Source organism: Triticum aestivum, chromosome 3B (genome assembly GCF_018294505.1).
Source record: "Triticum aestivum cultivar Chinese Spring chromosome 3B, IWGSC CS RefSeq v2.1, whole genome shotgun sequence".
Taxonomy (NCBI): Eukaryota; Viridiplantae; Streptophyta; class Magnoliopsida; order Poales; family Poaceae; genus Triticum; species Triticum aestivum.
Window position 1 is genome coordinate 740,093,664 of NC_057801.1, and position 144,179 is coordinate 740,237,842.

A 144,179-nucleotide genomic window follows, 5' to 3' on the forward strand; every position below is an offset into this window, starting at 1 on the left:
AGAAAGAACTAAAACATAAGCGAATCATATCTAGAAAGTACAAAGAAGATGAATGGTAAAAAAGAGCAAAGCAAAATGAGAGATTATGTGGTGTGGTGATACGTCTCCAACGTACCTACTTTTCCAAACACTTTTGCCCTTGTTTTGGACTCTAACTTGCATGATTTGAATGAAACTAACCCGGACTGATGCTGTTTTCAGCAGAACTGCCATGATGTTGTTTTATGTGTAGAAAAGAAAAGTTCTCGGAATGTCCTAGAAATCCACGGAGGCACTTTTTAGATTTAATAAGAATTTTTGGCGAAAGAATCAAGGCCAGGGGGCCCACGGGCTGTCCACGAGACAGTGGGGCGCCCCCCTAGGGCGCGCCCTCCTATCTCGTGGGCCCCCCCGGACCTCCTCCGACCTCAACTCCAACTCCATATATACCGTCTCGGGGAGAAAAAAATCAAGGAAAAAGTTTCATCGCGTTTCACGACACGAAGCCGCCGCCAAGCCCTAATCTCTCTCGGGAGGGCCGATCTGGAGTCCGTTCGGGGCTCCGGAGAGGGGGATTCGTCACTGTCGTCATCATCAACCATCCTCCATCACCAATTTCATGATGCTCACCGCCGTGCGTGTGTAATTCCATCGTAGGCTTGCTGGACGGTGATGGGTTGGATGAGATTTACCATGTAATCAAGTTAGTTTTGTTAGGGTTTGATCCCTAGTATCCACTATGTTCTGAGATTGATGTTGCTATCACTACAAAAAAAATACACTTCCGTGATGATACGTGTTTGTCATAGTAGGTCGCGTTTTTTGTCATGCATGTACATCCATGAAAAATTTATGACAGAATCAAGATAGTCATACCTGTGCTGTCGTAGAAGTGTTCCATGACATTACCAAAATTATCATCACGGAAGTGTCCACTTCCATGATGATAAATTGCGCGTCACAGAAGTGCTTTTGTCAAGGGTGACCGACACGTGGCATCCACCGTAACGGAACGCCGTTAAGCTACCGGGTCGGGTTTTGGATCCGATAACCCGTTAACAGCCCCGACCAATGGGGATTTTCCATGTGTAAAATCATCATTGGCTGGAGGAAACACGTGTCGGCTCACTGTTGGGATAGATGTCATCCGCTCATTGGACCGAAGGCGCCTATGATACGGCAACACGTGGCACGGCCAACAGAGGCCCATTCCTGTGAAAAGGCCGGCCCGTTTGACTCAGTCAAAAGGTGGCGGGCCGGCCCACGGAACGCCTGTTAACGGCTTGTTCGCATATAGCCCATTTACAGCCCGCTAACCCAGGGCCCGTTACGCCCTATCCGAATTAGGCCCATTAGCGTCATCTGGGCCGTCCAATATGATTCAGCCCGTTTTAACTTCGAGCCCATGTGTGGCCCATGACTTCTTTCGGCCTATATGAGGACCTTTGTAACTCTTGGCCCATTAACGGCCCGTGGTGAAACTGGCCCGTAATGAACAGTGTATCACTTTATACCCATTAATGACCCGTTATTGCATTAGGCTGTTTCCAGCCCAAGTTATCTTTCGGCCTTCTCAGGGCCCATTGATTCTTGGGCTCACTTGCAGCATTCGGTTACATACGGCCCGTTACTGTCATTTTCTGCTTGTGGGCCAAATTCAGCCCGTCGTTACAGTTGGCCCGTTTGCGGACCATTAATACGTTGGGCCGTTTTCATGTCAAAAAAAAACCCGTTGGGCTGTTTTCATAGAGTTATCAAATACGGCCTATTAACGGCCCATTATGGTCCACGAATAGTACGACCCATGATTGGCGAAATGATGATACGCCCCGTAGAAGGCCCATGGATCCTACGGCCCATATGAGGCCCATGGATAGTACGGCCCGTAGACGGCACATGGATCGTACGACCCGTAAAAGGCCCATGGAACCTACGGCCCATAGAAGGCCCATTGATCCCTAAGGCCCGTATAGAAGAAGGCCGATGGATCCCACGGCCCGTATAGAAGGCCAATGGTCCTACGGCCAAACGAAGGCCCATGGATCATACGGCCTGCAGGAGGCCCATCAGTCCGTGTGTTGCCATGATTATTTTGGCCTAGTTACCAAAAATAGGCTATTGTGGCCACTAGAAAAACACAGAAAAAGAACTGTAGTGACTACAAGCAAACAACTAAACAAGACAATAAGGAAATAAATAAGCAAGCAATTAAGGCTAGCCTATTACCACTATTACACATATTACATCCACTGGGCATCAAAGTTCGCCACCAATGCAAATATAGGGAACAAAGCAGCATATTACATACACTGGCCGTCAAAATTGTCTACCAGTGCAAATAAACGCGTCAGCAAAACAAGAGCATAACTGAAACAACTTCAGAAGAGCTCAAGAAACGTTATCCTGGGTATCCACCATGCTGGCAATAAGCTTAGCAAGCTGATTAGCTTTGTCCTGTTTGGCACTAAAATCCTCCAACGCTTGCTGTTGCACCAGAAAGTATGCATCTGAATGCTCCAGGGACTTCCGCAGTCCTTCCGCTTCTTGTTGCAGCACAACTGATCGATGTCTTTCAGCTTGTAGTTGAGGCTCAAGAAACTGAACTGATTCAGACAGTGAGTTTGAATAGCTTGTGCAAGCGGTAGTGGCCAGTAACTCGAACACTAAACCAAGACAGGACTTTGGGGTTGTCTCGCTGTTTTCAAGATAGTCTTCCTTAGCTGTTTTATCAGCTTTGTTGGAGACCAACAAGGATGTGTCACTATCCTGAACCTTATCTGCATTACTTCCTTTACCATTGCTTAATAAGGCACTCTTCCCCAATATTCTGTCAGCATTCTAAAAGAAGAAACAAGCAGACACATAACAAGTTTAGCATGTACTAGTATATGAAACTCATTTCGGTGAACCGGTTCATTAGTAAGGTGGACAGGATTAAACTACCAAATCTTCTATTGCCAAGTAGTAATACATAACAAAAGCATCAAACAAACATATATCTATGTCCTATGGTCACTGCATTGTCTTGCCAAATCAAAAAGAGACACGGTTCAAATAATATCAGTTCAAGACAAAGCAGCAGTGAAAGAATACAAAGCGTGGGAAACTACACAGCACAACAAGATTTCAGATGGGTACCACGGGTCTACATGTACAACAACACTATTGGCTCTGTTGTGATGCTAGTAATGTGCATGATATGAAAGTCAACTGTATACACAATTGAAATTGAAATCAAAAGAGCTATTGATAAGAGCAAACATGTTAAAGAAACATGCATGAACATACCTGCCGTGCCATTGGAGTTTCGATTGGATCCTTCAATTTAAAAATAAGTTTGTATCAGTAAATACAGTGATACAAGAGCAAAGCAATCATAGTTAAAAAGGCGCGCCTAAGCGAGCGCTTAAGCGCGCCTAGGCTCTAGGCGTTGGCAAAACGCATTGCGCATAACTATGCTTAATCTGTGCATAACTGCGCATAAGCATGCGCTTTGGTCAGTAAAGTGCAAGGCGGTGGCAAAACACACAATTAACGCCTAGCGCTTTTTTGAACTATGATAGCAATGGAATCTTAAATTAGAACAGTTGTTCTTCAGGTTTAGGGACTTGTTCTACATGAACAGAGTACAGTAAGACGCAAGAATATAATAGTTAAAAATAGAAAATGTGCTCATAGACCTTACCACATTCTTGGTTCGGGACCAATACAGAACAAGGCGTTCCCAGTCATCGTCCAGTAAATGTGTCTCAGGAGAACGTAAGGGAATTTGATGAGTTTCTTTGCCGGTGAAGTACGTTTTCTTTAGGTAATTTCAATACTGCCACCAAGCATTCTTGAAGATAGCAGAGGTATTAACACAGGTTACCTCATCCTGAGTTTCCAAATCGGTCCTTATCTATAGAGAAAAATGGGAAATTTTGCTGTATTATAACCATCATGGAGGTAGGATGTATGGGACGAAGCAAAGTAATTGCCATGAATAACATTACTTACACATAACTCCTGGACAAACACCTGCAACTGGCATTTTCCTTCATCTTCAGTATAATATTTCCAAGATGGGAAGATACGCACATACGATTTAACAACATCAAATGCGATAGATGCTAAACTACGACTGGCTGGTTGTGCTTCCTCCACAGGAATAGGCATACTAACTGGTGGAGTTGGGGTTCGCCGTGATAGTACTGGCCCTTTGGGCACTGGAGCTGCCTTACTAACTGCTCTTGTTTGGGAGCTCTGTGGTGGAGATGGTGCTGTGTCAACGGGAACTGGGTTACTATCGGCTGGGGTTGGGGTTAGATTGGGTGAAGCTGGTTCTCTGTCCATCGCAGTAGGGGTACAATCTGCGAGATTTTGGGTTATGTGTGGTAGGGCTGGTTCTTGTGCATGTACAACCAGGGTGCTATCTCCACCAAGAGGTAGCACTGTTTTATTTGAAGACCGTGTTTTTATTCCGCTAGATACTGGCATCACCCGCTCCAATTCAAATGGCTAATAAACAGGAAACATAGTTGAATGTACAGACATTGTATGAGACAGATGCAATAGATAGTGTGGAAAAAAGAGGGCATGAAATAGTTGACATCTATATTGTTTAACTAAAATGGATAGCATGACATAATTTCACATATATGATGTCTATCTAAACTGGATAGCATAGCATAACATAATTCAAAGATATGATGAATAACTAAACAGGATCGCATGACATAATTCACCTACATGTTATCTAAGTAATCAGGATCGCATCATTTAATTTACATATGTGATTTATATGCTAAACAGAGGGCATTCGATATGATGTCTGAACTAAGAACATGGTGTTGAATATTGTGTATATGATGTCTAAACTATGCAATGCAAGACATCATATGCATGATATGAGCAGTATAACCGTGCCAAATTAGAGCATACACCTCAGTAGGGGAATAGGACTGGTCATCTGTCTCTGAATCCATCTCTGAGGAGCTATCGGGACCCAACAAGAGATCTGCTTCGACAGGTAGCACTGTCTGCTCTGAAGGCCTTGTTTTCACTCCAGATTTTTCATCTCCCACCCAAATGGCTGATTCACAGGAAGATTAGTTTAATGTACAAACATTATCGACAAACGGAAATGTAATGAAGAAAAGGATGGGCAAGATATCATTCAAATATATGATGCCTGGTTAAATAGGATGGCATTGCACATTTCACATATATTATGCTGGCTAAAAGACATGAGACTGCATAATTCCCATATATGATATAGAAACTAAACAGGTGGCATTACAGAACATGTCTAAACTAAGCAGATGACATATATGATGTCAAAAGTAGGCACTGCAAGGCAACATATGCATGATATGACTAACATCATCATGCCAAGGTAGAGCAAACACCTTGGGGGGTAAATAGGAGTGGTTAGCGGCGTCTGAATCCGCCTCAGAACAGATATCTTCCTCTAGATTACAATCTGGAGAGGGGTGGGGAGGGTTTGCCATTGAACCCACCATGGAGCGATGTCTGCATGACATTGTATTGCCGCGCAAAACTCTTCTCTTTTTCTCTACATGTTCAGCATGACTGTGTACAATATCTGACATGCATACGAAAATATGGTGAGATTATGTAAGGAGAGCATGCAGAAATTTAGAGTGATGGTAACAACCAGTGGATGGATCCAAAAATAATGATAGCAGGCTGATGATTGCTTTAAATTAATAAAAAGACAGATGATGATTGCTTTACTATTTGTTTCCCACCCAAGATGAACAACATAGGCATACCCTAGGTGAACCAGATATTAGACAGACATACTATTCATTGCTGCCTCGATATGTGCCCCACAACTAATGTAGAACTCAAGTTTGAACATTAATTTGGACCTGAGTTGGGAGTCCAGGAGCTGAACAGGACGATAAAGTAGCAGGTAAGTTTAAGCAATGCATAACATAAGCAGAAACAAAAGAGTGCGACCTCTCTTGTGGACCCGTGTACTCCTCAGGTTCATCTACTGAGTCGATGATGGTGATGCCATTGGGGTGGGTGCCGGCGGCAGGGAAGGAGATCTGAGGCGGCGAAAGATGGTCAGGAGTCGTGATGTCTGGTTTGGTGGATGCTTCTCTCGATGGAGCATCTCAGGTGAGGTGGACGACGTCGCGGCAGGAGCAGGAAAAACCACACAAAGTTCCCTTCGACACATACCTGTAACTGAAGTAATTCTGTAAGGGCTCATTTGGCTTGCATGATTCTTAAAACGCAGGGATAGGAAAAACACCAGAATAGGATAGGAAAATGCACATGGTAAACAGAGCATTTGTAAACACAGGATTTCTGTCAACTTGGGTGTTTGGTTTACAGGAATTGGAAGAGCAGAGGAATGCAAAGAAAAAACATGGCCAAAATAAAGAGAAACCATATGAAAGCGTGTACAGTTAGAATGTTATTCTGGCACTAATGCACTTGGTCTTGTTTTCATGCATAGGATTTTGAAAAGTAGGTCCAAGTGGATGTTTTGCTTCATTCCTTTCAACAAAATGCATGAATAATTGAATAGTAGAGTGCCATTGGAAAATTCCCTATTGCTATGTTTTCCCGTTGAACCAAAATAGCCCTAATGGATCGACGTGAATGTATAGTAATAAGCGATGCAACAAGTGTACAACCTCTTTGCCGTAGCCGTGTCAACCTCAACATCATTGGTTGGTCGCTGAAGCAGTTGAGGCAGAGGTGGCTGTCGGAGGTGTGGAGGAAGATCTGAGGAATCTGTAGTCGGCGTCCAGGGCACTGCTCTGTTGTGATGGATTGTTCTGTCGTTGGAGCAGCTCTGGTGAGCCGTAGGACATCAAGGCTGAAGCAGCGCAAGACCGACATCGTCAATCTCAAGTGGGATTCTAATAGCATCTCCAATAGATGATGTAAAATGGATGTAAAATTAACATCACCAAAAACCACCTGACTACAACAGATGAGGTAAAAACTGTTGACTCTGAACTTAACTGTCGAAACTAAAATATACTGTGGAATCTGACTACTGTCGAAACTGAATGCAATGGTAGCAGAGAGGCACTTGACATGTAGTTTAGGGAGGGCCTGCAGTTCATCTTCAACCTGCACCCCCTGAGCCGCCAGCCACCACCGGCCGAACCGCCGGCCCCAGCGCAGCCTCGCTGCCCCGAAACAACTCGCCACCGCCGCCCCGGCCAGCCCTCTAGGCTCCCCGCCCCCACCCTGAACTCTAAGATAGATAGTGGGGTACCTCTCCGGCGAGCCCCCGTCCCCGCTACGGGTGGTTCTTCCTTAACTCCGGCGAGCCCCTCCCAACCCCTGAAAATCGACTGACCCAAAAGTCGATTCAGTCGACTGAAGTGTGGCTTAATCGGAGCAGAGCAGCAGCACGAGCGAGGGGGAGAGCAGCAGCAGCAGCTGGGCGAGCGTGCGATCGATCGAGAGTTGGAGCAGCAGTAGCAGCGCGAGCGAGCGAGCGAGAGCCGGAGCAGCAGCAGCAGATCCGACTGGTATGGACACTGCCGCCGAAGGGACCTCGCACTGGGGGAGAGCCGCCATGGAGATGTCGCCTGCGGCGCCGACTTCAAGGTAGTCGCTCCATGGGGGTGCGGGATGGAGCACCGTCGATGCCGGGAGGTCGAGTTAAGGGGAAGGTGTGATGCGATGAGTGTACAACCTCTTTGGTGGCGCCGAGTAGGCCTCGGCTTCGTCCGAGGAGTCGGTGAGGATGTTGCGGTTCCGATGGAGCATGTTAAGGCGGCGTTGTGGGGATGGAGCAGCCGCGATAGACGAGGCGATCGTCGGAGCATCTCCTTGGAGGTGGAGGACGGGGCGGCTGAATCGGTGAGATGGTGAGATGGACGACGGATCCTCATCCGGGGAGGTGGACGAGGGATGTCGAGCTGTTGCGGTGGACGACGTCGTCGGGGAAGAGGCTCCGGCTGGGCAGCGGTGACGTGGCGGACGAAGGAGGATGGGGTTTCACAGCTGGAGCGGAGAGGTTATGGCGGCCTGGGATTTCGAATGGCGAAAAGGGGGCGATGGGAGGGGGTGAAGCATGACTTAGGGACGCGCTTGTCCAAAATGTAGGGTGTGTTACAAAAGTACCCCCTACCAATTTGAACTAGCGGCCCTTTCGGCTCAGGGTTAGAAGGGGGATTTCGCGTGTCGAGATTTGGTAGCTGGAGGGAATTTTCGCGCGTGTTGTAATTTCGGGATAGCAAGGCGCGGGTTGTGAAGGCGCCAGTTTTGGGAGCACGATATCTGAATTTTCGGGATATAACAAGACGCGGGTTGAACTTTAGGGACAAGCCTAACGTGTAGTAATATTGTACTTGTACGTACCAAATCAATTCGCACTTCCCTCAACCAAAAAGAAAACAAAAAAAAATAAAACTATTCACACCACACAAAGAGAGAGTCTTGCCCCATTTTACTATACAAATGCTATTCAAAGCTACTCCCTCCTTCCATCTATATAGGGCCTAATGCGTTTTTTGATGCTAACTTTGACCAAATATTAGAGCAATGATATATGACATGCAACTTACACAAAGCACACTGTTAACTTCGTCTGTGAAAGGTTCTTTCAATGATATAATTTTCACATTGTGCATGTCATGTACTATTAATCTTGTCAATAGTCAAAGGCGGTCTTAAAAATCTCATTACGCCCTATATAGATGGAAGGAGGGAGTATGAATCCATGTTATGTCCGACTAAATTTTTTCGCTTGCTGTATAATACATGTAACCTACTCATACCAACATTTTAGTGCATTCCAAATGTCTATACTACCGCTGCAATTCGAACTAAATTTGAATTCGTTTCTCTATTTCAATAAGAATCTACAATCATGATTGTTGCCAACTTCAACCATCATTCGTGTATTACCTTAATAACACACCACATGATTACTATAGAGATAGATATGAACTATGTGTACTATATGAACTCGAATTCTATTTTTTGAATACACTTGATGTTGATTCCAAATAATAGTACATTTGATGTACTAACTATATATTCATAATCTACACCATGTTCCATACGTACACCGTGTTTATCACACGAAGTATAGTGCCCCGCCCCCTACATTATGACAAGTATTTAGAGCTGAGTTGCAAAAGCCACATATTAGCCCAAATTATAATCAATGTTCTACATTAGTATCTGTATCCACCTTTTTATAATGAATTATGATCTTTGTTCGTCTTTTACACCTTCACGATCCTCTTCTATTTGTAGCTAGCTAGCGCTAACTTTCTATCGTGCATGCACACGTTCGCCCCCTTCACACACCCTTAGCGTCCCCTCCATCGCGCACATTCATTATTTCTCTTTAGGTCGTCCACCAGCGGTGTGTGTAGGTCCCCGGCTCCTTTTTTCTAGCACACACCAGTTGATATACCTCTCTAGCCAAGTGTTCCTACAACAAACACATATATACTTCCCCTCTTCTCTTCTCACCGTCCATGCCCCCATATGTCCAATACGATTCCACGCACGTGCACACTCCCGCCCCTCTTTTCATTAGTCACATGCTCGCACACTCCTCCCCCCTCGACATGGTAGGCCTCTCGCACCACCTCCTAGCCACACTCTCTCCCCCTGTTTGCCTCTCCGGACCTTATTTGCTTCTAACACATGCAGGCATGTATATGAACTGATCTCCCTACATATAGCTAGGTCGACTATAACTCGTTTTCACCAAGCACCGATACACTTACCTCGCTAGTTATGTCTCTCCTTTTCTCGGACACACGACGGTTGATCTTCCTATGTAGTTACGCATGCTTACCACAACCATATCTTCTCCCCTGATCATCCTTGAATACCTCCTGACCCGTCTCTCACACGCACGTGCATAGACAGACAGACATCCCCCGCCTCTCTTATTGATATTGCACTCATACCCTCCATTTGTCTAGCAGGCCTCTCCCACCATTTGTAAGACGCCACTCCACCACCAACCCTCCAACGCTCTACCTTTGTCTTTTTCCCAACCTTATTCCTCTGCTACACATATCCATGGATGTCGATCGATCTCCCTCAATACATAGCTAGGTCTCTCTCCTTCCCCACACATATACTAGTCGATCGGTCTCTACCCCCCCACACACACCGATAGTCGAACGTTGTAGGTAGGTATCCATGCCACGGAGAAGAACTGCACCTCTGCCCTCTCAAATTCCAGTAGGCCAGCCGCCCTGTATCTTTGACGTGGGCAAACAAAAATTTGATGGCACTCTTTATCGATCGCGCAGCCACACACTTCATCCCTGTTTTCAATTCTATCGATATCTCACGTCCATGACTCCGTTTCACACACATTGCATATGTTACGTTTTTCTGATTGAGATATCATCAACAAATTGCCTCTGTTTCGCACAAACCATCTCTCTCCCACCCAACCACGTATGTACCTGCACCTAAAGAAGAAGTGCACGTAGGACGCACGTACTCACGTCTCGTTCTCGGCCACACCCGCGCGGGTACACGGTGAAGTCCGTTTCTGTACAAAAAGGCAGCCCACGTGATAATTTTGACGCATGTAGTGGTTGTTTACTCGAAGGAGGTCGGGTACCACGCCTAGAATATAAAATGATTGCCGTGGGGAAAATGGAAAAATGGGTTTGTCTCTCATGAGTCTCGTCACACAAGGCCGTCGTGGCCTCAAACTCTTAGCGTTGGTCAGTGATCCGGCCGCATCCCGTCCACCGGCGGAAAGAGAGGATGTGCATCGTCTCTCTGTTCGACGATGTTGAGGCAGCTCGTCCCGATCTGCGGTACCCGCCGTTCTCTCTGACCAAGCTCCGATGCGGTAGGGCCTTCGCCACTTGCTCGCTGCCGCAGTATGGGCAGATCCCGGCCGCCGGCGCCCTCCTAGTAACATCCCAACGACCCTCAGGTACAGCTTCCTCCGGCCTTGCTCCACTGCCCATCTTCCCACGTTGCTGCATGTGGATCTTCTTTAGTTGTTTGCTTAGATCGTATCTCGGCCGGCGTACTTTCCATCTTGAAATCTCGTCCTCAAACCATTTTTGATAAACCACCATGTGCTATCTTTCCCTTTTTACATGGAACATGCTTCATTTTTGTCGGCGTATGTGTCTTCAACTCGTGTTATTGGGCAGTAATTGTTTCCTTTCGACCTCGTTTTGCAAACAGGGCTATCCATTTTCACCTCGTTGCTATTGCGACCTTCTCGTGAACTGCACAAATCATTTTTTTGAAGAGTGTTTTGTGCAGTTCCGCCAAAATGTCACATGGGCAACGCTTTTACATTTCTGTGGGACTGCGGAAAGGGAGATTGGTTTTGCTATCCTCCTCATCCACCTCCGTGCCTAATCTTCTCCAATAAGAAGTTAGTCCTAAAGAGAGATTGTAGAGGTGATCGGCTTCTATTTATGTGTGTTATGTTTCATCATCTAGTTCCACTATTATTGTAATCACACTAACTGGATATCTTTGCAAACAGGGATGGTCCGCCCAATTTTAGTGGAGCTACACAAAATGATCGGATTGTGGTGTCCTTCATACATCTCTTTTTTGGCTACAGAGCTGGGTGAAACTAGCTGCCAAGCAATGAACACCGTGCCAAGGAAATGGAGCCATGCCTACGAACAACATCGATCAATTATATTTTTTCTTTATTTGTACACCTTCTCACAACTTTGTCTTCAGTTGTGATGTGAATATTGGCGCTGATCTGTGAACCATTGAGATGCATTAGCCATGGTAGTTTCATTTGTATTTGATGGAATGTTGTAACGAGATAATCTCGAGGCCAGACACATGAATCCTAAGTTGAAACCTTTTTTTCCTGCGGGAACCAGAGTTGAAACCTTCATAGCATCACAGTACAATTTCATCAAAATTATGCGTACATATAAACAAATCCTGAAGGATTGATAGCAATGCCAGAAACAATTCAACTTCGTTTCGCCGACATGTTGGACATCCTTCATCCGGCTCGACCTGCCATGCAACAATATTGAGTGCACAACACAACTTCAGGGAAAGATTCACCCTGATCATTGCGCCGCAGCAGTAATGACTAGTGAGCAGTCAAATCACAGAGCCCCACCTTCGCCACAGTAAGTTGCTCGGACGAAGCAACCATCATTTCTCTGTTCCTTGAATCCGCTGGTACTCCCATATTCCCACAGTATAATAAGTTGCTTGGGTGAATTAACCATCACTATATCCGCTCACGTGTGATGACCACATGAGCTATCCATTCAAATTGCATGTTAAAAAAATAAAGGTCGATAACTAATGCGACAAACTTTCAAAAAAAAAAACTAATGCGGCACCTTGGGACAACGCGGCCAGATCGCATTTTGCACGAGAAATTACACACCATGTTTCATTGACATGTGGTCCCGTTCCAACATATAAGTGAGACGACGGCGAGTAGTAGGAGTATTTCTGAACCGACGTGTAGGCCGGGGCGCCCCTTCGTGAACTGTGGCAAACTGGCAACTGCCCACCGACTCTTCGCCTTTCCCTCTCGATTTGGAACTGCTGTCGCATGCTCTTCCTCTCCCTCTCCCTCCTCCATTTTCCTTCAGCCCTTCACCCTTTCTTCTGCCATTGTTCGATCATCTTCTCCATGGAGGGAACAGGACGGAAATGACCCCGTTATTCTTGCCCCGATCTGAAAGATGACATGGTGGAGGAACTCATTGATCGGTGCGACATCATCACCTCGGCTAGCATGGCAGGTTCTTTCAAGCCCATTCTTGACTCAACTAATAACATCATTACAAGGAACCCAAGAGTCATGGAGCGGTTTGATCTCCCTTACCTTCTTTGCTGTGACCCTGATGACTGGCGCCGTCACGATGGAGGCCTCGCCCTGTGCAAGTTGATGCCGCTTGATAATGACACGTATGATGTTAAGATGCCATCGCTTGAGGGCAAGGCTTGGGTAGGCGCAAATGGAGATTGGGTTGTTTACATTGGGTCCAACTGCGAGTGGGAACTTGTGAATGTGTATACTCGTGACCGGGTTCCACTTCCAAAAATCTCAGCAGACTACCCAGAGGTTGAGCACACCGGTATTGTACGCACGTTCAAATACAATCATGGTGACTGTCTTCTATGGAAGATAGCAATTTCTCGAGTTCCCAACCGCTCTTGGAATTACAACTATGAAGTTGTTGCTATCTTCGACAAGCTTGTTGCCATCCTTGCTGGTTTGACTCGATGGATATTGCTCAAAAATCAGTTTTAGTACACGGATGAGTATTGTGATGCAATTGAATACGAGGGCCTTGTGTTTGCTGCCACCACTCGTGGCACTGTTTTTGCATGGAGTCGTTGTTTCGGTACTTTGTCTTCGACCGTAATTATAATTGTTTCATCCACATGCATGCGGGTTAGCAAGTTTCCCTTTACTAATTAACCTTCTTCTTGTGTTTCCATGGTCCTGCAAACATTCCACCACCTATACTTGAAGTTTTTTATAACCAAGGGGGAGATGACGATGGTGATGATCACGAGCATGAGGACGAGCAGCGCCCATATACTATTTGGCGTCTGGCAACTAATTCTGATGGATCACCTCTTCTCGTGTGTATACAACCCACTGATGATGTTACTGCTAAGGAAGCAGGTGTAGTCTCCCATGGTCGCACTCTCCGGACCTATTCCAACACCCGTTGCATGGTATTCGGGATGGATACTAGTGTGCTAGCGCCAACTCCTTCTCCCTGGTACAGAATTGATAGTCTTGGAGAAAACTCGCTCTTCCTTGGACAAAACTATCCAATGACGGTGAAAGGCGATCCAACTGCTGTTGACACAACGTTACTACCATTTATGAGAAGCAACTGTGTCTATACCTCAGACATTTGGGTGGTTCCCTACCCTGGTACTGATATAGTAGGCCGCTTCAGCCTGGATGATCAGTCCTGCGTTGGTCTCCAGATCGACAATGGATGGCCCGTCCCAGAGAATCACTTGTGGTTCAAAGCAAGCGTTTCCAACGCCAAGGAATGGTTGAGTTGAAGTTCATTTCATTGCTTGTTATTTGTTCTATGGTGAAAACTTTAGTATTTATAATGTATCCTCGTTGTCGATGTGGGTTGATGACTTGTTGTATGTAATAAAATGATATGCCTGTGATAAACTTACTAAATTTATGAATGGCTTTCGAGTCGCTTATGTGAGTGAGGGGTGTGACGAGGCAAAAATATATTTTCTGAAATACATAATTGTACGTGCATTGCAACAGGTTATCGGATGAGGCCAATCAACAATAGTAGTACACTATTTGTACTAGCTTCACATGCTTCGCACATTGTGCGGGTGTTTTTACTGTAGCCATATTGTACTCTACTACGTAACCAACACCTTGAATCCTCGATACTAGTAGTACTATATAGTACTAAGTAGTAGGAGTAGTAGGGTGGCATGGGCCAGAACAAGCATTCACGTCCAGGAGTACGGCACACGCCACTAGCACGACTTCCATCTGACACCATATTTCTTGGAGTCTGTGCTAAAGCAATCTCTTCAACCTCTTCGTTTCTCTAACTCAGCCATCGCACGGCTGGCGAGGTGGGGGTTTGCCAATAGTCGGTTTCCTTAACTGCGGTCCCACTTGTAAGGCCAACTGCAACGCACGACCCCAAACGGACCTCCGTTTTGCACGAACTCCAATGATAATTTTGACTAGAAAAGCAAGACCAAAGAAAACAAGAACCACAAGAATACATTTTACTACTCTTGTAAGTTGGATTAGTGCCTTCTCGATGCATTCATTGTTGATCTGCGGAGGCTCGATCTTGCGTGCTTCTTTCTTCTTCGAGTGTAAAGAAGTAGACGTTGCTTCCTCGCATCTAGTTTCATGTCTAGCCTCTATTCTAGTACTCCCTCCGGTCCGTTTTTCTCTGCGTCTAAGCAGCAACATGCATACAAGTAGGAGTATCAACAAGTGCACTAATCTCATCTATAGCCTCTATGCTAGCTAAAAGTGATAGAACATCTACTAAATTGCGCTCTATCAATATATGGATGTACTCTTCTTCCCAATACAAACACTTGCATCCATTCTACTCCCTCCGTTGCACAATACATGCCTTCTATTTGTCAAAATATATATGTATGTAGACATGTTTTAGTATATAGGTACATCCATTTTTGGACAAATGGAAGTCAAGTATTTTAGAACGGAGGGAGTACACAATAAATTTTTTAAGTTAGCACAACTAGTCTAATCCAAGAGCACAACCGAAGATTTGGTCGGGTTCTTCCTCCTTTTGCCAACACGTGGGACATCCAGCATCCAGGTCGTGTCATGAAAGAAAATAGAGTGGTAGTTGAAGCCACGAGATGTGCATCTTGGGTTAAACTGTCAATAGAATCTTACTACTCTTAAGTAACTCCAAAATCGGCCACCAAAGATCTTTCTTTGATTTGTTTTTCATCACCAGCACGTCTAGGTGAAAGATGTGCAGGTTCAGTGGGTCCTCTTGCATTTTCACTAACATGTGGGGCCGCATGTGAGCAAACAGACGATGGGCTCCGCGCGTCCGCTGGCTGGCTGAGAAGAGAGATGGAGGAGGGCTGAGCACGGACTGCATGAAATTTGTTCTACGTAACCATCACCTTGATATTCACGTGTGGTTGTTTCTAGAATAAAAAAAGGAGGTACCTCTACTTATGTTACTCCCACTATGCCTAGCCTAAGGTTAGTAGGCGACCTTGCGCCTGGCTCTTCGCTTCTTCTGGAAGTCGATGGTTCTACAGTAGTGCTTCTGGCAATCTGACACGAAATGAACTGCTGCACGTCCACCGCTTGTAAGCAAAAGTTTCTCCTCATGCTGCGAGCCACCGCGCACGCGTTGGCGAGGGAGAAGGCATAATCAAGCTTCTCGTCGTTTTGCTAGTTCACGGGACACATCAAAGTTATTTACTAGTAGTACGTACTCTCTCCAAAAAAGGGCTGACCATGTCATTGCTACCATCCCGTGCTCTGTCGTTGAGTACATGCACTATTCACGTGCCATTCACGTGCCATCGAGGAGAAAAAATATTGCGTAGGCACCATCGAAGTGCATGACTCACTTACGGAAATGGGTTCCCCCCCGCTTCTCCCCCCGCACGACTCACTTACGCACTGCTTATCTGATTATCTCCATTTTCTTGCATGACACGTGCACCTTGATGCTAGATGTCTCGCGTGTTGGGAAAAGGATGAACAAAGCTCACGTAAAAGAAAAGAGTTGAAGAGCATAGATTCCCGACGACCGAGGAGGAGCAAGGAACCTCAAGGTGGAGCGTTTGCAAGGAACCTTGCGCGTTTTCCCCTGTTTTTTGCCGCCTGCCCACCTATAAACAACTAAAAGAACATGAACTTTTCGCTAACCACTAGAAACGGTACATCAGGATGCTAAGTTGAAGATGTTTTATACTCCCTCTATTCCCAAATATAAGTCTTTTTACATATTTCAATAAGGGACTACATACAAAACAAAATGAGTGAATCTACACTCTAAAATATGTACACATGCCAACACACTAACTCCATCCAATCCAACTTATGCACATACACGCACAGCATGGAGCACACAACGCACGTACGCAAGATGTGCATGCACACACGCTCTGCCGCAGAATGCACGTGAATAACACATGCATGCGCACACACTCGGCTGCATGGAGGCGTGCGCCATCCACGGCGACGTCCGGTTCGTCGTGCTACGGCGAAGCTCGCACGCAACGGTGCATACGCATCTCTTGCAGCACCTCTTTGCCGTCGTTGCTCAACTACTAGTCGAAGACGAAGACGACCGCAGCCTCGGCCTTAGAGCTAGCACCACAACACGCACGCTGCACGCACACGAGCACATACGGAGTGCCCACGACGTGGTGGTGGTGCGTCCCCAGTCGCATCTACTCCTTCTGCGCATGTTGTCTATCAAGGCGGCTACAGGCTAATGATGATGTGGGTGAGATCTTCTAGGACTCAGATGATGACGAGGAAAATTATGAGACACAAGGTGACGTACACCGTCAAGGTCCACGGTCAAGGGGGTGCTAGCAAGTGCTTAGATGTGCTTAGAGCAAGTACAATAGAGCTGAGTTAGCGGGCTATAAGGAATAAACAGTAGTATATTTCTGCTTAGTTGGAGGAAAGAGAAGAGGAGAGAGAAGGTAAGCGGGCTCTTCGTGAAGATGGGCTGTAGGCTTATAGCCAACAGCTGGCTATACTATTAATGCTCTTTAGATGAGGTGCTAAGTGCATTAAATGGCTTAGTAACTCAAGTGTTCAATGCATAGGTGCTAGTTTATTGGTGCCACATCATATTTTATGCCTACGTGGCAGGCTTAGTAGCTATACATGGTGGATCACTGGGAGAGGCCAAGGCTGGTCATAGTGGGGAGTAACTTGTACTGTAACATATTACTATGTTACTCTAAACATCTCTATAAATCGGAAAGGAGGGAGTAGTAACATAGACTAGTGTCATATGCAGAGTATGGGAGCACATGATATTTCCCCGTCCGGACCGATCCCAAGTTGGCTTCTCACCTTCTTGGCCCAACAAAAACCCCTCCCCCTCCCGCGCGCGCTTCCCGCCCGGCGCCAGCTGAGCCCGCCGCTCCACATTGATGGCAAGTCAGGGTGATGCGACCTCTCACTGCTTCCGCCGTTGAAGCGGCACGCCGACCGAGGGCACCGCCCGCTGCACGCCCGACATTTTAGACTACACAGTGGATAGTAAATTTTAGAGCAAGTACTATAATTAGATGACATAAGCATGCTATAAAGGATTTAAATATAGTATTTGTGATTAGTTGAAGGAGAGAGAAGAGGAGAGAGAAGAGAAGCGGATTGTAAACGTGTAGCCGGTTGTACTCCAACATACTCTACTTTGTGAGACAGAAGGTGGGGCCATTATTAATGATATTGTATTTATACTAAAGGGACTAACAGACGCCTTAATTACTCCGTTTTTTTGAGACAAACCTTGGTGGGGCTATTATTGACTTGGACGTGGGGTTTGGGGGCCAAAGGCCTACTATTATACTCCGACCTGACATGCTCTACCCTAGCCGCCACTGTATCATATGTTTTTGCACCGTTCCAGATCTTAGCGCCGCCGCACAATTCTTCTCCGGCCCTCCTTCTGGTGTGCACCGCGAGAAGGGACAACAGTCCTCCGAACCCCGCCTTTCGTGATCCTGTACGGGAGAGGGGCGATCAGGTTTTTGGGGAGCACACTCCTGTGACTGCTGCCAACGACGACTTCCTCAACGACAGCCTTCTTCCCCGACCTCGGTAACCTCTTCATCAACGACATGAGTGACAACATCAACCACATCGATTCTGCTCCCGCTGTACAGTATGTGATTCTGTCCTCCTGGTTTAGTCCGCATCATTACTTTGATGTTTGCAATTGTCGTCATGATCTATTTACTGCTGATTCGGATTAAATCTCATACTAAATTGCTCATATATCCAACAATCCAATCCAAAAACCTGATCACAGGCAATTTACTCTAAGTGGTTTTGCTGCGCTTTTGAAGCCGCCTACTTTTAAGGGGGTGCAATATAAAAGGTGGCGCACAAGAGCAGTATATTGGTTTCAGATCATGTACTGCTATGATGCCACTAAGGGTAAGCCTGAGGGTGATCTTAATCCTACACAGCAGGAAGCTTTTCAGAACATGGATACCCTCTTCAAAGCCAACCTGCTGAGTGTTCTTGACGATTCCATTGTGGATTCATATATGTTGTTTGACAGCGGCAAAGACATGTGGGCTGCGCTCGAGGCCATGTTTGGGCCCTCGGGCACTGGCAACGAGTTGTACGTCATGGAGCAATTCGGTGACTACAAGATGACTGATGAGCGCTCTGTTGTTCAGCAGACTCATGAGATACAGTCACTCTCTAAGGAACTTGAGCACTTTAAGTGTGTGTTGCCAGACAAATTTTTTGCTGGGACCATCATTGCCAAGCTTCCATCTTCGTGGAACGATTTTGCTACTTCTCTGAAAAACAAGAGACATGAGTTTTCTGTTTTGGATGTCATTAGCACTCTTGATTTTGAGGAGAAGGCGAGAGCAAAAGACACACGTGCTCCGGTCGCCGAGGGAGCTTCTAGTGCCCACATGGTACACGAGAAGAACTTCCAGCCCAACCAGCCCCAAAACAACAAGAACAAATCTCAGGGGAAAGGCAAGTTTGATGCAAAGAACAAGATGTCACATTCTACCAACTTCAAGAAGAATTCTCATAACGGGAAGGGATACAAACCTCAATTTTGGTAGCACCGCACAAAATGTATATGGCTGCATCTACCTGCTGTCAGCTAACCTCATGGTGCTCCAGGTATTCCTACATTCGTAACTAGGCACAATATGGACCCAAGTTGAGTCATCTCTATTGCCTCATGTGTTTGCTGCAAATGTGTCAGCATCAATTGCAAGATGAGGCAGCTAGCTAGCTGTGGAGTTGCCAACATGTTCAAAGTGCTTGCAACATTGAGAAGAAACAAGCATGCCCAGAAAATTAATGTGTGCGCAGGGAGGCCCTTTGCTCAGAGAAGCATCAACCGATTTTCTTTATTTCCACACCTTCTCACAGTTTTGTATATTGGTTATAGTATGGTGAATCATTGAGATGCATAGACATGCTGAACTTTTGTTCTTCTGAATGTTAGTTTAATGTGAGTTTCTGCATCCAGTACCGCATCCTCTACTTTGGTGGATGCACATAGAGAAAATAAATCTCCTTAATTTACTCCATAACCACCCTATTAAATAGGCCTAGTAACAAACCAGGCGCATGCAGTGGCCTGCGGGCACATGCATCCTGCATGCATGGCCAGTCATGCAGCAACGCAAAAGAAGAGAGCGGTTCTAGGGAAAAAGCGAGTAGTTAGTGCAGCAGGCCATATAAACACGAACAGCTCGCTCTCCCGCTTCCGTCTCCCCACCCAATTCCCCCCGCTCCCCAATCTTCCTCACTCGTCCAGAAAACCCCGCTCACCTTCTTCCTCACTCGTACAAAAAACGCCTGCTCCTCTTCTTCCACTCCTACAGAAATCCCCAGACCTCCTTCTTCCCCACTCGCACTGCCACTAGGCTCGTCTCTGGCTACTCTGCTCAAACCCGTGAGCTCGGCGCGACGCCCACAAGGAAAATGATGTCGGCTGGCCCCACCGCCAAGAAGATGAGGCTCCCGCCAGCGGCGACGCCGGTTGCTGGATTCTGTCAAGATCATATATATCAGAATGTATAGTTTTGATTTGGACATAATTATTGGCTTGCTGTGATGCTTTCGATCTCTGGAGAATTTATACATAGAGGTGATGATTTCATCCACATTGAAAGCCCATATATGTTGTACTAGAATTAACTGTTCAGCTGTCGTTCTTTCGACATACTCTTTTTTCAGACCTTAACTGTTTTCAATCTTCATGTCTACTTAGGCAGAACCACATGGAGAAAAACATATAACCAATCGTTGGCGTAATAAGCACAAGGATTTTCTTAGTTCTCATGACATTCGTTTGAGGACAATAATGATGGGACGATATGCATCCAACCAGGCAAACAGAAGCTTTGTCACATTCTTCCTGTTGAATGCGAGGTTACTATTGTCCATGAGGCTTAATTTTTACAGCAAGAGATTTCTCACGGACGAACATGTTGAACAGCAAAAACACAAGTTTCAGGTGGACAAATGGGCTTCTAAACGTGCTCGGCTTCTATTTACAAAAAGTTGTAGACATCCTAAAATAATTTTTTTTGCACAGGATGTTGATTCTATGGATCAGACCGATCCATTTGTTTGTGACTGCAAAAAAGAGTGGTTGGGTTAGATGTTACTGTCATGTTCAATCTGGGTTTTGTCTAAAAATCTGATGAACAATTAATCCTTGGCCTTTTTGTACCATTTGTATGCTTGACTTGCATGTTGTTGCCCTCGTACTCCCCTCCACCTGCCACTACACTGCCGCATCTTCCATGGCTGCTGTTCGTTCTCGTCCGAGGCCTTGCCGTCATTCTCCGCCTTGGTTAGCTCGCTGTGCTTGCCGCCGTCTGGTGTTGTCAACATGGTCAACAACAAAGAGGAATCAGGAGATGACTGTACGTGGAGAGGCTAACAGTAGGGACCCACCAGGGTCATTGCATTTCGCAAGCAGGTGCCTCGTTATTACAAGCCAAAACAAAACTTCCTCCTAATTGTTTGACAACTAGGTTCCACGCCATTGTCAATGTAGTCAATAAACGAGAAAATTACACAACGAGCGGATAACACCAGGGACCTAGCAGCTCGCCCAGTTGTTTTTCAGTTTCAGAGACGGAGCTCAAATGCGCGTTGTGCGGGGGTTGTGGCCCGTCTAGCCCACGCTTACGCTTTTATTAAGCACATGACGAGCCCAGTTGATATTTTTTTCTTTCTGAAATTGGCTAGCCCAGTTCTTTTTTTTGGAGAATACCAAAACCGAGGCCTACTTGCTTTTCTCAGCCCTGCTGGGCTACAAATCTTTCAAGATGAGGTAAGAAATGGGCTTCCCCAGAAAACGGGCTATAAGTTGTAAGAAATGGGTTGTAAAGTTTTAAACCAAAGCCAACTGGCAATTGCATTAAAATATCATTTTTTCAGGATTTCTCTACTCTCTACTCTTATAAAAACCAAAGCCAACTGCCAATTACATTAAAATATCATCTTTTCACCCACAAGATAAACTACTCCTACAAATGCATCTTCATGTTCCGTGCAACGAACGGGCATCTTGCTAGTTAAGATTCTAAATTTCATTCTTTTTTTGCGGACAATTGTTTTTTGAATTTCATTTTGATATAATTTTTTGAAAACTATTTTTAATGTGACTCGAAATTTCGTGATTAAAAGAGTTCGGACCCCACCGAAATATGCAAAATTTCGTTGAATGTTTTAGCAGTGCCCAGAATATATGGTGTGTAATGCTAATAAAAAGAATATGGGCTTCAAATATCCTTAAGAATTAGCAAATGGGCTGTAAATTATTGAAAATAATGGCTAATGGGTTGTATGCTGTTTTCCACAGATTTGGAGGCTGACTTCTGGGCCTACTAGGTTAACGATGACGCTGTCCTAATTTTTTTTGACGCGTATGCAAGGCTTTGTCAACTTAGTCAACACACAGCAGTGACTGTTGGATGTCCATCCAACGGCCGCCGTGCTTCTTCAATCTCTGATCTTCCTGCTCCAGCCACCCAAACCAGCGCCGGCGGGACTGCCTGCTCCCTCCTCCCGTGGCTGGCTGTGCTGCCGCCAGGCCATCCCTCTAACCACCCACACATCATGTTATTTTCCGGCGACGTCATCCTCACCCCGTAGCCGACCAGTCACTGCTCGTTCTCCCCTCAGTGTGGGCATCCGTTGCGGTGGCTTCGCCGGCTCCGGGTGGTTCTCTTCCTGGGCCCCGCCCTCATCCATCGCGTTTGTGCTCTCGGCGCGGCGAGGTCAACATGGTCAACAAACAACAGCCATCGGAAGAGGCTGACAGTAGGGGCCCACATAAGAAAATGCCTCCTTATTACGCGCAAAATAATGATTCCTCCACCTGATAGCTGGGACCCACCGGAAGGGTCTTTGTATTTCACGAAAAAATGTTCCCCCCGCTGTCAGCTCGGACCCACCGGAAATGCCTCCTTGTTACGCACAAAAAAATGAATACTCCCCCTGCTAGCTGGGACTCGCCTGAAGGAAATATGCCCTAGAGGCAATAATAAAGTTATTATTTATTTCCTTATTTCATGATAAATGTTTATTATTCATGCTAGAATTGTATTAACCGGAAACATAATACATGTGTGAATACATAGACAAACATAGTGTCACTAGTATGCCTCTACTTGACTAGCTCGTTTATCAAAGATGGTTATGTTTCCTAGCCATGGACAAAAGAGTTGTCATTTGATTAAACTGGATCATATCATTAGGAGAATGATGTGATTGACTTGACCCATTCCGTTAGCTTAGCACTTGACCATTTAGTATGTTGCTATTGCTTTCTTCATGACTTATACATGTTCCTATGACTATGAGATTATGCAACTCCCGTTTACCGGAGGAACACTTTGTGTGCTACCAAACGTCACAACGTAACTGGGTGATTATAAAGGAGCTCTACAGGTGTCTCCGAAGGTACATGTTGGGTTGGCGTATTTCGAGATTAGAATTTGTCACTCCGATTGTCGGAGAGGTATCTCTGGGCCCTCTCGGTAATACACATCACTTAAGCCTTGCAAGCATTGCAACTAATGAGTTAGGTGCGGGATGATGTATTACGGAATGAGTAAAGAGACTTGCCAGTAACGAGATTGAACTAGGTATTGAGATACCGACGATCGAATCCCGGGCAAGTAAGATACCGATGACAAAGGGAACAACGTATGTTGTTATGCGGTTTGATCGATAAAGATCTTCGTAGAATATGTGGGAGCCAATATGAGCATCCAGGTTCCGCTATTGGTTATTGACCGGAAACATGTCTCGGTCATGTCTACATAGTTCTCGAACCCGTAGGGTCCGCACGCTTAAGGTTTCGATGACAGTTTTATTATGAGTTTATGAGTTTTGATGTACCGAAGGAGTTCGGAGTACCAGATGAGATCGGGGACATGACGAGGAGTCTCGAAATGGTCGAGATGTAAAGATCGATATATTGGACGACTATATTCGGACTTCGGAAAGGTTCCGAGTGATTCGGGTATTTTTCGGAGTACCGGAGAGTTGCGGGAATTCGCCGGGAGAAGTATTGGGCCTTATTGGGCCATACGGGAAAGAGAGAGGGGCTGCCTAGGGAAGGCCGCGCGCCCCCCAAGGCCTAGTCCAAATTGGACTAGGGGGAGGGGCTGCGCCCCCTCCTTCCTTCCCTTCTCTCTTCCCTTTCCTTCTCTCCTACTCCTACTACATGGAAGGGCTCCTAGTTCTACTAGGAAAGGGGGAATCCTACTCCCGGTGGGAGTAGGACTCCCCTAGGGCGCGCCATAGAGAGGGCCAGCCCTCCCCCTCCTCCACTCCTTTATATACGGGGGTAGGGGGCACCCCATAGACACACAAGTTGATCTTCGTGATCGTTCCTTAGTCGTGTGCGGTGCCCCCCTCCACCATATTCCACCTCGGTCATATTGTTGCGGTGCTTAGGAGAAGCCCTGCATCGGTAGAACATCATCATCGTCACCATGCCGTCGTGCTGACGGAACTCATCCCTGACACCCTACTGGATCGGAGTCCGGGGATCGTCATCGAGCTGAACGTGTGCTGAACTCGGAGGTGCCGTATGTTCGGTGCTTGGATCGGTCGGATCGTGAAGATGTACGACTACATCAACCGCGTTGTCATAACGCTTCCGCTTACGGTCTACGAGGGTACGTGGACAACACTCTCCCCTCTCGTTGCTATGCATCACCATGATCTTGCGTGTGCGTAGGAAATTTTTGAAATTACTACGTTCCCCAATAGTGGCATCCGAGCCTAGGTTTTATACGTTGATGTTATATGCACGAGTAGAACACAAGTGAGTTGTGGGCGATACAAGTCATACTGCTTACTAGCATGTCATACTTTGGTTCAGCGGTATTGTTGGATGAAGTGGCCCGGACCGACATTACGCGTACGCTTACGCGAGACTGGTTTTACCGCCGTGCTTTGCACACAGGTGACTAGCGGGTGTCTGTTTCTCCAACTTTAGTTGAGCCGAGTGTGGCTACGCCCAGTCCTTGCGAAGGTTAAAACATCACTAACTTGACGAACTATCGTTATGGTTTTGATGCGTAGGTAAGAACGGTTCTTGCTCAGCCCGTAGCAGCCACGTAAAATTTGCAAAAACAAAGTAGAGGATGTCTAACTTGTTTTTGCAGGGCATGTTGTGATGTGATATGGTCAAGACGTGATGAGATATAAGTTGTTGTATGAGATGATCATGTTTTGTTGAAGTTATCGGCAACTGGCAAAAGCCCTATGGTTGTCTCTTTGTTGCATAAGATGCAAGTGCCAAATAATTGCTTTACTTTATCGCTATGCGATAGCAATAGTTGCAAGAGCAATAGTTGGCGAGACGACCATGTGACGACACATTGATATAGATCAAGATGATGAAGATCATGGTGTCGTGCCGGTAACGATAGAGATCATGACAGTACTTTGGAGATGGAGATCAAAGGCGCAAGATGATCATGGCCATATCATGTCACATATTTTGATTGCATATGATGTTTATCTGTTATACATCTTATTCTGTTTTGTTTGACGGTAGCATTATAAGATGATCTCTCACTAATTATCAAGAAGTGTTCTCCCTGAGTATGCACCATTGCGAAAGTTCTTCGTGCTGAGACACCACGTGATGATCGGGTGTGATAGGCTCTACGTTCAAATACAACGGGCGCAAAACAGTTGTGCACGCGGAATACTCAGGTTAAACTTGACGAGCCTAGCATATAACAAATATGGCCTCGGAACACGGAGACCGAAAGGTCGAGCATGAATCATATAGTAGATATGATCAACATATTGATGTTCACCGATGAAACTACTCCATCTCACGTGATGATCGGACATGGTGTAGTTGATATGGATCACGTAATCACTTAGAGGATTAGAGAGATGTCTTTCTAAGTGGGAGTTCTTAAGTAATATGATTAATTGAACTTAAATTTATCATGAACTTAGTCCTGGTAGTATTTTGCAAATTATGTTGTAGATCAATAGCTTGCGTTGTTGCTTTCATATGTTTATTTTGATATGTTCCTAGAGAAAATTGTGTTGAAAGATGTTAGTAGCAATGATGCGGATTGGATCCGTGATCTGAGGTTTATCCTCATTGCTGCACAGAAGAATTATGTCCTTAATGCACCGCTAGGTGATAGACCTATTGCAGGAGCCAGGGCCGGGCCCACAGTGGTGGGAACTTTGCAACCCGCACAGGGCCCATAAATTTGGGGGGCCCTAAATTTTTTATATGCCTATGTATATATATTTCTGGGTTAAGTGTTGGGCCGCGCAATGAGTTGGGCCGCTGCCCAGGCCGGTGCGATGCCTCGATGGCTCTTGATGCCAGCCGCAAGGTTCTCGTGTTCTGCTGATCTGCTCGATCAGAAATCGAATGGCGGTTCCGTTCCGCTCGATCGATCGCATCCATACTCCATGGCGAAACCTCCTGGCTCCTGCCATCGAGACTTTCAGATCCGCTGATCCGGCGATGCCGCAACGGACGATACGACGACGAGTATAGGAAGAAGAAGGACCAGGAGACATAGTACAATACAGTAAAGTTCTTGTTGGTTCGCAACTTCACATCCATAATTATCCCTCTCCTGATCTCGGGTTCTCAAAGTGTCATAGAGGAATACCGCTGGCTCGTACTCCTAATTCTACTCCTATTTTTCTAATTCCTATTTCCTAATTAACTTTTCGCAGGATCATTAGAGAGATAGGTTCTTGCATGATTGCTTCCTCAATTAAAGGTCATGGTATAGCAGTTCACCCAACAAGACACGAGACTATACTGGTGAGTTAGATGGTTCGTTTATATATCAACGCTCAAATAAATATTATGCACCTGGGAATTGAATAGGTATGATTATTTACATACAGAATTGTTATGTAATACTACATTATATCACATACATTATAATTGCTCGATAATTTTGTTGTTGTAAGATAGGGACACATTTTCTAGTTTCGCACAGGGCCCCAGATTTTGCCGGCCCGGCCCTGGCAGGAGCAGATGCAGATGTTATGAATGTTTGGCTAGCTGAATATGATGATTACTTGGTAGTTTAGTGCACCATGCTTAACGGCTTAGAATCGGGACTTCAAAGACGTTTTGAACGTCATGGACCATATGAGATGTTCCAGGAATTGAAGTTAATATTTCAAGCAAATACCCGAGTTGAGAGATATGAAGTCTCCAACAAGTTCTATAGCTAAAAGATGGAGGAGAATCGCTCAACTAGTGAGCATGTGCTCAGATTTTCTGGGTACTTCAATCGCTTGAATCAAGTGGGAGTTAATCTTCCAGATAAGATAGTGATTGACAGAATTCTCTAGTCACCACCACTAAATTACTAGAACTTCGTGATGAACTATAGTATGCAAGGGATGACGAAAACGATTCCCGAGCTCTTCATGATGTTGAAATCAACGAAGGTAGAAATCAAGAAAGAGCATCAAGTGTTGATGATTGATAAGACCACTAGTTTCAAGAAAAGGGCAAAGGGAAAGAAAGGGAAACTTCAAGTAGAATGGCAAACAAGTTGTCACTCCCGTGAAGAAGACCAAAGCTGGACCAAAGCCTGAAACAGAGTGCTTACACTGCAAAGGAAATGGTCACTGGAAGCGGAAATGCCCTGAATATTTGGTGGATAAGAAGGATGGCAAAGTGAACAAGGGTATATTTGATATACATGTTATTGATGTGTGCCTTACTAGTGTTTATAGTAGCCCCTGAGTATTTGATATGTGTTCGGTTGCTAAGATTAGTAACTCGAAACAGGAGTTACAGAATAAATAGAGACTAGTTGAAGGGGAAGTGACGATGAGTGTTGGAAGTAGTTCCAAGATTGATATGATCATCATCGCACACTCCCTAAACTTTCGGGATAAGTGTTAAACCTAAATAAATGTTATTTAGCGTTTGCGTTGAGCATGAATATGATTTGATCATGTTTATTGCAATACGGTTATTCATTTGAATAATTGTTGTTCTGTTTACATGAATAAAACCTTCAATGGTCATACACCCAATGAAAATAGTTTGTTGGATCTCGATCGTAGTGATACACATATTCATAATGTTGAAGCCAAAAGATGCAGAGTTGATAATGATAGTGCAACTTATTTGTGGCACTGCCGTTTGGGTCATATCGGTGTAAAGCGCATGAAGAAACTCCATAAAGATGGATTTTCAGAATCACTTGGTTATGAATCATTTGATGCTTGCGAACCGTGCCTTTTGGGCAAGATGACTAAAACTCCATTCTCCGGAACAATGGAACGAGCTAGTGACTTATTGGAAATAACACATACCGATGTATGCGGTCCAATGAGTGTTGATGCTCGTGGCGGGTATCATCATTTTCTGACCTTCACAAGATGAGCAGATATGAGTATATCTACTTAATGAAACACAAGTCTGAAACATTTGAAAAGTTCAAAGAATTTCAGAGTGAAGTGGAGAATCATCATAACAAGAAAATAAAGTTTTTACGATCTGATCATGGAGGAGAATATTTGAGTTACGAGTTTGGCCTTCATATAAAACAATGTGGAATAGTTTCACAGCCCACGCCACATGGAACACCACAACGTAATGGTGTGTCCGAACATCATAACCGCACTTTATTTGATATGGTGCGATCTATGATGTATCTTACCGATTTACCACTATGGTTTTGGGGTTATGCATTAGAGACAATTGCATTCACTTTAAATAGGGCACCATCAAAATCCGTTTGAGATGACGCCTTATGAACTGTGGTTTGGCAGGAAATTAAAGTTGTCGTTTCTTAAAGTTTGGGACTGCGATGCTTATGTGAAAAAGTTTCAACCTGATAAGCTCGAAACCAAATCGGAGAAGTGCGTCTTCATAGAATACCCAAAGGAAACTATTGGGTACACCTTCTATCACAGATCCGAAAGCAAGATATTTGTTGCTAAGATGGATCCTTTCTAGAGAAGGAGTTTCTCTCGAAAGAAGTGAGTGGGAGAAATGTAGAACTTGATAAGGTAATAGTACTCTTGAATTGGAAAATAGTTCACCGCTGAAATCAGTTCCAGTGATTCATACACCAATTAGTGAGGAAGCTAATGATGATGATCATGAAAGTTCATATCAAGTTATTACAGAACCTCGTAGGTCTTCCAGAGTACGGTCCGCACTAGAGTGGTATGGTAATCCTGTTCTGGAAGTGATGTTACTAGACCATGATGAACCTACGAACTATGAGGAAGCGATGATGAGCCCAGATTCCGCAAAATGGCCGGAGGCCATGAAATCTGAGATAGGATCCGTGTATGAGAACAAAGTGTGGACTTTGGTGGACTTGCCCAACGATCGGCAAGCCATAGAAAATAAATGGATCTTCAAGAGGAAGACGGACACTGATAGTAGTGTCACTATCTACAAAGCTCGACTTGTTGCGAAAGGTTTTCGACAAGTTCAAAGTGTTGAATATGATGAGATTTTCTCACTCGTAATGATGCTTAAGTCTGTCCGAATCATGTTAGCAATTGCCACATTTTATGAAATATGGCAAATGGATATCAAAACTGTGTTCCTGAATGGATTTCTGGAAGAAGAGTTGTATATGATGCAACCAAAAGGTTTTGTCGATCCGAAAGGTGCTAACAAAATGTGCAAGCTCCAGCGATCCATCAATGGACTGGTGCAAGCATCTCGGAGTTGGAATATATGCTTTGATAAGTTGATCAAAGCATATAGTTTTATACAGACTTTTGGAAAGGCCTGTATTTACAAGAAAGTAAGTGGGAGCACTACAACCTTTCTGATAAGTATATGTGAATGACATATTGTTGATCAGAAATGATGTAGAATTTTTTGGAAAGCATAAAGAAGTGTTTGAAAGGAGTTTTTTCAAAGAAAGACCTCGGTGAAGCTGCTTACACATTGAGCATCAAGATCTATAGAGATAGATCAAGACGCTTGATAAGATTTTTCAATGAGTACATACCTTGACAAGATTTTGAAGTAGTTCAAAATGGAACAGTCAAAGAAAGAGTTCTTGCCTGTGATACAAAGGTGTGATATTGAGTAAGACTCAAAACCAGACCATGGCAGAAAATAGAAAAAGAGAATGAAAAGTCATTCCCTATGTCTCAGTCATAGGTTCTATAAAGTATGCTATGCTATGTACCAGACCTATTGTATACCTTGCTCTGAGTTTGGCAAAGGAATACCATTTTGATCTAAGAGTAGATCACTGGACATCGGTCAAGAATATCCTTAGTAAGGACTAAGGAGATGTTTCTCGATTATGGAGGTGATAAAAGAGTTCATCGTAAAGAGTTATATCGATGCAAGCTTTTACGCCGATCCAGATGACTCTAAGTCTCAATCTGGATACATATTGAAAGTGGGAGCAATTAGCTAGAGTAGCTCCATGCAGAGCATTGTAGACATAGAATATTTGCAAAATACATATGGCTCTGAATGTGACAGACCCGTTGACTAAACTTCTCTCACGAGCAAAACATGATCATACCTTAGTACTCTTTGGGTGTTAATCACATAGCGATGTGAACTAGATTATTGACTCTAGTAAACCCTTTGGGTGTTGATCACATGACGATGTGAACTATGGGTATTAATCACATACAGATGTGAATATTGGTGTTAAATCACATGGCGATGTGAACTAGATTATTGACTCTAGTGCAAGTGGGAGACTGAAGGAAATATGCCCTAGAGGCAATAATAAAGTTATTATTTATTTCCCTATTTCATGATAAATGTTTATTATTCATGCTAGAATTGTATTAACCGGAAACATAATACATGTGTGAATACATAGACAAACATAGTGTCACTAGTATGCCTCTACTTGACTAGCTCATTTATCAAAGATGGTTATGTTTCCTAGCCATGGACAAAAGAGTTGTCATTTGATTAAACGGGATCACATCATTAGGAGAATGATGTGATTGACTTGAGCCATTCCGTTAGCTTAGCACTTGATCGTTTAGTATGTTGCTATTGCTTTCTTCATGACTTATACATGTTCCTATGACTATGAGATTATGCAAATCCCGTTTACTGGAGGAACACTTTGTGTGCTACCAAACGTCACAACGTAACTGGGTGATTATAAAGGAGCTCTACAGGTGTCTCCGAAGGTACATGTTGGGTTGGCATATTTCGAGATTAGGATTTGTCACTCCGATTGTCGGAGAGGTATCTCTGGGCCTTGCAAGCATTTCAACTAATGAGTTAGTTGCGGGATGATGTATTACGGAACGAGTAAATATACTTGCCGGTAACGAGATTGAACTAGGTATTGAGATACCGACGATCGAATCTCGGGCAAGTAACATACTGATGACAAAGGGAACAACGTATGTTGTTATGCCGTTTGAATCTTCATAGAATATGTGGGAGCCAATATGAGCATCCAGGTTCCGCTATTGGTTATTGACCAGAAACGTGTCTCGATCATGTCTACATAGTTCTCGAACCCGTAGGGTCCGCACGCTTAAGGTTTCGATGACAATTTTATTATGAGTTTATGAGTTTTGATGTACCGAAGGAGTTCAGAGTCCCAGATGAGATCGGGGAGATGATGAGGAGTCTCGAAATGGTCGAGACGTAAAGATCGATATATTGGACGACTATATTCGGACTTCGGAAAGGTTCCGAGTGATTCGGGTATTTTTTGGAGTACCGAAGAGTTACGGGAATTCGCCGGGAGAAGTATTGGGCCTTATTGGGCCATACGGGAAAGAGAGAGGGGCTGCCTAGGGCAGGCCGCGCGCCCCCCAAGGCCTAGTCCGAATTGGACTAGGGGGAGGGGCTGCGCCCCCTCCTTCCTTCCCTTCTCTCTTCCCTTTCCTTCTCTCCTATTCCAACTACATGGAAGGGCTCCTAGTTCTACTAGGAAAGGGGGAATCCTACTCCCGGTGGGAGTAGGACTCCCCTAGGGCGCGCCATAGAGAGGGCCGGCCCTCCCCCTCCTCCACTCCTTTATATACGGGGGCAGGGGGCACCCCATAGACACACAAGTTGATCTTCGTGATCGTTCCTTAGCCGTGTGCGGTGCCCCCCTCGACCATATTCCACCTTGCTCATATCGTTGCGGTGCTTAGGCGAAGCCCTGCGTTGGTAGAACATCATCATCGTCACCACACCGTCGTGCTGACGGAACTCATCCCCGACACCCTGCTGGATCGGAGTCCGTGGATCGTCATCGAGCTGAACGTGTGCTGAACTTGGAGGTGCCGTACGTTCGGTGCTTGGATTAGTCGGATCGTGAAGACGTACGACTACATCAACCGCGTTGTCATAACGCTTCCGCTTACGGTCTACGAGGGTACGTGGACAACACTCTCCCCTCTCATTGCTATGCATCACCATGATCTTGCGTGTGTGTAGGAAATTTTTGAAATTACTACGTTCCCCAACATCACCTTGGTGGGAGGCTGACTTGTGGGCCTACTAAGTTTACGGGGACAGAGAGCTTTGTCAACTTAGTCAATATGAACGACTCTAGCTCCGGTGACCGTACGATGTCCATCCAACGGTCGTCGTGCTTCTTTTCAACCTCTAGTCTCGTGCTCCAGCCGCCCAAAGCAGCACCGGTCGTGCCGCGTGCTCCTGCCTCCCGTGGCCAGCTGTGATGCCGCGGAGGCCTCACCGCCCCCTACTACTCCCATCACTGGCCAGGCCATCCCTCTACTCACCCACACACCCTATTATTCTGCGTCGACGGCAGCCTCACCCTCGTACTCCTCTTCATGGGCATCCACTGCTGCGTCTTCCCCAGCTCCGCGTCGTCCCCTTCCTAGGCCTCGCCGTCGTCCACCGTCGTGGTGCTCTCGGCATGGCGTGGGCAATGTGGTCAATGACCGACTTCCATCGGAAGAGTACTATGCGTGGAGAGGCTGACAGCTGGGTCCACGGCGGCCGCAGGGAAGTGCCTCCTTATTACGCGGAAAATAATTATTCCTCCACCTGACAGCAGGGACCCACCGGACAGGCCACCAGTATTTCGCGAAAAAAACGTTCCCCCCTGACTACTGGGACCCACCAGCTAAATCTTCCCATGCAAGGAAGTGCGTCCGGGCAAAAAAAAACCCAAAACGATTCACCCCCCTGACTGCTGGGACCCACCAGCTACATCTTCGTAGGCAAGGAAGTGCGTGACAGTCGAGACCCACCTGGTCGAAGCGTACATAGCATTGTCATTATGGTCGCGAACGTGTACGTACATACTGGCCGATGTAGAGGCGCGCACGTGTCGTAGTAGAGGCGCACAGGTAGCATGTACACGTACGTACAACGGCGAGGGTGCAAGAAAGAAAATACGGCCAAGTACGTACATATGTGCAGGGTCTCGAACGCCTACTCGCGCATACGTACATGGCTGGGTCAGAACGGAGAAACAGCGTCGTTGTCGTGTTCATGGGGAGCCAACCGGCTGGGTCGGAACGGAATGTGTGGTCGTGTTCATCGGGAGGGCTTGGACGGAACAGGCGATGGAAACGAGGCTTGGCGTACCGCACAACGGAGGAAACCGACCTCCTACGTTTGGAACGGGGTCCTGTTGATCGGGAGGGGTGTGGCGTACCGCCAAACGGAGGAAACGGACCTCCTACGGTCGAAACAGGGGTCCTGTTGATCGGGAGGGGTGTGGCGTACTGCAAAACGGACGAAACGGACTTGTGTTGGAGTGCTACGGTCGAAACGGGGGTCCTGTTGATCGGGAGGGGTGTGGCGTACCGCAAAACGGAGGAAACAGACCTCCTACGGTCAAAACGGGGGTCCTGTTGATCGGGAGGGGTGTGGCGTATCGCAAAATGGACGAAACGGACCTCCTACGGTCAAAACGGGGGTCCTGTTGATCGGGAGGGGTGTGGCGTACCGCAAAACGGGACTCCACGGGATACTGTTCATCTCCACCATCGACCTCCTCCAGCCTCCACGGGCTACCGTCGACCTCCTCCAGCCTCCACTGGCTCCTGTTCATCCAGCCTCCACCGCGTGCTACTCCACCGGCTACTGTTCAACCACCCCTCCACCGTCTACTGTTCATCCAGCCCTCCACACCACGGGGTCCTGTTCAACCACCCCTCCACCGCCACCCCTTCACCGTCTACTGTTTATCTAGCCCTCCACAACACGGGGTCCTGTTCAACCACCCCTCAACGGCCACCCCTCCAGCGTCTATTGTTCATCCAGCCCTCGACACCACGGGGTCCTGTTCATCTAGAGGCAATGCCACCCCTCACTGTTCATCCACCCCCCCACAACGCTCACTGTTCATCCAATCGATTGGCTTCAGTTAGCAGCACTAGCAAAGGAATCGCTCCATCGGGTTCAGTTAACAGCCATCGATCGATCGCTCGGGTTCAGTAACGCATAGCCTGCAGTGCAATCTCTCGGGTTCAGTTAGAGCCCAACGTCTCGTTCGGGTTCAGTTAGAGCCAATGCCCCGCACACACGCACGTACGTGTACGAGAGAAACGCGCATCGCTCAGCCCCCGACCTCCCACCGTAACCGGCAACTCCCCGAATTTTTCCTCCCCCTCGCTTCTACCATGGTTTTTTCCGTCATGGACGGCCCAAAGAATGTCATGCAGCTGCGTCTCCGGCCCGCCCAAGACGAAAAGCCCATTTTCTGTCATGATTTTTTGTCATAGAAGTAGGAGCCCACCACATCTATGATGATACCGGGTTTTGTCACAATTACCGTCATAGAAGTGTCATATGTATGATAGAAAAAAATTCGTTCGGCCCAAAATGTCACGGATGTGTCTTTTTTTTTAGTGTATGACTTTGCTATGCTTAATGCTTGTCACTAGGGCCCGAGTGCCATGACTTCAGATCTGAACCTATTATGTTTTCATGAATATATGTGTGTTCTCGATCCTATCTTGCAAGTCTATAGTCACCTATTATGTGTTATGATCCGACAACCCTGAAGTGACAATAATCGGCATACTTCTCGGTGATGACCGTAGTTTGAGGAGTTCATGTATTCACTATGTGTTAATGCTTTGGTCCGGTTCTCTATTAAAAGGAGGCCTTAATATCCCTTAGTTTCCACTAGGACCCCGCTACAACGGGAGGGTAGGACAAAAGATGTCATGCAAGTTCTTTTCCATAAGCACGTATGACTATTTACGGAATACATGCCTATATTACATTGATGAATTGGAGCTAGTTCTATATCACCCTATGTTATAACTATTGCATGAGGAATCGCATCTGGCATAATTATCCATCACTGATCCATTGCCTACGAGCTTTTCACATATTGTTCTTCGCTTATTTACTTTTCTGTTGCTACTGTTACAACTACTACAAAACCCCAAAAACATTTACCTTTTCTGTTGCTAATGTTACCATTACTATCGTACCACTTTTGCTACTAAACACTTTGCTACAGATACTAAGTTATCCAGGTGTGGTTGAATTGACAACTCAACTGCTAATACTCAAGAATATTCTTTGGCTCCCCTTGTGTCGAATAAATAAATTTGGGTTGTACTTCACCCTCGAAAGCTGTTGCGATCCCCTACACTTGTGGGTTATCAAGACTAATTTCTGGCACCGTTGCCGGGGAGCATAACTCTATTCTCTGAGTCACTTGGGATTTATATCTGTTGATCAGTATGAAGAACTTGAAAGACGGTCGAACTACTATTTTTCCCTCAACTACGAGGGGAGGTAAGGAACTGCCATCTAGCTCTGCACTAGATTCTCCTTCCGTTAGTAGTAGGCTTGCGACACCTAAACCTGTTACTGCTATGAATTCTGATATGTCGCATGTTATTGATGATGCCACTTCTGCTATGCATGATGAAACTACTTCTGTGCATGATACTACTTTTCCATTAGGTGAATTTCTTGATGAACAACTTGCTAGAGTTAGGGGGAATGAAAATATTGAAGATGTTATTGATGATAGTGATGATGAACGTTCCTCCAATGATTATGTATTACCTGTTGTTCCTAAGGGTTATGTTATGAATGAAAAAGCTACTATGGAAATTCTTGCTTGCAATGATAGGTCTGATCTTAAGAAATTATTAGCTAAATGGAAGCAACAGTCTCTTAATGCTAGAATGAAACCCGATCCTGTTTTTGCTACTTCACCTATCTGTGTTACTGATAAGGATTATGAATTCTTTGTTGATCCTAATATTATTACTTTAGTTGAATCTGATCCTTTTTATGGCCTTGAATCTGAAACTGTTGTGGCATATCTTACCAAGTTGAATGATATAGCCACCCTATTTACTAATGATGAGAAGTCTCGCTATTTATATATCCTTAAGATATTTCTGTTCTCATTAAAGGGTGATGCTAAGACTTGGTATAATTCTCTTGCTCCTGGTTGTGTGCGTAGTCCCCAGGATATGATTTATTACTTCTCTGCTAAATATTTCCCTGCTCATAAGAAACAAGCTGCCTTGCGGGAAATATATAATTTTGTGCAAACCAAAGAAGAGAGTCTCCCACAAGCTTGGGGGAGGCTTCTCCGGTTACTTTATGCTTTGCCTGATCATCGACTTAAGAAAAATGAAATACTTGATATCTTTTATAATGGACTAACCGATGCTTCCAAGGACCACTTGGATAGTTGTGCTGGTTGTGTTTTCAGGGAAAGAACAGTTGACGAAGCTGAAATACTATTGAATAATATGTTGACTAATAAAAATAATTGGACTCTTCCCGAGCCAATTCCTGAAGTAATTCCTGAACCAATTGAGCCAACTCCTGAGCCTATTCCTAAACCCACTCCGAAGAAGAGAGGTGTTTTATTTCTCAGTCCTGAAGATATGCAAGAGGCAAAGAAATCAATGAAAGAAAAAGGTATTAAAGCTGAAGATGTTAAGAATTTACCTCCTATTGAAGAAATACATGGTCTTAATTTACCGCCTGAAGAACCACATTGTCTTGATAATCCGACACAGGTAGTAAAGGTAAATTCTCTCTATAGATATGATAAAGTTGAAATACCCTCTACTAAATTTCATAGCCCATGCTTAGATGAATTTGATGACTTTATGGCGAGACAAGAAAGTTTTAATGCTTATGTTAGTACAGAGTTAAAGAATAATGCTTTCGAGATAGGACGCGTAGGTCATAATCTGACTAGAGTTAAAGATGAACTTCACCGCGTTAGCAAATATGCTTCTATGGTTGCTACTCAAGCTGAGCAAGTACTCAAAGCTTAAAATGATTTGCTTGATGAATTGAATAATAAAAATGACTTTGCTGTTAGAGTGGCTACTAGAACTAGTAGAATGACTCAGGAACCTTTGTATCCTGAAGGCCACCCTAAGAGAATCGAGCAAGATTCTCAAAGAAATAATTTAGAGGCACCTAGTTCTTCTAAAAAGAAGAAGAAAGACGATAGAACTTTGCATGCTTCTAGTGAACCTACTGTAGACACACCTGAGAATCCCAATGATATTTCTATTTGTGATGCTCATGTTGATGCTCAACCTAGCAAAGATAATGATGTAGAGATTGAACCTGCTGTTGATCTTGATAACCCACAATCAAAGAATCAACGTTATGATAAGAGAGATTTTGTTGCTAGGAAGCACGGTAAAGAAAGAGAACCATGGGTTCAGAAACCCATGCCCTTTCCTCCTAAACCATCCAAGTCAAAGGATGATGAGGATTTTGAGCACTTTGCTGAAATGATTAGACCTATTTTCTTACGTATGCGCTTAACTGATATGCTTAAAGTAAATCCTTATGCTAAGTATATGAAGGATATCATCACAAATAAAAGAAAGATACCGGAAGCTGAAATTTCCACCATACTTGCTAATTACACTTTTAAGGGTGGAATACCAAAGAAACTTGGAGATCCGAGTGTTCCAACTATACCATGCTCAATTAAAAGAAATTATGTTAGAACTGCTTTATGTGATCTTGGAGCCGGTGTTAGTGTTATGCCTCTCTCTTTATATCATAGACTTGAATTGAATAAGTTGACACCTACTAAAATATCTTTGCAAATGGCTGATAAATCAACTGCTATACATGTCGGTATTTGTGAGAATGTGCCTGTTGTGGTTGCAAATCTCACTATCTTAACGGACTTTGTTATTCTTGATATTCCCGAGGACGATAGTTTTTCTATTATCCTTGGTAGACCTTTTCTTAATACTGCAGGGGCTGTTATTGATTGCAACAAAGGCAATGTCACTTTTCATGTTAATGGTAATGAGCATACGGTACAATTTCCGAGGAAACAATCTCAAGTTCATAGCATCAATTCTATTGAAAAAGTTCCAACTATCATTTTTTGAGGTTTTGAATTTCCTCTCCCTGCTGTCGAGAAAAAGTATGATATTCTTATTGTTGGGGATTTTCGTATCCCCGTTGAGGTAACTTAGTGTTATTCGAAATTTTTCCGGTTCCGTGTTATTCTGAATGAGTTTGTTAACAAGACTTGATCAATCTTGTTAGTGGATTCATTTTGATGATGACGAGATGAATGAAACTAGAAGGCACAACCTTCTGTACCCTCCTTTTACTTTCTGTTATTTAGAATAAATAAAGCAAAAACAGTATTATCTGTCTGTTTTCTGATTTATCCGTGCAATAAAAAAATAGTCCAAAAATAAAAGTGCTCCAAATGCCCTACAAATTTAGTATGATTTTTTCTAGAATATTTGAAGATTTTAGGCACTGAAAACACTGCAGGAGGGCCAAGCACCAGGCCACGAGAGAGGAGGCCCCCCTGTAGGGTGCACCCCCTGTCTCGTGGGCCCCTGGTGGTTCCCCTCCACTTATGCCAGCACCCACACACTCCATCTTCTACCCAAAAAAATCCCCATCCAGTTCATGCCCGAGTTCTAGCTCGTTTTGCTGCGATTTTCGATCTCTTAGCTCAAAGCTCCATTCGCAAAACTGCTTTGGGAGATTGTTGCTTGGTATATGACTCCTCCATTGGTCCAATTAGTTTTTGTTCTAGTGCTTTATTCATTGCAAATCCTTGCTACCTTGGTGACCCTGTTCTTGAGCTTGCATGTTAAAATTTTGAGGTCCCAAGTAATTCCAATGCATGATATAGGCTCTAGGCACTTGTAGGAGTAGTTGCTATCAATCTTGTTTAGTTTTTATCCACTTTTATTTTGAAGTTACTAAAATTTCAGAAAATTTCAGAAAATGTTAAGGAGGTTCTTTAAAGGCTCTTCTAGCCAAAGCTCTAAGGAAAAACAAGACAAAGAGAAGGAAAAGCCCAAGTATAATCTTCCTCGCTTAGCGGAAGTACGGTCATGTGAATGGCCATGTGAGGATTTCTTGAAGGAAGCCGGAATTCATGAAGACTTTTATGCTTTAATCGGGGCTGTAGGCCTCACCGGTTTCATCAACGACCGAATCGATCAGTATCTCTTACTTACCAATACTTTCGTGCAAAACTTTTATTATTATCCTAAGAAGTCACTGCCTGCAGTATCATTTCATTTATATGATGAATTCAAAGAAATGTCTTTACGTCATTTTTGTGCGGTATGTAGGATACCTTGTGAGGGAGAATTAGAGGAACCCCATCGTGAAGATGTGGATGGCTTCGTTAAAACTATTGCTGTAGAAGAGCCAAAGAAGGGCTCTGAGGCAAAAGTCTCTAGCATACACTTTCCTGTTTTATGCTACTTTGCCATATTTGCTAGTAGATGCTTGATTGGTCGTGGGAATAGTGGAAATTTGAGCGTTCCAGATATTATTATTCTTCAACATGCTTTGCTGGGAGACAATACTTTTAGTATGGGTGCCGTCGTTGCTAAACGGCTAGCCCTAAATCATATAAAAGGCCCCATATTTGGAGGTATCTATGTTGCACGTCTTGCTGAATATTTTTATATACCCATTAGACACCTTGAGGAGGAGGAGACAAAATTACCTCCTCACATTTTAGATTACAAGAGCATGGTAGCACACAAGTTTATCATTGACAACGAAGAAAAGATGCTCTTGTATAAACTTAGATTTAATAAGAAACACATTGAGATTATTATTTTGCCTGCACCCCTGTTGTTTGATTTGCTTGCAGAAAATTTTCTTGTCACACCGGAGGCGGTGAACAACCATCTAGCCCAAGCTTTTACTCCGGAACCTGAACCTGAGCTGGACCCTTATCGTGCATCATCTGTCCAGTGGGATCCAGAGATGACCCGCCAGTATTATCCTGATTATACCTCTCCTTACACCGGAGAGAGTAGCGGTGGTCCTTGGTATTAGACCAACTTAGGCCAAAAGCCTAAGCTTGGGGGAGTACGTATTTCTCACCGACTTTACATTCATGTTCACACACTAGTCGTCGGTGCTCATACTCTTTCATTGTATTATCCATGTTAGTTTAAATTTCTTTTTCTAGTTTTCTTCTTGTGTGTTTGATAAACCTTAAGAAAAACCAAAAAAAATAGTTAGTTTAATTTCCTTGCTTGTAGTAGAAATTAAAATGAAAACCCAAAAAGATTTCTTGTTCTTCTTTTACTTGTTGGGAGCTTTCCCATGTAAATAGTTTTATTTTCTTTTCTTTCTTTTGGGGGTCGAGAAGACTATATTGGAAATGCTTAGTGGCTCTCATATGCATGATTGACTATTTATATTTAGAGCCCATATTACTTGTCTTCTCTCTTGAGTTGAATGCTTGCAGATTCCAGCTTAGTCCAATGCACATGCACTCTTATTATTATACACTTCGTTCGGTCGTGCGAGTGAAAGACAATAATGACGATATATGATGGACTTATTGGGATGAGAAAAGCTGGTATGAACTCGACCTCTCTTGTTTTTGTAAATATGATGATTCATCGTTCCTGAGTCAGCTATTATGAAGTAAACATATTTGCAATGACATTTAGAGATTATAGTTGCTTGTGCCATGCTTGATTAGGTATGAGTTATAATGGTTTACCTTGCGTGCCAACATGCAATTAGAATGATTATGATGTGGTGTGATGGGATGGTATCTTCCTTTGAATGAATTGAGTGACTCGACTTGGCACATGTTCACGCATGTAGTTGAATCAAATCAACATAGACTACATGATATTTATGTTCATGGTGGATTATATCCTACTCATGCTTGTATCCGGTGTGAATTAATTTTAATGCATGCTTACGACTGTTGTCGCTCTCTCAGTTGGTCGCTTCCCAGTCTTTTGCTAGCCTTCACCTGTACTAAGCGGGAATACTGCTTGTGCATCGAAACTCCTTAAACCCCAAAGTTGTTCCATATGAGTCCACTATACCTTCCTATATGCGGTATCTACCTGCCGTTCCAAGTAAATTTGTATGTGCCAAAATCCAAACCTTCAAATGAAATTCTGTTTTGTATGCTCAAGCAGCTCATGTTACAACTAGGGCTGCCTATATCTTCCATGCTAGGTGGGTTATTCTCAAGAGGAGTGGACTCCGCTCCTCATTCACGAGAAAGGGCCGGTAACCAGGATGCCCAGTCCCATGATCCAAAAAGATCAAAGCAAATCAAAATAATTAAACAAAACTCCCCCAGGGCTGTTGTATGTTGGAGGCACTCGTTGTTTCGAGCAAGCCATGGATTGATGCTTGTTGGTGGTTGGGGGAGTATAAACCTTTACCATTCTGTTTGGGAACTGCCTATAATGCATGTAGTATGGAAGATACAGCCATCTCATAGTTGTTGCATTGACAGTGAAAGTATGCCGCTCAAAATGTTATTCAATCTCAATTTTAAAATCGAGCTCTGGCACCTCTACAAATCCCTGCTTCCCTCTACGAAGGTCCTATCTATTTACTTTTATGTTGAGTCATCACCCTTCTTATTAAAAACACCCGCTGGAGAGCACACTGTCATTTGCATTCATTATTACTGATTTATATTGGGTATGACTTGACTGGATCTCTTTTACCATGAATTACAATGTTTAGTTAGTCCTTGATCTTTAAAGGTGCTCTGCATTTATGTTTTGCGGTCTCAAAAAGGGCTAGCGAGATACCATTTTGTTATATCATGTTATGATTATTTTGAGAAAGTGTTGTCATCCGAGTTTTATTATTATGACTCGCTAGCTGATTATGCTATTGAGATGAGTAATTGTGAGACCTATGTGTTATTGTGAGTATGGTTAGTTCATGATATTTGCTGAAACTTGATTGTTGGCTTTTCATGTTACAACAACAAGAGCAAACAGAGTTTGTAAAAGTTTTTCTTTATCACTTTCAGTTTGTCAACTGAATTGCTTGACGACAAGCAAAGGTTTAAGCTTGGGGGAGTTGACACGTCTCCAACGTATCTACTTTTCCAAACACTTTTGCCCTTGTTTTGGACTCTAACTTCCATGATTTGAATGAAACTAACCCAGACTGGCGCTGTTTTCAGCAGAACTGCCATGATGTTGTTTTATGTGTAGAAAAGAAAAGTTCTCGGAATGTCCTGGAAATCCACGGAGGCACTATTCAGATTTAATAAGAATTTTTGGCGAAAGAATCAAGGCCAGGGGGCCCACGGGCTGTCCACGAGATAGGGGGCGCCCCCCTAAGGCGTGCCCTCCTATCTCGTGGGCCCCCCGGACCTCCTCTGACGTCAACTCCAACTCCATATATAAAGTCTCGGGGAGAAAAAAAATCAAGGAAAAAGTTTCATCGCGTTTCACGACACGGAGCCGCCGCCAAGCCCTAATCTCTCTCGGGAGGGCTGATCTGGAGTCCGTTCGGGGCTCCGGAGAGGGGGATTTGTCGCCGTCGTCATCATCAACCATCCTCCATCACCAATTTCATGATGCTCACCGCCGTGCGTGAGTAATTCCATCGTAGGCTTGCTGGACGGTGATGGGTTGGATGAGATTTACCATGTAATCAAGTTAGTTTTGTTAGGGTTTGATCCCTTGTATCCACTATGTTCTGAGATTGATGTTGATATGACTTTGCTATGCTTAATGCTTGTCACTAGGGCCCGAGTGCCATGATTTCAGATCTGAACCTATTATGTTTTCATGAATATATGTGTGTTCTTGATCCTATCTTGCAAGTCTATAGTCACATATTATGTGTTATGATCCGACAACCCCGAAGTGACAGTAATCGGGATACTTCTCGGTGATGACCGTAGTTTAAGGATTTCATGTATTCACTATGTGTTAATGCTTTGGTCCGGTTCTCTATTAAAAGGAGGCCTTAATATCCCTTAGTTTCCACTAGGACCCCGCTACAACGGGAGGGTAGGACAAAAGATGTCATGCAAGTTCTTTTCCATAAGCACGTATGACTATTTACGGAATACATGCCTACATTACATTGATGAATTGGAGCTAGTTCTATATCACTCTATGTTATAACTATTGCATGAGGAATCGCATCCAGCATAATTATCCATCACTGATCCATGGCCTACGAGCTTTTCACATATTGTTCTTCGCTTATTTACTTTTACGTTGCTACTATTACAACTACTACAAAAACCCAAAAACATTTACCTTTTCTGTTGCTACTGTTACCATTGCTATCGTACCACTTTTGCTACTAAACACTTTGCTGCAGATACTAAGTTATCCAGGTGTGGTTGAATTGACAACTCAACTGCTAATACTCAAGAATATTCTTTGGCTCCCCTTGTGTCGAATCAATAAATTTGGGTTGTACTTCACCCTCGAAAGCTGTTGCGACCCCCTACACTTGTGGGTTATCATGTGGTCATTTACGCTTTCAGCTCCTTCTTGTGCTTGCTGCTGGCCCTCGCATTTCCAAATCGCTTGACAATATCATACAGCTGGTTCTGCTCCTTTGTGGCCTTGACTTCGGGCTCGTAGTCTTCCACGGGAGGTGGGTGAACTACCCTCTGCTGCCTCACAGAACCAGGGGTGGCACTCCTAATGGTATCCTCAGATACCGTATCTGCAGGCACGTTGGAACTTGATTGCTCCTGACCTCGTGAGGACCTCCTCTGCAATGCTGCCTCCTCAATCCTGCAGTAAACTTCATCAAGTGACGGCAAAATCTCCTCAAGTGTGCCTGGATCAAAATGTGGTTTAGGATACCTGGAAAACAAAACAAATGTAGTCCGAAGAGAAAAGGTGCATGATATGAAATGTAGGTACAAAAAGTGGGGAGTTGCCATGTGGGGGCAAATCCAGTTGCCAGGTGTATTGCACTGTAATTGCCATGTGAAAGCAACTGTAGTTGCCATGTTGTGTCAACTCCAGTTGCCATGTGGTTGCCGGATGAGAAATGCAGCATGGAAACAAAAATGCAGGTGACATGCTGCAGCAAATCCAATTGCAATGTATAGAGCATTGTAGTTGCCATGTCAGAACAAATACAGTTGCCATGTTTTATCATCTTCAGTTGCCATGTGGTTGCCCGAATGGAAAATACAGCATGGCAACAAAAATGTAGGTAAGATGGTGCAGCAAATCCGGTTGCCATATCATCACATAGCAGTTGCCATCACAGGTGAGAACCCAAAAAACAAAAAAATTGCTTGGGATAAAAGTCAGACTACACAGGTGTATACAAGAAAAAGATAAACGCAGAAGAAATGTACCTTGGACGATCGGCTCTGCGAACTTGACAACCTTCCTGCCCTCTACCATTGGCTGCGCCATCATTGCGGGCATGCCTCTCGGGAAAGCAAAGGCAACTGGCATAGGATATTGAACCACTGGTTGCTCTTGACTGATGCCAAGGCTAAAGCTCGGTGGGGTGAAGGCCTTTGGGTGCCTCTCATGCCTACTGGCCGGACCGCGAATAGCTTGCGGGGCAGAATCCAACAGTGAAAGATCAACAAACATATCTGAATCAGCCGCTGCAGAATCATTGGGCTTATTTGTAGGGCGGGGCATGTTGTCAACGGTATCAGCTGCAACTTTCTTGACAATCTTCTTGTTTGTACTGTAGGGGACACCAACATTGACTGGGAGCTTGGAAGTGCGCATATTTAACCTAGGGATTTCCAATGTGGGTAAAGGCGCAGACTGCTCCGGACGTTCACCTCCATCACTCGTGCCCGACTTGACACCTGCATTAGTTGTACTCGGTCTTCCGGTTTCTCCATAACATTGCTTTTGACAGGTGGCGGGGACAGGGTGGATGGAGGAACATAACCAGACTCATCTCTGCTGCTCCTAGCTACAGCTGGTGCATTGGATATGTCTGTTGATTGCTTGCGGGGGCTATGACGCCTAGGTGGAAGACCAGCACGCGAAACAGTGGCCTTAGCAATATCTACACCGCCAGGAGCTGGAGCTGTTGTGCCAAGACTCTCACCTGTAGATGGCATATCATTATGAACTGCCGCCTCAGCCACTTCTGTCGTGGACATAGGAGTGCCACCACGCACGCGCTTGGAATCAGTGTCAGATGAGCAGGAATCTTCCTTGCTTAGGTTGGTCTCGGGAGCATCCACTTCAACGCTTGCTGATGGGGTGGCATGGCTCACAGCAGTATCCTTCATTGCCAGAAGAGTGGGCAATATTTCAGCTGTCCTGGCAGATACCGACTCGTCACTCCTTGATGTACGGATGCCTGTTGTTCTAGCCTGCACATCTGCAACTGGCGGAGATGGTCGGCCACTTGCGTCAGAGTTTGTGGGAATAGTTGACGGTGCAGCAGCAGTTTTGTCGACTGGCGCCTCGTGAACATCTGATTTGCCACCTGTTGACAACTTTGAATGAAGGCATTCGAGTGAGTCCCTAATGATATGCTTGGCCACCTGTGTAGTAGTCTTCTTCACCCTGCAAAAAAGAAAGCACATAAAAAGGTACTAAGAAACGAACAAAAAATATTTGCCATGGTAGAAATCTAAGAAAAAGTGAAAAGTAGGTGGAAAAGCTGGTAGTTGCCATGTAGGTGGAATAAGAGTTGCCATGTGGCATAGTTAGCAGTTGCCATGCAAATCTAGCAAGAGTTTCCATGCTAGCCAACTTGAAGAATGATAAAAATGTCTGATCTGCCAGGAATGCAATTTGAAAACTAGGTATGTGGTGAGCACACAAGCCAATGCAAAGATGGAAGTTGCCATACAGGTACAAAAAGAGATGCCATTTGGCCTAGATAGTAGTTGCCATGCAAAAACAAGCAGGAGTTGCCATGCAGTTAAAAAGGAATGAGATCATTTTAAAAACAATAGTTGCCATGTGGGACTGATGACAGAAGCCCATGTGGCAAGCTAAACCGATGCATTGAAAAATAAAAAATATAGCACTCTGGCAATGAAAGAACATGGAAAACCTACTTCTTGACTGGCTTTCTCATGTCCGGCAACACGACAGGATCCCCGGTGTTGGACATTGTCGTACGAGGAGATGACCTGGTGGAAGGGGTGTCACCAGCAATGGGGGCACCTTTGTTCAACCAAGCAGAAACACGGGTAGGTGTTGGTGCCTGTTTATTCATAACTGCTCGTCCACCAGCTGTCACCTCACTTCATGTATAAGATTGAGGCAAAAAAAGGTGGCAATTGTCAGATAGCAAACTCATTGCCGTGCTTAGCAAAACAAATGCAAAAAGGGGTCAGTCTGTTCAAAAGATATAGACAAAAAAACACTAAAATAAAAGTCAAACCTCCTCCTAGCAGCTACCGGATCAGTCCTAGACCTCTTGCTAGGGGAACCCTGCCCACCATCCTCTGGAGCCCTCCCCCACTTTGAGGGCAACACCCGCTGGCCTCTCGCAGCCGTATGTTCTTTGACTTTGTCCGGTGGGGGGACATCTGGTGCATCCTTGCCCTTCTTACCACCTGCACAAACTTCAACATGTTCATCATCATCGTTGTCGTGTTGCACGTTCTCCATGTCATCGTCATCATCCTTGTTGAGACCTGCGTCTCCATCTAGTTCATCTTGTGTGTCAACAAGCTCTTGGAAACTGTTCTAGTCGTACTGGCCACGACAATCAGTTGGCTGATGCGTCCGTTCTGGGACAAATGTAGTGAACTGACTCGCAACCGTGTCGCTGTCAGAGCCGTTAAGGGACGTGCAATCCTCAACCAACTTCCCGAGCAAGCTGGTCATTCCGGATGCAAACTGCCCAATTAGATGCTCAACAGGTGCCCTCGCCTGTGCACGAAAGAAGAAGCAGCAATAACCAACCATATTGCAGTCACTTGCATGAGATCAAAAATAATCCAAGGCAACCATAGATATATATCTTTGATTACCTCAGTAGGGCAAGACGGAGCTGAGTGCACGTCCATCCACTTTCCAAAGTTTTGAGGCCCCCCAAACATACTGTAGTCTATAGCATGCTCGGCCATCAGCTGGAAATAACCAAAAAATAGCTAGGATGTAAGAGAGAGAATGATGAACACTGACTAACAGTTCATGTATTGCAAATACAACAAAAAAAGAAGAATAGAATATAAGTTTCAGCACGGATGACAGAGTTGCCATGTGGAGTGAGACATGGATACCATGCGCAGGCAGCCATGGCTAACAAAGGTAGTCATCTCTTGTTAACCATAGACGGTTGCCACATGACGATTTTTTCATATGTTATGCCGCAAAAAATTGTAAGAATGTCGTGTAGAGAAAGAAACGAGAACTAACCTGCAGTTTTCCATATTTGGTATCAGTTACCCTCTCTGCTGCAAGCACAGCCTTGACAGCATCGTAAGTCCACACAGAAACAACAAACTTGTGGGACGCGGCAGGCCTCCTGTCCCAGTGAAATCCACGGTGGACAGATCAAGACAGTCGACATACATGAGCTGATGTACAACAATTTTAAAAAGAAAGAAATATCAGTCGCCATCATGGTATTTTTCAAAAAAAACAAGCTAATGTATGCTCCTACAATCAGCAAATTGAAGTGCATGAAAAGAGAAGAAGAAGTTGCCATATGTCTGTGCTAGTTACCATCTGTATGTGCTAGTTGCCATCATAGTGTGATGGCAGTTGCCATATTGTCATGATGGCAGTTGCCATATTGTCATGATAGTAGTTGCCATATATTCATGATGGCAGTTGCCATCTTGTTATGATCAGGTTGCCATGCATGAATAAAGATGTTAAAAAGAGTGCACACAGAAAGGACTGGTAAAAAAATACCATTAAATGCAGTCGACAACCCTTCTGGTAGAATTTGCTTGAGAATGCATCATGTAGGAAGTCGACAATGAACTTACACCAATTCATGTTCTTCACATCTTTCACTTTCGCCTGCACCACACAATTTTCAGGACAATGAGTTGCTGCATCAGAAATCAAATGAAAAAACATCAAAAAAACGTCAGTGACTAGCTTGCACATGACATCGGAGCCAAAAGATTGAAGGAAAATAATGGAGTAAAGATAGATCATTCACCAGGATGGGGAAGCATTTGTTGCTTGGGCGAAGAGAAGTGGTCGGCGCAAAAACAGCTGAGATGAGGTACATGAGTAGTTTCATCTTAAAAACCTCGCCATGGGTTGTCATGGCCTGCAGCGAATCTGCCAGGAAAGACGTGTTCAGCATGGATTCCAACCCAGGAAACAAACGGGGGAACAACGTTTTCTTGATCTTATTATTGACTTCATACAGGACTTTGATTTCTCCACGGGGCACACCAAAAGTGTAGAACATGGATTCTCATTCAATGGCAGTCTTCCACGTCCCGGAATCACAAATTCCCTGGAGGCAGGGTCGTAAATCTCACCAAGCCAGTCGCATACAGGGTTGACTAGATTCGTTCACTGGACATCCATCAGAGCCTGCATACCCATCTCAGCAGCAGCTCCCTTCTGATCGTCGGTAAATCTGATAGTCAATGAAGTGAGTCGTTCCCGCGAGGCCCTGTTGCGAGTACATTTCTTCTTCTACAAAAACAGACAAATGATCATTTGTTGCCATGTTTTCACTGTCATGAAATTGTAGTTCATAACAGACGACTGCAAGCTCGAGGTGGCAACCAATAACATATGCAGGAGGAGGAGGGTGTGTGGACAGTTACCTCGTCGCCGTCTTTTCTCCATCCAGTTGCCCGATTATGCTGTGGTGGATCCATGAAATCATCATCATCATTTTGATGATCACCGCGAGCCATTCTGCTGAGGTAAGAACAGACCAAATTGTCAGGGTGGAAATGAAATGTAGGAAGTAAGCAGTTGCCACCTAATAGAATGTACTTGCCGCATGGGCTCGATTGAAAATGGCAACTAGTGAATGCAAATATCACATGAACACACACGCACCCCCCTATGATTGTCAAAAACATAAATGTGGCAATTAAAGCACATTGGTTTCATTTGAAAAAAATGTACAGATCGTAATGCACTTAAAAACAAAATGTTGAAGTTGCCATATTAACACAAGATATTGCAAAATAAAGCCACAAATCTCCCACTGCACAAACATAAAATGTGGTAGCTCACACCCTGTCCTCATACAAAAATGACTTGCCATGTGTTCAATGGCAAAAATGTGCTAGGTTGAAATTGCCATGTTAAAATGCAACACAGAATTCAAAAAAGCAATGAAAAACATCTACTGAACAACCTGAAATTGCAACACACACACTGACCTCATATCAAAAATGAGTTGCCATTTAGTACAGACAAATATGTTCAGATATCACAGGTCAGCATGGCAAAACACAAAACTGGGTCTGCCGTACAATGAAATTGCCACATTATCCTGCCTATAACATGGCAACAGACATGTTGTGTTCAGACAAATACTTGCCACATGGAAAGCATATATATGGCATCTGACACAGTTGATGTGCAAATTAGTTTCCATCCAGTGCACATAGTAGCTGAAACTGACAAGACTACCTAGTTACTATACTTTGCCATGCCACATTATCCTGTCAGTTGCCACGAATCAGCGTGGCAAAGCACAAAAATTTGGGTATGTAGTACAGCCAATTTGCCACATTATCCTACCTACAACATGGCAACAGCCACAGTGTGTTCACATAAATAGTTGCTACATGGAAAACATATATGTGGCAATTGACACAGATGATGTGGAGATTACTTGCCATCAAGTGCAAATGGTTGTTGAAACTGCAATGACTACCTATTTACTACACTTTGTCGTGCCTGTAGTGTGGCAACTATCACAGTCAATCAGAAAAATTAGTTGCCACATGGAAAGCATATTTGTGGCAACTATCACAGTCAATCAGGAAATTAGTTGCCACATGGATAGCATATTTGTGGCAACTATCACAGTCAATCAGGAAATTAGTTGCCATACAGTCATGATAGTTACTCAAACTACCATGTTTTCCTTCATACTCCACTTTGGAAAACAACTACCTATATCTAGGGTTCAATGACAACTATCATGACTTGAAATTCATCGCCAAAATTCTCCCCAAACTGATCGCAAATAGCAATTTGAAGCAATGCATAACTATCAGACAGAAAAAACAATGACCCAATCCCAAGGCACAACCAGTATGTGGCTCCAGACAGGCCAAACCACACCGACGTGACCACCATCGTGGCGGCGACAAAACTGCCCAGTGCCACCGAAAACGGCAAGCACAGGAGTCCGCCGCTGGCAGGAACGCCGGCGCGTCGCGAACCCGCCTGAATCTCTATGAATCTCGAGCGAAGCATCGAACACGGAGGGTAGGGGAGAAAACGTAGGAAAGGATTTTGAGAGTTGGAGGGAGCATTACCTTCAATCTGTAGGCGCTCCGGTGAAGCCGCTCCGGTCAGGCGAGCATCACCAACAGCCGCGAATGCCGTCGACTCTTCCGCCTCCGCCGTCGCCTTCTCCCCTCGTCTTCTCCTCCAATCAACTGAAATGCGAAGTGGGTTGTGCGAGTAACTGTGGGGAGGAGTAAATGGAACCGTGAGGGGGAGGAGGGCGAAGTGCATGACGTGTTTGACATCAACCACGGTCGGCACGTGGTGTGCAGGCGTAGAGCAGTTCCACCGCACGCCCCGAGTGGCAACCGTTGACCGCGGGGGGCAACCGGTGTGTGCGCGAACTATGTCACACACCACACACGCACCCTGTCCTACGTGGCACAGAAAATCGGCCAGATCATGCCAAGATTCGTGCATATACTGCTGGACAGTGATGGATGCGTGTGGTTGAGGTGGCTAACGCCCACACGTGTGGGTGTTAACATTTCCGTTGTTTTTTTAGGGCTTGACATCATTATATGTACGTACTAGTGTACCACCCGAGAAGGCCCAAAGTAGTCGAAAGTACTAATGTGAGCTTGAGCTCACAGGATCCCAGAATCTGTACCGCACGGCTATATCGAAATGCTCAGTGGCGTCAGAGCAGGTCCAGCTCATTTTTTGGTTTCTGGTTTTTTATTATGGCCCTTGGCCCGTAGGTCGGGATGCGTTATGGTTATGCCGTCAGCAATCCTCGGCGCAGATCAGAAATATGCTCACGAATTGAGCCGGTTCGGCCGCGATTCTGGACTAATGCCGCCCACTACTTCATTCAATGTACCTAGCCGTTGGAGCTACGAATCTTCTTGAACACACTCCTCTTCATAATCCCCTTCATCCAGCCGGCCGCTCACCCAGATCTGTAGCTCCACCAGAACTCACTCCAGCCATTGCCAGCAACTCCAATGCTTCCTAGCCATGTCTGCATCTTCCTCATCGGTAGGCCATGACGAGGTCTTGCCTCTTGTTCCATGCAAGGACTGCCATGCCCGGATTTACACTTGGATTGCTCGCAGCGGATTAAACGCTGGTCCCTTCTACAAGTGAGTCAATAGGGATGTAAGTTTTATAGCTAGAATCGACTTTTGTTGATCGCAGCCTGTCTGTTGGATTTATAGTTTCTAAGAGCATCTCCAGCCGTTGGGCCTCCCAGGGCACCAAAAAAGACCGGCCTGGGTGTCCCTAGATGTTGTATGCAGCTAAGACCAGTAGGTGTTCTAGGTTTCAAATCATCACATTTGAAGATGAACACCAATGTCCACAAAACAGAGACAACAAACTGGTTACTGCTAAGGTCATTGCCAAAAGGTATGAGCACTTCATCCTGGCAAATCCTTTGTGGAAGATTGATAGTATGAAAGCCACAGTGATGAAAGACATGTTTGCTGATGTGTCCATTTCAAAGTGCAAGGCAGCAAAAAAACTTGTACTTGATTAGCTGATGAGTGGTATGAAAAGTGAGTACAACAAGGTGTTTGATTATCAGTACTGTGGCTGTTTGCTTGGATCCAAAAGAGAAGGAAGAAAATATTTTTCAACAAATTTATGTATGTTTCAATTCTATGAAGCAAGGGTTTAAAGCTGGGTGTAGGAAAGTGATTGGGCTAGATGGTTGTTTCTTCAAGGGAGCCTGCCAAGGTGAGCTACTGGCTGCAATAGCTAGGGATGCAAACAACCAAATGTATCCAGTAGCTTGGGCTGTTGTGAAGAAGGAGACAAATGAGAGTTGGGCCTAGTTCATTGGTCTTTTAATCAAAGACTTGGACATTAATGATCAAGGAGCTGGATGGGTCTTTATTTCTGATAAGCAAAAGGTTAAATTTATCTACTGCCTTATTAAATTTACTCGTGTCGACGGAGCGTCAAGTAGTCATGGCTAGGTACATGTCGAAAATGTTTACTCGTGTCGACGGAGCGTCAAGTAGTCATGTGGATAGGTACATGTCGAGTTTAGTCCTGTCGACGAAGCGTCAAGTAGTCATGATTTGTACATGTTGAAAAAGGTTCAACACTAGTCCTTCACATATGGTTTGGTCACTGTACTGTGTCACTATAGTAGTCCTAGTCCTTGTGTCACTGTACTAGTCCTAGTCTTTGCTCATTGTACTAGTTTTAACCCTACTACTTTATTTTACTCATAAATAGTTATGTCTACTACAGGGCTTAATTAACAGTATGAGAGACTATCTTCCTAGGGCAGAGCATAGGATGTGTGCTAGTCACATCTATGCTATTTGGAGAAAGAAGCATAAAGATCATCAATTGCAAAAAAGGTTTTGGGTAATTGCTAAGTCTACAAACAGAGAAGATTTCAACTACAACAAGGCCAAGCTTGATCAACTAATTCCAGAAGGTGCAAAAGATATCATGAAGACAAACCCAAAGCATTGGGCTAGGGCTTTCTTTCCAATAGGAGCAAATTGTGAGTTAGTTGACAACAACCTTTGTGAATCATTTAACAATGCCATCATAGAAGCTAGGTTCTACCCCATTATTTCACAGCAAGAAAAGTTAGGAAAAAATGATGGTTAGAGTTCAAGAGCAGAAAACCAAGAGTGAGAAGTGGAATGGCATGATTTGCCCAAAGATCTTCAAGAAGATTAAGGCCAATATCAAGAGAACTCAGTTGTTGGAGGTGCTCTGGAATGGAAAGGATGGTTTTGAGGTGAAGCATTTGAATAGCAGGGGCAGGAGGTACACAGTTAACCTTGAGAAATGGACTTGTTTATGTGGTTACTTTCAGCTTGTAGGCCTTCCTTGTTGTCATGCAATTTTTGCTATCTATAAGAGTGGAAGAAAAGTAGAGGATTTCATTGACAAGTGCTATTACATTGATACTTTCAAAAAAATATGAGCATTGCCTGCTACCAGTTGAAGGAGAAGAAAGTTGGCCTGTGTCTCAAAACCCTAGGCCAGTAGCACCTGGCTACATTGCCATGCCAGGAGCCAGGAAAAAGAACGATGATAGGAAGAGAGAATAGGGGGAAGCACCGAAGGGGAAGAAACTGTGGAAGTTGTGGTGGTCAGGGGCACAACAAAACTTCCTGTAAAAAGAAAGGAGATAACACCAAAAAAACAAAGTCATATCTTGGGAAGAGAGGGAGAAAAGTGAGGGAAACATAGGTAGTCTTATTTTCATGCTGTGTTGGTCGTTTACAAAAAAGTGAAATTGTTGTTTGACTGATCTGTTTTCCTCGCATCAAGCACAGACATATGCATCTACAAGCAAGGCAGCAGCAGCTGGAGCTTCAAGCCCAACAAGATCTCAAGCTGCAGCAAGGTCTCAATCTGCAGCAAGATAAAAAGTTGCACCCTCTTAAGCTGCAGCAAGCTCTCAAGCTACAACATCCAGGTTTAGACCTCCTAGAAGTTCATCAACAACTAACAATGATGTACCTAGAGGTAGCACAACTATAGTTAGAGGGAGAGGCAATGGCAGAGGAAGTGTTGGAGGAACTGGGAGAGGGAGAGGCTCAGAAATTGGGTTTATGGCCTTCTTTACAGCTAGTGGCAATTACTGAAGCTTATGGTGGATGGAGTTGTCTGCATGAGAACACTCTCTGCATGACCTACTACTCATGGAGTTGACTTTTGGATGCTACGGTCAGTGTGTACTAGTTACTATTAATATTTCGAATCACTAGTTATGTGTGGACTTGTGGTTTTGTAGTGGATATGTGTTTCTGCTACAGTCAAAATATCCATTCCATCTGCTCTTATGTGTGGTTTACGTTTAATAACTGAATTTTAGAACTCTTCTTGCTATAAAAAAATGCAAATGTTCTTGCTGTTACATAAAGCATAATAGAAGAATTTTTCAGCTCTACTTGCTGTCAAATGAAGCATAATAGCAGAATTTTTTAGCTCTACTTGTTGTTAAATGAAGCACATTTGTAGAATTTTTGAGCTCTACTTGTTGTTAAATGAAGCACAATAGCAAAAAAATTTAGCTCCACTTGTTGTCAACTGAAGCACACTAGTAGAATTCTTTAGCTCAACTTGCTGTTAAATAAAGCACAGTAGAAGAATTTTTCAGGTTTCACTAAAACTAGGACTCTGAATATCTTGTGATTTTTTACTAAAAAAGTGCTTTAACCAATTTGTGATTTCCCCAGTGTGTGCGATTGAAAAGCAGAGTGCAGGGGAGGCATACTTCAAAGTTTAGTAGATAGCTACTAGTAGAGAGGTAGATGAAGCAATGAATCATACCTAACCGGCTGCATGCGCTGCAGCTCCACCATCCACCATGTCCCAGGGAGCGGGTCAGCTAGAACCTTGGCCTGCCGTTGGGTGCGCTAGACACTACTAGAAAAACGGCTATAGCTAATACGGACAATAATGGCGCACCATGTATGTGGTGCGCCACTACTATATAGCAGTGGCGCACCAGTTATAGGTGCGCCATTAGTGGCCATATTACTAATGGCGCACCTGGTGTGTGGTGCGCCATTACTAGTTTTGTCCTGACCCCACACCCTTCCCAGACGTAGCAATGGCGCACAAGGGGACATTGCGCCATTGCTAGTTTTAACTAGTAATGGCGCACCACACCCGCGGTGCGCCACTACTAACAATTATATTTTCAAAACTAGTAATGGCGCACCACACACCAGGTGCGCCATTAGTAACCCTGGTTATGAATGGCGCATTCCTAGGAGGTGCGCCATTGGTAACCTGAGAGCAGCTAGATATTTTTGACAGCCACCTACCACACTCACTTTCCCCACTTCATTCTCTCCACCTCTACCAAGCTTGGTCTCGGCTGCCTCCTCCTCATCACCTCATTTGCACCATAGATTCACCCAAATTAAGTGGTTAAGTTTCCTTTTTTTGATAGGTAAGTAAGGGGAAAGCTTTATTTATGTTCTAGATCTACTTTTTTCTCCCTCCAACGTACACACATTTTATGGCCTAGATCTACGTATGTTTGTGGTGTTCCATATGTTTGTGTTTGCAGGTACCAGTATTTGAAATGTGATAATTGCCAATATTTTGCCAGAATGTTGATTCATTTCCATTTCGGTGAGAATTTGGCACTATGCATTCTTTTTGGTCCTATTTTTAGGCAAAGTCATGCCAAAAAAATTTTGGTTCTAAAATATCGTTTTGCTCTACCCAGCAGGAGACCATGGTCCGCACGATGACCGAAGGCATCGTGAATAGGTTTTTGAGCTCCGTGAAGGCCGAGATGCTTCAAAAGAACGAGACAGAGATAAGATGTCCGTGTCAAAGATGCAAGCTGAAGAGCCTTATGGACCCGGATTCCAGACAGGTGCGGGACAACCTACTCGTGTGTGGTTTCATGGATGGCTATCGGTGGCAAGGTTATGAAGATGATTATGAAGTCGTCCATGGGGGTCGGGCAAGAAATAAGGTAACAAGACAATAGCGGTGAGGGCGGGCGAGAAGACGAAGAATCTCCAGGACATGATCACGAAGTAGATGCAGGACGCAGTCATCATGTAGAAGATGCCGGACATGATGATGAGGAAGATCAAGATGAAGGGCATGATCATGAAGATGAATATGCTGTAGCAGACGATGATGGACCATCGATGGGTTGGGTGCAGGACCCTCATATTCAAGAGCTGCTTCTCAAGCAGACGGGTAACGCAAGAGCTGCCGCCCGAGAGAAAGCCAAGCTGGATCAACTGGAGATAGACGTGGTTACTCCATTGTATGAAGGATGCAAGCCCAAGGATACCCGCCTGAAAGTAACGCTCATGGCTCTGGAGATGAAGGTAAAACACAAAATGACCGATGCATGCTTCGACGAGAACATGTCATTCTGGCACGAACGACTTCCCAAGGGGAACAAGTACCGACCAGTTTCGAGGAGGCAAAGAAAATCGTGTGTCCTCTGGATTTACCGCACGTGAAATACCATGTGTGCATGAATGATTGCATCATTTATCGGGACGAGCACGCGGAGTCTACCATATGTCTGGTGTGGAGCGTCACTCGATACAAGAAGAGGAAGAAAGCTCCTCGAAAACTGGTGTGGTACTTTCCGATCACTCCTCGTCTGCAGCGGTATTTCGCGGATCCTAAGCTAGCAAAGCTCATGCGTTGGCACGTGGATAGGGAGGAGAAGAAGCGAGAAGATGACGGAAATGATCTGGAGATAAATAAAAAAGACAAGATGCTGAGTCACCCTAAGGATGCGAGCCAGTGGCAAGCGTTGAACTTCGAACACCCAGAATTTGGGGACGATCCAAGGAACATCATGCTAGTCGCGAGCACCGATGGAGTTAATCTGTTTGGTAGCCAGAGAAGCACACATATCACCTTGCATGTGTTTGTGTGGATGTACAACCTTCCCCCCTGGATGTGCATGAAGAGGAAGTACATTCACATGAGTATGCTAATTGAAGGGCCGAAACAACCAGGGAATGACATCAATCTGTATCTGGGGCTGCTGAAAGAGGAGCTAGACACGCTATGGAAAACGCCAGCCAATACGTGGGACGCCGCAGCGAAACAATATTTCCCTATGAGAGCCGCACTACTCACGACGGTGCACGACTATCTCGGTTACGGATATGTCGCGGGGCAGGTGGTCCACGGATTTTGTGCATGTGTCAGGTGCATGGATGACACAATGTATCGCCAGCTAGATAGAGATCCCGGGTCTTCAAAAACCGTGTCCATGGGACATCGAAGGTGGCTTCGCGACGATGACGCATGGAGAAAACGCAAGGATCGTTCGATGGTGAAACCGAACCCCAAAGACCCCCACGTACGAGGAGCGGTGAGGAAATAGATGAGTTGTTGAAAAATTGGAAAGAGTGCCCACCGCCGGGAAAGAAGAGAAAGGCACCAGAGCCACTACTGAAGGTATGGAAAACGAGGTCTGTTTTCTGGGACTTGCCGTACTGGAAGATCCTCTGTGTGCCTCACTGCCTTGATGTCATGCATATCACGAAGAACGTGTGCGGGAGTCTGCTTGGTACCCTGCTCAACATGCTAGAGAGGACCAAAGATGGGCCAAAAGCAAGGGTAGACTTGCAATCAATGGGCATCAGGGAGGAGCTTCATGCAAAATGCCCTAATGATGATGATGATGATGAGGCGAAGGACATGGAAAGTCGTCGCAAAGGCAAAAAGGCCAAGAAGATCGAATATGACTGCCCTCCCGCGTGCTTCACTCTAAGTCAGAAGGAGATCGAGCAGTTTTTCACCTGCCTCGTAGGATTAAAACTTCCTTACAGTTCGCGGGGAAGATAAGCAGATACCTAGACTCAGCGAAGCAGAAGTTCAGCGGGATGAAGTCTCACGACTGTCACGTGTTGATGAGGCAGATACTTCCAGTTGCAATCCGTGGGATCATGGATGCACACGTCCGTGAAATGCTATTTGGCCTATGCAAATTTTTCGACATCATCTCTCGGAAGTCGGTTGGCGTGAGGCAACTCAGAAGGCTACAGGAAGAGATCGTGGTGATACTATGCGAGCTTGAGATGTACTTCCCGCCCGCATTCTTCGACATTATAGTGCATCTGCTGGTCCATATCGTGGAGGATATCATCCAACTCGGGCCGACGTTCCTGCACAGCATGATGTCGTTCGAAAGGATGAATGGTGTCATCAAAGGATACGTTCGCAACAGGGCACGTCCAGATGGAAGCATAGCCAAGGGCTTTCTGACCGAAGAGTCCATCTCCTTCTGCACGAATTGTCTAGGCATCGAGAACCCCATTGGTCTGCCCGTCAATAGGCACCTCGGCAAGCTCGCTGGATGGGGTCACCGCGAGGGTCGCCGCGAAATGCATTTCGACTTCAAGGGTAGACTCGCCGACCTTGAAAGAGCAAACCTAGTCACGCTACAACACATAGACGTGGTCGATCCTTGGGTGGTAGAGCACAAAACCTTTATTGACAAGACGTACAATGACCGAGTCCAATAGAGGACGGACGGAGATATAATCAAAGAGCACAACTCATGTTTCACGTGTTGGTTCAAGGAGAAGCTTCTGTCACACCCTTTACATGAGGATTCTTTCGCGGAAGAAAAACTCATATTCGCCTTGTCACAGGGCGCCGAACACAACCTAATGACCTGTGAGGCGTACAATATCAACGGCTACACATTCTACACCGAGGAAAAGGACATGAAGAGCGATTATCAGAACTCCGGGGTAACGATGGAATCCTACACCGGTAACGACAAGGACATATACTACGGAAGGATCGAGCAGATCTGGGAGCTGAGCTACGCTGGAGAGAAGGTCCCGATGTTCCGTGTTAGATGGGCCAAGAGAATCCTAAAAGAAGCACCTCGGCAGCAAGCGGCCCCTCCGTCACTTGCACGCCCGCCGTTGGCGGTGCCTCGACATTAGCCGAGCTCGACGCCATCACGGTAACTAAGCCTCAGCCGATGACTTCATCTCCTTGCCTTTGACTGGGCATCGACGCCCTACATGTTTTCGCAGGGCACCGCCAATGTTCCATGCACTCCTGCACTTCGTGGATGGCAAGTTGATCGATGTCGCCAAGGACAAAATCGTTGAACCGGGCAACTGCGTGTTCCACGGTAATCCGATGCCACCCACCGTGTATAGGGTTCAGCTAGTTCGGGTGCTGCGGGGCTGCGACGACTTGTTACCTCCGTATCGACCCCCTGGGGCCGATGAAGATGATGTGATGACCCTCAGCGCCTGCTTAAACTGGCCCCTACTTTGGCTGAAGAGCCAAATTCGTTTGGGGGCGGGGGAAACCACCCCACAGACAACACCGCCAGTCGTGCCGGCACCAAGCCATGGCAAGACCGCCGCAATGCTATCGCCGTCAGCTGATCCGGACATGCATATGGCACAGGATCCGGACGATGACGACGGTACATTTTCCAACGTCGATAAGTACTTCAACGAACATGGGTAGGGTGACGAATTCTTGGGGCCTCCTTCTCAAGAACCCAACCCTGCAAAAGATGATCGCGATCTAGCTGGTACCGCGGAGAAACCCAATTGCAATAGGCGTCATCTGGTGTTCAGTTCTCAAGAGACGCCTCCAGCTGCCGCCTTCACCGAGACTCAAATAGCCGAGGTGCGAAATATTATCAGCCCCAACACACTCAAGAAGGTGGTCTCTGAGCAGAACTCGATCCCATTACAGCAGAAGAAGTAGAAGGGACGGAAAAGAAAAAATAACAAGGGTGCGAGCCAGCCGGCACCGAGTACGATCCGTGCTCAGGACGGGCCACCAATATCTAAGCATATCTCGAGGAGGGTTCATGTGGCGGGTAGGCTGATGCTACCGACTAATCTGCTCAATGCTGCAACCGGTGCTATGCGGGGTTTGCATGGTTGTGTTCTTTCTATGGAGAAGCGATGTCTCTCTGAGAATGATGTGGCATACCCGGTTTTCGTGGCCAAGGTGCCAGAGGGCAAGGGCTTTGTCGATAGCACCATCGGGCGTATGATCGTCCTGCGGTTTGATGACATATTTGCTATGTTTAACCTTTATCCGTTGCACTACACCTTCATTCAGCTATTTTCGCTTAGTATGGAAATGTGGAACATTAGAGATAAGACCGCGAACATCATGATAGTCGACCCCTTCTACATGCGTGCCAAGATCTTGGGCAGCGCTGGGGACCGGCAAGTTGCGAGTTCATACCTCGAAGGCGTCATTCTGGCGAACCCACATAAGGATAACTTCCTCGTGCCTTACTTTTCCGAGTAAGTCATCCCCCCACCACCCCGTAACATATGATTTCTTAGATTTCCATCATTCTTTTTTTCTAACATTTCGTGTTTTGTGCAGTGACACACATTGCACACTCATCATCTTAAGCCCGAAATATTCCATGGCCACGTATTTTGACTCGGACCGTCAGTCGAAGAAAGACTACACAAATATCAAGAAAGTTCTTGATGATGCTCTCCCCGGCTACGCAAACTCTGGAGGCACCTTTAGGAGGCCAATTTGTGGGTACGGCAAGCATGTGTTCACCCACGTAACGACGTTCCCCTGCGTCAAGCAGCCGCCTGGCAGTCAGAAGGATGCCTACTACACCCTCCATCACATGCGGGTGATCGTACGGAACCATAATCACCCTATGCTACCAAATAATCTCAAAGAATGGGCCGCACGCTTGTCGGCAATCCAGGACGCGGACATCAGACAAGAATTCTTTCGCATCCAGTTAGAGTTTGCGGAAATCATCTATCAAGATGTCCTTCGTACCTCGGGGCAGTTCTACCTCAAATATCAACCGTCCAATAGTGAAATAGAAACAACGCTAGAAATGCAGGCTGACAACGACCGCACATTCCTGACCATCACGATAGACGGTGGTTTCATCCACGCTCCGGTCCCTGAGTCGAGTCGAAAGTATTGATGCTATGTAGTTCTGAAATATCGATTATCTCATGTTGTAATTAAACTTTAATGAACTTGTATGTGTCTTTAGTTTGGACAGTCGTTCAACTTATATGTAATTGATGCTATTTATTAGTAGGACCATGAATCGTGCTATTAATGTGTTGCTTTTCTCTTCCGGTCCTTTTGTTGCATACTTATATATTGCTTATATATTATCTGTGAATTTCTATTAATGTTTTGTTTGTCTAGTGCATAGAGATGCCGTTGTATGTTGTGTACAAGGGTGAGGTTCCTAGAGTCTACGACGACTGGGAGGAGTGTCGGAGACAGGTTCACCGTTTAAGCGGTAACAGTTACAAAGGGTACACCACTAGGGCGGAGGCGGAAGCTAGATACACGCGCTATCTAGCGGGAGAGAGGAGGGAGCGGAGGAACCGGATGAATATCAGTTTCATCACGATGAAGCTCATTGTGACCACAACCCTCTTCTATGTGATGGTAGTTTAGATATCGACTTGTAATGTGAAGACAAACTCGCTACTCGCGGTCTCGAAACTTGTAGTGTTCTAACTTTGTTCGGTATTTTGAATTCGGAGACTAATAAGATGAATTGTATTCGAAGACTAATCTTCTATTGTATTCGATAAATCGGTTGTTTATATGTTGTGCTATTTATATTCTGTGCTGTAATGTATTTTGTAACCTGTGCAAATATCATAAAAGCAAAAAATAATAATTCCTAATATTCATAGTAGTGACGCACCATATTGCACTTTAGTGGCACACAGAAATAAACATACCAGTGGCATATTATCTAAAAGTGCGCCATTAGTAACCCAGAGCACAAGGTACACATGGCCCCTTGGAGTAACAGCAGTGGCACACTTCTGGGCCCAGTAATGGCGCACTTTAGCTGCGCCATTAGTGTCTGCGATAGTAATGGCGCACCAGGTGGTGCGCCACTGTTATGTAGATTAACAGTGGCGCACCAAGCATGCGCCAGTACTATTTGTTAGTAGTGGCGTGATAATAGTGACGCACCTATAGTGCGCCATTAGTAGCCCAAATATGTGCGCCACTAACAGCCTTTTTTCTAGTAGTGGGAGGTGGGCAGCACTAGCTGCGACGGCTACCGTCTTGCCGCCAGCAACCGAGGCCATGGCCGGGCGTGGCGCTGTGCGCCTAACGCGAGCGAGCGAAGCGCGCCTGAGACAACGGCCCCAGACTACGCATCGTGCCGGAGGTGAGCAACGCTTGCTAGTGCTGACGACCCTGTCTTACCGCCTTCCAACCCCGCAGCTCCGGACAGTGAAGCGCGCCGGAGACAGGTGAGGCTACCGTGATAGCTCCGGGCGGAGAAGAGCGTCGGAGACGGACGACGCTATACAGCTCCGGTCTTGCCGCCGGCCATGGCCATGAACAGTGGAATGAGTGGTTGTGCCTGTGGAAGGAGCGGCAGCAGCGGACCAGCGGTATGTTGGGATAAGGCAAAGAACAATTATTTTCAGCAGCCTGACCCCATTAATCACCAAACCCTGCTGCCAGCGGTGCCACGTCACTAATCCCACTCTTAAAACAAGCATAAGGGTTGTGACGATCGGGATTTGAGAGGTGGGGGTGTCGATTTCAGGGATTAGGAGTTGGGGGTTCGATTTCGACGGGTCGTACGAAGACAGGGTTTGTTTTAGACTTCACTCATTGCGAACTGGCTAAGAAATAGAGTCTTTTGCGCAAAAAAGGAAAGGAAAAAATATGGTGCCCCGGTTAAAAAGAAAAATGATGTCACTCGCACGAGTGCTACATTTAGAACACTCCCTCCTTTCCGGTTTATAGGGCTCAAATCTGAAATCTCATTAACCAAGGCATTTTATGAGTGTAAGAATGTATCTCGTACTTTACAAAACCACCCCAATTAAACTCATGCATTAATTTGGACTAATTGCAATTCATGCATGCCTGGCCACTAGATGAATAGGAACATTACATGCATTGGTGTGTTCTTTTTTTATTCTTGCATGCAAAGAATTAATGCGCCTTGGAAACTAAAAATGAGATGAAGATGAGATCTTTAAATTGGAAAACAAAAAAATTGAAATAAGCCCTATAAACCGAAAAGGGGGAATACTAGAAAAATGTGCCATGACGGTTGTACTATTTTATTTTGAAATCAATATAGTCTTCTAACTATTATCACACCCACGCAAGCCATTTAGGTTGACCATGCGCCTAAATTTTCTGGGTGTTTTTACTTTTTTTGTAATCCCCTCCCCCCCCAACCCCCCTTCCCTCATATAGGGTGTATATACATCCAAGAATCAAAGGGCATTCCCCTAGCCTTAAGGGCATTGTGTGTGTTGCCCGGCCCTTAAGCCGCATGACCACAAGGGTAGAAGTAGTGTTCTATCATAAGTGTTCCTATCTCCGATGCAAACTGTGATCGTTAGATGCTTAGATAATTTGTGAATAATAATAGAAATTACACTTGACTACGGTCTTGGTGGACGATGGCGGAGTCTTTGGCGTCGTTTCCTTCTTGAGGCATCATCGTTGCAAGTTACGATAAATCAATTGGGATGTTCCGGGGGAAACTCCAGATCTGGGTCCGCCGGCCGGATCAGGCGATGAAGTGTTCCCTGGAGGGGACAAGAGGAGAAGTGGTGTTACATCTACCGCAAAGCCAAAGGTGGATCTCAGCGACATGGTGCAACGGAGTTTCGACGACGGGCGCATGTGGATGGATACGTGTAGGATGGTGGTGTTGTCTGGCATCACGGTGACATCGATGATAGTATGGCCTGACGAGGTGGAGACATTGATCACTCCTGAAGGTGGGATGGCGGAAGCTGGTCCTAGAGCGTGTGCATGCGGTGCACGCAGAGGGTCTAGCTAGACCCATTGGTAATCTCGGCCTGCCAGTGGGCGGGTTGTTGAGGCCACCGGAATACATATAGTGTGTTGATATGTGGGTGTGGGCATGTCATCAAGGTTGTTGGTGTAGCGACAGTAGTTACCGGAAAGATGGCTTCGGATTGACTCAAGTATTATTTTATTTAGTTATGTGCAATAATTTAATAAAATGGTTGTATACATCGCTTTGATGCAAATGTCGAGGTATTCCTTCTTTTCCAAAAAAGAAATAGAAATTGCACTTGACCAGCCAATCTCTCTGATGCAATCTTTAATTAACCCAGTGCCGCTTCACCTACCTCTCTTCCCGCACTCTCTCGGTAGAACAGCTCGTCGCCTTGGTGTCTCCCCTCCTCAACTCGCCCACATCTCTATCTTTCATCCTCGTCTGTCGTCTCGATGCCAGCTGATACGTCTCCAACATATCTATAAATTTTTATTGTTCCATGTTGTTTTATTATCAATCTTGGATGTTTTATAATCATTTTATAGTCATTTTTTGGTACTAACCTATTGACATAGTGCCAAGTGCCAGTTGCTGTTTTTTCCATGTTTTTTTACATCGCAGAAAATCCTTATCAAACGAGTCCAAATGCCACGAAATTTTATGGAGATTTTTTTATGGGCCAGAAGGAAGGCAATGGGCCCTGGTTGCACCTGGGGGTGCCCCGAGGGGGGGCACAACCAACTAGGGCGCGCCAGGAGGCCCAGGCGCGCCCTGGTGGGTTGTGCCCACCTCGGGTGCCCCTCGGACCGCCTCTTTGCTCTATAAATACCACAATATTCCAGAAACCCTAAAAGCGTAGACGAAATATTCATCCAGCCACCGCAGAGTCCAGAACCACCAGATCCAATCTAGACACCATCAAGGAAGGGTTCACCACTTCCATTGGTGCCTCTCCGATGATGCGTGAGTAGTCCTTTGTAGACCTTCGGGTCCGTAGTTAGTAGCTAGATGGCTTTCTCTCTCTCTCTCTCTCGCTGGATTCTCAATACAACGGTCTCTTGGAGATCCATATGATGTAACTCTTTTGCGGTGTTTTTGTTGGGATCTGATGAACTTTGAGTTTATGATCAGACATATCTTTTTATATCCATGAAAGTTATTTGAGTTTCTTTGATCTCTTATATGCATGATTGCTTATAGCCTCATATTTCTTCTATGATATTTGGGTTTTGTTTGGCCAACTTGATCTATTTATCTTGCAATGGGAAGAGGTGCTCGGTAGTGGGTTCGATCTTACGGTGCTTGATCCCAATGACAGAAGGGGAAACGACACGTACGTATCGTTGCAACTAAGGATAAAAAGACGAGATCTATATCTACCGCCATATAGATAATCGGATCTTGTCTACAAATGTCATCATTCTTATTGGATTACTCCGTTTTTCCATGAACTTAATACACTAGATGCATGCTGGATAGCGGTCGATGTGTGGAGTAATAGTAGTAGATGCAGGCAGGAGTCGGTCTACTAATCTTGGACGTGATGCCTATGTAATGATCATTGCCTGGATATCATCATAATTATTTGAAGTTCTATCAATTGCCCAACAATAATTTGTTTACCCACCGTATGCTATTTTTCTCGAGAGAAGCCACTAGTGAAACCTACAGCCCCGGGTCTTCTTTCTCATATATTTGCCTTGCGATCTACGTTTTATTCAGATCTATTAAACCAAAAAATACAAAAATACCTTACTGCACTTTATTTATTTGTGATCTATTATTTCAATCTACTACAATTTACCTCACGTTCGCTTGCCAATTTCTAGCGTCGTTACCCGAAAGGGATTGACAACCCCTTTAACGTGTCGGGTTGCGAGGTGTTGTTATATGTGTGCAGGTGATGTTTATGTTGTGTTGCTTGGTTCTCCTACTGGTTCAATACCTTGGTTTCATAACTAAGGGAAATACTCTACCTCGCTGTGCTACATCATCCCTCCCTCTCCGGGGAAATACCGACGTAGTTGTAACTACCCTCAAGGAGAATTTCTGGTGCCGTTTCCAGGGAGGATCTTCATCATAACCAGGTTCCTAATCACAAATCTCATCTCCTTGCAATTTACATTATTTTCCATTTGCCTCTCGTTTTCCTCTCCCCCACTTCACAAAAATTTGCCGTTTTATTCGCCTCTCTTTTTCCGTTCTTTGTTTTCTTGCCAGATCTGTTTTTGAGTGCAATCTTATTGTATGGTCATCATGGCTCAAGAGAACACCAAGTTATGTGATTTCTAAAATACCAAAAACAATGATTTTATTGGCACTCCACTTGCTCCTCCCGCCACTAGTGCGGAGAATTGTGATATTAATAACGCTTTGCTGAATCTTGTTATGAAAGACCAATTTTCTGGTACTCCTAATGAGGATGCCGTGTCCCATCTTAGTACCTTCATGGAATTATGCGATATGTAAAAAAAAGATGTGGATAATGATGTGGTCAATATGAAATTATATCCGTTCTCTTTGCATGATTCTACAAAAATTTGGTTCTCTTCTTTGCCTCGCAATAGTATCGATTCTTGGAACAAGTGCAAAGATGCTTTTATCACTAAGTATTTTCTTCCCACAAAAATTATTTCCCTTAGAACCCAGATCATGAATTTCAAGCAACTTGAACATGAGCTTGTTGCACAATCTTGGGAAAGGATGAAAATGATGCTAAGGAATTGCCCAACTCATGGGTTAAATCTTTGGATGATCATACAAAAAAATTATGTGGGATTGAATTTTGTTTCTCGTAATCTTTTAGATTCCGCCGTGGGTGGTACTTTTATGGAAATTACTTTGGGTGAATCCACCAAATTTCTTTATAATATCATGGTAAATTATTCACAATGGCATACCGAAAGAGCTCCTACTAGTAAAAAAAGTTAATTTGGTTGAAGAAATTTCTTCTTTGAGTGATAAAGTTGATGCTCTTATGAAATTGGTTGCTAGTAAGAGTGCTCCCATTGATTTTAATGATATGCCTTTGTCTACTTTGATTGATCAAAATAGTGATGTCATTGATGTGAATTTTATCTCTAGAAATAATTTCAACAACAATGCTTATAGAGGTAATTTTAATTCTAGGCCTTTTCCTAGTAATTCCTCTAATAATTATGGTAATTCCTATGGAAATCAATCTTATAATAATAATAGGAACCCCTCTGATCTTGAGAATATTATGAAAGAATTTATCAACACGCAAAAAATTTCAACACTTTGATGGAAGAAAAGTTGAATAAAGTTGATGATTTGTCTAGAAGTGTTGATAGAATTGCTCACGATGTGGAAAATCTCAAGATGAAAATTTTTGTGCCTAAAGTGGATGAATCAATTAAAGCTCTTTATGTTTCTATGGATGAAAGTAAGAAAAGAAGCTTAGAGCTAAAAGAGAATTTTTAGAGAAAGCTTTTGCTAGTGATTATTCTTGCAAAGATGATGAAGATCTTAAAATGATTGGTGTTTCTTCTATTGATTCCTTGTTTAATAAAGTTAAGAATGATGAAAAAGGACTGGAGAAGAGTCAACTTTAGGTAGATGGCGTCCCAATATTTCGAAGGGTGAAAATCTTGTTGAGAAAATTGATAAAAGTGGGTCTGGAGAGGTCAAAACTTTAGCTAGTGATATGCCCACTCTTTTGGATTACAAAGACTTTAATTATGATAGTTGCTCTTTGATTGATTGTATTTCTTTGTTCCAATCCATGATAAATTCACCCCATGCTTATGAACAAAATAAAGCTTTTACTAAACATATTGTTGATGCTATGATGGAAGCTTTGGAAGAAAAGTTGGAATTAGAGGTTTCAATTCCTAGAAAATTGCATGATGAGTGGGAACCTACTATCAAAGTCAAGTTTAAAAATTATGAGTGTTTTGCCTTGTGTGACTTGGATGCTAGTATTTCTACAATTCCGAAATCTTTATGTGATATGCTTAGTCTTACAAATCTTGAAAAATGCTCTTTGAATTTGCACTTGGTGGATTCAACTATTAAAAAGCCTATGGGAAGAACTAATGATGTTCTTATCCTTGCAAATAGGAATTATGTGCCCATAGATTTTATTGTTCTTGATATTAATTGCAATCCATCTTGTCCAATTATCCTTGGTAGACCATTTTTACGCACTACCGGTGATGTGATTGATATGAAAGAAGGCAATATTAAGTTCCAATTAATTTCCTTTTAGGAAAGGTATGGAACACTTCCCTAGAACTAGAATTAATCCACCTTATGAATCAATAATCAGGTCATCTTATGGATCTCGAACCAAAGATGACAAAACTTAGATCCTTGCTTTATGCCTAGCTAAGGGCGTAAAACTATAGCGCTTGTTGGGAGGCAACCCAATGAATAAAAATTATTTTTGCTTTTTGTTCTTGAGTGTTAACACAATTATGCTACTGTTACTATTGTGTTTGTTGTGTTTTCGTTAGTGTTTGTGCCAAGTAGAGCCGGTAGGATCTTCTTGGGTGATAGTTGTTTGATCTTGCTGAAAAAGACAGAAACTTTGTGCTCACGAAATTAATTCTCATTTTTATTCAGAAAAATATTTTACCCTGATTTTTTTTCATAAAATTAATATACCAATTTCTCAAGTCGTCCTAGTTTGTCAGAATTTTTGGAGTTCCAGAAGTTTTCGTTTAAGTCAGATTGCTACAGACTGTTCTGTTTTGACCGATTCTGTTTTCTTTGTGTTGTGTGCTTATTTTGATGGCTCTATGGTTTTATTTGATGAGTTTTTGCCATATAAAAGTTGGAATACAGTAGATATAATACAAAAACAAAATATGAATTTGTTTGATACAATACTTATAGTAGTGGTTTACTTTTGTTCACTAACGGATCTCACGAAGGTCTTGTTGAGTTTTGTGTGATTGAAGTTTTCAAGTTTTGGGTTATCTTACGATGGATGAAGGAAGGATGTAAGAGACTAAGCTTGGGGATGCCCCGGCATCCCAAGCTATTATCCAAGAATGAGCAACCAACTAAGCTTGGGGATGCCCCCGAGTGGCATCCCCGCTTTCTTCCAACGACTATCATTATTTTACTCGAGGCTATATTTTTATTCGTCACATAGTATGTGTTTTGATTGGAGCGTCTTGTATGATATGAGTCTTTGCTTGTTTTATTTTGTTTTTTAAGTTATCAATACTTGCTGGACACACCTATTTGAGAGAGCCAAAATTATATCATGACTTGTTAGAATTGCTCTCTATGCTTCACTTAAATCTTTAATGAGCTAGGACTTGCTCTAGTGCTTCACTTATATCTTTTTGAGCACGGTGTGCTTGTTATTTTTTAAGAAATGCTCTCTTGCTTCACTTAGATCTATTTGAGAGTTAGTAAAATTTTGAAGAAATTCTCCCTTGCTTCACTTAAATTATTTTGAGAGAAAGAAAATTTGTTATGCTCATAATCTTCACTTATATTTGTTTGAGCTTATGAAAATCAACACATGAAAATTAGTCCCAAAGTGATAGATATCCAAAAAGGATAAAGTAAAAAAAATGTTATGAAGATCCTTGGACAAAATAAACTTGATTCTTAGTAATAGTTTTGAGATATGATGATGTGATATGTGAGTTATGTTGATGAGTAATTGTGATCTAGTAAGAATATTGGTGTTAAGGTTTGTGATTCCCTATGCATGCACGAGAGTCAATAATCATGCAATGAAAATTATATCCTACTTGTGGTGCACTATTCGGTGTTAATTATGCTTAATGCTTGCTTATGAGATTATTCGTATGTTGGTTGGTCGCTTCCCAATCTTTTGCTAGCCTTCATTTCTCACTAAGTATGACCTCTACTTGTGCATCCAAAATCCTTTAAACCAGTTTTGCCACATGAGTCCGCTATATCTACCTATATGCGGTATTCTTTTGCCGTTCTAAGCAAATTTGCATGTGCCATCTCTAATTTTCAAAAATAAACTTCTCTTTTGTGTGTTTGTTTTGCTCACGGAACGGTAACGGGTGGCTAATATTTTCCATGCTAGATGTGTTATTATCAAGATGAGTGTTTATTGACTTGTCATTGCACAAGAGTAAGGCAAATGTCTTAGGGATGCCTAGTCCCAAAATGCAAAAAAAAAAATACTTTATGTTGTCAAATAATAAATTCCTTGGAAAGTGTTGGTATGGAGGGCAACCGTGGATACGGCTAGCCATGGAAAGTGAAAGAATGGTGAAAAAATGAATAAACTTTATTTTCTGTTTGGTAACCGCCTATGGCATATCTAGCATGGAAAGTGTTCATAGCTCTGAGTCGTTTTCGTTTGTGGGATGGATACACCTCCCAAAATGTTTTTATCTCTAATTTTTCGCTATGAGCTCTGGCCCCTCTACAAATCCCTACTTCCCTCTGCGAAGGGCCTTTCTTTTACTTTATGCAATTTTTATATTGGAATTTGAGTCTCCATCTTCTCTCATAAAAAGCACCAACTTATGATCGTGCTCATGTATTGGGTGTAGTTAATATTCTAGTGTGTTTCATGAATGGATCAATGTTTGAGCATGATGGGCTAGGGATAACTTATTTTAGTGTTGATATTTGAAAGACATGGTTGCTTGTTGATATGCTTGAGTATGTAAATTATTATGTCAAAACTAGACTATTGCTTTGAATCACATAAAAGTCCAAATGTCCATGCTATAAAGAAAATAATATGATATGACTTAATGAACAACACTCCACATCAAAAATTCTATTTTTATCACTTACCTACTCGAGGACGAATAGGAGTTAAGCTTGGGTATGCTGACACGTCTCCAACGTATCTATAATTTTTTATTGTTCCATGCAATTTTATTATCAATCTTGGATGTTTTATAATCAATTTACATCATTTTTTGGTACTAACCTATTGACATAGTGCTAAGTGCCAGTTGCTATTTTTCCATGTTTTTTACATCGCAGAAAATCCTTATCAAACGGAGTCCAAATGCCACGAAACTTTATGGAGATTTTTTATGGGCCAGAAGGAAGGCAATGGCCCCTGGTTGCACCTGGGGGTGCCCCGAGGGGGGCACAACCCACCAGGGCACGCCAGGAGGACCAGGCGCGCCCTGGTGGGTTGTGCCCACCTCGGGTGCCCCCCGGACCGCCTCTTTGTGAAGGAAATATGCCCTAGAGGCAATAATAAAGTTATTATTTATTTCCTTATTTCATGATAAATGCTTATTATTTGTTCTAGAATAGTATTGACCGGAAACTTAGTAGATGTGTACATAGACAAAAGAGTCCCACTAGTATGCCTCTACTTGACTAGCTCGTTGAATCAAAGATGGTTAAGTTTCCAAGCCATAGACATGAGTTGTCATTTGATTAATGGGATCACATCATTAGAGAATGATGTGATTGACTTGACCCATTCTGTTAGCTTAGCACTTGATCGTTTAGTATGTTGCTATTGCTTTCTTCATGACTTATACATGTTCCTATAACTATGAGATTATGCAACTCCCGAATACCGGAGGAACACTTTGTGTGCTACCAAACATCACAACATAACTGGTTGATTATAAAGGTGCTCTACAGGTATCTCCAATGGTGTTTGTTGAGTTGGCATAGATCGAGATTAGGATTTGTCACTCCGATTGTCGGAGAGGTATCTCTGGGCCCTCTCGGTAATGCACATCACTATAAGCTTGCAAGCATTGTGACTAATGAGGTAGTTGCGGGATGATGCATTATGGAACAAGTAAAGAGACTTGCGGGCAAGGCGATTGAAGTAGGTATGGTGATACCGACGAATCTCGGGCAAGTAACATACCGATGACAAAGGGAACAACGTATGTTGTTATGCGGTTTGACCGATAAAGATCTTCATAGAATATGTAGGAGCCAATATGAGCATCCAGGTTCCGCTATTGGTTATTGACCGGAGATGTGTCTCGGTCATGTCTACATAGTTCTCGAACCCGTAGGGTCCGCACGCTTAACGTTCGATGATGATTTGTATTATGAGTTATGTGATTTGATGACCAAAGTTTGTTCGGAGTCCCGGATGAGATTGGGGACATGATGAGGAGTCTCAAAATGGTCGAGACATAAAGACTGATATATTGGAAGGCTATATTCGGACATCGGAAAGGTTCCGAGTGTTTCGGGTATTTTCCGGAGTACCGGAGAGTTACGGGAATTCGTCGAGAGAAGTATTGGGCCTTACGGGAATAGAGGAGGCAGGCCAAAGGGAAGGAGGCGCGCACCCCTCCCCCCCCCCCCGCCATGTGTGTGAATTGGACTAGGGAAAAGGGGGCGGCGCCTCCCCCCCCCCCTTGCCCTTTCCTATTCCCTCTCTCTTTCCCTCTTTCTTCTCTCTTACTCCGGAAAGGAAAAGGGGAATCCTACTAGGACTTGGGAGTCCTAGTAGGACTCCCCACACTTGGCGTGCCCCCTCTAGGGCCGGCCTCCTCCGCCTCCCTCCTTTATATACGTGGGCAGGGGACACCCCAAAGGCACTCCAAGATTTGTCTTAGCCGTGGGCGGTGCCCCCCTCCACAGTTACACACCTCGGTTATATCGTCGTAGTGCTTAGGCGAAGCCTTGTGCCGGTAACTTCATCATCACCATCACCACGCCGTCGTGCTGGCGGAACTCTCCCTCGGAATCAACTGGATCAAGAGTTCGAGGGACTTCATCGAGCTGAACATGTGCAGATCGCGGAGGTGCCGTACGTTCGGTACTTGGATCGGTTGGATCGTGAAGACGTTCGACTACATAAACCGCGTTACTAAATGCTTCCGCTTTCGATCTACGAGGGTACGTGGACAACACTCTCCCCTCTCGTTGCTATGCATCACCATGATAGATCTTGCGTGTGCGTAGGAATGTTTTTGAAATTACTGCGTTCCCCAACAGTGGCATCCGAGCCAGGTCTATGCGTAGATGTTATATGCACGAGTAGAACACAAGTGAGTTGTGGGAAATAATAGTCATACTGCTTACCAGCATGTCATACTTTGATTCGGAAGTATTGTTGGATGAAGCGGCCCGGACCTACATTACGCGTACGCTTACGCGAAACTGGTTCTACCGACGTGTTTCACACACAGGTGGCTGGCGGGTGTCAGTTTCTCCAACTTTAGTTGAATCAAGTATGGCTACGCCAGGTCCTTGTTGATCGTTAAAACAACACATACTTGATGAAAAATCGGTGTGGTTTTGATGCGTAGGCAAGAACGGTTCTTGCTCAGCCCGTAGCAGCCACGTAAAACTTGCATCAACAAAGTAGAGAACGTCTAACTTGTTTTTTTAGGGCTTGTTGTGATGTGATATGGTCAAGACGTGATGAGATATAAGTTGTTGTATGAGATGATCATGTTTTGTTAAAGTTATGGGCAACTGGCAGTAGCCTTATGGTTGTCTCTTTATTGCATAAGATGCAAGCACCATATAATTGCTTTACTTTATCGCTATGCGCTAGCAATAGTTGCAAAAACAATAGTTGGCGAGACGACCATGTGACGACACGTTGATAGAGATCAAGATGATGGAGATCATGGTGTCATGCCGGTGACGATAGAGATCATGACAGTAATTTGGAGGTGGAGATCAAAGGCACGAGATGATCATGGCCATATCATGTCACAAATTATGATTGCATGTGATGTTTATCTTTTATACATCTTATTTTTACTTGGTTCGGCGGTAGCTTTATAAGATGATCCCTTACTAAAATTTCAAGGTATAAGTGTTCTCCCTGAGTATGCATCGTTGCGACAGTTCTTCGTGCTGAGACACCACGTGATGATTGGGTGTGATAAGCTCTACGTTCACATACAATGGGTGCAAGCCAAATTTGCACATGCGGAATACTCGGGTTAAACTAAACAAGCCTAGCATATGCAGATATGGCCTCGGAACACTGAAGACCAAAAGGTCGAACGTGAACCATATAGTAGATATGATCAACATAGTGATGTTCACCATTGAAAACTATTCCATCTCACGTGATGATCAGACATGGTTTAGTTGATATGGATCACGTGATCATTTAGATGACTCGAGGGATGTCTATCTAAGTGGGAATTCTTAAGTAATATGATTAATTGAACTTAAATTTATCATGAACTTAGTCCTGATAGTATTTGCATATCTATCTAAGTGGGAATTCTTAAGTAATATTTTTGATATATTCCTAGAGAAAAACTATGTTGAAAGATGATAGTAGCAATTATGCAGACTAGGTCCGTGATCTGAGAATTATCCTCATTGCTGCATAGAAGAATTATGTCATTGATGCATTGCTAGGTGACAGACCTATTGCAGGAGCATATGCAGACGTTATGAATGTTTGACAAGCTCTGTATGATGACTACTTGATAGTTTAGTGCACCATGCTTTACGGCTTAGAATCGGGACTTCAGAAATGTTTTGAACACCATGGAGCATATAAGATGTTCCAAGAGTTGAAATTGGTATCTCATACTCATGCCCGTGTTAAGAGGTATGAGACCTTTGATAGTACTTTGCCTACAAGATGGAGGAGAATAGCTCAATGAGTGAGCATGTGCTTAGAATGTCTGAGTACTACAATCACTTGAATCAAGTGGGAGTTGATCTTCCCGATAAGATAGTGATTGACAGCATTCTCTAGTCACTATCACCAAGTTACTAGAACTTCATGATGAACTATAATATGCAAGGGATAACGGAAATGATTCCCAAAGCTCTTCATGATGCTGAAATCGGCGAAGGTAGAAATCAAGAAAAAGCATCAAGTGTTGATGGTTGACAAGACCACTAGTTTCAAGTAAAAGGGCAAGGGAAAGAATGGGAACTTCAAGAAGAATGGCAAGCAAGTTGCCACTCCCATGAAGAAGCCCAAAGCTAGACCCAAGCCTGAAACTGAGTGCTTATACTGCAAAGGAAATGGTCATTGGAAGTGGAACTGCCGTAGATACTTGGCGAATAAGAAGGATGGCATAGTGAACAAAGGTATATTGGATATACATGTTATTGACGTGTACTTTACTAGTGTTTATAGCAACCCCTCGGTATTTGATACTGGTTCAGTTGCTCAGAGTAGTAACTCGAAACGAGAGTTGCAGAATAAACAGAGACTAGTTAAGGGCGAGGTGATGATGTGTGTTGGAAGTAATTCCAAGGTTGATAAGATCACCATCGCACTCTCCCTTTACCTTCGGGATTAGTGTTGAACCTAAAATAAATATTATTTGGTGTTTGCGTTGAGCATGAATATGATTGGATCATGTTTATTGCAATATGGTTATTCATTTAAGTCAAAGAATAATTGTTGTTCTATTTACATGAATAAAACCTTCTATGGTCATACACTCAATATAAATGGTTTATTGAATCTCGATCATAGTGATACACATATTCATAATATTGAAGCCAAAAGATGCAAAGTTAATAATGATAGTGCAACTTATTTGTGGCACTGCCGTTTAGGTCATATTGGTGTAAAGCGCATGAAGAAACTCCAAGCTGATGGGCTTTTGGAATCACTTGATTATGAATCACTTGATGCTTGCGAACCATGCCTCATGGGCAAGATGACTAAGACTCTGTTCTCCAGAACAATGGAGCGAGCAACTGACTTATTGGAAGTAATACATACTGATGTATGTGGTTCGATGAGTGTTGAGGCCTGCAGCGGGTATCGTTATTTTCTGACCTTCATAGGTGATTTGAGTAGATATGGGTATATATACTTGATGAAACATAAGTCTGAAACATTTGAAAAGTTCAAAGAATTTCAGAGTGAAGTGGAAAATCATCGTAACAAGAAAATAAAGTTTCTATGATATGATCGCAGAGACGAATATTTGAGTTACGAGTTTGGTCTTCAATTAAAACAATGTGGAATAGTTTCACAAACTAATGCCACCTGGAACACCACAGCATAATGGTGTGTCCGAATGTCATAACCGAACTTTATTGGATATAATGCAATCTATGATGTCTCTTACCGATTTACCACTATCATTTTTGGGGTTATGCATTAGAGACAACTACATTCACGTTAAATAGGGCACCATCTAAATCCATTGAGACGACATCGTATGAACTATGGTTGGGCAAGAAACCTAAGCTGTCATTTCTTAAAGTTTGGGGCGGCAATGCTTATGTGAAGAAGTTTCAACCTGATAAGCTCAAACCCAAATTGGAGAAATGTGTCTTCATAGGACATTCAAAGGAAACTATTGGGTACACCTTCTATCACAGATCCGAAGGCAAGATATTCATTTCTAAAAATGAATACTTTCTAGAGAAGGAGTTTCTCTCGAAAGAAGTGAGTGGGAGGAAAGTAGAACTTGATGAGGTAAGTGTACTTGCTCCCTTATTGGAAAGTAGTTCATCACAGAAATCAGTTCCTGTGACTCCTACACCAATTAGTGAGGAACCTAATGATGATGATCATGTAATTATAGATCAAGTTACTACCGAACCTCGTAAGTCAACCGGAGTAAGATCCGCACCAGAGTGGTACGGTAATCCAGTTCTGGAGGTCATGTTACTTGACCATGACAAACCTATGAACTATGAGGAAGCGATGATGAGCCCAGATTCCGCGAAATGGCTTTAGGCCATGAAATCCGAGATGGGATCCATGTATAAGAACAAAATGTGGACTTTGGTTGAGTTGCCCGATGATCGGCAAGCCATAGAAAATAAATGGATCTTCAAGAGGAAGACGGACGATGATAGTAGTATTACTATCTACAAAGCTCGAATTGTCACAAAAATGTTTTCGACAAGTTCAAGGTGTTGACTACAATGAGATTTTATCACTTGTATCGATACTTAAAAGTCTGTCCGAATCATGTTAGCAATTACCGCATTTTATGAAATTTGGCAAATGGATGTCAAAACTGCACTCCTTAATGGATATCTCAAAGAAGAGTTGTATATGATGCAACCATAAGGTTTTGTCGATCCTAAAGATGCTAACAAAGTGTGCAAGCTCCAGAAATCCATCTATGGACTGGTGCAAGCATCTCGGAGTTGGAATATACGCTTTGATGAGTAGATCAAAGTATATAGTTTTATACAGACTTGCAGTGAAGCCTATATTTACAAGAAAGTGAGTGGGAGCACTACAACTTTTCTGATAAGTATATGTGAATGACATATTGTTGATCCGAAATGATGTAGAATTTTCTGGAAAGCATAATGGAGTGTTTGAAAAGAGTTTTTTCAAAAAAAAGACCTCGGTGAAGCTGCTTACATATTGAGCATCAAGATCTATAGAAATAGGTCAAGATGCTTGATAAGTTTTTTCAACGAATACATACCTTGACAAGATTTTGAAGTAGTTCAAAATGGAACAGTCAAAGAAGGAGTTCTTGCCTGTATTGCAAGGTGTAAAGTTGAGTAAGACTCAAAACCCGACCATGGCAAAAAATAGAAAGAGATGAAAGTCATTCCCTATGCCTCAGCCGTAGGTTCTATAAAGTATGCCATATTGTGTACCAGATCTATTGTATACCCTACACTGAGTTTGGCAAGGGAGTACAATAGTGATCTAGGAGTAGATCATTGGACATCGGTCAAAATTATCCTTAGTGGAATAAGGATATGTTTCTCGATTATGGAGGTGACAAAAGGTTCATCGTAATGGGTTACGTCGATGCAAGTTTTGACACTGATCCAGATGACTCTAATTCTCAATCTGGATACATATTGAAAGTGAAAGCAATTAGCTAGAGTAGCTCCATGCAAAGCATTGTTGGCATAGAAATTTGCAAAATACATGCGGATCTGAATATGGCAGACCCGTTGACTAAACTTCTCTCACAAGCAAAACATGATCACACCTTAGTACTCTTTGGGTGTTAATCACATGGCGATGTGAACTAAGATTACTGACTATAGTAAACCCTTTGAGTGTTGGTCACATGGCAATGTGAACTATGGGTGTTAATCACATGGTGATGTGAACTATTGGTGTTAAATCACATGGTGATGTGAACTAGATTATTGACTCTAGTGCAAGTGGGAGACTGAAGGAAATATGCCCCAGAGGCAATAATAAAGTTATTATTTATTTCCTTATTTCAGGATAAATGTTTATTATTCATGCTAGAATTGTATTAACCGGAAACTTAGTACATGTGTGAATACATAGACCAACAGAGTGTCACTAGTATGCCTCTACTTGACTAGCTCGTTGAATCAAAGATGGTTAAGTTTCCAAGCCATAGACATGAGTTGTCATTTGATTAACGGGATCACATCATTAGAGAATGATGTGATTGACTTGACCCGTTCCATTAGCATAGCACTTGATCATTTAGTATGTTGCTATTGCTTTCTTCATGCATGACTTATACATGTTCCTATAACTGAGATTATGCAACTCCCGAATACCGGAGGAACACTTTGTGTTCTACCAAACGTCACAACATAACTTGGTGATTATAAAGGTGCTCTACAGGTGTTCTCCAATGGTGTTTTTTGAGTTGGCATAGATCGAGATTAGGATTTGTCACTCCGATTGTCTCAGAGGTATCTCTGTGCCCTCTCGATAATGCACATCGCTATAAGCCTTGCAAGCATTGTGACTAATGAGTTAGTTGCGGGTTGATGCATTACGAAACGAGTAAAGATACTTTCTGTTAATGAGATTGAACTAGGTATGGTGATACCAATGATCGAATCTCGGGCAAGTAACATACCGATGACAAAGGGAACAACGTATGTTGTTATGCGGTTTGACCGATAAAGATCTTCGTAAAATATGTAGGAGCCAATATGAGCATCCAGGTTCCGCTATTGCTTATTGACCGAAGATGTGTCTCGGTCATGTGTACATAGTTCTCGAACCCGTCGGGTCCGCACGCTTAACGTTCGATGACGATTTGTATTATGAGTTATGTGATTTGATGACGGAAGTTTGTTCGGAGTCCCGGATGAAATCGGGGACATGACGAGGAGTCTCGAAATGGTCGAGATGTAGAGATCGATATATTGAAAGGCAATATTCGGACAGCGGAAAGGTTCCGAGTGATTCGGGTATTTTTCGGAGTACGCGAGAGTTACGGGAATTCGCCGGGAGAAGTATTGGGCCTTATTGGGCCTTACGGGAGTAGAGGAGGCAAGCCATAGGGAAGGAGGCGGCGCCCCCCTTGCCCTTTCCTATTCCCTCTCTCTTCTCTCTTACTCCGGAAAGGAAAAGGGGAATTCTACTTGGACTTGGGAGTCCTAGTAGGACTCCGCACACTTGGCGCACCCCCTCTAGGGACGGTGTCCTCCTACTATCTCCTTTATATACGTGGGCAGGGGACACCCCAAAGGCACTCCAAGATTTGTCTTAGCCGTGTGTGGTGCCCCCCTCCACACTTACACACCTCGGTCATATCGTCGTAGTGCTTAGGCGAAGCCCTGTGCCGTAACTTCATCATCACCGTCACCACGCCGTCGTGCTGGCGGAACTCTCCCTCGGCCTCAACTGGATCAAGAGTTCGAGGGACTTAACCGAGCAGAACGTGTGCAGATCGCGGAAGTGCCATACGTTCAGTACTTGGATCAGTTAGATCGTGAAGACGTTCGACTACATCAACCGCGTTACTAAACACTTCCGCTTTCGGTCTACGAGGGTACGTGGACAACACTCTCCCCTCTCATTTCTATGCATCACCATGATAGATCTTGCGTGTGCGTAGGAATTTTTTTGAAATTACTGTGTTCCCCAACACTTTGCTCTATAAATACCACAATATTCAAGAAACCCTAAAAGCGTCGACGAAATATTCAACCAATCGCCGCAGAGTCCAGAACCACCAGATCCAATCTAGACACCATTACGTAGGGGTTCACCACTTCCATTGGTGCCTCTTCGATGATGCGTGAGTAGTCCTTTGTAGACCTTTGGGTCCGTAGTTAGTATCTAGATGGCTTTCTCTCTCTCTCGCTGGATTCTCAATACAATGGTCTCTTGGAGATTCATATGATGTAACTCTTTTGCGGTGTGTTTGTTGGAATCTGATGAACTTTGAGTTTATGATCAGACATATCTTTTTATATCCATGAAAGTTATTTGAGTTTCTTTGATCTCTTATATGCATGATTGCTTATAGCCTCGTATTTCTTCTCCGATATTTGGGTTTTGTTTGGCCAACTTGATTTATTTATGTTGCAATGGGAAGAGGTGCTCGGTAGTGGGTTCGATCTTACGGTGGTCGATCCCAGTGACAGAAGGGGAAACGACACGTACGTATTGTTGCTACTAAGGATAAAAAGACTCGATCTATTCTAACGCCATATAGATAAACGTATCTTGTCTATATCATGTCATCGTTCTTATTGCATTACTCCGTTTTTCCATGAACTTAATACACTAGATGCATGCTGGATAGCGGTCGATGTGTGGAGTAATAGTAGTAGATGCAGGCAGGAGTCGGTCTACTAATCTTAGACATGATGCCAATGTAATGATCATTGCCTGGATATCGTCATAATTATTTGAAGTTCTATCAATTGCCCAACAGTAATTTGTTTAGCCACCATTTGCTATTTCTCTCGAGAGAAGCCACTAGTGAAACCTACGGGCCCCGGGTCTTCTTTCTCATATATTTGCCTTCGATCTACTTTTCCTTTGCATTTTTATTCAGATCTATTAAACCAAAAAATACAAAAGGACCTTGCTGCACTTTATTTATTTGCAATCTATTATTTCAATCTACTACAATTTACCTCACGTCCGCTTGCCAATTTCTGGCGCCGTTACCCGAAAGGGATTGACAACCCCTTTAACACACCGGGTTGCGAGGTGTTGTTGTATGTGTGCAGGTGTTGTTTACGTTGTGTTGCTTGGTTCTCCGACTGGTTTGATACCTTGGTTTCATAACTAAGGGAAATACTCTACCGTCGATGTGCTACATCATCCCTCCCTCTCCGGGGAAATACCGACGTAGTTATAGCTACCATCAGCAGCGTCCAGTCTCCCCTCCTTCTCTTGCTGATGAAACACACAACCACGCCTATCTACGATCCTCCTGGCCTAACATAAGCATTGTTAGAAGGGAGAGAGGGATTTGGTGGAATCGATTGTGTATTGCTTGACCCTCGTGGGCATATATATAGGAGTACATGATCTACTTGGAGTACAAGGCAAGCCAGAATGTTTCCTAGTCGCGTCAGGGTTGCCAACCCCGGGGACACATCATAGCCAAGCCTGCAGCCGAGGGGGCGATGGGAGAGGACGAAGTCGAGCCCGTCGCTAGGGTGGCGGCGCCAGCCGGGGTGGCGGACGAGGTGCCTGCCGACTCAATCTCGTAGGAGGGAGACGGGGACCTGGGGGCCCGGTCAGACTCGACCTCAGGGGAGGGAGTTGAAAAATTGGGCGGTGGCGGCAGAAGGCGCCATGCCGGGGCTCCGGGGGGCGCCACCGCGCATCGCTCCAAGAAGGGGGCACGGGGGTCAGTGCCGAAGGAGCCAAAGCCGGGGATACCTGGAAAAAAAGGGAACACCATCTCAACAAAGTACACGTGCCTCGAAGTGTACACACAATGAGTGACAAGTCATAGCACTGGTAACCTTTGGTGTTAGGAGGGAAACCAAGGAAGACGCATGGGACGGAACGTGGTGCGAGTTTGTGTGGCGTGGTGGACGCGGTGCTAGGATAACAAAGACACCCAAAGATGCGGACATCGCCATAGGACAGTAGTGTACCGAAGAGAAGGTGGTGAGGGGCATAGTTCTACCGAGGACGACATGGATGAATGTTAACTAAAAGAGTGGCGGTGGCGAGATGTGACGCCCCCGATTCGACCGTACACTAATCATACACGCAAATGTGTACGATCAAGATCAGTGACTCACGGGAAGCTATCACAACACAACTCTAGACACAAATCAAAAATAATACATGCTTTATATTACAAGCCAGGGGCCTCGAGGGCTCGAATACATAGCTTGATACACAAGATTCAGCGGAAGCAACAATATATGAGTACAGACATAAGTTAAACAAGGATGCCTTAAGAAGGCTAGCACAAAAGCAACACAATCGAAGAGGCAAGGCCTCCTGCCTGGGACCTCCTAACTACTCCTGGTCTTCGGCGGCCTCCATGTAGTAGTATCCGTCAGCGGTGGCATCTGGCTCCAGGGATCCACCAACTGGTTGCAACAACCGGAAATAAAGGAAGAAAGGGGATAGGAAAGCAACCGTTAGTACTCATCCAAAGTACTCGCAAGCATCGGATCTATACTAAGTATGCATTGGTATCAAATGGAAGGGTTGTATCTGTGGACTGAACTGTAAAATGCCAGAATAGAGGGAACGCCTAGCCTATCAAAGACTGGCATCTTCAAGCAGCTCCAAGCATCTTGCAGCATGTAGAAGAGTAAAGAATAGCAGTTTATATTTAACAAGCATGTTGTAGCATGATACGACTCCAACGTATCTATAATTTTTGTTTGTTCCATGCTATTATATTACCCCTTTTGGATGTTTATGGGCTTTATTTTACACATTTATATCATTTTTGGGACTAACCTACTAACCGGAGGCCCAGCCAGTATTGCTGTTTTTTTTGCCTCTTTCAGTATTTCAAAGAAAAAGAATATCAAATGGAATGAAACCTTCGGGAGCGTGATTTTTGAAATGAACGTGAACCGGAGGACTTGGAGTGCAAGTCAAGAAGCGATCAAGGCGGCCAGGAGATAGCAGGGCGCGCCCACCCCTACAGGGCGTGCCCCCTGTCTCTTGGGCCCCACAGGCGGCCACCGACGTACTTCTTCCTCCTATATATACCTACGTACCCCGAAAACATCCAGGGAGCCAACGAAAGACAATTTCCACCGCCGTAACCTTATGTATCCGCGAGATCCCATCTTGGAGCCTTCCCCGGCGCTCCGTCGGAGGAGGAATCGACCATGGAGGGCTTCTACATCAACACCATAGCCCTTCCGATGAGTTGTGAGTAGTTTACCACAAACCTTCGGGTCCATAGTTATTATCTAGATGGCTTCTTCTCTCTTTTTGGATCTCAATACAATGTTCTCCCCCTCTCTTGTGGAGATCTATTCGATATAAACTATTTTTGTGGTGTGTTTGTCGAGATCCGATGAATTGTGGGTTTATGATCAAGTTTATCTATGAGAAATATTTGAATCTTCTCTGAATTGTTTTATATGTGATTGAGTTATCTTTGCAAGTCTCTTCGAATTATCAGTTTGGTTTGGCCTACTAGATTGATCTTTCTTGCCATGGGAGAAGTGCTTAGCTTTGGGTTCAATCTTGCGGTGTCCTTTCCCAGTGACAGCACGGGCAGCAAGGCACGTATTGTATTGTTGCCATCGAGGATAAAAAGATGGGGTTTATATCATATTGCTTGAGTTTATCCCTCTACATCATGCCATCTTTCTTAATGCGTTACTCTGTTCTTATGAACTTAATACTCTAGATGCATGCTGGATAGCGGTCGATGTGTGGAGTAATAGTAGTAGATGCAGGCAGGAGTCGGTCTACTTGTCACAGACGTGATGCCTATATACATTATCATGCCTAGATAATCTCATAATTATTCGCTTTTCTATCAATTGCTCGATAGTAATTTGTTCACCCACCGTAATACTTATGCTATCTTGAGAGAAGCCACTAGTAAAACCTATGGCCCGCGGGTCTATCTTTTATCATATAAGCTTTCAATCTACTTTTATTTGCATCTTTAATTTTTGCATCTATAAAATACCAAAAATATATTTATCTTATCTTATTATCTCTATCAGATCTCACTTTCGCAAGTGGCCGTGAAGGGATTGACAACCCCTTTATTGCGTTGGTGCATGGGACTTTTGAGGATCCTCCTACTGGATTGATACCTTGGTTCTCAAAAACCGAGGTAAATACTTACGCTACTTTGCTGCATCACCCTTTCCTCTTCAAGGAAAACCAACACAAGCTCAAGACATAGCAAGAAGGATTTCTGGCGCCGTTGCCGGGGAGGTCTTCACTCAAGTCAAGACATACCAAGTACCCATCACAAACTCATCTCCCTCGCATTTACATTATTTGCCATTTACCTCTCGTTTTCCTCTCCCCCACTTCACCCTTGCCGTTTTATTTGCCCTATCTTTCCCAATCTTCTCCTCTCTCTTTTGCTTGCCTTTTTCTGTTTGCTTGTGTGCCTGTTTGTCCTTATGGCTTTGCCTAAGAATACCGACTCCCTTCTTAGAAGGTTGGAAGAGATTGAATCAAACATTAGGAGTTTTATGACTTTGCAATTTGAGCATAATAATTTCTTCAGAAAAGAGCTTAAGGAACAAAAAGGGTTTTTGGTTTTTATGAACAAAGAGCTTGATGATATGTATAAAGAATTTTATGGTGTGAACTCTCAAATTACCCGGCTTGAAAATGCTATAGCCAAAATTTCTGATAAGCAAGCTACCTTAGTCAATAAGATGGTTGCCAAACCAGAAAAATTAGATGAAAATAATGATGAAGATCTTAAAGTTATTGATGTGTCTCCTATTATATCTTTGTTTTGCAATATGAATCTTGATAATAATGGGACTGGAGATGAGTCAACTTTAGTTAGAAGGCGTCCCAAGAATTCAGAGTTTTTAGATCTTGATGCTAAATTTGGTAAAAGCGGGATTGGAGAGGTCATGACTTTAAATAGTATTGAACCCACTATCTCGGATTTCAAGGAATTTGATTATGATAATTGTTCTTTAGAAGGTTGTATTTCCTTGTTGCAATCCGTTGTTAATTCTCCTCATACTTATAGTCAAAATAAAGCTTTTACTAAACATATCGTTGATGCCTTGATGCAATCTTATGATGAAAAACTTAATTTGGAAGTTTCTATACCTAGAAAACTTAATGATGAGTGGGAACCTACTATAAAGATTAAAAATAAAGATCATGAGTGTTTTGCTTTATGTGATTTCGGTGCTAGTGTTTCCTCGATTCCGAAAACTTTATGTGATATTCTAGGTTTCCATGATCTTGATGATTGCTCTTTAAATTTGCACCTTGCAGATTCCACCATTAAAAGCCAATGGGAAGGATCAATGATGTTCTCATTGTTGCAAATAGAAATTTGGTGCCCGTAGATTTTATCGTTCTTGATATTGATTGCAATCTTTCTTTCCCTATTATTCTTGGTAGACCTTTCCTTAGAACGATTGGCGCGATTATTGATATGAAGGAAGGGAATATTAGATTCCAATTTCCATTAAAGAAAGGCATGGAGCACTTTCCAAGAAAGAAAGTCAAATTACCTTATGAATCTATCATGTGGGCTACTTATGAATTTAGTGCCAAAGATGGCACTACTTATATCTATCTTCGCTTTTATGCCTAGCTAGGGGCGTTAACCGATAGCGCTAGTTGGGAGGCAACCCAATTTTATTTGTGTTTTTTCTTTTGTTTCTGTTTATAATAAATTTTCCATCTACCTTATTTTTAGATGTGTTTTTATCTTTTAATTAGTGTTTGTGCCAAGTAGAACCTATAGGATAACCTATGATGATAGTTAATTTGATTCTGCTGAAAAACAGAAACTTTGCGCACACGAAATTAGTTTTGTTAAATCACAGAAATGTGATTTTGCGTTGATTCGTTTTGCTTCTGATCAATAGACAAATTTCCCAGGACTTCCTATTTTGGTAGGATTTTTAAAGTTCCAGAAGTTTGCGTTAGTTATAGATTTCTACAGACTGTTCTGTTTTTGACAGATTCTGTTTTTCATGTGTTGTTTGCTTATTTCAATGCATCTATGGCTAGTAAAATAGTTTACAAACCATAGAGAAGTTGGAATACAGTAGGTTTAACACCAAATTAAATAAAGAATGAGTTCATTATAGTACCTTATGTGGTGGTTTTGTTTTCTTTCACTAACGGAGCTTATAAGATTTCCTGTTGAGTTTTGCGTTGTGAAGTTTTCAAGTTTTGGGTAAAGCTTTGATGGACTATGGAATAAGGAGTGGCAAAAGCCTAAGCTTGGGGATGCCCATGGCACCCCAAGATATTCAAGAATAGCCAAAATTCTAAGCTTGGGGATGCCCCGGGAAGGCATCTCCTCTTTCGTCTTCGTTCATTGGTAACTTTACTTGGAGCTATATTTTTATTCGCCACATGATATGTGTTTTGCTTGGAGTCGTGTATTATATTAGTATTTGCTTTTTAGTGTACCACATTCATCCTTGATGTACACACCTTTTGGGATAAGCCCACTTGAATTGAATTTGTTAGAATACTCTATGTGCTTCACTTATATCTTTTGAGCTTGATAGTTTTTGCTCTAGTGCTTCACTTATATCTTTTAGAGCACGGCGGTGGCTTAATTTTGTAGAAATTGCTAGTCTCTCATGCTTCACTTATATTATTTTGAGAGTCTTTTAGATCAGCATGGTATTTTCTATGGCTATAAAATTGGTCTTAGAATGGTAGGCATCCAAGTTGGGTATAATAAAAACTATCATAGGAAGTGAATTAGATGCTATGATCAATTTGATACTTGATAATTGTTTTGAGATATGGAGATAGTGATATTAAAGTCATGCTAGTTGGGTGATTATGAATTTAAAGAATGCTTGTGTTGAAGTTAGCAAGTCCCGTAGCATGCATGTATGGTTAAAGTTGTGTAACAAATTTGAAACATGAAGTGTACCTGGCTTGTGCATCCTTATGAGTGGCTTTCGGGGACGAGCGATGGTCTTTTCCTACCAATCTATCCCTCTAGGAGCATGCGCGTAGTGCTTGATTTTTGATGACTTCTAAATTTTTGCAATAAGTATATGAGTTCTTTTGACTAATGTTGAGTCCATGGATTATACGAACTTTTACCTTTCCACCATTGCTAGCCTCTTCGATACCGTGCATTGCCCTTTCTCACCTTGAGAGTTGGTGCAAACTTCGCCGGTGCATCCAAACCCCGTGATACGATACGCTCTATCACACATAAACCTCCTTATATCTTCCTCAAAACAGCCACCATACCTACCTATTATGGCATTTCCATAGCCATTCCGAGATATATTGCCATGCAACTTTCCGTCGTTCCGATCATCATCATCATGACATACATTACTTTTGTCATATTGCCATTGCATTATCATGTAGTTGACATTGTATTTGTGGCAAAGCCACCATGCATAATTTTTTATACATGTCACTCTTGATTCATTGCACCATCCCGGTACACCGCCGGAGGCATTCATATAGAGTCATATCTTGTTCTAGTTTCGAGTTGTAATTCCTGTGTTGTAATCAATAGAAGTGTGATGATCATCATTATTAGAGCATTGCCTAAAAAGAAATAAAGAAAGAAAGGCCAAAAGAAAAAAAAGGAAGGCCCAAAAAAATAAAAAAGAAGAAGAAAATAAAAAAAGAAAATAAATAAAAAGGGCAATGTTACTATCTCTTTTTTTCCATACTTGTGCTTCAAAGTAGCACCATGTTCTTTATATAGCGAGTCTCATTTATTGTGCTTCAAAGTAGCACCATGTTTTTCATATAGTGAGTCTCATATGTTGTAACTTTCATATACTAGTGGGAATTTTTCATTATAGAACTTGGCTTGTATATTCCTACGATGGGCTTCCTCAAATGCCCTAGGTCTTCGTGAGCAAGCAAGTTGGATGCACACCCACTAGTTTTCTTTTGTTGAGCATTCATTTATAGCTCTAATGCATCCGTTGCATGGCAATCCCTACTCCTCATGTTGACATCAATTGGTGGGCATCTCCATAGCCCGTTGATTATCCTTGTCAATGTGAGACTTTCTACTTTTTTGTCTTCTCCACGCAATCCCCATCATCATATTCTATTCCACCCATAGTGCTATATCCATGGCTCACGCTCATGTATTGCGTGAAAGTTGAAAAAGTTTGAGATTATTTAAGTATGAAACAATTGATTGGCTTGTCATCGGGGGTGTAGAACTTGGGAACATCTTGTGTGACGAAAATGAAGCATAGCCTAACTATATGATTTTGTAGGGACGAACTTTCTTTAGCCATGTTATTTTGAGAAGACATGATTGCTTTGATTATTATGCTTGAAGTGTTACTATTTCTTGTATTAATATGAACTTTTATTTTGAATCATTTGGATCTGAACATTCATGCCACAATAAAGAAAATTACATTGAGAATTATGCTAGGTAGCATTCCACATCAAAAATTTGTTTTTTTCATTTACCTACTCGAGGACCAGCAGGAATTAAGCTTGGGGATGCTTGATACGTATCCAACGTATCTATAATTTTTTTATTGTTCCATGCTATTATATTACCCCTTTTGGATGTTTATGGGCTTTATTTTACACATTTATATCATTTTTGGGACTAACCTACTAACCGGAGACCCAGCCCGTATTGCTGTTTTTTTGCCTATTTTAGTATTTTGAAGAAAAGTAATATCAAACAGAGTCCAAATGGAATGAAACCATCGGGAGCGTGATTTTTGGAACGAACGTGATCCGGAGGACTTGGAGTGCAAGTCAAGCGATCAAGGCGGCCAGGAGATAGCAAGGCGTGCCCCTGTCTCCTAGGCCCCACAGGCGGCCACCGACGTACTTCTTCCTCCTATATATACCTACGTACCCTAAAAACATCCAGGGAGCCAAGGAAAAACAATTTCCACCGTCGTAACCTTGTGTATCCGCGAGATCCCATCTTGGTGCCTTTGTCGGTGCTCCGCCAGAGGGGGAATCGACCACGGAGGGCTTCTACATCAACATCATAGCCCCTCCGATGAGTTGTGAGTAGTTTACCACAGATCTTCGGGTCCATAGTTATTAGCTAGATGGCTTCTTCTCTCTTTTTGGATCTCAATACAATGTTCTCCCCCTCTCTTGTGGAGATCTATTCGATGTAAACTCTTTTTGCGGTGTGTTTGTCGAGATCCGATGAATTGTGGGTTTATGATCAAGTTTATCTATGAGAAATATTTGAATCTTCTCTGAATTCTTTTATGTATGATTGAGTTATCTTTGCAAGTCTCTTCGAATTAACAGTTTGGTTTGGCCTACTAGATTGATCTTTCTTGCCATGGGAGAAGTGCTTAGCTTTGGGTTGAATCTTGCGGTGTCCTTTCCCAGTGACAGCAGGGGCAGCAAGGCATGTATTGTATTGTTGCCATCGAGGATAAAAAGATGGGGTTTATATCATATTGCTTGAGTTTATCCCTCTACATCATGTCATCTTTCTTAATTTGTTACTCTGTTCTTATGAACTTAATACTCTAGATGCATGCTGGATAGCGGTCGATGTGTGGAGTAATAGTAGTAGATGCAGGCAGGAGTCGGTCTACTTGTCACGGACGTGATGCCTATATACATGATCATGCCTAGATAATCTCATAATTATTCGCTTTTCTATCAATTGCTCGACAGTAATTTGTTCACCCACTGTAATACTTATGCTATCTTGAGAGAAGTCACTAGTGAAACCTATGGCCCCCAGGTCTATCTTTTATCATATGAGCTTTCAATCTACTTTTATTTGCATCTTTACTTTTTGCATCTATAAAATACCAAAAATATATTTATCTTATCTTATTATCTCTATCAGATCTCACTTTCGCAAGTGGCCATGAAGGGATTGACAACCCCTTTATTGCGTTGGTTGTGAGTTCTTTGTTTGTTTGTGTAGGTGCGTGGGACTTTTGAGGATCCTCCTACTGGATTGATACCTTGGTTCTCAAAAACTGAGGGAAATACTTACGCTACTTTGCTGCATCACCCTTTCCTCTTCAAGGAAAACCAACACAAGCTCAAGACGTAGCATAGCATCAACACCCAGATATCCTTCCTCGACTCCCTGCGAGAAAGCAATCTCGGAGCCACATATCCATCACATATCTCAAGTAACCATTTCTAGTTATATAAGATCAGGATACAAGTCTGAACGTCCATTTCCGTGGACATGGTATTCGAATATATAACTTCCCTGCAGGGGTGCACCACGTTACCCAACACGCTTGATTACTCTGGCCGGACACACCTTTCTAGGGTCAATGCCCAGCTTCGGAAGATCAACACGTCGTAGCCCTACCTAGCCTCAGCAGAGAGGTCCCCGCCGGTCTACATCCTAAGTGCCCTGGGGTCTTGGGACCATCGCCAGTTGCACCCCAAGTCGTTACACGCAGGGTGGATACCAGCACCGCCTCGGATAGCCAACACGATCCGACCGTGCCGCCATGCTGAACTGGACGTCTGACAAAGCTTCGGCTGATACTGCGATGTTGAGGCTCATATCTATTCTCGTGTGGTGGTTAGTGCGTAAAGGCCAGGTGCCAACTCAGAACAAATACCCAAACCTGTTAGTGCATTGGGGGCCCATAAAGACGAGCAGAGACTCACGATAATGTGACCCCGTCGCCCCGTCTCGTGGACCTACGGCAAGGGCCCAGAACGCCCGGCCGTGCCACGTAGAAAACTCGCGGGTGCTCAACGGGCCTGCCCGACTTCCACATCAACACGCGGGTACCCCTCAAGGCCGACCCGACTTCAACAATGGTCTCAAGTAAAGTCAAGGTAACCGTGTGTCCAAAACATCAAGGAAGAAAACCAAAGGGAATCACCCTCGAAGAATTCCACTCGATGTAATCATCAGGGTGAACGTAAGAGGAACCACCCTCGAGGTTCGCACTTGAGGGGTTGCACGACAGAGTCGTATCGGGAGTGGTCAAGGAGGAAATCACCCTCGATGACCGCAACCAAATAGCTACACTACAGAGATCTCATCCAGAGTGATGTATGAGGTTCCACCCTCGTCACTCGATGGTAACTCTGCAAAGTCGAGCAACAAAAGGGGCGTGATGTGATGTGAGGTGTCAGGTTCTGGTCGTCGATCACGTTGATCGAGCCGTCGATGATGAAGCACGGGCAACAAGGACAAGGTGGGGCTCACTGATGGATCACTAACCAACCTATACTAAGCAGTTTAGGATAAGCAGGTAAGGTGCAAAGAGCAGGTTACAAAAGGAGACTATGCATCAGAATAGGAGCAAACAATAACAGTAGCAAAATCTAATGCAAGCATGAGAGAATGGAATGGACGATATCGGGATGATAAAAGGGGGGGCTTCCCTGGAAGCTCCACTGAAAGGGAAGAAGGGTCGTCGTCGACATAGTCGATCACCGGGGCCTCTCGAGCGGTCTTGGGGTCTACCGAGAGAAGAGGGGGGAGAGACAGTAAATACATAGCAAGCAAGTGCATAACAGGACAACAGGCAGAGCTAGACGTGTTCTAACACGGCACTACTCGATACAGGTGAAGGGGGAAAACATGCGGGAAAGTTTTCCCGAAGTTTGGCAATTTTGGACAAACGAACCGGAGGGGACGATTGCAGATTCGCTATGCTAGGGACGCATGACAAAAGAACGGGCTGCGTAATCGGATTTGTCTCGTCGTTCTGAGTAATTTTCATGTAGAAAACTTTTTCATCCGAGTTACGGATTATTTTCTATGATTTTCTAAAGTTTTAACAATATTCTAAAATTATTAAATCGAAAATAAAGATTAAAACGCTATGGGTACCCAGCCCTGTGTACACAGAAGTGTACACAGAGGATACATGTGGGCCAGGGGAACCCCGGTTGACCAGTGAACTTTTGACCCCACTTGTCATGCACTGAATTGCTAACTACAAAATTAACCTAGTTTAATTAGCATACTAATTAAACGTAATTAGTGTTTTAAACCGGATTAATTAATTTAATTAATTATTATTTTTGTTTAAGCTTTCTTTTTTAAACACCTATATTTTTTAAGAAAAGGGGGACGTGGGGCCCCGCTGGTAGTGGCCCATCTGGCCACCGGAGCGGGTGGTTAACAGGGCGGGCGCGGGTTGCCCGTCGGGGCGTGACCCAGGCGCAGCGGACGGAGCCCTGGGGTGCCGGCCAGCCGGGGCCGCGGCTGACGGCGGCGACGAGCTACGCGGAGCGGGGCGGGGGAGTGGTCTGCGGCGACAGGGGAGGCCAGTAGGGCCGCCGGGGCATGCAGCCGGGGCGGCATATGGCCACGGCGAGGCGGACACGGTGTAGGAGGCGCGAGCGAGCGCAGCCGCGGGCGAGGGTAGGCGCGGCCGGGCGGAGCAGGCAGGGCGAGCGGATAGTGGCAGCCGCAAGCAGCAGCTACGGCGAGCAGAGCAACGGCGAAGCGCTTGGAGGAGGTGGCAGGCGAGGCAACGGATAGGACGCGGACGGTGGCGCATCTGGCGATGCGGGGCATAGCAGAGAGAGCTGGCGCGCGCGTTCAAATGCGGTCGAGGCATCGCGTCGAGTGTTGCAAGTGGCTGGAGCGGGGAAGGTCCCGAGCGTCGCCGGTGATGAGCACAAGTGGCGGCTGTATTCGGGCAATGGCAAGGACGATGCTAGACGAAGCGAGGGAACGAACTGGAGGGTGCTGCGGGTTCCTACGGTGTCGAGGAGTGCGGCCGAGGACTCGATCGAGCACAACGTCGACCAAAATGACGGTGACGAGCGGCGCGGCAAGGACGACCTATGGCCATGGCAGCTAGCTGGGCTACGGGGACGAAAGGGAGCAGGGGAGAGGGGGAGGATGTGCGGTGCTCACCGGGAGGGCGCACGAGGGCTCGGCGGTGGGTTTAGGAGCTGCAGTGGGCGCCAGCATCAGAGGAGAACCACGGCGGTCGAAGGAGGAAGACGGAGTCGTTGTGGTTGTAGCGGTGCTCCCCGGCTCCAACGGAGGGCACCAGACGACGAGGCGGAGGCCGAAGGGTTCTATCGACTCGACAGAGAGGCGGGAGGAGGTCGGCGACTATGCGAATGACAAGGCGCAGCCATGGAAGCGCTCGGGCGCCTGTCCAGATCGAGAATGGGAGAGAGGGGAGAGGAGAGGGGGAACTGGGGATCTAGGGTTCGTCAACAAGGCCGGGGCGGTCTTATACGCGCGGGGGAACGGCGGAGAGGCGCGGGGTGGCCGCCACGGGACCAGTGGCGCCATGGGATGGCCGCCATGATGCCCCCTGCTTCTGAAGCGTGAGGAGGGAGAGGACTGGGGTGTGGGTTGGGCTTATTTTTTTGCTAGCTGGGCCAAGGCCCAGTGGGACATGGGGTGGGCTGTAGGTATAGGTCCATAGGGAAAAGATGGGTGGGCTTTCTCCTTTTCTATTTTGGTTCCAATTTTGCATTTTCTTTTAGTACCAAAAGAGTTTTGTTTCGAACAAAACATGGCACATAAATCTAACACAATATCTTGAGATGGAATAAAAAGTTTGGGGCCAAAAGGAGTTGCCTAACCATTTTTAGAAATTGAAAAGGCCAATGTTAAATGCTGCTGGACCACAAATTAATTCCCAGGGGCATTTTGGGAATTCGAAAGAGGTTGGTTCGAACATTACAAATATCAAGGGATTATTTGCCACACTTTGAACATTTTAGTTTTGACATTTTTAAAACTTTAAACTTTGACTCTAATTTAAATTTGAATTTGGACCGGATTCGAACCAACACGAGTTTAACAACAGTAATCATGATGACGTGGCATCATTAGCAAGGAATTACTGTAGCTTAATTATCTGGGTGTCACAATTCTCCTCCACTACAAGAAATCTCGTCCCGAGATTTAAGGGGTGGAGTAAGGGGGAAAGACTTGAGGATGACGGAGCTCAACACAAGATAGGTACCTGGCTGCTATCTCGGTGAACGTGACATAAAGGCATCTCTCCAGATGAAATTCAAGAAAATCATCGAGAGCAAGGTAAGGAGGAGCAATAAGAAGCTTCAACCGGGTAGGCAATCGCTCGTTGCCTGAATTAGAGGGTGAACGGGGTTCCGAGCTATGGAAATAAGTATGGCGTCTGATACCAGAATAGATGAATAGGAAGGTGGCTCGTGATTTACTTACGAAGCCAAGTACAAATAATATTTCGGAATCAAGGTTGTACACGAGAGTCAGGTTTCGATCTCGTGGAACTGTGGGTTATGGGCCCACCATGTGGTTTGAAAGCAGGAGGGTGCTAACATTTTGCACGGCCATGATAGCAAGCATGTGAGAGGATAGCCTGTCAATTATGTTGGCAAAAATGTTGGTGCCAAGGGCGAGGGATGAAGAGAACCATTTTCCTGCTCGGTAAGATGAGACGGACCAATAGGCAAAGTTCTCGTCCATCGGTGGCTACCGGAATGTCATCAACAATAGTAACAAGGTCTTACTAACAGAGTTTGTACACCGAGGTGTTTACATAAGTAGGGAATTATCACTGCTCAGATATGTTAGGTTACAAGAAAGGTTAAACAGAACAATGGAAGGGAAAGTGTAGACTCGAATCAGTTATCGGTCTTCTCGAGTGTCCAACAACTCAAAATCTGTGGACAATTGGAATCGGCAAGAAATAATAGCTGATGAAGAACTCATAATAAGTTATGTAGTTTCGTGATGTTCTCGAGATACCAGAGGGTAATACTCGAAGGTAGAACCAGATAGAGGTTGGACAGATGAAAAGATCTGCAGAAGACAAGTACTTTAACTTGTCCGAGAAATGGGATCAAAGAAAAACAATATGGCCAGAACCACGGTTGCAAAGGACCAAACATAGATACTAGATGAACTTATCACAAGGGGGTTATTATTATTACAAGAAGCTTCCATGATAAGTTCCACATCGGGTCCATGGGCATGAACACAAAGGCTCAAGGTCGACTCCCACTTCTCTAATGCACAACTTTCCATTCACTTCTCGCATCTGAAGAAGTTGTAGCGTTGAAATTTTACCTGACGAAAAGCTAGTAGAGTATAATCCGCATAACTTTTGAGTTCACATAGATTTAGGGAAGACATAGGTTCCACCCATCGGGGCATGTTAGGAGCATACACCACAAACTTCAGGATTGAAAATCTCAAGCTCGGAGGTAGAGCATGGTTGAGGAAGCAAAGGATATATTTTACCAAAAGCATTATGTATCCGAGGAAGGGCTCACATGTTTTTTGAATACGCAGGACACTGTCGGATAAAACTCAACAAAGGATTTGGTGGTTCACACGGGATCTGATGTGAGCATCGGTACTCAACCAGAGGAAGAAAGAATGCAAGGATATCAGATTATAGAAACAACTGACTAATTCTAAGCTTGAATGAAATGGGGATTATGATTTCCAAAACAGGGGATCAGAAGCAGAGGCTCTGATCAAAGATAAGTAAGTTGAATAGACATAAATCGACAATCAATCAAGGTTTGGTTTGTCGAGCCGAAGGGAAGAATTCTAATTAGGATTGATGATCACGAGCATTTACAAACATATCGAATCAAATGCTCGAAATTATGTTGAAAAAAAAGATGCAAATGAATATTGCTAGACATATGAAAGTAACCATACTGCAAGCACATAAGGAGGAACAAGAGTAATAGGCTACTGAGGAGTTTCGGAAGATCGAATAGCATTCCAAAGAATTGTGTGAAACACATGAACAACTGTGGACAAATGGATACTCGGCAAGCACGAGTAATTATCCTTAAGGGTATTCATGCGGCAAGGAACTGAAGGGCAATAAGCATAAAGGATTCTTGGAACATTAGAGATTATTTCAGGACATCAAGAGCAACTGGGGATGAAGCTATGAACGACAATGTAGGTAGTTACCCCTAAGGATTTATGGGTGGTAGGGATCATAACGGCGAAGGGTACAAGGGTCTCGGAAAAACATCGAAGAGTATCGTCAGAATCTTCTGGTGAACCAAGCAATCATCTGGAGTGAGGGGCTCTCCGGGATAAAATATTCATGAGAACCTAGATTAGAGTTAACAAAACCATTTAACCCGAATAGAAGAGAGATTAGAATCCTAGAGTACAGACGAGGAGTAAAAGATCCTAATACCACCCAATGGCGACGTGGACCCGTAAGCCACACAACCATGTTAGTAAAAAAAATTCAGTGACTAGACTCAACTTCGGCCAAGGAGTTGGAAAGGGGGTTCCTACAGGCAGTTGGCTCTGATACGAACTTGTGACGCCCCTGATTCGACCGTACACTAATCATACACGTAAATGTGTACGATCGAGATCAGGGACTCACGGGAAGATATCACAACACAACTCTAGACACAAATCAAAAATAATACAAGCTTTATATTGCAAGCCAGGGGCCTCGAGGGCTCGAATACATAGCTTGATACACAAGAGTCAGTGGAAGCAACAATATCTGAGTACAGACATAAGTTAAACAAGGATGCCTTAAGAAGGCTAGCACAAAAGCAACACTATCGAAGAGGCAAGGCCTCCTGCCTGGGACCTCCTAAGTACTCCTGGTCTTCGGCGGCCTCCATTTAGTAGTATCCGTCGGCGGTGGCATCTGGCTCCAGGGATCCACCAACTGGTTGGAACAACCGGAAAAAGGAAGAAAGGGGAAAAGGGGGTAGCAAAGCAACTGTGAGTACTCATCCAAAGTACTCGCAAGCATCAGATCTATACTAAGTATGCATTGGTATCAAATGGAAGGGTTGTATCTGTGGACTGAAATGCAGAATGCCAGAATAGAGGGAAGGCCTAGCCTATCGAAGACTAGAATCTTCAAGCAGCTCCAAGCATCTTGCAGCATGTACAAGAGTAAACAATAGCAGTTTATATTTAACAAGCATGTTTTAGCATCAACGCCCAGAGATCCTTCCTCCCTGCGAGAAAGCAATCTCAGAGCCACATATCCATCACATATCTCAAGTAACCATTTCTAGTTATATAAGATCAGGATACAAGTCTGAACGTCCATTATCGTGGACACGGTATTCGAATATATAACTTCCCTGCAGGGGTGCACCATGTTACCCAACACGCTTGATTACTCTGGCCGGACACACCTTTCTGGGTCAATGCTCGACCTCGGAAGATCAACACGTCACTGCCCTACCTATGCTCAGCAGAGAGGTCTCCACCAATCTACATCCTAAGTGCCCCAGGGTCTTGGGCCCATCGCCCGTTGCACTCCAGGTCGTTGCGCGCAGGGTGGATACTAGCACCGCCTTGGATGGCCAGCATGATTCGACTGTGCCGCCATGCTGAACTGGACGTCTGACAAAGCTTCGGTTGATACTGCGATGTCGAGGCCCATATCTATTCTCGCGTGGTGGTTATTGCGTAAAGGCCAGAGGCCAACTCATAACATACCCAAACCTGTTAGTGCATTGGGGGCTCGCGGAGAAGAGCAGAGACTCATGATAATGTGACCATGTCGCCCCGTCTCGTGGACTTACGGCAAGGGCGCAGAATGCCCGGCCGTGCCACGTAGAAAACTCGCGGGTGCTCAACGGGCCCGCCCGACTTTCACATCAACTCGCGGGTACCCCTCAGGGCCGACCCGACTTCAACAATGGTCTTAAGTAAAGTCAAGGTAACCGTTTGTCCAAAACATCAAGGAAAAAAACCCGAGGAATCACCCTCGGAGAATTCCACTCGATGTAATCATCAAGGTGAACATAAGAGGAACCACCCTCGAGGTTCACACTTGAGGGGTTGCATGACAGAGTCGTATCGGGAGTGGTCAAGGAGGAAATCACCCTCGATGACTGTAAACGAATAGCTACACTACAGAGATCTTATCAGGAGTGATGTATGAGGTTCCACCCTCGTCACTCAATGGTACTCTGCAGAGTCGAGCAACAAAAGGGGCGTGATGTGATGTGAGGTGTCAGGCTCTAGTCGTCGATCATGTTGATCGAGTCATCGATGATGAAGTAGGGGCAACAAGGACAAGGTGGGGGTCACTGATGGATCACTAACCAACCTATACTAAGCAGTTTAGGATAAGCAGGTAAGGTACAAAGAGCAGGTTACAAAAGCAAGCTATGCATCAGAATAGGAGCAAACAATAATAGTAGCAAAATCTAATGCAAGCATGAGAGAATGGAATAGATGATATCAGGATGATCTAAGGGGGGGGGCTTGCCTGGAAGCTCCGCTGAAAGGGAAGAAGGGTCGTCGTCGACGTAGTCGATCACCGGGGCCTCAGCAGCGGTCTCGGGGTCTACCGGAGAGAAGAGGGGGGGGGAAACAGTAAATACATAGCAAGCAAGTGCATAATAGGACAACAGGCAGAACTAGACGTGTTCTAACGCGACACTACTCGATAAGGGGGAAAACATGCGGGAAAGTTTTCCCGAAGTTTGGCAATTTCGGACAGACGGACCAGAGGGGCGATTGCAGATTCGCTATGCTAAGTGCGCCTGACAGACGAATGGGCTGCGTATTCGGATTCGACTCGTCGTTTTGAGTAACTTTCATATAGAAACTTTTTCATCCGAGTTACAGATTATTTTCTGTGATTTTTTAAAGTTTTAACAATATTATGAAATTATTAAATCGAAAATAAAGATTAAAACGCTATGGGTACCTAGCCCTGTGTACACAGAAGTGTACACAGTGGATACATGTGGGCCACGGGGACCCCGGTTGACCAGTCAACTTTTGACTGGTCAACAGGGGGGTGGGGCCCACTTGTCATACACTGATTTGCTAACTACAAAATTAACCTAGTATAATAAGCATACTAATTAATCTTCATTAGTGTTTTAAACCGGATTAATTAATTTAATTAATTAATTAATTTTCAAACTTTCTTTCTTAAACACCTATATTTTTTTAAGAAAAGGGGGTTGTGGGGCCCCGCTGGCAGTGGCCCATCTGGCCACTAGAGCGGGTGGTTAACGGGGCGGGCGCAGGTTGCCCATTGGGATGTGACCCAGGCGCAGCGGACGGAGCCCCGGGGCGCTGGCCGGCCGGGGCCACGGCTGACGGTGGCGACGAGCTACGCGGAGCTGGGCGGGGGAGTGGTCTGCGGCGATAGGGGAGGCTAGTAGGGCCGCGGGGGCACGCGGTCGGGGCGGCATATGGCCACGGCAAGGCGGACACGGTGGGGGAGGCACGGGCGAGCGCAGGCGCGGCGCGGGTGTGGCTAGGCGCGGCCTGTTCGACAGCATCTTCAGGTCGTCCCTCGCGTGGCTAACGGCCTCAGCTCCCACTCCCGCACGTCCCCAACAACCTAGTGCAGGTCGTGCGCTACCTAGTCCAGGTCTTGCGCCTTGTGCGTCCTCTCATGCAGGGACTGCAGTTTGTACTCTCCTCCCCCCTCTGTACTTCTGTTGTAAACTATATAAGCCCATCGAGGCAGGCAATACAGTGTGTGTGAGAGTTACACAACATAACTTGGTATCAGACGCTTCTCCGATCCTATCCCCTAGCCTCCACCATGCATCGCTTCCTTCGCCGCACACGCTCAGGCGGCGACCTAGACACTCCGGCGAGCAACCCCTTCGCCCCCTTCCCTCTGGCCGCCGCCCCTCCGCCGGCCACGCCGGCCACGCCGGCCACGCCGGCCACTGCTCCACCGGCCGCACCCCATGCGGCGCGTCTCGCCCCCGACGTCCTCCGCGGCAAACAGGGCGTGCCCGAGGCCGCCTCTGCTTCCTCGGCTCCGCCGGCCGCACCACTCGCGGGGACCGCCGCGGCCGTTCTCCGCATGGCGGGGAGCGTCCTCGTCCCTCACCTCGCGCCTGGCGGCTCCGGCAGCGTGCTGGCCCTCCGTCCCGGCGCGCCCGACATCGGTTCTTCCACTGCTGCCATTGGCCTGCCGCCCTCCATCAACCACTTCTTCCATCACCAGCTCGAGCTCGAATCGGGTAACTACTCCAAATGGCGCCAGATCTTTTACGTCGTTTGTTGCAAATATCAAGTGCAGCACCATCTCGACGTGGCCGCCGAGCCGCTTCTCCAAAGCGCCGTGTGGTGCAACGATGACCTAACCATCGTCCTCTGGTTCCACGGCGTCGTCGCCGACGATCTCCTGGACGTGGTCACCACGGCGGACAGCACTGCCTTCGACATCTGGCAGCAACTGCATCTTCTCTTCCGCGACAATCAGGCCGGCCGCACAGTGATCCTCGGCGCGAAATTCCGCAACCTCGTCCAGGGGGACCTCTCCATCGCCGAGTACTGTCGGCGTCTCAAGTCCCTCGCCACGGACCTCGGCGACGTCGGCGAGCGCATCACCGACCGCACGCTGACCCTTCAGCTCATCCGCGGCCTCAACAGCAAGTTCCGGATCATGGCAACCCTGTTTCCCATGTAGACACCCTTCCTGTCATTCGTGCAGGCGCGCTCCCGCCTGCTGATGGAGGAAATCTCCGCCCACGAGCGTGCTCGTCTCGACGGGCGCCCGGAGGCCACCGCCACCACCCTCACCATCGGCTCCGGCTCGGGGTCCTCGGGATCCTCGGGCTCCTCCATCGACCGGGGCAAGGCCACCAGCAGCCCTCCCGTCGCCGATCGCGACACCGGCGGCCGTGGGTGCGGCCGCGGGCGCGGTCGTGGCCGCGGGCGCGGCTCTCCCTCACCTGGCGGTGCTCCCTCCGGACGCGGCGCCCCTGCACCCGCTCCGGCCGCGAACGCGCAGCTCCACGGGTACTTTTGCGCTCACGAAAATAATTCTCATTTTCAACAGAAGAGTGCTTTTGAGTTGATTCTTTTTGCAGAATTTTAATATACAAATTTCTCACGTGTTCCTAATTTTTAATAACTTTTGGAGTAGCAGAAGTACGGTTTGAGTACAGATTACTACAGACTGTTCTGTTTTTGACAGATTCTGTTTTCAATGCATAGTTTGCTTGTCTTCTAGTTTCTATGGCTTATATTTCTCAATATAAATTGTAGAAACGATATGCTATAGTAGGCTTTGTGTGAGAAAAATTATGAATCTTGTCTTTGACAGAACCAAAAGTGGAATGGTTTGCTCTTTATCATACTAACCTATCTCACAAAGTTCTGTCAAGTTTTGTGTGATTGAAGTTCTCAGGTTTTGGGTGAGATGTCGATATGAGGAGAATAAGGAGTGACAAGACCCTAATATTGGGGATGCCCAAGGAACCCCCAAGGTAATATCCAAGGAAGATCCAAGCAACTAAGCTTGGGGATGCCCCGGAAGGCATCCCCTCTTTCATCTCCAACAATATCGGTAATCTCACTTGGAGCTATGTTTTCATTCATCACATGATATGTGTTTTGCTTGGAGCGTAAATTTATTTCGTTAGAATTTGATTGCTGTTATTTATAATAATGTTTTGCATCTTTTATTTCAATAAAAATGGCATTGATAGCCTTTGCCATGCTTATTTTACAAGTATACATGTTGTTGTTTGAAAACAGAAAGTTCACCGTTGTTGCAAAAATTCCCTAGAAAAGTCAGTATGTGATAAAATGTTGAAACTTTTTGCATATTAAGCTCTGATAAATTTTCTACAGTGTGGTAAATTGTCGTAATGTTTGGAGTTGAATAAGTATTGATACTCTTGCATTCTTTACAGACTGTACTGTTTTGGCATATTGCTGTTATGTTTGCATTGTTTGCATATGTTTGCTTGTTTAATGATTCTATTTGAGAATAGGAGTATTAAATATGCAGAGGCATTTAGTATGCAATGTTGAATAATAATTTTAGTGATTTTCTACGGTAGAGAATGATAAGGTTTTTGCATTGGTTTAAACTAACTTATCTCACGAGTTCTTTTTGAGTTTTGTGTGGGTGAGGCTTTTGAGATTTGGGAAAACCGTGATATGAGAAGAATTAAGGGGACACAAAAGCTCAAGATTTAGGATGCCCAAGGCATCCCAAGATAACATTTCAAGAAGTCTCAAGCATGTAAGCTTGGGGATGCCCCGGTAGGCATCCCACCTTTCTTCTTCAACAATTATCGGTTAGTATCGGTTGAGCCTAAGTTTTTTGCTTCTTCACATGATGTGTGCTATTCTTAGAATTTCATTTTATTTTGTTTTTGCTTGCTTTTTTAATAAAATATTTAGATCTGAAAGTACTTAATAAGAGAGAGTCCTCAAATACCTACCCATTTACATAACTACTCGCTTGATCTTCACTTATATCTTTTTGGAGTAGCTTGTCTTTTACTCTTGTGCTTCACTTATATACTATGAGTAAATTGTTGAATAAATTGAATGTCATGAAGTTGAAATCATATCATGCCTAGTGGTAGATTCACATTGGGTTTATAAAGTGAAATCTTTTGAGGCTTGACAATCACAATATTGGTCATACAAGCAATTCACGAATAATTAGTATAAGGAAGAGAAGTTTCACATGCAAATACACTATCATGGAAAAAATTTGTGATTCTGAGCCCCCATCAAAATATTATATGCCAAAATTGTTGACGTTGGACAAGGAAGACAACATAATGGTTTATGTTTGTTCATATTCACATAGAAGTCATATTGTCATAGATCCTTCAACATCTGGTGCTTGCCCCCCCCCCCCATATTTGCTAGCCAAAAATTCCGCACCAAGTAGACATACTACTTGTGCATCCAAAAACCCTTAAACCCATATCTTATTTTCAAGAGTCCACCATACCTACCTAAGGATTGAGCAAGATCCTTCAAGTAAGTTGTCATCAGTGCAATAAGGCAATAAAAATTGCTTATAAAAGTGTAAGATCATTTAGTGTAAGAGAAAATTGAGCGTTGTACGAACTTGTGATGGTAAAGCAATAAAAGCGACAGACTGCATAATAAAGGTTGCTATCACAAGGGGAAATATAACGCGACGTTCTTTTGCACTAAGGGATTGATCATACAAACAAATAAGTGCATGGCAACCTGATGCGGAGCATCCCTCGACCATCACCATGGAGGTCACACCACCACCGCAAGCACGGAGAGAACCTACGACGAGAGCTCACGCACGCGCCATCGAGAACAAGGTCACTTCTTTCCTCTTTGAACTCCATTCGATTTCACATGTGAACCGAGTCCTACCTCAAACGGAGATATATTGCACTCTCAGGTACCGAGGAGATGACCGTGTGGAGGCAAGGACGAAGACCCGGACACACAAGAAGAAGGAGAAGGAGAAGCAAGAAGAACGAGAGGAGTCGGAGCTCTCTAGACGCCCCGGGTTCCCGGCCCCGCAGCCTCGGGTGCCCGGGCCTCTTCCAGCCGCCGGCCCAGCCCACTCCGGGTGCCCGGCCCCTTGGCATCGGGTGCCCGGGCCACCCCCGCTCCGGCCCAGTTCCCCCACCGGGTGCCCGGGCCATCACCCCGGGTGCCCGGCCCAGCTCCTGGCGCTGCCTCGGCCCTCCCCGGGTGCCCGGCCACCTCTTGGCGCCCGCCCCTGTCCGGACCGGCTGCCCGGTCCCTCGCACTCCGGGTGCCCGGACCACTCCGCGTGCCTGCGTGCACTTTTGGGATTTGGTCCCTTGTATCCCCTTCTTCCTCTCATTTCGTCCCTAGACTATATAAGCACCTCCCCTAGCTCATTTGTAGGATAGCTAAGAATAGACACAAATCATAGAGCTTAGCTCATGTACCTCCCCTTGTGGGATTCCTCTTGAGAGAGAAGACTCCATTGGAGTACAAGACCTCCATTGGAGAAGATCCCTAGGGATTCAAGCCCCCCTTGAGGGAAGGATCTACCTAGATCATCAAGCCCTCATCTCCTTCATAGGATTTGGGATGAACTCTACCATGTATCTTGTTTCCCTTTGATTGTTCATGTACCTTGTGGATCTTGTGTGTTTGTTGGTCTAGTGGATGTGTGATTGGACTTGTTCTTGAGTGTTCCTCTTGTTTTCTCTCTTGTGTTCATCTTGTTCTTGGGGATTCCCCCTCCAATTCGTGAAAGATCTCCATCTAGGGTTCCACCCTACAACACAACCTCTGCTTCCCTCTATGAAGGGCCTATCTTTTACTTTTCAGTATTTACTTTTATGCAAAGAGTCAAAGTTTTTCTCTTTGTTCCTTTTTATTTTTCTCCTTTGGCAAGCATCATGTGGTGAGGAAAAATCTAGGCACACATGTCCAGTTGCATATGGGTGGCGTGAGTTATTATTGTTGACGTCACTCTTGAGGTGAATACATTGGGAGGCAAAACAATAAGCCCCTATCTTTCTATGTGTCCGGTTGAAACATTTTGCTCATGTGTACGCGGTGAGTGTTAGCAATCATAGAAGACTATATGATGGTTAAGTGTGTGGAGCTCTTACTTAAACTCTATTGAATAAGTTGAATTGCAATTTCTTGGTGGCTAAGAACATAGGTTTCTGGGTTTCAAGAGAATTCATTGTTTGCACCTTAACATGTGAATTGGTTGCCACTATAACATGAGAAGTTTTATAACAAAGAATTGTTGTTATGATGCTACGAAAAGTGATTGAATTATCATAGATCAAATTTGTGCACTTTGCTAGCATTCACACTTCATAAATTATTTCTTTTATCATTTACTTACTTGAGGACGAGTAGGAATTAAGCTTGGGGATGCTGATACGTCTCCAACGTATCTATAATTTATGAAGTATTCATGTTAATATATTATTATTCTTGGATATTTTGCAATTATTTTATAGCAACTTTATATCATTTTTTGGGACTAACCTATTGACCCAGTCCCAAGTGCCAGTTGCTATTTTTTGCTTGTTTTTTACATCGCATGAAATCAATATCAAACGGAGTCCAAACGCAACGAAACTTTACGAAGATTTTGTTTGGACCAGAAGGAACCCATTGGGCCAGAGCTGCACCTGGGGGGTGCCTCGAGAGGGGCACAACCCACCAGGGCACGCCAAGCCCCCCTGGCGCGCCCAGGTGGGTTGTGCCCACCTCGGTGGCCTCCCGCACCCCCTCTTTGCACTATAAATTCTCAAATATTCTGAAACCCTCCGGGGTTAACCTAGATCAGAAGTTCCGCCGCCGCAATCCTCTGTAGCCACCGAAACCCAATCGGGAGCCCGTTCCGGCACCCTGCCGGAGGGGGGAATCATCTCCGGTGGCCATCTTCATCATCCCGGCGGCCACCACGATGAGGAGGGAGTAGTCCACCCTCGGGGCTGAGGGTTTGTACCAGTAGCTATGTGTTTAATCTCTCTCTGTCGTGATCTATATCATGGGCTTTGTTAATATAGTCGGATCATATGATGTTTCTCCCCTCTATACTCTTGTTGTGATGAATTGAATCTTTACCCTTTGATGTTTTGTCATGTCGGATTGAATATTCAGAGATGAGAACACATATTGTCTGTCTTGTGGTATGAATACTTGAGGTGACATTGGGGTATCTTATTGATTCACTTGATATATGTTATGGCATTCAACTTGCGGATTCTCGCAGTGATATGGGGGTAATCTTTGCATAGGGGTTGATGCACGTTTTTATTATCTTTTCTCCGATAGAAACTTTGGGGTCCCCTTGTAGTTCTTTGTGTGGATTGAGTATTATGAATATGAATTTTCTTTGGTGTTATTTTAGTATAAACTCTTGACTAGATTGATCGAAAAGAATAGCTTGCATTATTTTAGTACGAACTCTAGGATAGATCGAACGAAAAGAATAGCTTTGAGGTGATTTCGTACCCTACAAACAATTTCTGTCTTTTGTTCTCTACTAATAGGAACTCGAGAGTGGTTCTTTATTGCACTTTGAGGGATAATCATATGATCCAACTATGTTAGCATTGTTGAGGGGTTGCACTAGTGAAATTACGGACCCTAGGCCTCCTTTTTAAGCATTGCAACACCATTTTTGTGCCCGTTTACTATTTGCTACCTTGCTGTTTTTATTTATTCAGATTATAAAAATATATTTCTACCATCCATATTACACTTTTATCACCATCTCTTCGCTGAAATAGTGCACCTATACAATTTGCCATTGTATTGGGTGTGTTGGGGACACAAGAGATTTCTTGTATTTGGTTGCAGGGTCGTTTGAGAGAGACCATCTTAATCCTACACCTCTCGCGGATTGATAAACCTTAGGTCATCCACTTGAGGGAAAATTGTTATTGTCCTACAAAACTCTGCGCTTGGAGGCCCAACACATGTCCACAAGAATAAAGTTGTGTAGTAGACATCATTACTCGCAACGGGAGACGTCCGAACATCACTATGAAGTAATTGAAACGGAAAAGTGGAAACTGAAGTAGACGCACTAAAGGGAAGACAAACGTGCTTGCCCAAGCGACAAGCCTCACAAGTATGCTCGTCGAGCTTATTACATGAGAAAGAAAAACTCCTAAGGATTTGATGCAAAACGGCGGGGTTGGGTGGCCCAAGTGAGCATGCCAAAGGTCGACGCCGGCAGCGAGGGCGACGGGTGTGGAGGTGGAGGCGCCAACGTGCATGGGATAAAGCTCATCAGTGCTATCACATCGGTGAAGCACCATCTGGGTACAGGTGTCCTTCACAGAAAAACCAACACTGTCAAATTCAATAGTAAGTGGATTCTCATGAGTAAGACGAGAACGAAAACTAAACTAGTGACTAAGTCAGGTGAGACAAGGACATTAGACATAGTGATAGGTGTGGAATTAGAAGGAAAACTAGTGCTACCGACATGAGTGATAGATAAAGAGGAACCGTTGCCAACGATGATACGAGTGGATGTGTTAACTGGAGTGGAAGAGGATAGGTTACCGGGATGAGTTGTCATGTGCGCAGTAGCACCCGAGTCCATGTACCAGTCGCCTCCACCGCCATAGTTACTCGGTGATGGCGCCGAGTGTAGGGCAGCCAGGAGGGCGGGGTCCCATGGTGCAGGTACCGGTGGCGGCGGCTGACCTCCATAGGGCGGCGCCCGGGCGGGCGCGCCGTAGCCACTGAGGGGTGGCGGCGCGAGCGGAGCACCATTGGGCTAGTATGGGCTGCCGATTAATGCATGGTGGCCTGTGGGACGGGGACCAAGGACACCCGGTGTAGGGGGCCGCCGTACGAGCATGTGATATGCGTGGACAACACCCGTCCACGGGTTCTGCCCGGCGACCCACGGCGGGGGCGACTGCTGGTAGTGGGACGCCCCCTGTGCTCGGCGCCTGCGGCTGCTGCTGGCGGTGGCCCCCGCCGTCCCGCCAGTTGCGTCGGCCCCGCCACCTTGCGGCTGCTGGGGAGGCGCGGGGGGCGCGAGCGGTGCGGGCGGCAGCGGGTAGTAGCCGATGGGCGCGGGCGGCGCCGGCTGATGGGGCGGGGCCGGAGGAGCAAGCCCGCTGCGGGTGGTGCCGGCGGCAAGGTGATGACCCACAAGTATAGGGGATCAATTGTAGATCTTTTCGATAAGTAAGAGTGTCGAACCCAACGAGGAGCAGAAGAAAATGATAAGTAATTTTTAGTAAGGTAATGTCTGCAGGTGCTAAAATTGTAAGTAGCGGAGTAGTTTAATAGCTAGATAATTTGTAACGAGCAAGTAACGGTAGTAGTAACAAAAGTGCGGCAAGGTAGTCCAATCCTTTTAATGCAAAGGACATGCCAAAACGGTCTCTTATGATAAGCAAAGCGTTCTTGAGGGTACACCAGAATTTCATCTAGTCACTTTCATCATGTTGGTTTGATTTGTGTTCGCTACTTTGATAATTTGATATGTGGGTGGACCGGTGCTTAGGTGATGTTCTTACTTGAACAAACCTCCTACTTATGATTAACCCTCCCGCAAGCATCCGCAACTACGAGAAAAGTATTAAGAATAAATTCTAACCATAGCATTAAAATTTTGGATCCAATCGGTCCCTTACGAAATAGCGCATAAAGTGGGGTTTAAGCTTCTGTCACTCTCGCAACCCACCATCTAATTGCTACTCCATAATGCATTCCCTTGGGCCCAAATATGATGAAGTTTCATGTAGTCGATGTTCACATGACACCATTAAGGGAATAACAACATACATATTATCAAAATATCGAACACATATCAAGTTCACATGATTACTTGCAACATGATTTCTTCCGTGACCTTAAGAACAAAAGTGACTACTCAAGAATGATAAACATGTTCATGATCAGAGGAGTATTTGATAGCATAATGGATCTAAACATGTAATCTTCCACCAAATAAACCATATAGTAATCAACTACAAGATGTAATCAACACTACTAGTCACCCCACAAGCACCAATCTATAGTTCCGGTAATAAGATTGAACACAAGAGATGAAATAGGGTTTGAGAGGAGATGGTGTTGTTGAAGATTTTGATGGAGATTGCCCTCCCCAAGATGGGAGAGTTTCTACTGATGCATATAGACATGTTTGACTTTTGAAAAATAAAGGACGCCGATAACGCCCATACGTGTGGCATACTAGACATCCGCCCACACACCGTGTGTGGCGTGAGCAAGAGGTAGCACACACGATCTGTGTGTGGGCGAACATTAGAATTGCCCACACGTGTGGGCGCATCTACTTTGTGCCACACGCCCAACAAGTACTACTCATCTTCATCCCACGCGTGTGGCACGAAACAAAAATGCCCACACGTCCTGCCGCAACTACGTTAGGTACCCCATGGGATCACGATTTAGTTGTCATCCGGGATGGCAGATGTAGTTATTCGGGATGGCAAATGTAGTTGTAAAAGCATGGCAACTCTATTTGTTTTGGTTCACTATAGTTGTCATGTCTAATTTATGGTAATTGCCGCGTGTAATCAAACCATAGTTGCCGTGTATGATTAACTACTTGCCACATATGGTCAAACAGTAGTTGCCATGTGTGTTTACCTAGTTGTCACGTGTGGTCCAACCATATTTGCCATGTATGGTTAATCACTACAAGAAATATGTCAACTAGTGACCTTCTGTCAGTGACCCTGGAAGAATTGGTCATAGATCTATGATCATTTCAGACCAATTGGTCAAAAGCTGTTCGGGGGGCTCCAAATCCTAAACCATTGCGACCATTTTGGTCAGAAAGGCCGTAATTTCCTTACATGAAATGGTCATAAAGAAAACAGTGCTGGTCCGCTGCCTTATTTCTAGTTGTTAACGACCAATATAGATGGTCATAGCCTTGTAGATTGTGGTGGGTTGTGATGACTAGGCGCCATCTCATCAATTTTGCCTATGTGTCATGTCCATGTGTCAATTTTTGCCCTAGGTTGTGAAGCAACCTATATTTCTGTTATTCCAAAAATTCCCAAAAAATTCTCATAAATAGTTTGGATCATATCTTCATCAAATATGTCAAAAACCTTCCTTGACTAGTTCAAAAATAACTCAACAATATTCATTTTCCTATTCTATTCAAAGCAGCACTTTGTGAAGGAAGTACCACTTTGGCATGTCCAAATGGTATCCATTTTCTACAGTGCTTTCCTATGCCCAAATAACCATCCTCCACCAAATCCCAGCTCAATCCATTCATTGTTTTGAGCCCAGCTTCAACATTCGTATTTATGTCTGGTGTGGTACTTTGCAAAGCAAGTACCACCTAGGCTCCTCCTTTTGAGCTGAAAATTTGTGAAGACGGTCTTCTTAGTAACTGATCATCCTCAGCCAAAACTCACGCCATTAGCAATGTGCATTTCTCGTACCGCTAATCAAACACTTGGCTGCTTATTCATGTTTGAGCATCGATCGATCTCCTCGTGAGAATCTTATGTTGTGATTTTATTCCTAGCACCTACCTGGGGAGCGCCCAACCCACTAGACATGCCTAGGCCGCCGAGAACACATGGCAACGCCGCGGTCACGCGGTGACCACGCGGCGGGCATGCGAGTTTACGCGCTCTAGAGTTGGGGCCCTCGGGCACCGTCCAAACCTCGACGTATCGCCACCAGACCATGTATTTATGATTTAATAGGTACTTATGTAACTAGAAATGATTTTTGGAAAAAATAAATAACAAACTATGAGGCAGCTGCAGTTCAAATTTGACCCGCTTCCTACTGAATCGGAGGGAATTTGTCTTTTTCACCAGAGGTGGATCAAAACTTTTGACACCCAACCATTTTGTCAATTGTGAATTAAATATGTCCTAGAATTTTAGAAAATTGATTTGTTCCAATTTTGCAACAAATATATGGTAGGTCCTTCATAAAAAAAACTCATTTCAGGCACTCGAAAAATGGAAAATGAATTTTTCGTGCAAAGAAAATGAAAACTCCCTTAGGCAACATTGTTTGGAATTCCAAGATGCCCCCTTGTGCACAATATATGATCATTTGAACAAACTATGCCATGAATGTGGCCATAAGATTGATCATTTGGCTTGAAAGCCATGAATCTTCACGCATGATAGCTCGTTTCTGAGAACACTTTTTAAAAATAATTTCCGTATTACAAGTTTATTATTTTTCCTGGAAACTTGGTCACATATATTGACACAATGCGAAGGTTTTCCAATTTTTTGATTTTTTTGAATTTTTTATGTCCGTTTGAAAATGCGGTCAAAACGGCGGGCTTGACTGTTCCTAGCTAGTGGTTGAATCTTGGAAAACTTTTGATGTTTCTCTGATTAAATAGGTATTTATTTACCTAGAAATGATTTTTTGGAAAATAAATAGCAAACTATGAGGCAGCTCCAGTTCAAATTTGACCCGCTTCCTACTGAATCGGTGAAAATTTGTCTTTTTCACCAGAGATGGACCAAAGCTTTTGACACCCAACAATTTTTCCAATTGTGCATTAAATATGGCCTGGTATTTTAGAAAACTGATTTGGTCCAATTTTGCAATAAATATATTGTAGGTCCTTCACAAAAAAAACCTCATTTCGGGCACTCGAAAAATGGAAAATGAATTTTTCATTCAAAGAAAATGAAAACTCCCTTTGACAACATTGTTTGGAATTCCAAGATGCCCCCTTGTGCACAATATGAGATCATTTGAGCAAACTATGCCATGAATGTGGCCATAAGATTGATCATTTGGCGTGAAAGCCATGAATCTTCACGCATGACACCTCGTTTCTGAGAAAACTTTTTTAAAATAATTGCCGTATTACAAGTTTATTATTTTTCCTGGAAACTTGGTCACATATAATGACATAATGCGAAGGTTTTCCAATTTTTTGATTTTTTTTTGATTTTTTATGCCCGTTTCAAAATGCGGTCAAAACGGCGGGCTTGACCGTTCCTAGCTAATGGTTGAATCTTGGAAAACTTTTGACGTTTCTCTAATTAAATAGGTACTTATGTAACTAGACATGATTTTTCGAAAAAATAAATAGCAAACTATGAGGCAGATGCAGTTCAAATTTGACCCGCTTCCTGCTGGATCAGCAAAAATTTGTCTTTTTCACCAGAGATGGACCAAAGCTTTTGACACCCAACCATTTTGTCAATTGTGCATTAAATATGGCCTGGTATTTTAGAAAATTGATTTGGTCCAATTTTACAATAAATATATTGTAGGTCCTTCACAAAAAAAACTCATTTTGGGCACTCGAAAAATGGAAAATGAATTTTTCGTTCAAAGAAAATGAAAACTCCCTTTGGCAACATTGTTTGGAATTCCAAGATGCCCCCTTGTGCATAATATGAGATCATTTTAACAAACTATGCCATGAATGTGGCCATAAGATTGATCATTTGGCATGAAAGCCATGAATCTTCACGCATGATAGCTCGTTTCTAAGAACACTTTTTTAAAATAATTGCTGTATTACAAGTTTATTATTTTTACTGGAGACTTGGTCACATATAATGACACAATGCGAAGGTTTTCCAATTTTTTGATTTTTTTTGAATTTTGTATGCCCGTTTCAGAATGCGGTCAAAACGGAGGGCTTGGCCGTTCCTAGCTAGTGGTTGAATATGGGAAAACTTTTGATGTTTCTCTGATTAAATAGGTACTTATGTAACTAGAAATGATTTTTGGAAAAAAAAAGTAGCAAACTATGAGGCAGTTGCAATTCAAATTTGACCCACTTCTTGCTGGATCAGCGAAAATTTGTCTTTTTCACCAGAGACGGACCAAAGCTTTTGACACCCAACTGTTTGGTCATTTATGCATTAAATATGGCCTGGTATTTTAGAAAATTGATTTGGTCCAATTTTGCAATAAATATTTTGTAGGTCCTTCACAAAAAAACTCATTTCGGGCACTCAAAAAATGGAAAATGATTTTTTCGTCCGAAGAAAATGAAAACTTCCTTAGGAAACATTGTTTGACATTCCAATATGCACCCATGTGCACAATATGAGATCATTTGAACAAACAATGTCATGAATGTGGCCATAAGATTGATCTTCTGGCTTGAAAGGCATTGATCTCCACACATGATAGCTCGTTTCTGAGAACACTTTTTTAAAATAATTGTCGTATTACAAGTTCACTATTTTTTGGTAACTTGGCCACATATAATGACACAATGTGAAGGTTTTCCAATTTTTTGATTTTTTTTAATTTTTTATGCCCGTTTCAAAATGCGGTCAAAACAGCAGGAATGACCGTTCCAAGCTAGTGGTCGAATATTGGATTTTTTTTGGTGTTTCTCTGATTAAATAGATAATTTTGTACCTAGAAATGATTTTTAGAAAAAATAAATAGCAAACTGTGAGGCAGCCGCAGTTCAAATTTGACCCGCTTCCAACTGAAACAGCGGAAATTTGTCTTTTTCACCAGAGGTGGATCAAAACTTTTTACACCCAACCATTTGGTCAATTGTGCATTAAATATGGCCTAGTATTTTAGAAAAATGATTTGGTCCAGTTTTGCAATAAATATATTGTAGGTCCTTCACACAAAAAACCTAATTTTGGGCACTCAAAAAATGGAAAATGATTTTTTCGTCCAAAGAAAATGAAAACTTTCTTAGGGAACATTCTTTGTCATTCCAAGATGCACCCTTGTGCACGATATGAGATCATTTGAACAAACTATGTCATGAATGTGGCCATAAGATCGATCATTTGGCTTGAAAGCGATGAATCTTCACACATGATAGCTAATTTTTTAGAACATTTTTTTAAAATAATTACCGTATTACAAGTTTATTGTTTTTTCTGGTAACTTGGCCACATATAATGACACAATGCGAAGGTTTTCCAATTTTTCGATTTTTTTGAATTATTCACGCCCATTTCAAAATGCGATCAAAACGGCGGGCATGACCGTTCCTAGCTAGTGGTTGAATCTTGGAAAACTTTTGGTGTTTCTCTGATTAAATAGATACTTTTGTACCTAGAAATGGATTTTGGGAAAAATAAATAGCAAACCATGAGGCAGCCACAGTTCAAATTTGACCCGCTTCCACGTGAATCGACGGAAATTTGTCTTTTTCACGAGAGGTGGATAAAAACTTTTGACTCCTAACCATTTGGTCAATTGTACATTAAATATGGCCTAATATTTTTTTTAAATGATTTGGTCCAATTCTGCAACAAATATACGGTATGTCCTTCACAAAAAACTCATTTTGGGCACTCGAAAAAATAGAAAATGATTTTTTTCATCCAAATAAAATGAAAACTTCCTTAGGCAACATTGTTTGCCATTTCAAGATGCACCCTTGTGCACGATATGAGATCATTTGAACAAACTATGCCATGATTGTGGCCATAAGATTGATCATTTGGCTTAAAAGCCATTGATCTTCATACATGATAACTCGGTTTCAAGAACACTTTTTAAGACATTTAATGTAGTCAAAGTTTATTATTTTTACTGTAAACTAGGTCAGATATAATGCCATAATGCGAAAGTTTTTTTTGTTTTTTTGAATTTCTTTCAAAATGTTGTCAAAACGGCGGGTATGACTACGGGTCTTTGGTCACCGACAACGTGACGACGATGAACTCCTCGCTTGCGACCACCTCCTTGATGCCTTGCTCTTCTACGTGCCAAGGTCCTTGTTGGCGGCCTTGCTGGATAAAAATCCAGAGCTTCTTTATTCAGTATTGCCGCCCCCGCCCCCGAAGTTGAGACATCGAATGATACAAAAACCTAAGCTGCTAGGACCCTAAAACCTAAAGCTAAAATGATCCACACACGCGGGATCCAACGACCCTCCTCACCCTCGACAACCAAGAAGTCACCGGCGGAGGGGAACGGCCGAAAGACGGCGCCAAAAGAGTCGGTTCTCTTAGCCAAAGAGATCTGCACTTTATTTTCAGCCGGTTACGACCTACTTAGATGGTCATGGACGTCACACACATGTAGTCTGTTTTGATTGGTTCAGAGGCATGTCATGCGGATCATGGATCGAGCACCGTCCGATCCACCCGGATCCAACGGCAGCGCTCCATCCTCACCTTCTCACCCCACCTAGCCCAACAACCCACAGGCCACAACCCGCACTCCTCCCTCGTCCCCTGCGAACCCTAACGCTCCCTGATCCCTCCCACCACCCCTCCCCTCGCCGCCACCCACCCCTCCCTCGCTCTCCTCCCTCCCTCCCTCCCCTCCGGTAAGATCCAGCATGCTCCAAGATCCCCATGCTCTTCTCCTCCCTCCCTCCCCTCCCCTCCGGCAAGATCCAGCGTGCGTCCTCCCTCTCCTTGATCTAGATCGGGGCACCTCACCGCCCCGCCTTCGTCTCCCTCCTTCTCCCACCCGATGGAGCCCGCGGTGGGGGAAAGCGAGGGGCCAAACACCCGCTTCCAACACACAAGGTCTCGGCTTCCCCTCCCATCGCCGCACCACTCGTCCGCTAGCTCCCCACGCAGGCGGATTCGGATGGAGGCGGCCGTCACCGGCGGCGGCAATGGGCTGGGTACCATGAGCGCTGTGCTCGCCATCTGACACCATCCTCCAGTGGTGGGGATTCAACATCGCCGTCATCAACAAGCGGGTATTCTAGGTATCCCCTTCTCCCCTCTCGCATTTCATCTTACCACTGCCCAGACCAGGATGCCACCACGCTTGCTCAGAACTGTGTTTCAGGATGCCACCAGGCTCCACTTCTTGACCAGATTTCATAAATGTGCCGCCAGATCTTGCCACACTGGGCATCAGGACCGCTAGATGCTTCTCTCACGGTGGTCAAGCCAAGCTCTCCTACGGTGGTTAGAACGGGCGTCGTCAACCCCGCCACCCCCTCTTCCGCCGGGTCTCCCAAGAGGCCATGCATCCTGCCGCGACCACCTCTACTATGCGACGGTGGTGGCCGACCTACAATGCGACCGCTGCATCGCCAGTAACCTCTTCGGTGAGCACTTTACCTCTGCCTCCCTCCTCTGCCTAGATCCCATGACTGAGCCACACTCTGTAGCATGTAGATTACTGCTTGTATGGCCATGAGGAATGAAATAATTTTGCAGCTAATAATTCTAGTTTCTTCTTGGAGGAGTTGCTGCACCACTAGTTGTTTCTATTGTGTGCTGGACAGTAGATGTGGATAGCATGCATGCTATTTCTTAGGACATTAAGCTACGGAAGGATAAACTGACATAAGTATGCTAGTCTGAAGGGTCGATAACTCACATTTGTTTCTGAATTTAGTAGGTTTATCTGTCTGTGGTCCTCAATGTATTAAATGACAGCCAAAGGTATCCATCTATAGAGGCTTATCTACTAACTGTTGGACCTTGGAGGCTTATAGTGCGATGAAAGCCAAATGTATCTAACTAGCCAGTCGACAGGCTAAAACCACTAGCTATAAAATGACATCAAGTTCTGGTTTACATGCTATTCTCGTCGTTCATGCCGACAGACCTTCTACTATAGTGTTTAGAATAGATTGAGTCTGCTAGCCCTCCTTTTTGTTTTTGTTCTTATTTTGGACAGATGCTTGGGGTGCATACTTTCTAGAATCTGCATTTGGATTTGCAGTTTGCATTGTCGAAGAAAATTCTCGATTGTTTGATTGATGTTCTGACTTTTATGTGGACCAGTCGTCCATTCTCTAAATCATTCTTTTAATCCTACTACCCTTTTTGTATCCATGTACTGTTTATCTTGTTTAAGCATTAATGTATACTTTTCTTTCAGCAATGGCAACACAAGCAGGAACCTTGGCTACTCCTCGTTTAAGTCCCCAAGTGGTAGGGTTCTCTGTTCACGGGAGTCACCATCTAGGCATGCTTGATGCTTCACCAGAATGCTGCATTGTTCTTTAGCTGTCGATTGTCTGTGTAGATTGACTGTATCGAGTTGAGGGCTTGAGGCAGGCTGTAGGTGATTAGAACAACCACCTGTTAAGTAAGATCGGCTGTAGTGTATGCTCTGAACATAAGCTTGCGTTGCTGCCAGTGTAGTGTATGCTCTGAACACAAGATCCTTTACTTGCTCTGGTTTGGTTAAGACTGATGATGCCGTGGATAAGAAAACAATTTAAAAGGTCTGTTGAAACAAGGTGGAAGCATGTTTTTTCTTGCAACGTACCCTAAAACCCTAAACCCTTTTTATTTGAACTTGTTAGTTACGTTCTGGAGTCTGGAATTTTTGAATCAATATCTATCTGATTAATGCATGCCTTGTTTTGTTTTTTAGTTTGTTGCAAAACATATATGTGGTGTATCTGATTAGTTATGTTGTAAAAGAATGCTTGTCTCTGACACTGTTATTCTTATGTTGATATATGTGCCCAGTTTTGTGTGTTTTGAATCAATATCTATCCGATTAATTACTGACCATGGTGAGCTAGATCCAAACAACAAGACACTTACATTAACTTCGCACTTTGAGTCCTTGTAATTATGATAGTGTGGAACTATATTTTGTACACATAGTCAACTAGTTTTCGTTTTATATTTTCTTGCTTATGTGGAACTATATTTTCTCATTTTTCTAATTATGACATGGATGATATGAAATATCAGAATTGTTTCTGTTACATGGTGTGCTGCAGGAAAGCCCCTGTGTAGGTTTATTGTCTCGTAATTGGGCAATTATTTTCTTGCAGGGGGCCACCCGTTCTAGCTCGCTTTGACCCTCTTTTGCTCTGTAGTGGTCCTGGTACATGAAAAGTAGGTCCTTTTAAATGTTTTGCTTCCTTGGTTGCATTCTGTTGTACACTCAAAAATATTTTCAATTTAGTGACAAGCAAACAATAAAATAGTCAAAAGGCTTTTATTTAATGTGCTTTTCGAAAATGAAAATGTGTTGTGATGTTCTCCTCTTTCTGTTGACATGTATGTTGAGTAATATCAAGCCATAATTATAGTCACTCCAAGACATGCTCAAATGTAGTTGCACGTACAGATTTGTGGCTCTGAGGTACAGTTTTAAGATGAGATACGTATATATGGAACATGAAAGTATTACCGTTTGTTAGGACATGATGACTGTTTGTTTACTGCTTTATGATTTTGTGTAGAGTTGCGTCCTTCTTGTCCCCTTTTACCCAAGGCCATCTTGTTGTGTCAATGGGTGTGTTGCCGTTTCAAGTTTTGTGTATGTGCATATGTACATAGCAGTAGACTAGACTGTTGTGATTGTATATTACCTTCGTCCCTTCTTAGATTTTTCTAGATACGGATGTATCTAACACTAAAATGTGTCTATACATCCGTATCTAGACAAATCTAAGACAAGAATTTTGGGATGGAGGCAATGTTTTCGTGTTGTCGAGTCATTCTGGGGTAGCGACTCTTGATGACTTGTGCCTGGCTGATCGACTAGTCTCTACTAGTCGAGAGGTTGAGTCGACAGCTGGCAGTGCGGCTCGTCGACTAGTCGCGTGGATGGAGGGAGTACTTGCTTTGCAGCCCGACAAGACAATATTGTGTTTGCTGGAAACTGAACTCTCTTCTATGTTTGGTTGATGCAGTTCCTTCCATTCATTTTTTTGTTTCTTTGATTTGGATGCAACAGGTTCCCTTCATGAACGAGGACATGGACATGTACCTCGACGGTGAGCTCATCCACCACTACCACCTCGACTCCGCGCGCAAGGTCAATTCCTCTCTCTTGTCTGTGAGGTTTTTTTTCAAGTTGTGTCTTCTCCATTGTAGCCTGCTAGTTTCTGTTCTGGTCCTGAAACCAAACTAGGTAGGATGGCCTTGTGACCTCCTGAATGTCGAGGCTTTGGTTGTCATATCGTGTTTGGTTGATCCTGTATGATGTGTACTTGCTTGATGGTCACCTATTAGCTAAGGTTCTCATATCATGTTTGGTGCTCATATGTGCTTGCTTGATGGTTCTCATATCATGTTTGGTGGATCCTTTATCATGTTTGGTTCTCATTAGCTAAGATTGTTATGTTTTGCTACTGAATCGTATTTCATCAGCCTTCACGTGATCAAGCTCACTCTTATTATTAATTGCCAACAATTGCTACTGGATACACACAGTTTTTCCCATGTTATTATCGATGTTCTACTCTAGGACGGTTTGACACTCGCATTGTGTGTGCTCCTCTTCACACTAGACTCTTTAGTTTCTATCTCATGTTCATAGCGTTCTAGTTTGTCAACGACATAGTATCCCCTATGATCTCTTAGTGAAATGAGAGGTTTGATTGATGCTGTATAGGATTGACTAGTTTTGCTTAATGCCATATGTCTTATGCAATCAGATTACATTTCTGTTTGTTATGGTAATATAAAAAATAACCGTGTTGTCAAAATTTTCACAGTGCGTGCCTTTTATTTCTTTAGTTTGATTGTTTCCCTTGTATTCAATATGCTTCTAATGCCTGATCCTTTCATTTTTGTTGTGGCATCTTTATTTTCATAGGTGCTGTGTGTCCTAGAAGATGGAAGAGGAAGGAAGATGGAAGAGGAAGAAAACTTATTTTTGTTGAACTAAATTTTCTGTATTTTGTTTTGTTGTACGTATCATTTGATAGTTTTGTATAGGAACAAGTGATACTATTTTGAAGGGCTTTATGGCCTGTGATGTAAACATATTTAGTGCTGAAATATGAAATTATTTGCAAAATTTGTCAAAAAGGAGGATCATTTGTATGAATATGTGAATGGGCTGAAAAGAGTATTGGACCAACTACTGGATTGAATTATTATTTGAATGTATAAAAAGGCTGAATGTAAACCAGAAATGGGCTGCAAAAAATTGTACCTATACTCTTGAAAGGCCAAATGTGCATAAAAATTGACGGGCTGACCAGTTGGGCTTGGCCCATGTAGCTGACAAAAATTAACAGAAATAAATATACTAAATGGGCTGAATTGTTGGGCTCGGTCCATATAGACACCGAATTGGACCGGGCTGAATCTATTTTTTTACCTTTTCAATTGGTCATAATATTGCCACGTCAGCTTGCTATGTCGGATCCGACGTGGCCTGGGCAGATAGCTAGTGACCAAAACAAAACAGTAGGCATATTTTGGTCGTAAATGTTTATGACCTTCTCACAGAGAAGGTCGTTAATTTCAGTTTACGACTGCCAGCTTTTGACCTTCTGTTTTTGGTCACAAAAAGGTCACAAATGAAAAACAATGACCTTTTAGTGACCAATAGTCAAGGTCACAAGTTGACATATTTCTTGTAGTGAATCATAGTTATCTGGTTGCCATGTACGCGCAATTGCAGTTGCCGTCTAGCAATGAATCATAGTTGCCATGTGTGTTTACCTAGTTGTCACGTACGCGTAACTGCAGTTGCCATCCAACAACGTACGAGTGACGTGCGGGTGAAAAGTAGTTCGCCCACACGCGCGTGGACTAGTTGGTGGTTGTGTGGGCACTAATTCGGCCACACAGCACAGCTGGCAAAACGCGTGCTGCGGGGCGTGTGGGCGAACTCTCCAACGCCCACGCACCATCCCCGTCCTACGTGGCATGCAAAATCCACCTCAATGTGTTGAGATTCATGCAAACTCGACTGGATGATGATCCACGCGTGTGGGTGAGTTGCAAAATTGCCACACGTGAGGGCGTTAGTATTTTTGAAAATAAAACGGAAATGTTAACGCCCACACGTGTGGGTGTTCACCACCCCGACCACACGCAAGGATCTCCGTTGGCTTCGGTACGCACGAATCTTGTAGCAAACAGGCCGGTTTTCGGCGCCACGTAGGACGAGTCTCGTGTGCGGTGTGCGAGTCAGTTCGCCCGCACGGTGGTTGCCATCCCGTGGTCAGCGGTTGCCACTCAGAGGCGTGCGGTGGAACTGCCATGCGCCCGCACGCCACGCTCCGACCGCGGTTGACGTCAAACACGTCGCACACCCCTCCACCCTCTCCCTCACGGTTCCATTTTACTTACCCGCGACGCATTTACTGGCACAACCCACTCGCACTTGAAACCCCTGGAGGAGAAGGCGAGAGGAGAAGGCGACGGCGAAGGCGGAACAATCGACGGTGTTCGCGGCCGTCGGTGGTGCTCGCCGGAGAGGAGCGGCTTCGCCGGAACCCGTGCGGGTTGAAGGTAATGCTCGCTTCATCTCTCGCAACCACTTCCTGTATTTTTTCCCCTTTCCTCCCTGTTCGATTCCTAGATCGATTCATAGAGATTCTGGTGATTCGGCGGTGTGTCGGCGGTACCGTCGGCGCCGAAGTTGTCTGCTAGCTATTTTTTGGTGGCACTGGGCAATTTCGTCGCCGCCGCGGTGGCGGCATCGTCGGTGCGGTTATGCCTGTTCGGAGGCACGCACTAGTCTTGCGCATGGATTTGGGAGGTGTCACCGGTTTGTTTTGATGCGCATTGGTTCGAATTTGTGTTTGCAGTCAGTTCGTGCGAGAATTTTGAGGGTGATTTTGAAGTCGAAGTAGTTGCCATTGAAACCTAGATCTAGTTAGTTTGGTTTTGAAACTGTAGAACAAGGTGAACTTGGCAGAATGACTGAACGTGAACAAATGTGTGGCAACTAAACTCCCTGAACAAATATGATAGTTGCCACAAACGTGTTTTCCTTTGCGGCAACAAATTACTGAAAATGTCTGTCATAGTTGCCACATTCAAGCTTTCACATATGGCAACTAATTTTATTGAATGACTATGATAGTTGCCACACCCACGCTCTTCCATGTGGAAAACTGAATTTTGCTGAATTTATATGATAGTAACCACAAACATGCTTTTTCATTGTGAGATCTAATTTTTTATGAATTATTTGTTATAGTTTCCACACTTTGATAGTTGCCACAATTGGTAGTCAATGCAGTTTCGGCATCCAGCTGCACTGGACGGCAACTAATGTGCACATCGAGTGTGCGTGTTTGCCACTTGGATTGTATGATCATGTGGCAAATAGAATGTGAACACAATGTCTGTTGCCACATTGCATATATGACAGTGTGGCAAATTGGCTACATAATATGGCAACCACATTTGGGTACCAATTGTGCCAGATGCCATATCATGTCTGATGCCACATCATGTCTGTTGCCATGTTACAGTCAGTACAATGTGGCATTTTCATTGTACTACGGACGCAATTTTTTTGTTTTGCCACAATGACTTTTGTGATATCTGAACACACTGTGCCTGTTTTCAGGTTATCGATTCAGATGTGGTTTCATTGCTTTTTTGTACTATATTGGGCTAACATGGCAACTTCAACATTTTGTTTTCAAGTGCATTAACCAACGTGCTTACTTGCCACGTTTATGTTCTCGACAATCATAGGGGGGTCCGCGTGCGTGTTCATGCTATATTTTTGCATTCACTAGTTGACATTTTCTGTTAGGTGGCAAATGCTTACCTCTTGCATTTACATTTTTTCCCCTTAACAATTTGGTCTATTCCTACATCAGCAGAATGGCTCGTGGCGATCATCAAAATGATGACGATGATTTCATGGATCCACCACAGCGTAACCGGGCAACTGGATGGAGAAAAGAGGGCGACGAGGTAACTGTCCACACACCTGCCCCATCTCCTCCCGATTTTTGTTATTGGTTGGCACCTATATCTTTTGTAGTCGTCTGTCATGAAGTAAATTTTCATGACATTGCAAAACATGGCAACAGCTGATCACTTTTGTGTCTGTTTTTTGCAGAAGAAGAAACGTGTTCGCAACAGAGCCTCCCAGGAACGTCTGACTGTGTTGATTGAAAAATTCACCGATGATCAAAAGGGGGCTGCTGCTGAGATGGCTATGCAGGCTCTGATGGATGTCCGGTGCACGAACCTTGTCAACCCTATATGCGACTGGCTTGGTAAGATCTACGAGCCTGCCTCTAGGGAATTCGTGATTCCGGGACGCGGAAGACTTCCGTTGAACGAGGAATCCGTGTTCTGCACTTTGGGTGTGCCTCGTGGACATATCAAAGTCCCGTATGAGGTCAATAATGAGATCGAGGAAGCGCTGTTCGCCCGTTTGTTTCCTGGATTGGAGTCCATGCCGAACATGTCTGTACTGGCAGATTCGCTGCAGGTCATGACGACGCACGGAGATGTTTTCAAGATGAAGCTACTCATGTACCTCATCTCAGCTGTTTTCGCGCCGACCACTTCCCTTCGCCCAAGCAACAAATGTTTCCCCATCCTGGTGAATGATCCATCCTTTCTACTTTATTTTCCTTCAATCTTCTGGCTCCGATGTCACGTGTTAAGCTAATGACTGCCAGTGTTTTTGTTGTTTTTTTTTGTTTGATTTCTGATGCGGCAAACTTTTTGCCCTGAAATTTTGTGTGGTGCAGGCGAATCTGAAAAATGTGAAGAACATGAACTGGTGTAAGTTTATTGCCGACTTTCTCCACGATGCTTTCAAAAACAAGATGTACCAGAAGGGTTATCGACTGCATTTAATGGTATTTATTTTACCACATCTCTGTGTGAACTCTTGTTTATAACACAGTTTTATTCATGCATGGCAACCCGATCATAACAAGATGGCAACTGCCATAATGACAATGTGGCAACTGCCATAATGACAATATGGCAACTGTCATACTGACAATATGGCAACTGCCATCATATTAGCATGGCAACTGCTATCACAGTATGATGGCAACAGCCAGCACACTATGATGGCAACAAGCACATACATACTATCATTGGGTCATACATTATCCTGCTCTTTTTCCCAACTACAAAGTACCCATGATGGCAACTGACATTTCTTTCTTTGTAAAATTGTTTTAAATCAGCTCATGTATGTCGACTGTCTTGATCTGTCCACCGTGGATTTCTCTGGGGTAGGAGGCCTGCCGCCTACACACAAGTTTGTTGTTTCTGCGTGGACCATCAACGCTGTCAAGGCTGTGCTTGCCGCAGACAGGGCAACTGATAACAAGCATTGTTTGCCAAGCATGCTATAGACTACAGCGTGTTTGGGGGGCCTCAGAAATTTGGAAAGTGGATGGACGTGCACTCAGCTTCGTCTTGCCCTTGTGAGGTAATCAAAATATCGACATCCATTGTTTGACGTGGATTACTTGTTGATGTCGCGCAAGCGACTGCAATACGGGTTGTTGTTGATGCTTCTTGTTTTCGTGCACAGGCGAGGGCACCAGTTGAGCATCTAATTGGGCAGTTTGCATCCGGAATGACCGGCTTGCTCGGGAAGTTGGTTGAGGGGTGGACGTCCCTTAGTGCCTCTGACAGCGACGCGGTTGCGAGGCAGTTCACTTCATTTGTCCCAGAACGTACACATCGACCAACCGGTTGCCGTGGCTGGTACGACTACAATAGTTCCCAAGAGCCCGGTGACACACAAGATGATGTAGATGGAGATGATGGCCTCAGCAAGGATGACGACGATGACATGGATAATGTGCATCAGGACACGGATGACGATGAACATGCTGAAGTTCGCACTGGCGTCAACAAGGGCAAGGATGCAACAGATGCCCCCTCACCGGAGAAAGTGATAGAACATACGGCTGCGAGAGGCGAGGGGGTGTTGCCATCAAGGAGGGGGAGGGCTCCAGATGATGTTGGGCAGGGTTCTCATGGCAAGAGGTCTAGGACCGATCCCGTAGCTGCCAGGAGGAGGTTCGACTTTCAATTTTAGTTTTCTGCTGTGTCTATTTTCTTGGAACAATCTCATCCATTTCTTTGCACTTGTTTTTTGTCAAGCGCGGCAATGGGTTTGTTGTCTGACAGTTGCCACCTTCTTTTTTTCCTCCATCTGTTACATGCAGGGAGCCGACTGCTGGTGGACGAGTAGTTACGAAGAAACAGGCGCCAACGCCAACCCGTGTTTCTGCTCGCCTGAACAAAGGTACCCCCATTGCCGGTGACACCCCTTCCACCAGGTCTTCTCCTCGTACGACGACGACCAACACCGGGGATCCTGTCGTGTTGCCAGACCTGAGGAAGCCAGTCAAGAAGTATGTTTATCCATGTGCTTTCATGTACATAGTGGTATTTTTTTCTTGAATTTCCAATGCTACTGTTTCAGCTTGTCACATGTTCTTCTGTCATCGTCCCCCACGCGGCAACCGCTGTTTTTCCAAATGATTTCTTTCTTCATTTTTTTAGTTTACGGCAACTCCTATTGGTCTTTACATGGCAACTGGCATCTAGGCCAACTGGCAACTACCACTCTACCTAATGGCAGCTGCCATCTTTTACCTTTTGCTTTGTGAGCTCATCCCACACACAGGTTTCAAATTGCATTCCTGACAGAACATACACTTGTATCATTCTTCAAGTTTGCTAACATGGCAACTACTTCTGGATGGCAACTGCTAACTATGACACATGGCAACTCATGTTCCCATTACATGGCAACTACCAGCTTTTCCACTTGTTTTTTTCATTCTTTTAAGATTTCTACCATTGCAAACATATTTTTGTTCATTTTTTCATACCTTCCTCATGTGAATTTTTCTTTTTGTAGGGTGAAGAAGACTACTACGCGCGGGGCCAAGCATAGCAGTAAGGACCCGTTTGAACGCCTACATTCAAAGTTGCCAACGGGGGGCAACTCAAATATACATGAGGCACCCGGCGACAACACTGCTGCTGCACCGATGACTGCTCCCACCAACTCTGATGCAAGTGGCCGACCATCTCCGCCGGCTGCGGATGTCCAGGCTAGAACAACAGGCATCGGTACATCGGGGAGTGACGAGTCGGTATCTGCCAGGACAGCTGAAATATTGCCAACTCTTCTGGCAATGAAGGATGCTGCTGTGAGTCATGCCACCCCATCAGCAAGTGTTGAAGTGGACGCTCCCGAGACGAACCTAGGCAAGGAAGATTCCCGCTCTTCTGACACTGATTCCAAGCGCGTGCGTGGTGGTACACCTGTGTCCACGACAGAAGCCGCTGAGGCGGCAGTTCATAAGGATATGCCATCTACAGGTGAGAGTCCCGGCACAACAGCTCCAGCCCCTGTCGATGCATATAGTGCTAAGGTGACCGTGGCGCGTGCTGGTCTTCCACCTAGGCATCGTAGCCCCCGCAAGCAACCAACAGTCATACCCAACGCACCGGCTGTATCTAGGAGCAAGATAGACGAGTCTGGGTATGTTCCTGCGTCCACACTGTTCCCGCCACCCGCCAAAAACAATGTGATGGAGAAACCGCAAGACTGGAGCACAATTGATGCAGGTGTGAAGGCGAGCACGAGTGACGCAGGTGAACGGCCGGAGCAGACTGCGCCTTTACCCGTAGTGGAAATCCCCAGCATAAATCTGCGCACTTCCAGGCTCCCAGTCAATGTCGGTGTCCCCTACAGCCCAAACAAGAAGATTGCCATGAAAGCTGCTGCTGATACCGCTGACAACACGCCCCGCCCCGCAAATAAGCCAGAACATTCTGTAGCGGCCGATTCAGATATGTTTGTTAATCTTTCACCATTGGATTCTGCCCCGCAAATCGTTCGTGGTCCGGCTAGTAGGAATGAGAGGCACCCAATGGCATTTACCCCACCGAGCTTCAGCCTTGGCATCAGTCAAGATCAACCGGTGGTGCAAGATCCTTTGCCAGTTGCCTTTGCTTTCCCAGGAGGCATGCCCGCAATGATTGCGCAGCCAATGGTCGAGGGCAGGAAGGCTGTCAAGTTTGCGGAGCCACTTGTGCAAGGTACACTTGCCGTGTCCTTATGATTTTCCTGTATACATCTTTATAGTTTGAATTTTGTCCCAATCATATTCTTTTTGGGTGTTCTCACTTGTGATGGCAACTGCTGTGTGATGACATGGCAAGTGGATTTGATGCACCATGTCCTACATTTTTTTTGTTGCCATGCTGCATTTTTGACATTTGGGTAAACACGTGGCAACTGAAGTTGATTCATCATGGCAACTATATTTGCTGGCACATGGCAAATATAGTGCATTCCACATGGCAACTGGATTTGCCACACCATGACACCTGCATTTTGTTGTTACCATTCTGCATTTTTTCTGTACGACAATGACATGGCAAGTGGAGTTGACACAACATGGCAACTGCATTTGATGTGACATGGCAACCACAATCCATCTAGATGGTAATTCAGCACAACTGCATGGCAACAGTAGTTGCCATGACGTGACCACTGTAGTTGCACCACACATGTCAATTTCCCCACTATTTTTCTACCTACATCTCACATCATACACCCTATTTCCTCACAACCCATCTGTTTTCTGACTTTCTCCTTATCCTAACACACTTTTTATTTTTTGAATCATTGCAGGCACCCCTGAGGAAATTTCACCGTCACTTCACGAAGCTTACCGCAAGATTGAGGAGGCAGCATTGCAGAGGAGGACCTCGCGAGGGCAAGGGCAATCAAGTTCCAACTTGCCTGCAGAGACGGCATCTGAGGATACCATCAGAAGTGCCACCCCTGGTTCTGTGAGACAGCAGAGGGTAGTTCACCCACCTCCCGCAGAAGACTACGAGCCCGAATTCAGGGCCACTAAGGAACTGACCCAGCTGTACGACATCATCAAGCGGTTTGGAAATGCAAGGGCCAGCAGCAAGCACATGAAGGAGTTGAAAGCGTAAATGACCACACCCTATAATCTCTCATTTTGCTTTGTTCCTTTCTTAACATTCATCTTTCTTCGTACTCTCTATACATGATGCGCTTACATTCTAGTTTGTTCATATTTTTTTTTACTTAGCAGGCATGATTCTTCCATGTTATGTCGTTTTCATACAGCTCATGTTTGGACAGAACCAAAGTCATTCAATGCAGAGCGACATATGTCGACCTGGGTGATCTCGCCGAGTCCGTGAGGCCAAACGGTAAAATGTCGACAAATGTAGTTACATGCGGGATCGACTACATCAACAATCACATCGATGTGTGTGCCGACAAGATCATCATGCATTAAAGTGTGACGTGCAAAATATGGGATGGTGACTTCCACCACAAAATCCTAAGGAAGAATTTCTCTCAACACGGTGAATTCAAGCTAACACTGAATAAATATGTGAGTACTCCTCCCCTGCCTGCACTGTTTTTTCACATGGTGTGGTTTTTGCCATCTTATGCACTTGTGATTATGTGGCAGATGTTTTCATGTGGCAACAGCTGCCGTGCACATTTACTTCTTTTGTTTTTTGCATCCCGTGCGAACTACGTGGCAATTTGATTGTAAAATGCACGGCACATTTTGTTCACCCATAACCAAACATTCTACGTGATTCTATTTTTTTTTGTTCCTCCGCTGTTCTTTTTGTGTAGTCTGCTTTCTCATTCATTCACTTTTCAAATGCAGGTCATGTTCCCATGTTCCAGGAGCTTGCACCAGATGACACTCAAGACAAGTGTGGTCACCACTATGCGGTCTGTCTTGACCTGAAGAACCAATGTTTTGAGGTGCTTGATTCAATGCGTTCGGAAGCTGATTCAGATCTTACTATGCATGCCGAATTCTTCATCAACAACCTCAAAGAGACATGGAACCGTCACTACGAACATTCAAAGGTCCAGATCAGACATTTCCCGATTGAGATGTGGCGACTGTGAAGCAAGGGAACACGTAATTTCTTAACCCCCTCCTTCATGTGCCGTTTACATCAATGCAACCCCTATTTTTGTTGTCACATCTGAATTGAAGTCTATCTTTGATACGTCTGTCCTTTTTTGCGTGTTCATCTGAGTCTTTTTCTCGTGCAGTACGGACTGTGGCTTTCATGCGCTGGAATACTTTGCAAAGTGGGAAGGCAGAGTTGTCCCCGCTATCACAGCTACAACGGTCGTTGAGCTCCGGAAAATCCACACATTGAACTGGTTGACGAATGAAGATTTCAACAAGCGGTCCGGAGCACGCGAGTTCATGGAGGAAGCTGTCAAGAAAATCAGCAAGAAGTACAAGTCATCACGTGGTGTTACACACCGGACGCATACCTTACATTCTATTGCTGAGGAATGTAAGGTACCTATCTCTTTGTTATCGTCGAAAACTATGTTTGTGTGCTATGATACGACTGCAACCCCGCGCGGGCTACTATGTAGTGGTGGTGTGTGAGCGACAATTTAGTAGTTTCTCTAATATATGTGTGGACGTGAACCTTTTTTAGGCGTTAATGCACATATGTTTTTATGTTTTATCATTATTACAATGGTTTCATCGCTTACAGCTCCAGTTTGCTGTTTTGATTGCGTCTATGATGTTTTAAAACAGATGGCAAATGTAGTTCAACAGACATGGGTAGCGAAAGTCATCGTCGGTTTTCATTTTGTCTGTTTTGCTTCTTCTTTTTCATCGCTAAGTGCACCGGCTAGCATGGGGGTAGGGTTGATCATGCATCCACAACCTTGGCTGTGGTTTATGCACGTTACGCCTTTTTCCAACTTGTTTCCCATACATCGCCCACAACACACTATGTTTCTCTAAACCGCGTGGTATTTGTCATGGAAATATATGTCATGCAGAGTCATTTCAAATACCATGGCATATTTTCAACAGAGCTAACATGTCAGATACAGTTCAAACAACATGGCAGATCAAGCATAATTAACATGGTAGATACAGTACAACTAACATGGCAGATCCAGTACAATTAAAATGGCAGATCCAGTACAACTAGCATGGCATATTTAGTACAAAGTATCATGGCATATATTTAGTATAAAATAGCATGGCATGGCAGATTTAGTACACATAACATGGCAGATTTAATACACATAACATGGCAGATTAAGTACCCATAACATGGCAACTGCATTTCTCCACTCAATGAATTTTCCTTCCACTTCTGATGCTCCTCAAGAGTTATTCTCCCAATTTAAAAAAATCTCAATGTCTAAGGTACAAAACAAAATGTCCACAAGGACCATGTCACATTGCCCCAATTTCTGCTCATGGATTGCCCGCCCCTTTCTTCGTTTTCTTGTGTTTTGCTTGAATCTCCAATCCTGACTTGTACCTTATCTCTCTTGGGCGACCCTTTGTGATGGAACGGGGTGGGTTCCTGACCTGGGTTTGTGTGCTTGCTGTTCCAGATCCTATCTCCGAGTTTTCAGATGATGGCCCCATCAATGAAGGCACACTTGATGTGCGGGGGAACCGGTGTAAGGCTTCCTCAGCTTTCCTCTTCTTGATCTCATCAAGCTCTCTTTTCAGTGCCTTCCTGTGTTTTTCTGCGACTCTCGCTGTCTCATCACTCTTGCACGCTTCATCAATTAGCTCAGCATAGTTCTTTGTCAGCACAACGTGCCTCATGGCTTCCATGGTTGACTCAGGTCTCTCATCATGCACAGGTAGAACCGCGTGTGTTGTCTGCGGCGCCAACGCGTCGTCAGCGTCCCAAGTCCATCTCCGCCTTATGAAATGGCGGGGCATCCGTGTCACAGCGTTCATGTCCATTACTTTTAGTATGTGACAACACACAATGTCGTCCCGTTCGAACTTGCAGCATTGGCAGTAGTATTCGCCTTGCTCGATCGAGGCTTTCACGAAGTAGTTCCTTCCTTTGTCTGGGTCTTCAGGTTCTGAATCCGACATGCCCAAAATAGAACACACCTTGAACGTATGTTCGTCCACCTGGAAAGCCGTGAACATGCTGGCACACTTTATTTCTTCCTGGAATCTGCAAGTTTTGTGTGTTTTATGTTAATCTATCGTGCGATCTTTTTTTTTGTAGCACGTTACGCTGTCATGGAAATAGAAATAGATTTTTGTTTGAATATGGCAAACATAGTACACTGAACATGGCAACTGTAGTATACCAGACATGGCAACTGCAGTACACCAGACATGGCACCTGCAGTACACTAAACATGGCAACTGTAGTACACTGAAGATGGCAACTGCAGTACAACAGACATGGCAACTGAAGTACACTAGACATGGCAACTGTATTACATTTTCAACTGGCCATCGTCATTTCCACACCAATATTTCCCCCAATGGAAGCACATTGCATAAACACATGGCATCTACATTTGAGTAAACATAGCAATTGCATTTTCAACAAACATGGCAGTTGCATTTCAGTAAACATGGCAATTGCATTTCAGCATATGCGCTGACAATATAACATTTTTTAGTTGACATTGGCATTTGCATACCAACATGCCCCAAAGGAAGTACATTTCATTAAACATGGCATCTGCACTTCATTGAACATGGAAAATGTATCCGAGTAAGCATTGTAAATAGAATTTTCATTGAACATGGCAACTGCAGCTGAGTAAGCATGGCAAACAGTATTTCATTAAACATGGCAACTGCATATCATGGCAACTGCATTGCACTCTACTAGGCACCTACTGCCCTAGTGCTTTTGCGCAAATAAGACCGTAACGCAACTGACTTACTTGTTGAAGATCTTGTTTGTGTATATCTTGCTCATTTGCCTCTCCATTGGTAAATACGTTAGCAATTTCGGCTGCTTTAGCGCGGTGGTAGCTTCTTGCTGTAGCTCAGATCCCAGAATTTTTTGTTGCAGAGCTGTGTACTGCTTGGCAAACTGTAGCAATGAGTTGCCAGGACTCACGTATCGCTTCAAAACAGCATTGAACCCCTCGCTGCGCTGCGTAGTCTGCAGAAAGGGGAAGAAGCACTGCATGAAGTAGGCGGGCACCCAGTACATTCGCTTCTCCCACAGGCTAGCAAGCGTCTCGTTGTCTTGGACTTGATGTGTTTCAACCATGGCCATCCAGCTCCTTTCAAACTCCTCGACCGTCAAGCTGTGGTCCACGCACAGCTCGAATGCCTTGTGCAGCTCTGGACGGTCAGCAAAGAACGGTCCTAGCGTCTCCTCAGCCTTCTTTATAATGTGCCACCTGCAGTGCCTGTGCACTGCCAACGGAAAGACCTCCTCTATGCCTGCACGCATGCTGAAATCCTGGTCTGTTATTATGTTCATCGGCGCAAGTCCATCCATGCACTCCAAGAAGGTCTTGAACAACCAGACGTACCCATCCGTGTCTTCGTTCCGAACGAGCCCGCAGCCGAACTGCAACGACTGATTGTGGTTATTTATTCCTATGAACGGAGCGCATGGCATCTTGTACATATTGGTGAGGTACGTCGCGTCGAATGAAATGCAATCTCGGAAATGTTTGTAGGCTCTCCTTGCAGCACCATCCACCCAATACATGTTCCTGACACGGTCCTCATCGTCCAACCTTATCCTGTAGAAGAAATCTGGATCTTCCTTTGCTTTCTCATCGAAGTAGGCAATTGTAGCCTCTATGTCAGCCAGCCTGCTCTCTCTACGGTACTTGGCCTGTAGGTTTGTGACGTCAGCCGGTATGTACGGCATGCTACTCAGTTTCCCCTTTTTGCTGTGGATGAGTGATAGTATCTGGACCATTCTTGATGGACCGACGTTACAATCATGTAGCAGCTTTACGAATTGCCTTTCGACTGGGGTGAATCCTCTGTGGGCGGTCAGAAATTTGACCAGGTCGAACTTCTTTATGAGTTTGTGGTTGTGCTCGTCAAAATATTCAGTGACCACATACTGTGTTCCATCTACGTTCAGCTTACACCGTACAGGGCATCCCGTCTTGAGAATGATTCCTCTTTTTCGTTCCGGAACGACAGGCGCATCACCTTTCCCCTTCTTGTTCCTCCGTGCCTTGTGGCACCTCATCTCACCTCTGTTGTACTCATTAGTTTTCTTAATTTTCCTATGGTACTCGGTGTTGACCGCAAATCCATGGAACTTTGCATATGTCTGGTAGTATTCCTTTGCTTCTTCGAACGATTCAAATCTCTGCCCAATGTACGGTGGCTGAGGTACCATGATCTCTGATTGCCCGCCATCTTCATCCCCTTCTGCCTCGTCGTCAGTTTCATCATTCACTTCAGTATCGGCGGCAGTTTGATCCACTTGAGTGTTGGCAGTGCTTGTGTTCAAAGGGGTGCTTGTCGGTATTGCTGGAATGATTGCCATTCTCGACTGTGACTTGAAATTGTCTACTGCATGATTGTCTGCTGGCTGGTGGAATGCGTCTTCCGTGCGCTCAGAGCTCCCCGCAGTAGATGTCCCCACGCCGCTGTTAACTGTAGTTGTAGGCCCTGTAATAGGAAAAACAGGTACAAGAGTAAGTTTTTTGTTTGAATAACATGTGTATCGCAAAGGATCACACCATCTACGAGTGATTTGGCACGACATCATTTCAAACAGCAAGTCGTGAGTCTGCGCGTGGACATGTACGGCAGCTATAGTTGTCCAGTGATGGCAGCTACTGCTCAACAAACATGGCAACTATTGTTTTTGCCTACAAATAACTACAAATAACAAATGTAGTGCTGTTTTTGTGGTTCAGTTTTTTCCCTTACCTTGTTGTGTTGCATTTGACCTTCTTGTGTGGTCTGTGACACCAAAATGACGTGCACCACCTGCAATTTGTGAAGCTTGCCACGAGACGTTTGCCGGGTTTCCACCAGCGTAATAACCTGTACGCAAAGTAGTGGTTGGTCAATTCATGGCAAATGCATTTTGTGTTAGCACGGCAACTGCAGTTGCCCCTGATGTGGCAACTGCAGTTTTACTGGCATGGCAACTGTATTTGCATCGGCATGGCAACCGCAGTTGTTCCTTCATGGCAGCTGCAGTTGCCATGTCATGGCAAATGTAGTCGCACTGGCATGGCAACTGCAGTTGTTCTTCCCTGGCAACTGCAGGTGTCCAGGATGGCAACAACAGTTGTCCAGGGATGTCAAGTGTAGTTTCTAATACATGGCAACTGTAGATGTCCAGTCATGGCAATTGTAGTTGTCAACTATGCTCCTTCTGCTAATTGATCATCCGCAACTTCACTTTTTTTATGGACTCACCTGTGTATGACGTCGATGGCAGGTACATTGGTGCTGCCTGATGCCACGCGCTGCATGAAGGCTCTGCATTTTCACCCGTGGTAACTCGTGAGTCCTTTTGCCAGTTTTTTTGCATGTTCATTTTTCATGTCCACAGCAGTATGTGCTCTTTTCTCGGTTTGCATTACCTTGATTATCCATACAAGCTAGTTGAAGTTGGCTGCCCGTACATTTGTCAGTGTTAGCGCCTTGTGAGTGAACTTGCCACGGGGGCCCCCTAATTGTGTTTTGGTCATAAGAACCTGCGAAAAAATGACAGTGTACGACATAAGTAGAATGTCATCTTCATCGTTGCGAAGATGGCAACTGTTCTCTTCTTTTGTTATCACGCATCATACCTACGCCTGCATACTGTTCTAGTAGTGGCAGCAACGGCCCTGAAGAGATGAGCTGACTGTACTCTGTTGCATCCCAAGGGGGCGTTTCTGGCCTTTGAGAACCCCAAGCATCAGCGCCATCTTCGTGATTCATTCTTTCCGTGTCTCGCTTCTTTCCAATGTGTTCTCAATCACTGCATGAACAAGAAGGCATCAACAATCCACAAGAATTGTATTCTTCTGCTGCTTGCACATAGAAGATATGGATGGCAAGCGACGGGTCAAAATAGGTGGCAGCTACTGACAACGAAAGGTGGCAACTGTCGTTATAAACAAGTGGCAATTAATTTCTTCCAACCCTCTTCATTCCAAAATTTGTCCCTCCTGTCCTTCTTTAGTGATTCCTACTCATCCATTTTTCATACTCAACTACTTGCGTCAATTAAGCTAGGAAGTTAAGTCAATTTCAAACGTAGTACATGGCAGATCTGGTGTACTCTGCCTGGCAATTGCGACTACACACTGAACCATGTAGTGTTCTACCCCTATAGCATAGATCCAGCACAAGATCGGGAGATTTTCAGCCTTAAGGATGAGAAGGTCGAGATCGGGAGATTTTCACCTGGTTTTTAGATGATCGTCTCTGGAGGGCTGGGTTGGAGTTTGGGGCTGGGGGTGGGGAGGGTTGGGGTGTGGTTTTGAGGTGGGAGTACCCTACTGATCTGATCTGTTTGCCATGGCAACCATAGAAGGCCGGCGACGGAGGTCGGGGTTCGAGAGGTGGGGGACGATGGCGGCAGACGAGAGAGGGAATGGATCGGAGGCCGGGAACTGCTTGGTCGTGCGGGCAGCGGGTCGGCTTGCCCGGACGGGGCAGTGCGGGCGGGGTTGGCACGCAACGGACGTGCGGGCCGTGCGTTGTGCGCGCGGACGTGGTCGTGCGGGCCGGTTCCCGTCCATGCAACACGAGGCGTGCGGGCGGGTTCCTATCGACGCCACACGTGTGACAGTTATTCGGACCCAAATAAAATATGTATTGCATTATGAAATTGAGGGAGTACAAATTGGCGCGTGTACGCAGATGGACCGTGATGTCTTGCACTATCTACCGATAGGCGTACGAAGCTAAGACAGAAAGAAAATCATGTGCTAGCTAGCTACAATGTGCACATAGAGCTAGAGGAGCTAGGTAGAATACGCTGGCCATCCATCGCTATTGGTCGTACCAGCTGGTGCGTACGTGCACCTGGAGCGAGTGGTCCGTCCTACCCTTGCACGCGTGCCGCCAGTGGCCGGCCGGACGGCCGGCGTCAGACGGCCATGTCACGTACCTCTCGTACTACATGCGTGCTCCTGTATAGCTATGTGAGAAGTGAAGTCTATTTTAAACCTTGAGGTTATATAGCCCGTCTAAAATGAATCCTCATCTTCAAATCCCCGAAGTTTGTACCTTATACTCATGGTCCTGATTTGATCCCAACCCCGAACCTGTTTGGCACACCGGGAAACATTCCATCCCGCCCAGGATCAGGGTCTACCCTCACTTACATCCTTACCCCACGTGTCAATCCATCCTGTATCCCTAGTGCCTCTCTCTCTCCTGAAATCAACGCAGACGCGTCTGTGCCGCATTGTCGTTGCCGTGCACCTCGTGCGCCTCGTGCCCATTGTTGCAAACAACGTCGTGCGCTGCTCCAGTCCATGCCAGGACCCGGGCCGCGCGTCGGCAGTACGCCTCATGCCGAGGAGTCCGTGCTCTCATCGTGAGTAGAGGAGAGCAAGATGATGAAGTGGTGCGCCCGCACATCGGTGCTCCCCTGGCCATATGCAGTTCGTGGGGTAGCACGGCATCGAGTAGCTTGACGTGGTGTGTGCGACCATGGCTTCTGCTTGGTCCTTGTTGAGAGAGCTTGTTGCATGCAACGTTCAGGTCAGGACTAGTTCCTTACGTGTTGTTCCACGTCTCCTAATCTCTTCGCAGTGTACACTCATGTATATGTAATGTAATCCTTTGATGTGAATACTGAATGTGAGTAGCATTCCAAAGCTTTTCAGCCTTCTACAATCTGCGCCGAGCAGTTCAGAGTTGCCTGCCACCACAAGTTCTCCTGGCTTTGCCTCGACAACTAGAGCGCGTACATGGGTTGCAACCGATACCGAACAACAGCAGAAGTGCAGAACTCACACGCACGTAGTACAACACAGCAAGTTGCTTGATCGATTCTAGCCGCCAGCTAGACGCGTATATGTACGCATGCACACAAGCGCTTCTGATCTGTTCCCAGCGCGAAGATGGATATGACGCGCGGGTCTACTTAATCAGTGAGTACAAAGTTATCCTAGCGGGATAGTGTTTTTCCTGGTGTACCAAATTGGTCTAAACTGATTGAGAGGGTCGGGATCAGACCGGGATTAGAGTACAGAGTACAAACTTCAGGAATTTTGAGGTGAGGGTTCATTTTGAACGAGCTCTGCAACCTTAAGGTTTAAAACAGACTTCACTCTTCTTGATTTGTAACCCCCACATAATAAATAGCTAAGAGAAAAACAATAAATGCTGCAACGTTTGGCAGCACAAATTCTCCCCTCGTCTGCATGTATACGTTCTTCCCTGAGCTTGACAGGTTCTCTCTCGCGTGTTTGACAATGACATACGTGCTGGTGGTCACCAGGGCAGACGAGGACAGCGGTGGCCCGCACAGAGCTGTAGGTTGGCCTGGCAGGTGGCGTCGTGTGGCCCGTATCCGCGGTCACGGATGCGGATCCATTGGACGCCGAGGCTGCCGACGAGGTGGCCGGAGTGGATGAGTGCCTGGTGAAGTGGTCCGGTGGTGTAGATCCAGCGCGCGCGTCGGCCAAAAGGACGGTACCGAGGGCGACGGTTAGCAACACAGACGGTGTACGTTGTGCGTGCCTGTGCAGGGTGAAGCTGCGGAGACATGTTGTGAATATTCACATGTGGCAACGCAGGTAGCGTCCATGGCGGAGACTTGTGCATGGGATGATTGAGGATGAAGATGGAGATGGCATGTGGCCCCAAATAATCAGTAAGAGAAGCGAATAATCCCGGGCGGGATCATGCTTTTCCCGACCCGACAAACAGATTTAGGGTGAAGGTGGACCGGGATCGATAAATACAAGGTGCTGATTTCAGGGATTGGAAGGTGAGGGTTCTATTTAGACCTCGAGTACAAATTCAAGGTTTATTTTAGACTTTTCTCACAAATTAAGTTATGCTCTTTCCGTTCCTAAATATAAGTCGCTTCTTTCGTTTCTCTTGAACAGACAAAAAAAAATCCCTTTCTTCCCTATGCCTATGGATTTCTTCTGGGGAGATTTTGCTACTAGAAGCTCTTTCAATAACCTAAAAATTCTCGATGCTCATCTATGCATCTAGAATTGCATCTACTACTACTTTGCACCTACTTTGCTATTTCTGGAAAATTGCATCTATGCCTCTAGGTCGTTTGACATTTTCTTTAAGTCTTAGTCAGAATATAGTTCAATTTCAGTGTACCTTTGCTTCCACCTACTTTTCTATTTCTACAAAATTGCATCTTGCTGCACAATGGACGAGGCCACGGCGGGTGTGTTGGCTGGAACTGAGTCCGGATCAAGGGCACTGCCGAGCGGCGGGAACTCGGACAACTGTGGAACGGGAGTCTTTGGCGGTTGTGGACATGACGGCGGTCTCCGTTTCTGCCATCGCGCCACCTTCCGGCGGATCCGGCCAGAGTCGTACCCCTTCCCTCCGTCGACGACGAACTCCTCGAGAACCATGGCGTTCTCCGCCAGGAACTTGACGAGCCGAACCTGGAAGCAGGTCAGCTCCTCCGCGTCGAACTTCACCACCACCCTCCTCAGCGAACTCCGTAGGCTGTCCAACGTGCAGCCGCAGCAAAGCCCATGAATGCCCAAATCATAACAGCAACCTTCGTCGTCGTCGTCGTCGTCGTGGCCGGCGTTGATGGATCTGCACAGGGAGAAGTCCGACATGGCGGCAACCCGATCCGGGTCCGCCATTTCCTCAAGGTAATCCAGCCATCTGAACTTGAACCGGAGCTCGCGCACCTCGGTGCAGCAACGCAGCAGGCTCACAACGGCCCTCAGCGCGGCGACGCCGTGGTTCTGGATAGACCACCCGCAGACCTCTTCAATCTCGAGCCGCTCGAGTCTGGGAAAAGGTACCGACGTAGCGTCGGCGAGGTCGGCCATGGAATAGACCGTGAGCTTGAGGACCCTCACATGGTTAATGGAATAGAGCATGGAGCAACTCGGTGGCCACGCCGCTGGGGAGTGCAACGCCAGGTGGACCTCCTCCAGGTGCGTCATGGGCGAGTCGAAGGAGAAGGAGCTGCCTAGGAAGGTGACGACGGTGTAGCAGAAGCGGCGGAGGCGCGGCGCGTCGAGCTCGACGCGGCACGCGTCGAAGTCGAGGTACCCGAAGTCGCAGTTGGCCATGAGGATGACGGTGGCCGCCGGGCATCGGATTCGCATCCGGTACTCGAGCTGCGAGTTCACGAATCTCACGTCCTCAAGGCGGACGTCAGCGAGCTTGGGCGCGGCGGAGATCATGTCCTGGAGCGTCGCGTAGTCCGTGCGGCACCGCCGGAGCCGCATCACCTCCAGGCACGGGAACGCGAGGTCCGGACAGGGCTGGAGAGAGTAGCCGGTGAGCTCGAGGACTCGGAGAGCGGGGAACGGCAGCCAGCCCGTGCAGTAGGGGATCATGCAACTCCCGTAGTCTAGCCACTCGAGCCGGAACTCCTCTGCCTGGGTGATGTCCTTCAGCACGACACAGGGGGCGCTCTCCTCCTCGGTGCCGACGGTGAACTCATCCTCGTCGAGGCTCGCAGACTCCTCCTCCTCCTCCTCCTCCAACTGTTCCTCGTCGGATTCCTCCTCCTCCAACTCTTCCTCGTCGGATTCCTCCTCCAACTCCTCCTCGGCGTCTTCCGGGCTGCACGCGGTGTGCAAGGTGGCGTTGTCGCGCGTGGTGAGACCGGTGCCATAGCTCGTGACCAAGGTAAACTTGTTGGGGCCGTGGCCGCGGGAGCGCAGGAACGCGAGGTTCGCGTTTATCATGTCGTCCAGCACGCGACGCCTGAGAGTATCGCCGCCGCAGCCGACGCCGGTGGTATAGGAACGGTAGTCGACGTTGACGGCGCCGGTGTCGAGCCAGAGCGGGCGGCGCCATCGCCGGGAGAGCGCGGTGGTGCTGGCGGCCTCACGGGCCGGGGCGAAGGAGAGGATGCGGATGAGCAGGTTGTCAGGGAGTTCGGAGAGCCGGTCCGTTGCGGCGGCAGTCGTCGCCATGAATCCAGATCGAGTTCTGTCAGGCCTCTATGCCCTTTTTCAGGGGAGTTAGGGCGCCAGGCGTATATATTGCCCGTACCGAGTCCCAATTGGAATCGTCTTCGGGCGACGTCTAGCGGCCGGCCGGCCCAGTAGCGAGATTTTGTACGCTGCGCGCTGTAGGTACATGTAGGTCCCCGGTTTGCTACACCCCTAAAAAAGTCCGGTTTACCATGTTTTTTTTTCTTTTTCGTTTTCTAATGTTTTATCCTTCGTTCTTACTCGCACATATGGCCGTGCGTTGCAGTGGAGTGAATTGCAAGAAACCACCACATTTGAGGCTTATCTTGCAGAAAACAACGTGGTCGCTAATCATTTGCAAAAGCCACCGCGGATTCAGTAAAAGTTTTGCAGATTGCACTGAACATGTAATTTGGCGCGGTTGAGGGCGTTTCCGACAGATGGGGCCCAATATGCGTGACGTGGCCTAACGGACACGCTGACGGCGCCGTTTGCTTAAGACAGACGCGGTCGATTCGGCAGAGACAGACCGCCCGCGCCCGACCACATCTCGCTCGCTCTCTCTGCTCTCACGCTCGCTCTCTCTGCTCCCACGCTCGCTCGCTCCCCTCCCATTTGCTCCTCTCCTCTCCGGTCGCCGCCGGCCGCCATGGTGTCCTGGAGCGACAGTGAGAGTACTGAGGGCTCCCGCGCAGTACATCTCCTCCGACGACTCCCCTCTCAAGGTCAGAACCTTGTATTGCTCATTTGTGTTCTAGGGTTTCTAGGGTTCAACATTTGCTCGATTTGAACAAGTTTTTGTTGGATTTCTCAGATCCCAGCTACAATTGATGAGCCGTCATTCGAGGGTCTTGCTGACGACTTGAATGTGATTTGTGAGCATGGGAATCCAGGGAGGAAATATGTTGCATTTGAGGGGATAAGCACTGGTAGGAGGTTCATTGCCTGTGCCACTGAAGTAAGTTTCAAGTTTTGTTTGCAGCATTCCAATTCTTGTTCATGTTCTAGGGTTCAAAGGTACTGTTCATGTTCTAGGGTTCATAGATACTGTTCATGTTCTAGGGTTCATAGTTATTGCTGATGTTCTAGGGTTCATAGTTACTGAATTTAGTTCTAGGGTTCATAGGAACTGTTCTTAGTTGTAGTTTCCATAATGATTCATCATTAAATGAATCTAATTCTGGTACATTAACTTAATCAACTATGTAACTAAATCTGTAAGTAATGTCTGTAATTTTGAACTGAATTTTTGTATTGTAGGGTGTTGCAAATTGTGGATTAGTGCAGTGGGTAGATGAGCATTGGCCAGAGCATCTGCAGAATGATATTCATAAGTTGTGGCTTATGTATGAGCATAGCCAGCATGATAACAAGATGGCATGCCTGGAGCATTCAAGCACTGTACACAATCTCACACAACAGAAAAAAGAGTTGCAGGAGACATATAAGAAGCTTGTTGAAGATGTGAACAACCTATTGGATTATAAGGATAGCCAGCCTAAGGTAAACCAGAAGAATGATGCTGAGAACATTTCAGTGAGTGTGGAAAGCAGCATAACAAAGGATGCTAAGATCAAAAAATTGAAGGCTGTTGTTGACCAGTTAAAGCAAATTCATGTAGCTCAAGCCACTGTCATTAGGAATTTGAAGTTCAACCATCTTAAAGAGAAGGAAAAGTTGAGCTCTGATAAGAGGACTTTGGAGATTTGCTATGCTGACCTGAAGAAAGAGAAGGATGACCTGAAGAAAGAGAAGGATAAGCTGGATTGTTGCATTGCTGAGCTGATGAAAGTGAAGGAGAAGTTGACCATGGATAAGAGCACTCTTGCTTCCTGCATTGTTGACCTCAAGACAGCAGGTGATAGCAACAAGAGGAAGCTTCACCAGATCAATGCTATTTGTGATGAGGACTAAGTTGTGTTGTTGTCTGACCATGTGTGTCAATGATGTCTTTTGTAGTAGCTATGGAGGAAAGCTTGGAATGTGTTAAGCTTTATTGTGGTGAACCTTGGATTGTATGTTGTTTGTGAGAGTACTATGTTTGTGATTAATTATCAGCTTGGATTAAGTTCAGTTTGTACCTGACATACTAACATAATACTGCTGGCATACATATATAGTACCTGCATATATAGCCTGACATAGATAGCAAGCTCATACTGCTGGCATACATAGATAGTACCTGCATATATAGCCTGACATAGATAGCAAGTTCATACTAACATGGATAGAACTGACATAGATAGAACTGGCATACTAACATACTGACGAAACTGAACTTTTTCTTCTACTGACGAAACTGAAGACAGCATGTCACTCCTCCTTCTTCAGCATCTTCAGGCGTTGGGAGCGCAACACATCATTGTTGTTCACCGCCGCCCTCTTCTTCTTGGCCGGCTCTGGCTCCACCACATCTTCACCGCCGCCCTCCTCTTGCTTGACGATGACGAGCTCTTGGTTGTCGGCGACCTTTGGCAGCTTATCCACATCAATTGGGTTGTTCTTCTGCCCCTCCACGGCGTGGAGGACGGGCGCCAGGAGCTGCACATTAGGCTCGTCGGAGGAGGAGTCGTCAAAGAGTACGACGACCTCGTCCACCTCGTTGTCAGAGGAGTAGCCGTCAGATTCGTCAGAGTCGTAGTCGTCAGAGGACTCGGACTCGGCGTCAGAGTCGTCGTCTGGCCCGAGCACCCATGGATTGCGCCTCTCCCAGTAGGCGTTGTTGATGGGGGCTGGGAGAGCGAGGACAGCGTCGGTGATGTCATCCGCGGCGGCCGGCGGCGTGGTGGATGAGCGGTACATCCACCAACAGGCGCGCTGCCTGGGGTCGGGGGAGCGCTGCACCTCACGCATCGCCCACAGGAGAATGGTCGCCGGCGGGACGGTGCGGCGGGCAGGGATTGCACGCTGCCTTTCGGCAGGTGTCATCACCTTCACCAGGCCGCGGGCATGGTTCCTCAGCATCACCAGACTGGGTAACCAGCGCGCGATCTCCGTGTACTGCGCGCGCAGCTCGTGGTTGTTGCCGGCGAGCTCTTCGATGGCCAGCTGCCAGTCCATGGCGACAGTGGTGGGGGTGGCTGTCGGGGGTGGTTTCGATAGGAGAGAGGGGGAAGAGGAGTGGGCGGTGCGGGCGGCGAGTGGGCGAGTGATCAAAGAGAGCGGTAGGTGGACACGTATTAAAGGCAGAAACCGAAACGACGAGTTATACTAAATGGACGTTCATCACGCTGCCGGCCTCAACGCACTCTCAACACAGTGCGTGCCTAACTAAATATAAGTAAAATTTTGGATGCTACTAAAACAACATCACTAGCACTATCCCATTGGTATTGAACCCCTGGTTACTACCCACTAGTCCTGGGTTCGATCCCCAGGCCAAACTATTTTTGTGCAAATTTTTTTGGATTTATAAAATTAATATGTCAGTAACTTCTTAGGGTTTTTTTGGGTTTTGTCTACGCCGAGGCACCCAAAACGGACCCATTTAGGGTTTTGTCGACGCCGAGGCACCCTAAATGCCCAAGTGGAGACATTTTGGGTTTTGTCGACGCCGAGTCACCCAAACTATGAAAACTTCTTGCAAAACATCATAACACATCATATCAACAGCATGAAAACTAAGATCATCATTATATCAAAAATGAAACTATGCTCATCATCACAACAACAGAATGAAAACTTCTTGCAAAACATCATAACTAATAAGTTCATCATCATATCATCATAACCAGAGTATCATAGTGCATCACAACCATTAGGTACATTACATAGTCCACCACTTGGACTTGAACAGGTAAAGTCTGATAAAAACCTTAAACTAGTAGATCCAGTCTGAATCAAACCTTGAACTTCCAATCCTTGAAATTGATACCCTGTACTCAACAATCTTGGTGAATTCCAACCCTAAACCAACCATATATTGTTTGTCTTACCGGGAAAAGGTGGATCCCAGTCTGGATTATCGCTTCTTTCACTGACTATGCGGTCCTACTTGTCATCTTCATCTTCTTCCCCCAAACGTTCTCCTTTTCTCCTTGCTAACAAGTGACGAGGCGTCCGTCTCCATGACGAGTGACTGATGCAGACCCACCTCCCCGGCGGCAGCGCTGCCCGGTGAAATGGCACCATTATTGCGCTCACTTCTTCCTGTCCAGGCTCCCTCGCCTGCGCCGCCTGATGTGCGTGCTCACCCCAACATCTGCAGATGGACGACTCCACGGGTCTGGCTCATGTCGTCACGGAGGCCCCGCCAAAGGCGAGAAGTGGTTCGTCGCTAGCGTTATGCTCCCCGGCCAACGCTGTTCAACGACCTGAATGTGCTGGGCTTATACAAGATGTCTGGTTTAATAACTTCGGCAAGAGATGCAAGTGCAAAAAAGCTAACCTAAGCAAGCAAGCAAGCAGGTGGATTGATTCCTAAGCTAGCCATGGGATTTATTTGTAAAGTTGTGGACAAGTTGCATGGGCGTAAACATTACAGTAGCCATTAGGAATTAGCCATCGCAGTAGGCAGGCGGCCACCAGTGACGCGATGGAGCGGGCGGACAACCGGACACCAGCGACACAATGTCCTCGAGCGCGGGGTTGACGGCATTGACGCGCCCGGCTACCATAGAGATAGGGAGGTGCTGGAAGAGGACCGGTGCTGATTGCAGGAGAGCGGGAGAGAGGGGCTAGGGAAGAAGATGAGTATGACATGTGGGGGCATGGATGTCAGTGAGAGTAGATCGCAATCCCGGCTGGGATGGACCTTATCCCGATACGCCAACCATCACCAGGGGCAAGATTGACCAGGATCAATGAGTACAGGACATCGATTTCAGGGATTAAGAGGTTGGGGTTCAATTCCGACAAGCCGTATGAGTTCAAGGTTTAAATCAAACTTCACCCACACTAACTGGTTTCAACATGGAATTCTTAATATTCTTCATCACAAACTAGCCAAAAAAGGCTGAATTAAACATGTTTCAACATTACATCACTTCTTGCTGCCTTGAGAACAATTGAACCATTCAGACATCTTGTATGATGGCTTTCTCACTCTTCCAGTACCTGACAGTCTTGGTGGTATGAATGTTTTCTTTGCCCTTGATCTAGCAGCAGTAGCAGAAGATGAACTAGGCCTATCAGCAGCAGCAGAAGATGAACTTGGCCTTGTTGGAGCAGGAGTAGAAGGAGCTGCCCTAGGTATAGCCCTAGTTGCAGCCCTAGTTGCAGCTGGAGTTATTGCCCTTGCTGCTAGTGGAGCTGTCCTTGGTGTTGCACTGGTTGCAGCAGGAGCTCTTGCCATACTTCCCTGACTCACCACCAAGAGCATACTTGAGCTCTTACCATACTTCCCTGACTCACCACCAAGAGTAAAAATAAGAATGATGATGTATGAGGTACCTTTTGTCTATCAGATATGATAGTGTACTTGCCATACTTCCCTGACTCACCACCAAGAGCATACTTGAGCTGGGTTAGAAACCAGGACTAGCTCGCAGTGTCTTCCTTGTCAACAATAGCAAATGCAATGGGAAAGATGTTGTTATTACCATCTCTTCCAGTTGCAGCCAATATTTGTTGCCCTGTTGTCAACTTAATAAAGCAACCATCAACACCTACAACCAAACATAACACATTAGCACCAAACAAAAACAAAAGCAATGGCAAATATGTTGGGAAAATAATTATGCAAGTACCTATGAAGGGTCTGTAACCATTTAGGAAACCCTCTTTGCAAGCATTGAGGCACATGAACAAGCCATGAAATCTAGGGGTTTTGCTAGGATGAAGCTTTAAATGCTTTGTTGTGACAATGCATCTACTTCCAGGATTGGTATCCAGCACAGCTTGGAGGTAATCCCTTATCCTAGTGTATTGTGCCCTCTGATCTCCTTGGACAACTTCCTTCACCGCTTTCCTTGCCCTGTAGGCCATGTGAATGGACACTTCAATTCCATGTTTTTTCTTCAAATTGTCAATTATTGCCTGGACTGGTGTGTTTATGTCACACCTTAACTGTTGCTCACACTCATGTGCCAACCATCTTGCAATGACTTTGGTGCTCTCTCCAACAGCAGGACAGTTGTGGTACAAGTTCATTTTCTTCATGCAAAATGTCTTCTCATGTGCAATTTTGGAAGCAACAATGAAAAAAGGACAGTCATCTGTACTGCAAACTACAATAACTCTATCTGAGCAATTCCTACGAAATGAGTAGTTCCTGTTTTGTGAGATGTGAAATGTAAGGAGTGCCCTCCTGAACTGCTGGACATCTAGGAAACAAAGTTGCTTGACAAATTGTTATTGTGGGTTTTCCCTCTCCTCATCATACCAAACCCTAACTTTATTCTTTTTGGCCCTGCTCTTCCTACCA

At 44.9% G+C, this 144,179-nt stretch overlaps 1 long non-coding RNA gene across 1 annotated transcript; it reads left to right on the top strand.

Annotated features, from left to right (window-relative positions):
* Window positions 1-114,283: 114,283 nt before the first annotated feature.
* LOC123066258 (uncharacterized) lies at window positions 114,284-117,006 on the top strand. The gene is made up of 3 exons (XR_006431287.1): window positions 114,284-114,317; window positions 115,100-115,152; window positions 116,924-117,006. It is a non-coding gene; the product is annotated as an uncharacterized lncRNA (long non-coding RNA).
* Window positions 117,007-144,179: the final 27,173 nt, after the last annotated feature.